Source organism: Mirounga leonina, unplaced genomic scaffold (assembly GCF_011800145.1).
Source record: "Mirounga leonina isolate KUSES-001 unplaced genomic scaffold, KU_Mleo_1.0 Mir_173, whole genome shotgun sequence".
Taxonomy (NCBI): Eukaryota; Metazoa; Chordata; class Mammalia; order Carnivora; family Phocidae; genus Mirounga; species Mirounga leonina.
Window position 1 is genome coordinate 20495809 of NW_023270447.1, and position 143170 is coordinate 20638978.

Sequence of the window (143170 nt, forward strand, 5' to 3'; positions counted from 1 at the left end):
ATAGTTAACTCTGTGTGTGTGTGTGCGTGTGGTAAGAATGCTGAAATGCTGAAGATCTATTCTCATCGGCTCTCAAGAACGTAACTCTTTACAGCAGGAATGTGTGGAAAAAGCTTTAGGAAGTTACAAACCCAGACTTAATTGTCTTTCTTTCCTAGAGCAGGTCCTTCTTAATACTGCCCTAGGGTTAGAGGTAAAAGAAGAATGTTGTTCTGCCTGCCTGCCTCTTAGTGCCTAGAAGTGACAGATACCTCTTGCGAAGCATTTCCAGGTAATGGAGCTTTGCTTCCACCTGTTCTCCACCCTGTCACTCCTCTATTGTCACCTGGGAGGTCATGTAAAAGTAAAGTAGAATGCCTCTGGTAAGCAAACTAGAAGAGTCAAGAACCCATCAACAGTCACAGTACAACAGCATGTCAGAAAATTCATATAAAAGAGTTAAACAAAACTAAAGTTGATTTCTCTTGCACTTAAATGTAGTAGGTGTGGGGCTGGAGCTGTGGCTCCCTGATGTCAGGGCTCAGGCTCCTTCTCTCTCACTCTATTGCTCTACCATCTTCAACTTGCAGATTCCATCTGCTGGTCCAAGAGACTGCAGCAATCATGTCTGCACACAAACTGTCAGGGGAACTGCAAAATAAGGGAGAATAAAGGCATGCTAGCTCTTTAAGATTTTCCTGGGTGAAGTGCATATAGTTTCCATTTATATCCCAGTGCCCAGAATTTAGTTTTATGTCCAACCCAGCTACAAAAGAGGGTGGAAACACAGTCGTTATACCAAATGCCCACAAACTCTGCTGAAATTTGTAAGTTCTGTCACCACCTAGACCCCAAGACTTGAACTTTACTGCTCACCTGCTTCTATCTACTGACCTTCATCCCACATGTTTCCCTAAGCTCTTTTTTCTCTTCACTCAGGCAAAAGACCCTATAGGCATAGCATCCCATTAAGGAAACCAAAATGGACCCTCAAGCAATAATGACTGCCCAGACCACCCAGACCAGTTTGAGATAAACCCCCCAACTCACACCTGCACAGATGGACCATGAAGTGACCTCTGGGATGACTGAAAATTACCTTTACCTCATTATAACACTAAAATCTCCCCCTAAGGAGGGCACAAGCCTCACTTATATAATATACAATGTTTATACAGGCATGTTTACTGGAGGCATGGCCTTATGCCCGCCTCTAGGTATGATGACAAGGCTTCCCTTTCTAAATATGCATCCTAACTCTAAGTAAAAGGAACCCATTCACCCTTGCCTTGGAAGTTATTCCCCGTGACCTCCTTATTTGCGGCAAATAAAGTTTCCTTTGTGCGACCACTCACCTGGTGGAGTTTCTATCTGTGACTCACCAAGGAGCTAACTCACATTAGTTCCATTACAGTTCTATTACTACAGAAGGAGAGAATATTAAATATTAGGGAATAATTAGCAGCCTCCTCCCGAAGATTCTCTTTCCTTTTTTCTTAAGGAACAATTTTATAGTACTTACTAAGAACCAAGTACTGTTCCAAGCTTTTTTGGGGTCTATAAAATCATCTAATCCTCACAGCAGCACTATAAGTAAGGTTCTATTACCCATATTTTACAAGTGAGAAAAGCAAAGTACAGAGAAAAACAGTAACTTGCCCAAGGTTGCAGATAATTGCAGAGCTAGGATTTGAACCAGACGGTTTGGCCTAGCTGCTGGGCTAAACTGCCTTCTCTCTGCTATATTTCAGAATATTTTTAGTCCTCGATATGAGGCAATGGAAAGGCTTTATTTACATAAGATACTGTCTTTATATTCACAAAACAAATGAACAGAAGCTATAAGGAAAAGACACCTATGAGCTATTAATTCCAGAGAATCACTTATATTTCTATATTTCTCTTTTAAACATCAACATGAGTATAAAGAATAACATGAGGCTTAATGTAGGAACAAAGCCCCTGAATGCCCAGCATTGGGTCATTCAGTCATTTAAAGAATATATATGTAAACCAATAACAACTACAGCAAAGATACTTATATTTTGACTCCCTATGTAAGACCCACTAAAATAACAGTAAGGAGATTCTTTTAAGAATAAACCCATGGGAACAAAAACAAGAGGAAAGAGAGTGGCAACAAAAATTATAGAAGTTAGAAAGCAAATGGGCAGGTAGTAGACAGCAGATTCAGATAAGCTGAGTCCTAGACTAGCCACGAAGAAAGTCAAAAAGGCAACTAGATTTACCCCCAGAGGACTCTCCAAAGGCTCAGGACTAAATACAGGAGGATCATTTAAAGGTCTCTCTAGGAAACGATTAGATCTCCAGACCCCCATTCCTGGTCCACATAGCCCTGCCAATCAGCCCCTCTTCATCTTAGCAAGAGATTAGCAGTTTATACTCTGAAGAGGGTGAGCAGAGTGTCTGAATTCAGAGGAACCAGGCACAGCTGAATGTGGAGAGACAGTGTTGAAATAGGAGCAGTAACAATGTCAGCAGAATGAATGTTGAGATTCTTAGTCCTCTTTCCCTCCCCTGCCACCACCTTAGTCCCAACCGATATCACTCCCCACTTTAGCAACCTCCTAACAGATCTTCCTGCTTCAACTCTTGCCTGCCCCCAAGTCTCTTCTCCAAAGCAGCTAGAGTATCTTTTAAAAAAAATGTAATTAAGATTACATTATTCCTCAGCTAAAGGTTTTCCAAGGGCTGCTTCAGAATAAAATCTAAACTCCTTTCTGGGGTCTACAAGGTTCTGCATGATACGGCCCCTGCTTTTTTCTCCATCCTAATCTGGAAGCACTTTCCCTCTGGATCGCTATGGTCTCTTTTATTCCTTGAGCATGCCAAGTTTGTTCTCCTCTCAGGGACTTTACCACTACTGTTTTCTTTTCCAGAATCAGTTTTTGCAAGGTTGCCTCTTCATCATTCAATTCAGGATTGAATGTCACCTCAAAAAACAAAACAAAACAAAAACAACCTTTTCCTGACCATCCTATTTAAACCATCTGCTGTCTCCACCCATCATTGCTTCTTTTATAGCACTTATCATCGTCTGAAGTCACTGTACATATTAACTCCTCTGTTGTGTGTTTCTCCCTCTGTAAGGTTTATGACACACACTTCCTCTGCCTCATTTTTTCAAGTAGCCTCAGCACCTATGTACTCAACTCTTATTTGTTAACTGTGAGAAAAAGAAAAGCAGCACCAGACATTGTGAACTGAACTGACACTTACTTTTAAGGCTTCAGTGTTGTTAAGCACTGGCTGCAGTTTTCCCCTATAGAATATAACAATCTGACAGAACACCAACATGAGACAAAATCACACTGTGGTCATGATGAAGTGAGACAACAGACAAGATCACTTAATAACCTTGCCTAAACACAGATTTAAAAACAAGGTCATTGTGAAAACTGCAAAGATACTAAATTTCCTCCTCTCCCATCTAGTAAAATTGTTGCCTCTTTACCAATTACGGATTTAGCCTTGCAATTTTCCTCCCTCCTTCTATATAAAATGTCATATGGTACCTCATATTACAGTTGCCTCTACTTCCTGACAGCGCCCAAAACAGAATGACTCTCCCTTTCCTTGAATCCTCCCCCCACATCATCTAATACATGCCCAAATTTTATAATAAGTCATTTCTAACGCCCTGTTATTGAAATGACCCCATGGTTCCCCAAGGTGTGTGTTCTCCCTCATTGCAACGAGTAATATAACCAATTTTCTGACTACAGGTGTGTTCTTGGTGGTCTTCTGGACTACCAATATTCTCCAGCAAATAGGTAGAGTATTGACAAATTGCTGGAAAATACTGACAACTGGATGGCCTTCACAATAGTTCACAATTTAGGGCTAGCGTCTCTGTTGCATCCAGTAATTTCTCCAGGCACCTAATTGTCTCCTAAACCTCCTTGTACCTAGTTGAAGAGTATATTCCTTCAACCACAGATTGTCTCTGTTCTTTCCTCTAGGCCTGAGTAACAATGCTACTGCCACTCTCACTTCATCTATCTTCTCACCTTCTTAAAATAGGAGAGGAAGAAAATCTAATTGTGAAATTTGATTCTTAACAAAACTGTGCTTTCCACCACCTCCCCTAACGGACAGGTGGTGTCCTTTTCTCTTTGGCGAGTTTTTCTTCTCTTTTAAGATGTCGTGCATTTTCCTCCAGGTCACACCCCTTTCCTTCTCAGTTCTCTAATCAAACTCTCTTTTTTCCTATTCAGAAATGTAAATTCCTGCTTTTTTTCTCACCCCCATCACAGGCGATGAATACATCTACAAATCCCTTTCCACATTCTCTTTAGGCTCGCCTTCTCTCAGGCACCCTCCAACATTATTCTATCTACAACTCTTCCCTGACCTAAGTGCAGTGCCCCAGTGTGCCCTTTCTTCCAGATCAGTCCTTGTCCTATAACCCACCCCAACCCAAATCAAGGACACACATCTAATTAGGGCCCTGGGCCTAATCTTCATCCCCAACCCCCGGCCATCTCCAGGTCCTCTCCCCGTCCCATCCCCTGGCCCAGACCTGCCTCTATCCTGCGGACCGAACGCGGCCCCGCACCTCCACCTACCCAGGGCAGCCTACGGACGATGCCCTTACTCCCAGCCCCGCATCCCGCGCCAACCAGTCCGCGCTCGCGGCCGACGCCTCAGCCAATGCGCGTTCTGCATCCCGACCCCGCCCCCAGCCGCGCCCAGGCTCCGCCTCCACGTCCGAGTCCCTCCCCACCCGGCCCAGGAGCGCAGGCGCGCCCGGAGCCCGGGGAGGCGAGGCTGTCGCGCGCTGGAGGTGAGTGCGGCGCCAGGCGGGCGCCCCGGGGCCCGGCGCGCGGAGTCGTGTGGAGCGAGGCCGGGAGGGAGGGAGGGGGGGAGGCCGCCGGAGCGGCGCGCCTGGCGAGACCGGGAGCCGGGCTGGATCTCCTTCAGCGCTCGGACTCGCGCTCGGGAGCCGGCGTCCGCGCTGGAACTACGTTTCCTCTGGGGAGGTGGCTGGCCTCGCGGCGCGCGGCCCCTGCACCCCGGTCGTCCAAAAGAGGCTTTGTGCCCCCTTTTGCTCTTGATTTGACAACTCTGGCATTGTGGAAACACCGACTCCAGTTCATCCATAGCCGGGATTCCCAATAAGAAAGCAAACGAAGGCTGTTCTCCTGCCGTGTAAGTGAAGTGCGGAATCTGAAATGTGTCGTTAAAAAGAGCAAAACAGCCCGATCTGCCGCTTTATGGGGGCGACCCCCGTTCCCTTCCGCCGCCTAGGCGAGAATTCAAGAGCTCGCTCACTTCCACGGCGGCCGCCGGCGGTGCCGAAAGTGTCACCTCGTGCTGGGCCGAAGCCTCATTCCTTCTCATGGAAACCGGGCAGCCCCACTTCTTACGCTGGGCACATTTATATTCCACGAACCCGTTTTCAGCGGTTTCAGAATCCTCTCTCCTTTAGCTCGGGCTAACGATGGCTGATTTTTTCCATTCTTGCTCCAGTGACAGGACTTTGAGGCTTACTATTCCCGCCGTACTTCCCAGTACCTGGGCACCTTCTAGATGCCATCTGTTGCACCGGCGAACCTTATAAACATTCTAGAAGTGGAAAGGCAGGGAGAGAAAAAAGGAGAAATAACCTTTGTTCAAACTTCACAGCGTGGGCTGTGCGTTGATTGGCATCAGCCTCTTTTGCAGTCGCTCACCTTACCGTTCCTTGAGCTTGCAGTTAATCTAAACGTTCTGAACTTTGTCAAATGACCTAAATCTCTTCCTGCCTCTCCTCCGCACATGCAAGGTGGTTCTATCTAAATTGATCACTTGGGTTTAACGCCCGAGTTTCAAACTTGATACAATTCATTTTGACCGCTTTGCTTACGTTGTAGCTGTGGATTCTGCCACCCCCCCAACAGGGCACCAGCCGTCTCAGCTTCTGCTGCACATACCTTCTGTATTTTCATTTTAGATAGTTTACTCCAATGATAAGAAATAACTTTAATTTTCTATTGATCATGCGTATTTGAATATGGAGGTGACTTTATTTACAATATGCCATAATCGGGTTTACCAGATCACCTTGATTCACAATTGCCTGGTTTTCTTCATAGAACATTGTTTTTAAGGAGAAACTACAAAAAAAAAAAAAAAAAAAGAAAAGAAAAAAAAGAAAATATTGTTTAGAATTAAAAGCATATATATTTGGATTTTCTCCAGCTTTTCAATGACATCCAAATTTGTTAATCTATTTTTGTTATTTGTGAATATATGTATGGAACGTTAATTGCTTTAGAAAGTTCTGGTCAAAATGTGTTTATGTAAAGCGCAGAAGAAAAATAGTCTCGGAGGTTCAGAATCTGTATGTCAGCCTACTTAGATTTCTTTGGAGCCTTTTTTTTTCACTGATGCCCCCACAATTCCTCCCACAATCAGATTACTTAGTGAGAGATTAATGACTGAGAAGAGAGTCTGGATGTGGGTATTGAGAAATTCCATCATTTAATGGCAGATTGGAGGAGTGGTAGGAGGGAAGGGAGGGACTGTAGTATGTCAAAAGCCAAGGGAACATGGTGTTTCTGGGGGGAGACAGGGCTTGACCAGCAGTATCTAAAACTGCAGAGAGCTCAAGGAGAGTGAGAGAATTGCCAGATGTTCACTGGACTTAACAATATGAAGGTCAAAACTGACTTGAGCAAGAGCCGCCTCTGTGGAGTAATGGGTACAAAAGTCAGATTGCACCAGGTTGGAGAGCATAGATTGAGGAAAAGAAGACAACTGAGACATAACTTTTTAAAACCTTTGCTCTCAAGAGAAAGTAACAGGAAAGTTTTGATTTGAAGAGGAAATGAGCAACAGGGAGGTGTCAGGAGTTTTAGTTTTTGTTTATATTTTGTATTTATTGTTTTTTAACCAGAAGAGATGTGAGCAAGGAAAGTTGCATATACCAGAGAAAGGGGTAAAAATCAGTGGAGCAAGGTGTCCATAGAACTAGGAGTGAATGAGATCTTAGTCATGGGAGGAAGAATTATCCTTTTGTGGGAGGGTCACTTTCTTTATTATAATAGAAAGGAAGAATAAAAGGATTTGGGGGGTTTGGTATTTTCAATTCGGGTAAATTGAAATGGTAAATCTGATAGCTTCTGTTTTCACTGTGATAGGAAACAAGGTCATCTACTTAGAATAAAGAGCTTTTGGGTTAGAGGAGTGTGGGAAAAATTAAAATAATCATTCTGGACTATGGGAGAGAACTATGGCCTGTCCTTTGAAGTTTTCCAGCTGGGCCTGAGAATTAAACTGCCATAAGGCAGATAACAGGAAAAGAGCACACACATTTAATGTAAGTTCTACGTGACACAGGAGTCCTCATAAGAAAATGAAGACCCGAAGAAGTGGCAAAAACAAATGCTTTTATACTAGGTTGAACATGGAGAAGCAATTGTGGAAAAGTAACCAAAATATTTGGGGAGGCTAAAGGAAGGTAAGAATTATTTTTAACAAGGTCTATGTTTACAGAATTCTCTCAGCTTCAACTTCCCATGTAAGAATGATTCTTTTCTCCTGTGCAGGGAGAGCACCTTTCACATGGGAATTTCTATCTCCTGTTTTCAGAAAGAAGGAGAGGAATCAGATTGCTCTTCTTGCATTTGCTGTTTCTCAAGTGCCTTTAGCTCAAAATAATTCTTATTCTAAAGTGGGATATTTCGGGGTGGCATATTCTGCCATCCTTCCCCTGTAAAATATAGTATAAATGCTGGAGAGTGTTGGGATTCAATTTGAGATTAATGACCATGAATTTATGGTGAAACCAAACATATCCTGTGTGACTTTCCCCAGCATTCCACAGCTTGAGAAAACCAGACTCTGTTCCAGAGTTCATCCAGTGCTAGAGTGCTGCAGACAGGTGAAAGGACAGACAAGGTGGGTAGGACATTGTCAAGAACATTATCAAAGTGGTGGAGCTGGTATCTAAATTGGAAAATAAAGGAAAGGGAAGGCTGACTGGGAAAAGGAGAGGAAGCCTCCTAGAGATCTTGATAATATTGAAGAACAGAATAATTAATTGAAAGGGATGGTAGTTTATGGTCAAAGAGCAGAATGTTTCAATTAGTTCTTTTGGAATTAGACCAGATTGAGGTAATGGCAAGGTGCAGGGTCAGGATATAATGATAGGAAAGTGACTACAGTGGAATGGAGCAGAAGACCAATGGACATGGGGTTGTCAGCTGTTGGGAGGATCATCTCTGAAGCCATTGAAATTATCTGGGATGATCACAGTACTTTGCGTTGAGTAGAAAACTGTATGCCTAATGACAAAATCTTTAACAATGACAGGAAGTTATCAGCAGGCCAGGAGATAACATTAGTGAGGCAGATGAGGGAACTAATAGTCTGGCACTGGTAAAAGGGACAACAGGAAAGACTTAGGTGCAGCATATAAGAACAAAAGCCAGCACTGAGGAACATAGAAGTGGTATCTTCAGGGAACAGTAAGATTTGCGTTAAAGCAAGGAAAACACTCTGAGAACGTAAAGATACATTGGAATTTGCTGATTTTGGTCCATCTGTTCCAAAAGACACAGTGGAAGGTATGGAAGGTGGAAGAGAAATGAAGAACTGGGTCACTTGCCAGGGAGTACATTGTATCATGGAGGTAATATACTGTTGAAGGTAGCTAGAGATGATGCGGGATTTAGGCGTTGGGATTTCCAGATGAAAACAGGTGGATTTAGTGTTAACTCCCTAAGGAGAATGGGCACTGAGACCTGGTGGGCAGAGGGCATGGATCAGCCAGTGTGGAGTGAAGTCTCCTAAGAGTTGGTGTCTAAGCTCACACATGATCAGTCATTGACTTACCAGCACCTTCTGACTTTACCTTCAAATCAAGGGTTCGTGTATTCATCTGTTTTGAAAAATGAGGGAACTGAGGTTCAGCAAGAATCAGTGACTTGTCCAAGGATAGAAAACTTTTTTTAAATATCAGAATAAAGACTAGAATCGAGGTATCCTGGTTCCTAGTGCTGTTTTTTCACCTAGTTTATCTCAAGAAAATAGAAGAGGTTTCTCTCATTTGTCTGCTTGTAAGAAAGCATTTTACTTATACTTGCTTAAATGCCTAAGAAATTAGGCTGAACTTAAATGGACATTTATTTGCTGGGAATTACAACAACTATATTATCCTAAATCAAATAACTCCATGATACTCAATAAAGATTTTTTGATGTTGTTCCTGTTGTTTGGTAATATCTTTCCTTAAAACAATCCCTATTGCCTAACCTAGTTAATATTTTATTCCTGAATGGAACAGGTAATGACACGAGAATAGGCATTTCTTGATTTAAGAAAACCTGTTCTTCAACTTGAAAGACTTACAACATAAGGGGTAATTATTTACTTTACAAAAAGAATCAATATTTCATAAGAGGCATCATAAATAGTCCACTTAAATCATTAATTTATAGTGTGATTTTATGTATTTATTCAGTCATTTAATACTTTTACTTATCAAGTGTCTACTCTGTGCCAGCGAATGCAGTGGTAAACTAAACACACCAGGTCCCTGCTCATGAAGCATCAAATGAGTGAATGAGTGACCAACCAAACAACAGCAACAAAAGTGCTTTGCAGAGAATTTAAATAAGCTGATCTGGTGTCGAACGGCTAAGAGGCTGTCATTTTAAGCTGAGATTTTGTTGACAGCGTCAGGATTTTATATTTAACTTTTTAAGAAACATCCAATACATTATTTCTCACCTTTAGAGCTTTCTGTAGCCTTAACATTTTGGTAACTTAAAAAGATTCATAGCTAGCTGGCTTCAGTGGATTCCTTTGAATCCGTAGAGTATGTCTCTTTTTCTAAAGTTTAATTAACTACTAGAGATAGAGGAAGTGCCATCCACTACAACATTCTCAGAGTAAAACCTTACAAGAAGTTTCTTCTTATACAGTTGGATTTTTTTAGGAAACTTAGTTTTCTTATACTTGTAAGTGGCAGTATAATAATAGAATTTCATATTTCTTTGATAACAGTTTTCCTTATAGGTAGAGATGTAATTCAGAATGCATGCCTGTTATGTAACTGGAATCTATTGAAATAACTTGCTAGCTCTCTATGGGATTGTTGAGGAAAGTACCATCTATGAAAATAACCTAAGATTCATACGTATATTCTTTATATTTGTCAAGGACTTGCTATAATCCTTCTCAAACAACTTATTAAATTCTGTTTGTAACCACTTTAATTGACTGTCAAAAATAGTGCTGTTTTACCAGTGACTACTATCCAGAAAATTAAGAAATTTGAATAGTTCCTAGATTGAAATATTCTGTTTTTTATAGCTGCTACAAATGAAACTTTTACTTATTGTAATTTTGTGCTCTTGACCAAATTAGAGACTTATTTTTTGAATTTACAATACCCTTACATACCTCTAGTTTAAAATGACATATGCATAAATTTTTTTAAGATAAGGAGGATTCTATTAGAATGATTCTAGTGATGACAGATTACATATAGAAAGAAAACAGCTATCAGCAATTTTTACTTATATTTTATAGACGCTTATGGTCTATTAGATAGCTGCAAGTGACTAATAGTGATGTAAGTATCATATATTTTCTTCCTTTTAAAGTTTTTTTTTTATTCTGTAGCATGTTTTTGGCCCAGAGGAGACTCTGCTCCCTTGACAGTAGAGCAAAATTCCTGAAGACAATTTCTTCTTCAAAAATCCTTGGACTCCCTACTTCTGCTGTAGGTATTGCTTAATCACTTATACAGATAAATATTGTACATATCCTGCTATGTCAAAAAAAGATACAATTTTTCAGGTACTTTATAAGCCTTTTATTGGAATGAGTCTTTCTATGCTATGTGAACTGGAGGTATCTTTTGTCATTGTTAGAGCTGACATTCTCTGAGCTACTGCTTGTGTGTGTGCGTATCAGACACAGGGCTGGGCATTGCCTACTCATTATCTCATTTTATCTTTATAAAACTTTTCAAGTTATGAATTGTTATATTCCTGCTTTGTAAGTGAGAAAGTGGAGGTTTAGGTAGGTGTAGTAACTTGCCCAAGGTCACAGCTTTTAAGTGGCATGACCAAAATACCACACTCATGCCTGTCTAGCTCTAGCACTCTCAAGGAAGGGCATGCCTTGTTTACTCAAGATAGGATATTATAGTGACTATCAGTGCTGGCCCCGTAACTTCCAGTTGATAAAAAATATGGCAGATTGAGGAAATCATGGAAAAGCAAACAAATCCAAAATGTGGGCCATAACCACAGGATAGATAACTGACCCAATTTCTTCAATAAGCCAGTGGCATGGGAGAAAAGTGGGAGAGGGTAATTTCAGAAGGACTGCTGTAGGATGAAAAGAGGCTTGAGTACTTCATCCACCAAATACAGTGTGTGGACCTTGTTTAGGAACTTGATGCAATCAACTGAAATGTAAAAAAGATATATATATTTTTTAATTTTTTTGAGAGAGAAAGAGCATATATGCAGGAGCAGGGAGGAGAGACAGAGGGAGAGGGAAAGGGGAAGCAGACTCCCCGCTGAGCACGGAGCCCATCTTGGGGCTCCATCATCTCGTGACCCTGAGAGCATGACCTAAGCTGAAATCAAGAGTCAGACTCTTAACCGACTGAGCCACCCAGGCACCCCCATAAAAAAGATATTTTTAAAGGCAGTCAGAAAAATATGAATATGGATTTGGTACTAGATGATACTGTTAAAGAAACAAAACCCAACTGAGAAAATTTGAAGATCTACCTGGCTTTATTAAATGACTCATGAACAGGGCACCCATTCCATCCAGGAGCAGAGAAGAGCCCCAGGGAGTTGTACAACATGGAAGGTTTTTGTAGAAGGAGGGTGGGGAAAGAAAGTAATTAGCAAAGGAAAGTAATTAATTCCAGGCCAGGTGGCTTTCCCTTGGGGGTAGGAGGGAAGCAAGGGGTCTTAGCATGCAGATTACTTCATCTTTCTTTGGGGGATGTGAGGGGCCCATGTGGTAGACTCTTTGGTACTAATTGAAAAATTCCTGGTTGACTGGTTAAGACTACATTTCTGGGAGAGGTTGAAAGTGCAATTAGATTAAATATTAAACCCCAGTTTGGGAATTTGGTCTAAGTGACATCATTTTGGGCTTGTGGTTTTGTTTTTAACAATTCTCGATTCTCTAAGTAACTAAGAGATGTGATCAAAATTTAAGGCATTACAAGAATACTATATCCAGCTAGGCTGTCATTGAAAATTGAAGGAGAGATAAAAAGCTTCCAGGACAAACAAAAACTAAAAGAATTTGCAAACACCAAACCAGCCCTATAAGAAATATTGAAATGGGTGCTCTAAGCAAATAGAGAGCCCAAAAGTAATATAGACCAGAAAGGAATAGAGACAATATAAAGTAACAGCTTACAGGCAATACAATGGCACTAAATTCATATCTTTCAATACTTACCATGAATGTAAATGGGCTAAATGCCCCAATCAAAAGACACAGGGTATCAGATTGGATAAAAAAACAAGACCCATCAATGTGCTGCCTGCAAGAGACTCATTTTAGACCCAAAGAACCCTCCAGATTGAAAGTGAGGGGATGGAAAGCCATTTACCATGCTAATGGACATCAAAAGAAAGCTGGGGTGGCAATCCTTATATCAGACAAATTAGATTTTAAAGCAAAAACTATAATAAGAGATGAGGAAGGACACTATATCCTACTTAAAGGGTCTATCCAACAACAGTACATTAAAAGGATTATTCACCACGACCAAGTGGGATTTATCCCTGGGCTACAAGGTTGGTTCAACATCCGCAAATCAATCAACGTGATACATTAACAAAAGAAAGAACAAGAATCATATGATCCTCTCAATAGATGCAGAAAAATCATTTGACAAAGTACAGCATCCTTTCTTGATCAAAACTCTTCAGAGTATAGGGATAGAGGGTACATACCTCAATATCATAAAAGCCATCTATAAAAAACCTACAGCGAATATCATTCTCAATGGGGAAAAACTGAGAGCTTTCCCCCTAAGGTCAGGAACACGACAGGGATGTCCACTATCACCACTGCTATTCAACATAGTATTAGAAGTCCTAGCCACAGCAATCAGACAACAAAAAGAAATAAAAGGCATCCAAATCAGCAAAGAAGTCAAACTCTCACTCTTTGCAGATGATATGATACTTTGCGTGGAAAACCCCAAAGACTCCACCCCAAAACTGCTAGAACTCATACAGCAATTCAGTAAAGTGGCAGGATATAAAATCAATGCACAGAAATCAGTTGCATTTCTATACACCAACAACAAGACAGAAGAAAGAGAAATTAAGGAGTCGATCCCATTTACAATTGCACCCAAAACCATAAGATACCTGGGAATAAATCTAACCAAAGAGGCAAAGAATCTGTACTCAGAAAACTATAGAATACTCATGAAAGAAATTGAGGAAGACACAAAGAAATGGAAAAATAGAAAACCTGACCAGACCCATAACCACTATGTTCCAATCCAATGCTCATGGATTGGAAGAACAAATATTGTGGAAATGTCAATGCTACCTAGAGCAGTCTACACATTTAATGTAATCCCTATCAAAATACCATCCACTTTTTTCAAAGAAATGGAAAAAATAATCCTAAAATTTGTATGGAACCAGAAAAGACCCCAAATAGCCAGAGGAATGTTGAAAAAGAAAAGCAAAGCTGGTGGCATCACAATTCCGGACTTCAAGCTTTATTACAAAGCTGTCATCATCAAGACTCTTGATGATGGCACAAAAACAGACACATAATCAATGGAACAGAATAGAGAGCTCAGAAATGGACCCTCAAGTCTATGGTCAACTAATCTTCGACAAAGCAGGAAAGAATGTCCAAAGGAAAAAAGACAGTCTCTTTAACAAATGGTGTTGGGAAAATTGGACAGCCACATGCAAAGAATGAAACTGGACCATTTCCTTACACCACACACAAAAATAGACTCAAAATGGTTGAAAGACCTCAATGTGAGACAGGAGTCCATCAACATCCTAAAGGAGAACACAGTCAGCAAACTCTTTGACCTCAGCCACAGCAATTTCTTCCTAGAAACATCGTCAAAGGCAAGGGAAGCAAGGGCAAAAATGAACTCTTGGGACTTCATCAAGATAAAAAGCTTTTGCACAGCAAAAGAAACAGTCAACAAAACCAAAAGACATCCAACAGAATGGGAGAAGATATTTGCAAATGACATATCAGATAAAGGGCTAGTATCCAAAATCTATAAAGAACTATCAAACTCAACACCCAGAGAATAACTAATCCAATCAAGAAATGGGCAGAAGACACGAACAGACATTTCTGCAAAGAAGACATCCAAATGGCTAACAGGAACATGGAAGAGTGCTCAACATCGCTCGGCATCAGGGAAATCCAAATCAAAACCTCAGTGAGATACCACCTCACACCAGTCAGAATGGCTAAAATTAACAAGTCAGGAAACAACAGATGTTGGCAAGGATGCAGAGAAAGGGGAACCCTCGTACACTGTTGGTGGGAATGCAAGCTGGTGCAGCCACTCTGGAAAACAGTATGGAGGGTCCTCAAAAAGTTGAAAATAGAACTACCCTATGACCCAGCAATTGCACTACTGGATATTTACCCCACAGATACAAATGTAGTGATCTGAAGGGGTACATGCACCCCAATGTTTATAGCAGCAATGTCCGCAGTAGCCAAACTATGGAAAGAGCCTAGGCGTCCATCAACAGATGAATGGGTAGAGAAGAGGTGGTATGTATATATAATGGAATGTTATGCAGCCATCAAAAAAACCCCCCAAATCTTGCCATTTGCAACGACATGGATGGAATTAGAGGTTATTATGCTTAGTGAAATAAGTTAATCAGAGAAAGACAAGTATCATATGATCTCACTGATATGAGGAATTCTTAATCTCAGGAAACAAACTGAGGGTTGTTGGAGTGGTGGGGGTGGGAGGGATGGGGTGGCTGGGTGATAGACATGAGGGTATGTGCTATGGTGAGCACTGTGAATTGTGTAAGGCTGATGAATCACAGACCTGTACCTCTGAAACAAATAATACATTATATGTTAAAAGAAGATAGTAGGAAGGGAAAAATGAAGGGGGGGAGATTGGAGGGGGAGATGAACCATGAGAGACTATGGACTCTGAGAAACAAACTGAGGGTTTTAGAGGGGAGGGGGTTGGGGGGGATGGATTAGCCTGATGATGGATATTAAGGAAGGTCCGTATTGAATGGAGCCCTGGGTGTTATACGCAAACAATGAATCATGGAACACTGCATCAAAAACTAATGATGTAATGAATGGTGACTAACATAACATAAAAATAAAATTAAAAAAAAAAATTTAAGGCATTAGCACCACTCAACTACCAGTCTGAAATTCACAGTTTTCATTGTTTCTTTGTGTGGTACCTATAGGTTATGATATTCCTGCTTAACCTCTTGATATTCACAGGTCACAACTTTCAGTTTACATTCGTTAATTTGGTTATTTTCTTCATTCCTTAGATGGTCCACTCATTTGCTTGGTGGTTAGCAGCTGCAAACATGCATGCATTTAAAGCTTTTGAGAGAATAGAACACATCAGGGAGATTATTATGATTACTATAAGGAGGATAATTCCCAATGTTTGGAGTGCACTTCAAAGCCATGGTCCCAAGACCCAAACCAATCAAAATCAAATAAGTCAAAGAAAGACCCCATGGAAGGAGTCACTTCCTTCTGTGATCTCATGTAATTTAGTTTCAACTTCCCAGACATGCTAATCCAGACCCAACAGGTGGTGTTGGCCTCAGCACAGATGATGAAGTTTTAGAATATATGTGAGGTTTGATGGAGACCCCCATTTCCTTCTGCCTCAATTTCATGTAGGGGAGAGTGATGTTAAGGCTCCAGGAAACTGAATTACGGGTCTCTGGAAGTTAGGTTATTGATAAGAAAGCTTCTTCCTTATAAATCACTAGGACATTTGTAAACTGAGGGAGACTCCTGTCCTGCAGGACTGTGATCTTTATCAGTTAACCATTTGTTTTTCCTTTAGGGCAGTCAGGAGTGCCTGAGGAATGTAACATATATCCCATGTTGGGGGGGGTAGGGTGTCAGCTTCTGTTTTGTCCTCAGCTAGCCTTCTGCTCCCTCATCACAGACACCTCCTTGTTCAGCTAAAAGATAATCAAGAGCTGTTCTATTATCAAGGACAATTTTTGCCAGTGAGGCTCAAGATCTCTGTTGGGCACCAATGCCATTAGCAACAGATTCTGCATTTTCTTCAAAAGTGAGGGAGAGGTTTCTGATCACATCTTGTTTTCATTAACTCCTAACCGGGAAAGCATGGCCCTCCCAAAAAGAAGCAAATCCTGAATCCTGAATGCCTCCTGGTAGGTCTTTTTTATCTCAATGGTATAAATTCAGGGAAGTCAACCAATGAGATATCTTAGTTCGCTTGTGAAAAGCTGGAGGTACAATTAACTTAAGAGTCATTGCCCAACTGTGGGCCAACTAGGCATTCATAGGCCCAAGGAGAATGCTAACTGCCACAGACAAAGACACACAAACCATTCCCTTTAGGTGGTGCTATTAATGAATTCATTCACAGGAATTATTGCATTCACCCTCTCAAGCCTGGGGTCAGTTAGGTTTTCACCACCCACCAGAAGAAAATCTCCTAGCCTGAGAGAATGAGTTGTTCTAAATACCCTGCAAAGATGGATGTTGCTGGTGAGATGTCTTGGGGGGGGGGGGGCACATGTAAGCTAGATGATCACAAGAACATGAGGGTGCAGATGTACCAAGATTTACATAAGTAGTTGTGTCTCATTGGGTGTGTACACTCATCATTGAAGAAAGATAAAAACAAGGCATAGGTTGTTCTGGCTGTAAACGTTGAAATCAATGGGAGACTTCTGGGGGAGTCAGTTGTAGTTTGCAGTGACACTAGGAAAAGAAGAGAAATTAGTCACAGGGAGGACCAGGGGGTCTCTAGCATCATGGACAGATTGGAATCTTTGATGACAAACCTAGCAATCTGAAAGGTGACCCCCCCACCATCCCCAGCAATGGCCTGGGAGAGACGCATGAAGGTGTTATCTTTCCAGGCGAATGCCAAAGGAAAGAAAGAGGAGAAAAAAAGATTTCATGTTAAAGTATGAAGTCTTGATCTGGCATCTTGGGCAGAATCAGTTCACCTTGGCTTCCCTTTTTGATTTGACTTCGAGGTCTCCAGCATCTGTACAGGACCAGAGGTCAGGTGGGGCCGTCTTTAGCTGTGAGATGTGTATGCAAGGCTCAGTGCCCTCTAGTTTTGCAATATCAGTGGTCAGGAACATCCTTTCCAATGTGGCTTGAGAGCTGCTTTTTCCTCCCCTCCCCCCAATCATGCTTCCAAAATACCCAATCACCAGGCTCCAGACTGACCCAACAGGATCCTTTGAACTGGGGTCAGAGAAAGCTTCTTTAACCTGTTGATGGTAGGCTTTAGCATTAGACATTAAAAGCTTACAGTAGCTGGTCATACTGGCATGAGGGCAGAAGGGATCCTACTGGGAAGGGATCAGCAGAAAGTTGCATGCGAGCAGACTTTGGCCTACCAGTGACCATCTGGTATGGAGTAAGTTTATGTTTCCCAAGGGTGATACTGTGAATTATCAACAGAGCTAGCAGCAGCATCTTAGGCCAAGGGAGTCCAGGAGTTTCAGTAAGCTTAGAGATTTTAGGTTGGAAAATTCCATTAGTTCTTTCGACTTTGCCAATGATTGAGGGTAATAGGGACAGTGATGATTCCGAGGTGTTTGTAAGGCCTTTATTAAAACTTGTATGATTTTCTCAGTGAAGTGGGTACCTTGATCACTGGAAATTATGGAAGGTATACCCCAAGTGGGAAACATGTTTTCTAACAGTTTCTGTGCCACGGTGAGGGCATTAGCCTTGCAGCAGGGAAAAACTTTAGCCAGCTGGAAAACATACAAACAATAACAGGAACATATTGATAATCCGAGAATGGTGGCAAATGAGTGAAGTCCAGCAGCAGGTGTTCAAAAGGTCCAGAGGGAGGAGGTTTGAGGTGTCTGGGAACAAAAATAGGTTTTCCAGAACTATGGACCTGATAGGTTAGACACTAAACTGTTTTTTTGCAGTCTTGTAGAAGTCTCCCCTGTTGGGAGACTTTATTTATAATTTGAGTTATTTTAAACACACCATGGTGGGTGAAGGAATGTAAAAATCAAAAAATAGAATTTGCCAAGGGGTTGGGAAGAACCAAGGGGCCATCTTGGGCTTCCCATATCCCTGACTGTTCATTGAAATTACAGCCATTATTTGCCCATCCTAATTTTTCTGATTCAGGAGCAGACTGTTGCCACATCACAAGGACATTAAGATGGCAAGTCTGGCAACAAGAGGTCAGTTTTTGTAGAATCAGAATGGACTTTACCCACATGTGCCCCAACCTTTACAAATTCTCTTGCTGCTGCCTTTGCATGAAAGTCAGCTGGGACATTTCCCTGATAGTCAGGCTTAGTCCTTTTAGTGTGTGTCTATATTTGAGGACAGCAACTGCAGAAGACAGAAGAGCAGTGAGGTCATGTACTTGTCCATTTTTGATTGGGGTCCCAGTGGACATGAGAAAACCCCTTTGTTTCCATAACATTCCAAATTCATGGACGAACCCCATGGCGTATCGGTCAGCATATAAATATTACCAGTTTGCCCTTTTGATAGACAGCACAGTCTGGTGAGGGTGTGGAGCTCTGTTTGTTGGGCCATTTTAGCTTATGGGAGATTTCCCTTTCCAGGTAGTTCATATTGGGGGGTAACAGCAAAACCAGCCTGGAAATTCCCTTTTACATTTTTACAGTATGACCCATCCATAAACAAAATTAGATCAGAATTAGTCAAAGGGGTATGCCTTGGATCGGGGTGTGGTGTCATGAAGTGGGATGCTAGTCCCCCCCAGTCGTGGGGCTCACCTTCATTAGGCAGGGGTAATAATGTGGCAGGATTAAGAATGTTACAACAGATGAAGATGGGTGGCAAAGGCAGAAGGACTTCATGAAACTATTCTGCTTGCAGAAAAAGGTTAAGTTAATCCAGAGTTAAGGCGGCTTTGGACAGCGTGTGGAGTTTCTAAGTAGACATCACTTCCAAAAGGTTAGCTCTGCCGAGGCTTCTACCGACTAAAGCTGCAGCTGTAGGTGGGGATAGGTGGGAGCACCTGAAATCAAGTTGCATGGGATAATAGCACCGTTGTTTGTCATGTTCTCGCATGAGCATCCCCAGGGCTTGGTTATCTTTTTCATGTATAAATAAGGTAAAAGGTTTTGACTAGTTTGTTAACCCTAGGGCAGGTGGCTCTTCTAAAGTTTGTTTCAGTTTTAGAAGGCGTGTTCATGTGGGTCTTCCCAGGGAAAAGGGCTCAGGAACCCACATTTGAATAAGTCCATAAAGTGGGGAAGCCCATAAAAATTAGGAGCCTGTAGTCTGTGACAGCCAGCTAGACCCAGAAGTCCATGAGGATGTCACTTTATTGTAGGCCTTGGGAATTCCTGGATTGGTGTAATTCTTTTTGGAGATAGCTGGATCCCTTCAGCACATAGCTTATGACCTAAGGAATGAACAATGTCCAGAGATGATTGTAGTTCTCCTTCAGATACCTTATGTCCTTTTTCAGCTAACTCTTGTAGCAAATAAATGGAATCTTGTATGGATGCCTCATTAGTAACAGAGCATGGCAAGAGATCATCCACATGTTGTAAAAAGGTTGATTATCTGGGGAACTGGGGGGTACTTATATCTCGGTGGAGCAGGTAGGAAAAATAAGAAGGGGACTCTGTGGACCCTGGCCTCAGAATACAAGTTGTCCAGATGTATTGTTGATTATTCTAAGTCAGGGCAAATAGGTCTTGGCTGTCAGGATCTCCAGCGATGCTGAAAGAGGCTGAACAGAGGTCTGCCACAGTGAGCCATTTTGAGTCAGGTGGAACTTGGAACAAAAGGATATTTGGGAAAGGGGGGATAACTGTCTTGTTAATAGATTTGGACAAATTGCTATCCCCTCCCAATAGGTTTCCAGACTGGCAAGACCCTCAAGTATTAGAGGGGTAAGTACAGAAATAACTAACTCCTGGATGATTAGGTCTTCTCTTATTGGTTCAAGGCCTTGCGTGGATATTGAGACAATTTAGGAAGAAGTTTAGTTACATCTGTAGGAATTTTTATAGGCACTGCACTCTTTATCCTCCCAACGGCAATACTAGAAGTACCCCATCGAATTTCAGACACCTCGATTAAATTAAGGAACTTTTTTTTTTTAAGATTTATTTATTTATTTATTTGACAGAGAGATAGCACAAGTAGGCAGAGCGGCAGGCAGAGGGAGAGGGAGAAGCAGGCTCTCTGCTAAGCAGGAAGCCCGATGTGGGGCTCGATCCCAGGACCCTGGGATCATGATCTGAGCCGAAGGCAGCCGCTTAACCAACTGAGCCACCTAGGTGCCCCAAATTAAGGAACTTTTGTTAGAAGTTTTCTGTTTCAAGAACAAATAGTAAAGAACATGAAAGATCATCATTAACATCGTTGGAAACTGTTTACATAAAAGTTACCTCTGAGAAAAGGACTATACTGGGGGCTGGGCTACACTTTATCTGTATCACTTGCTTGTTTTTACAATATTTTATTGCTTCTGTAATTTTAAATAAATAATACTTTAAAGGTTAAGAAAAGAATTACTGCTATACAGCAAGAAAAGAAAAAAGAGGAACTCAGGATGAAAATCACTATTTGTCCCCCATTTTAGCACGTAGATCTTAAAGGCTTAGAAACTGGGATATAAAGTTTATATTATTCCTTGGTGCCAGAAAGCCAAAGAAAAGAATTAGTAGATTGATGAGAGAAAGATGGAAGAGAAGAAGCAAGGAAGGAAGAAAGGAATCCTTGCTGGTGAGATGTCTCATGGAACACCCACTCCTGCTACCTCACCATGTGACCCTTGGTTAGACTAACCTTATTTTAGATTTAGTCATTCAGACTGCAGTTTTGTAGCCCACTGGTTTTCTGCTTTGCTTTCATTAATGATGTGGGGTCTGCTTCTCCTCAAAATAGCCTTCCTAAATAGGATTTCTTGAGGAAACTATTCCGTATGATGCCATAACAGACACATGTTAACACATTTGTCAAAACCCATGGAATTTACAACACTTAGAGGGAACCCTAAGATAAACTGGACCCTGTGTAATGTGTCAGTATTGGTTCATCAGTTGTAACAAATGTACCACTCTGATGGGGGATGTTATTGGTGGAGATAGCATGTGGGGGGCTATGGGAACCCTGTACTTTCTACTCAGTTTTGCTGTGAGCCTAAAACTACTCTAAAAAATAGGCCTGGGGCACCAGCATGGCTCAGTCGGTTAAGCGTCCAACTCTTGATTTCAGCTCGGGTCTTGATCTCAGGGTTGTGAGTTTGGGCCCCACATTGAGCTCCATGCTGGGTGTGGAGCCTCCTTAAAAAAAAAAAATAGGTCTATTAATTTTTTTTTTTAAGCGTCTTCTAAAATTTACATGCCCATCAAAAAGCACAAAAACATTTCTTTTATAGCAGCTCAAACAAAAACTTTCCCTTCTCCTTCAGTCTATCCTTCCCTAAAGAAACCACAGCTCTCTTTTTTTGATGTGAAAATACTATCGTACAGTTAGTACATACCCGTCTCTTTACCCTATTTGGTGTAAAGTTCACTCATCCTCTTTGTATCTAAGAGAATCTTTTCCATTTTCTAAGTGGACACTAGGTGTTAAATATATGGTGTGTTTTCCACTACGGATTTAACTTACTTAATCATCATGGTAATTGCATGGGGCACACATTCATTTTCCTTATTAACAAGTGAGGAAACTGAGTTTCAGAGAAGTCATGTAACCTGCTACTTCACACAGCTAGTAGTTTTGATGTTTAATTTCAAAGTAAGATCTACCTGGCTTGAAAGCTCTTTGTACTAAGCTTGGAAATTTTAATTGAATATAGCCATATACTACAGCTTGGCAGGGCCTCAGATCTAGCTTTATGTATCTTCCTGGTGCAAGTACACAATAGAAACCCAAGAGCTCTTGCTCAGTCTCAAATCCAAATTTCCAAGAGTTGTCCGGATTAGTTTAGCCTGACTCTGTCCATCCCTACTCTAATTAACTTTAGGGGCTTGGGGGATGGGATTATATAGTCTAGATAGGCAAAAGGGTTCACCCTTTTCAGTATAGGGGGGGTCAGTAAACTCACACAGGATCTTGGCTTGGACCTAATTTTCAAAGAGAATAAATCAGCCTTTTTTTTTTTTTGACCTGAGTCCCATTTTTTGGCATTCCAGCCATATATTTATTCTGTCAGCTCCCAGGTTTGAAGAAACCCTTGTTTACAAGAAACTTGTTTCTCTACAGGTATTGTTGGAAGGTAATTTTCAGAAAAGGGCAAAATCATGACTCATACAAATGTAAAAATGAATATGTATATAGGGGTGCCTGGGTGGCTCAGTCGTTAAGCGTCTGCCTTCGGCTCAGGTCATGATCCCAGGGTCCTGGGATCGAGCCCTGCATCGGGCTCCCACCTTAGCGGGAAGCCTGCTTCTCCCTCTCCTACTCGCCCTGCTTGTGTTCCCTCTCTCACGGTGTCTCTCTCTGTCAAATAAATAAATAAAATCTTTAAAAAAAATGAATATGTATTAAAGATTTTTTATTTTATTCATATGAGGGAACAAAACAAGTTATACCCAGTTCAAAGGAAAGTCAAAAAGCATAAATTTGTATGTAATAAAGGAATTGAGTTGCAAATGAAGGCAAAACCCATATTTCCACTGGATGGAGGGAAGTGAATCAAAATTCTAGAACCAGAGTTTGCATGTCTGTCAGTTACCTTCAGTCTGCAAAGGTGCAAAATATGTCAAAGACCAATTTTAGCTCTGCTAGAATTAGCCCTCTAAGGCTGTGCTGTAGCCACTGCGTATTCTCCACTAAAGAACCCATTTTTTCTGCAAAATACTGTTTCTCAGAAAGGATCGAGATTCCTTCCCTTTTACTTACTTGTTTAGTCAACAAATATCAAATAGCTACAGCATATCAGACACAAGTAATTATAAAATGAAACAACTATATACATTGCTTAAAAGTTCCGGTTAAATATGTGTGCCTTTGAGTTATAAGTTGGATTTTTATATAATTAGTTTTTCCCCTTGTATATCTTAAGTTATAGGTCCCTGCTCTATGTTTCCACTTCTGAGTTTTACTTTTGGTTCTTCTACCACTGCAGGAATATTCTGTGCCATCTAGTGGCAAAAGACTGATTTGCCTGGTTTTTTGGAATGTATGTATAGTCATAACTTGGAAGACATCAAAATCTATGAGATAACTGTTAATGTCTGCTTGCTTGAGGAGCATTTTGTCCAAAGGGAGAGAGAAGACATGATTTCAGAATGCTCTGGAACCTTTTTTTTTTAATTATTTTTTTTTCATTTTTTTAATAGATGTCTGGTTTTTAGAGCATTATAGGTAGATTCAGAGCAAAACTGAGCAGGAACTAGAGAATTCCCATATATCCCCTTCCCTCCCACACACATAGCCTCCCTTTGTATTGTATCCACCACCACAGTGATGCATTTGTTCCAGTCGATGAACCTGCATTGACACATCATTGTTACACAACGTCCATAGTTTATATTAGGGTTCACTCCTAGTATTGTACATTCTATGGATTTTTGATGATGTATAATGACACAAATGCGCCTTTATGGTATCTTGCAGAATAGTTTCACAGTCTTAAAAATCCTGTCTTCTGCCTGTTTATCCCTCTTTCCCCCTCCCAAACTCTGGAAACCATTGATCTTTTTACTGTCTTCATGATTTTACCTTTAAGGTTCCCCCATGTGTTGTCTCTTTACTGAATAGCTCATTTTTATTTTTTTTTAGCACTGAATAATATTCTGCTGTCTCGTTGTATCACAGTTTATCCATTCACTTAATGAAGGATATCTTGGTTGCTTCCAAGTTCTGGCAATTATAAATAAAGCTGCTATAGATATTCACGCACAGGATTTTTTATGAACATAATTTTTCAACTCCTTTGTGTAAATACCAAGGAGAGTGATTGCTGGATTATATAGAAAGTGTATTTTTAGTTTTATAAGAAACTACTCTGGCAGCTTTTTAAAATCAGCTTTATCAATACAATAAACAACATCCATTTAGAATGTAAAACTCACTGATTATTTAAAGATGCATGTATTATGAGACCATTGCTAAAATCAACATACAGAACATGCCCATCACCCCTAAAAGATCGCTAACGTTCTTTAGCAGTCCATCCTTCACTCTCTTGATTTGCTCTGGCTCCATAGATTAATTTGCTTTTTAAAAAATTATTATTTTAGGGTTACCTGGGTGGCTCAGTCAGTTAAGCCTCTGACTCTTGACTTTGGCTCGAATTATATCTCAGGGTTATGAAATCGAGTGCTGCGTCCAGCTATGCACTGAGCATGGAGCTTAAGACTCTCTCCCTCCCTCTGCCCCTCCCACACCCACTCACACACATGTTCTCTAAATAAATAAATAAATTTTAAAAATAAATAATCTATAAATTATTATTTTATATTAATTGGATTATATAGTATGTACTAATTTATCATTTTTTCACAGGCATAATGATTTTTAAATTTATGCATGTTGTGATGTATCAGTAGTTCATTCCTTTTTATTTCTAAACAATATGCCATTATATGGATGTACCATCATTTGTTTACCCCTTTACCTGTTAATGGACTTATAGATTATTTCCAGTTTTTTGCTATTGTGAATAAAACTATTATGAACATTTGTGTACAAGTCATTGTGTAGCCATATGTTTTCATTTCTCTTAAGTAAATACCTAACAGTGGAATGGTTAGGTTGTATGCTACATTTATGTTTAATTTTTAAGCTAAGCAGCTTTCCACAGTGGTTGTACCATTTCACATTCCCATTAGGGTTGTATGAGTTCTAGCTACTCCGCATCCTTACCAACACTCAGTATCTACAATTTTAGCCATTCTGATGGGTATCTAGTAGTACCTCATTGTGGTTTTATTTTGCATTTTCCTAATGACTAATGGCATTGAAGATCTCTTATGTGCTTTTGGCCATTCTTATATCTTCTACAAAGTGGCTGTCAAACCTTGTTTGCCTTCCTATTGAGTTGTAAAAGTTCTTTATGTATTCCAAATAATAGTCTTTGTAAGATATGTGTTGTAATACTTTCTCTCATTCTTTGGCTCACCTGGTAACTATTTAAGATTTTTGAGCCCACTGAATGATATTGTAAGGGAGGAAAAATATAACTCTATAATCCATCCTCCTAGGTTTTCTGACTGAGGCCCTGCAAATTAGATTTACAAAAGTCAGATCAACAAGAGTAAAACAAACATAATTAACATATGCATTGTACATACACACAGAAGAGTTCAGTGATGAATAACTAACTCAAAAGGGTGGTTAGAACTTGGGCTTGGATAGCATCTTGAGAAAGTATAGTAAATTTATAGAGAAGTGACAAGACAAAGGAAAAGAGGCTTAGGAATGGAAAATAAGGGTAGTTTTAATAAGAGTTCTTACACAGTTACTCCTCTGATGCTATTTCAGCTGATAAAAGTCTAGAATTGTCTCTGGTGATTGCCTTGCCTATCCTGGTAGAGAGGGGAGGGCAGAGAGTTTTTCTTGCATCTGCTTCTTCTCACTTACCTTTAGCCCAAAATGATCCTTATGTCAAAGTGGCATATTTCGGGGTGGCATACTCTGATTTTCTACAAAATCATAATAGATTTCATAGGTTTTTTTAAGTCAAGCAATAATAATAATAAATATTTTTTTGAGTGTTCACCATGTGCCTCTGCACTATGTGCTTTATATGATGTCTCATTTAATCCTTCTAGCTGTCCTATTTTGTAAATACTATTTTTATCTCCAATTTACAGCTAAGGAAATGTGGGTTTGGAAGGGTTTAGTAATTTTCTTTAATTACATTCTTAATGTCTTTAATCACCATCTATATGTTGTCAGGTAGATTATGTTTAATAGTTTCCTATGGCCACTGCAGCCATAGGAAATTAAAATTACCACAAACTTGATGGCTTAATAATACAGAAATTTATTCTCAGTTTTGGAGATGAGAATTCAAGATCAGTATCACTGGGCCAAAATGAAGTTTCAGCAGGGCCACACTCCCTCCAGTAAGGAAATCTGTTCCTTACTTTGTCCAGCTTCTGGTGGCTGCTGGTACTCCTTGGCTTATGGTCATGTCAGCCTAATCTTCAAGGCCAGCATCTTCAGATTGCCCTCTGCTCTATCTTCACATGGCCTTTTCCTCTGTATGTGTATGAACCCCTGCTTCCTTTTAAAGATACCTGTGATTATATTTAGGGCCCACCTGGAAAACCCAAAAATAATCAAGACCAACTCAAGACCCTTAATTCAATCACATCTGCAAGGACATAAGGCAATAGTCACAATTTCCAAGGGTTAGGATGTGAACATCTTTTGGGAGGTCATTTCTGAGCCTACCACAGTGGGGATTATAGAGAAGATCACATCAAACAGGGGGAAAGAATTTGAATAAAAGCATGGGAAACAGGGGTGCCTGGGTGGCTCAGTCGGTTAAGCGTCTGACTCTTGATTTCGGCTCAGGTCATAATCTCAGGGTCATGGGATTAAGCCCTGTGTTGGGCTCTGCACACTGGGCATGGAGCCTGCTTAAGATTCTCTCTGGGACACCTGGGTAGCTCAGTTGGATAGGCATCCGACTCTTGATTTTGGCTCAGGTCGTGATCTCATGGTCATGAGATCAAGCCCTTTATTGGGCTCTGTGCTCAGTATGGAGTCTGCGTGAGACTCTCTCCTCCATCTGTCCCTCCCCCTGCTCTCTCTCACATGCGTGTGCACTCTTTCTCCTTCTCTCTACTAAAATAAAAAATAAAAAAAATAAAAGCATGGGAAACAGAAATACCATGAGTGTAATTAGAGAATGGCAAGTGGCCCTGAGCTGTTGAATCACTGAATCACTGTATGTGAGGGGATAGCGTGGTGGGAGAGAAGGCTGAAAGTAGATTAAGGGCCTTGAGTGACAGGTTTGAATTTGAACCACATTCCATAGTTTGAGGAGAGTCACTGAAGATTTTAGAGAGAAGTGGTAGCCCATCATCTGTTTTAAGTGCATGGCTCTTTAGCACTGGGTGATAGGTTAGAGGGAGGATGCCCTTGAAATGGGCATTAAAAATGAGGATAGTTAAAAAGAGGGGGGATTTCATTCATGTGTTCAGAAAATACTTGTAAATACAACCTGCCAAACACCATTTTAGTTACCAGAGATACAGCACTGAGCAAGATAAGTCCTTGTTGTCTGAGGTTTTCATTTTAGTGAGCAAGATAGATAATTAAGAAATAATGACTTCAAATAGTGGTGAACGTCATAAGAAAATTAAATAGAGAAACATGCTAAAATTCTTGGTAGGGGCTAGTAGGAGAGAGGCAGTGAGTAATATTAAGGCATATAGTTTTAGAAGCCCTCTCTGAGGAGGGTATATTTTGATATTTGTGTGTGTGTGTGTTTAACCATACAGATATTTATTTATATAGTAGGGAAAACTCATTTTCATCTCCTCCAAGGCACCATGAGGTCCGACCACATGTACACACACACACACACACACACACAGATTCCTTGCTACACACCAGTTTCCAAGTGGAGGAGGCAGCCATTGCTGCTCTAGCATTCACCCAAGGAAACAAAGGCAGGGCGAGGTGAGGTGGAGAGGAGAATCTGGGCCTAAAAGAAGGGCATTCCAGGCAGAGCACACAGCAATTGCAAAGGCTTTTATATCAGCAACTTTGCTGCAGTACCAAAACCCACAAAATCTTACCTTCTTAGGTCACTAAACCTTTTATTCTCACCCATATTATATGTAGGCTACAAATCAGTAGTGGCTTTGCTCCAGGTTGTAGCTCTATTCTGTGTCTTTTTATTCCAGGATTGAGGCTAAAGGAGTAGCCCCTCTCTGAGACATGGTCTTCTCATAGTAGAGAAGTGTGAGTATGAGCCGTAACCATGCAAAAACATTTGCAGCTACTTAGATATAGTAGGTCACATCCACTCACACTCCATTGACCAGAGCCAATCACATGGCCAATCTCAGAGTCACTCCTTCTGAAAAGGAGAGGTGAATAACTATATAGAGTAATATAATATATAATAGAAACAAGCCAGGTATGTTTAAGGTATAGAAAGAAGAAGGGCTCAATGAGAATAGAGAATCTTGGTTTGTTTTGCTCGCTGATCTATCCCACACCGAAGAATACCTTGTGCACAATACATATTCAATAAATATTCGTTGCATGAATGAATGAAAGCCAATGTAGTTAGAATGTAAAGGAGACATGAGATTGCAGTCACTAACAATGTATCAGTCGGCATATAAGAGGAAACTTAACTTCACCCCTGCCTTAGAATTTGGTTCTATAGCCAACTCCCCTGGCTCTCTGTTGCAGCAGTAGAAGCTTCAGCTCCGTATCTTTAGCTCTGCTACAGATTCCCTATGAACTTCCCGTTTAGATGGACTGCCATAGCCTGAGACCCCTCCCTCCTTTCAAGAACATCATCAACTCCTATTTCTCCAGAAAATGCTCTTTTCCCCATTCCATCTATGTTTTTCAAAAGAAGCTAATGTCTTATAGAGGTACTCTCCAGGGGTATGACAGCTTCTGGCTCAGGGAGCACACCTGGAAGAACCAGGGGATTGTGGAGTCAGGTCTGTACCATTACTTGATTAGGTAGTGAGCACATTAAAAAGACATCATCCAAAAAAAGGGCATCAGTGTTCGACTGTGTCTCTACACCTCTCATGATCTTGCTCTACACTGCTTTTGCTAATGTTTTTTCATCATGATCTTAACAACCATACTTATATAGTACTTTTTAAATTGTTGGGGAAATGCTACAGTTTATTAGCCAAGGCTAGGCCATTCAGAGCCCTTCCCTAGAATTTTCAAAATTGGAGTAGAGAAAACAACTCTCAGTCCCTCTGGTGGTGAAACTGGGAGGTGTGACTGTGTTTTTGTCTCCTGTGGAGAAAAGCAGACTGAGATTGGGTAGAAATGTGGATGAAGCAGAGCCCTGGTGAGGTTCAGTTTTCTGGCTTCAGTTACCTGTAAGCCTGGCCACACTTCTTTCCTTATCATGGTGACATGAACTTTCTAATAAATTCCCCTTTTTGCTGAAACTGTTTTTGATTGGGTTTCTGTCTGTGCAGCTGAGAGAGCTGAGTAATATAGCTACTATGCACTGATCTGTTTCTCAGCCTCAAAGCTAGGAAAGAATATAACAAAGTTTCTTCTTAGTTTAGGGAACAATCAACTTTCTGGCAAACTCTCAAACTGGTAAAGTGTCAATAAATTATGCAATTTATTATGCAATAAATTATGCAGTTATGTTCAAAATTTCTTTTTATTTTTTTTAAAGATTTATTTATTTATTTGAGAGAGGGAGAGAAAGAGCACCAGAGAGCAAGAACGGGGAGGAGCAGAGGGAGAGGGAGAGAGAAACCTTAGCAGACTCCTCACGGAGCTTGGAGCCTGATGTGGGGCTTGCTCTCACAACCCCATACATCATGATCCAGCTGAAACCAAGAGTTGGACATCTAACTGACTGTACCACCCAGAGGCCTGCAAAATTTCTTTTAAAAATAGATCTGTATTAAAAAAAAAAAAAGACAGTGGTGCCTGGGTGACTCAGTTAAGCATCTGCCTTTGGCTCAGGTCATGATCTCAGGGTCCTGGGATCGAGCCCCACATCCAGCTCCCTGCTTGCAGGGAACCTGCCTATCCCTTTCCTCCGTACTGGTGCTCTCTCGCTATCTGTCTGTCTCTCTCTCTCTCTCCAATAAATAATATTTTAAAAATCTTTTAAAAAAAGACATTTAGGAAGTAAGTGCTAAGGAATGAAGGGAAATAATACTGTCATCACTGTTGTTGCTGGAACATCAAATTTTATACCTTACATTTTACATAAAAGTAAATCAAAAGTTGTGTGTTTCGTTAGTTTAGCTGGAACTAGATGACTATATATTGATGATATGTCATCTGTGTTATAGTAGGGCATTCCCCTCCACATCAAACTTTAAAACTGAAGGAAACAGAATAGGAACCCTATAATTAAATGCACAGTAGAAACACACTACCTATAATTGCAAAACATTGAGAATAACAAATGCCCAAACGATAGGGAATGAATGAGTAAAGAAACTGAAATAATATCTGCTAATCAAAAGTGAAAATTTTATGACTGAGAAAATTTATAAAATGTTTAAGATACTCTCTTAAAAGGCAAATGTTTAAAAAATTACATGTGATTGCAACATAGATCTGAAAGATAATGGATGTTTTGGCTGCCCCAGCAGCCAGACACCACATTAGAGGGGTCCCCATTATATTGTTACTTTCTGCTCCAGCCTAGTCTTGAAGTACTGGGGTCTGTCTGTTTCTCATGTCTGATTATTGTCTTCACCTCTCTCTAACCATTAGCTTTGTTATTTCTGTTTCTGACCTTTTCTTGCACTCTTTATCTTTTTATGCTTGACTCAGTGCACAGACTCATTGACTCAGCTTCATAGATACTAACAGCCTCAGCTTCCCCAGCTTTAACCCATCATTTGGGAAGACTTTTTCTATACCTATCCTATCTGACCTAAAAGCAGCAGCCTTACAGGCAGAGTCCCCAAAATATATACAGTTGAAACTTTAGTATGCTAGAGTCTTAGGATAATGGGTAATCTTTTTTCTTCTTTCCAAGTTTTCCTTTGTGCCAACACCATTGCAGTAACCATTTTAGGAGGAATTAGCAGTAAGCTTTTTCTCATCTCTGCCAAGAGTGGCACCTAGTGGTGATTCTGCAGAACTGCACTTTACAGCCTCAAGTGGACAAAAAAAGATGCTGCTGATTATTTCACTAGCATTTTTGTGTTTATAACATAGCAGTGCAATATTATGTATACCAGGCACTAATTTACTTGGGAGCAGAAACCAGCTCATGGAGTAGCTGGTCCAGAAATTATATAGGCCCTGTAGATTTCCCATCGTACACCTGAGGCTCATACTTAATTCCCCATGAGATTCCAGGTTTATTTTCATTTCATAAGACTGGATCTACTCTGGACAGTAATTCTTATGTAGTGAGCATTTGCATCTACTGCTGAATCGTGATGTTTTTAGACACTGTCGGGTATCTTGTAAATGTTCATCACTGTATTAATTTCCTCCGGCTGCCTTAACAGAGTGTGACAAACTGAGTGGCTAAAGCAACAAAACTGTGTTAGCTCGCAGTTTTGTAGGCTAAAAGCCCAAGAGCAAAGTGTACCAGGGTTGGTTTCTTCTGTATGATGTGAGAAAGAGTCTGTTCATGCTTTTCCCCTAGTTTCTGGTGGTTTGCTGTCAATCGCTAACATTCCCTGACTTTCAAAAATACCACTTTCATTTTCATGTGACATTCTCCCTGTATACCAGACTGTCTCCAAATTCACCCTTTTTATAAGGACACTGTCATCAGATTATCCTCCCCACAACCCATGACCTTAATTTAGCAAATTACATCTGCAATGAACCTATTTCCAAATAAGGTCACATTCTGAGGTACTGGGTGGTAGGGCCTCAATATGAATTTGGCAGGGGGGTACATAATTCCACCCACAACAGTCATTGTACCTCCAGACTTCATTTCTGCCATGTTGGTATCAGCCATAGCGATGAATTGCCTTGTCCAATACAATTTGAGTAGAAGTGGTATATGCACATCTAAGCAGAAATTAAAATTTTTTTCCCTCTGCTGTGAAACTAACAGTATTCCAAAAAGAGGCTATTTCATCAGCTTATGTCTCAGAGTGACAGTGACATGGAACAAAGCAGACCTGACCTTCAGTGGGTATGTAGTATGAAGAAGAAACCTTTATGATTTTAAGCCACCAAGACTTTGGCGTCATCTGTTACTGAAGCATAAATTAATTTAAGCTGACTGATACAATAAGTACCTAACTTAAGCTGATACCATAAGTTCACTTCTAATGTGTAGATTTTTTCATTCATTCATCAGATATTTGTTGAAAAATTACTATGTTGAAAAATTACTATGCTAAGCATAGTTCTACATGTTGGACACTGTGATAGTTAATTTTATGTCAACTTGGCTCGGCCAAGGAACCCACATATTTGTTCAAACATCAGTGTAGATGTCTCTGAAGGTGTTTTCCAAATGAGATTAACATTGAAATCAGTAGATTTTAAGTAAATTGCCCTCTATAGAATATGGGTGGACCTGATCCAATCAGTTGAAGGCCTTAAGAGAAAAAAACTAAGCCTCCCCCCCAGGAAGAGGGAATTCGGCCTTCAAACTGCCAGACTGCTGTGCAGATCTCAAACTTGCTGACCCCCACAAGTCCCACGAGCCAATTCCTTGAATCACTATATATATATGCACATCCTGTATTGGTTCTGTTTCTGTGGAGAAACCTGATTAATACAGACACATGCCAGTGAACAAGCTAGAACTAATCCTCAGGGTTTGCAGTCTAAGCAAGGATATAGATAAATAAACAGGAAAATTACAGTGTTATATATAGTAAATGCTGGAAAGTACTCCATGTAATAGGAGTACGTAGGAAGAACATATAACCTAGACCTAGGGAATCAGAAAACACTCTCTGGAGGAAATGAAGTCTAACTTGAGAACTGAAAGTGGCAAGTGGATTAGGAGTTAGCAAAGTGCAGAGACAGGGTGGTGAGGAGCAGGGATCGAATTGAATATAGAATATGCATTCTCAACAGGGCCATTATTGCTCTCAAGGGGAGAAAATTGGTGCTTGGCGGGTGAAACCAACCATAGCTATTACAATGTTTTGTGACCTTGTAAACCTCAGCCCTATCTGACAAAACTCCTTAATTTATGGGGCAGTAGGGGAGATGATTAGAAGAAATATCTAAAAGGTCTCCTTATGGGGGCAGTGATGAAAAAAAGGTTGGTAAACATTGGTGTAGAAAGACCACTAAGGCAGAGGAATGATCATATGTGAAGCTACAGAAGTAAAACGGAATATTTCAAATATTAAAATGGTTGAGGCATAGAGGTGGAAAGGAGCAGAGGCAGGGAGGTTGTGAGAGAGAGGCTGTTCTGGATACAGATTTTAAAATTAAATCTGGAAATAAAATTTAAAAAGCCTTCAATTATCTAAATATTTTAAGTAAAATGGGACTTTGTATCTAAATGACCTGCTGCAGACTTTTCTCAATTGTTTATATATGAATTTGTACTTTGTGTTTGCAGCTACATGCTAAATGAATCATTAAGTTTTAAACATTTTAATGGCAAAGGACAATTGTTAAAATATCTTTTCTGTCTATCATTCTGGGACTTTTTAGTTTTATAATTGTAGTTTCTAAAATAGCATCATGTTCAGGTGGGTGCTTAATCATAATGATATTCTGGAAGGCACCTTAACCTCTGGAGAATTTGCATGTGATTTACTTCACTGGAGTTTCAAAGATTAAAAAATATGAGAGTAAAAAGGTATTTTTCTTGGCTCCATTGTTGGAATAGAATGAGAACAATGGTTTATTTAATAACCATTATCATTATCTTCCTCCCAGACTGAATTAAAATTGCTTTAATATTCTATTAGGAAAATCTTTATAAAAATGCTGCCAATCATTTTTTTTTTCCCTAGCAGCTTGTTAACAGTGAACTCAACACTAATTTAGTGCTTTGGGGAGATAGTATAAACTTAATTTTAAAATCTAGAGAACTAAGAAATTGTATGCCGGACCATAATTTTAACTTTTAATATTTTTCTACCATAGCCCTAGCTTCCTTGATATAAGGAGACCTGATCTAAATGTCTAGTACACTTTTTTAGGAGGCAGCATTCTGGTAATATTTTTTATAAGGTCATGTTACATAAAAGACAGTATATAGAAATAAATCAGGGGGCACCTGGTTGGCTCAGTCGGTTAAGTGTCCAACACTTGATTTCAGCTTGGGTCCTGATCTCAGGGTTGTGGGATCAAGCCCTGCGTTGGGGTCTGCACTCAACATGGAGTCTCCTTGACATTCTCTCTCTCTCTCCCTCTCCCTCCCTCTGCCCCTTGCCCTGCTCATGCTCTTGCTCTAAAAATAAATAAAATCTAAAAAATGAAAAAAGGAAAGAAATCTGAGTATGTATTCTGGAGTCAAACTGACTGGGTTCAAATCCTGAGTTGAATCTGTTTGGGTTTAAATGTTACTAGCTTCTGTAAACTTGGGCAGATGTGTAAAGTTCTGTAACCTTATCCTCTGACCTCACTTTGCTCCTACATAAATTAGGGGTAATAAGAGAACCACTACATAGGGTTGTTGTGACTATGAAATGATTTAATTATGTACAACACTTAGAACAGTGCCTGTATGTGCTCAGGACTCAATAATGTGAGCTGTTATGATTTGGGGCTCTCTACTGCATAGTTTTAAAACCATTTGTTGAGTGCTTCTTTCCTGTATGCCATCCAAGGCACGTACTTGTGGAACTGTTGGTCCATCTTACCTAAAATGATCTTCAGAGAATGACTCAAGGAATTTTTTAAACTGACTTTTTTAAGTATCATTATTGTTCTCTTCAGTACATTTCAGGCCTTCAGATTGGTTTATTTTTTTAGGTGAGGGTGATATTTTTGTTCCTTTGTGAGAAGATAAACATCTAAGGATCATAAGAAAAAGCATTCCTTAGGGCAGTAGGTGGGAGATGATTGCACTTCAGAATTTTGTATTTTGGGGTCTGGCATTTGTCATTATGGTACTGCTTTTTTCCATGGCAACAGTAGGGAAAAGGTAGAGCTATCTGTGATTTTCTGGCTTTTTTGTTGATTAAAGAAATTTTAAAAACCTTTCAATATTTGTATCTTTCAGAAGATGTCTTTGAAAATCATCAATGCGAAACGAATTGAAGGCCTTGATAGTAATGTGTGGTGAGTACCTTGGAATAAAAAACAATAATTTGGTGACGCTTTTTTCCTACACATTTTGGTATTCTTAGTTGGGTATCAATAAATTGAGATTTGTAAGAAACTTCTAAGTTCATTAGTTCAGCCATCATTTAATTAGACAAAGTCATTTCGTAAGTGGTAAAGTTTTTGTTGGGAACTCATTTTTTTTTTATTTGTAAGACTAAACTAGGTCTTAGTTTTTCAGTTTTATGTTAAGATCATGAGGTATAAAACACTAACTTTGTAATTATGGTACTTATTAGTATTTTTTTTAATTTTAGGATTGAATTTACAAAGTTGGCTGCAGACCCCTCTGTTGTGAATCTTGGTCAAGGCCTTCCAGATATATCCCCTCCTATATATGTAAAGGAGAAATTATCGGAGATTGCAGCAATTGATAGCCTGAACCAGTATACACGAGGCTTTGTAAGTATATGAAGACCATGTGGGGCATGAACTTGTATTTTATATTGTATTTTGTGTGAATGTACTCCTGTCACTTCTGTGTACTTGGCTTTCTGGGACCAACTGTCCCAACCTAATAATCAGAGGGACCACCACCCTTGCCCTTACCTCCTAGAAGGAGCCGTCCCCAACTTCTAACCCCTCCACAGTCTTATCTTGGTTTTTCCTTTACTTATAGGGTCTGATGGCAACAAGGGAGGGAGAATCTTCTCTCTTTTTTTTCCAGGTTTTTTTTTTTTTAATTCCAGTATGGTTAACGTACAGTGTTATATTAGTTTCAGGTGTACAATATTGTGATTCAGCAATTCTACACATTACTCAGTGCTCATCACGATGTGTACTCTTAATCCCTGTCACCTATTTCACCCATCTCCCTGCCCACCTCCCCTCTGCTAACCACCCATTTGTTCTCTGTGTAGTTAAGAGTCTGTTTTTTGGTTTGTCTCTCTCTTTTTTCCTTTGTTTGTTTGTTTTGTTTCTTAGATTCCACATATGAGTGAAAGTGTATACTATATGTCTTTCTCTGACTTATTTCACTTAGCATTATACTCTCTAGCCTCATCCATGTTGTTGCAAATGGCAAGATTTCATTCTTTTGATGGCTGAGTAGTATTCCATTGTGTGTGTGTGTGTGTGTGTATGTATGTATATATATTGTGATACATATAGAGAGATATATATATCTCTCTATATATATCACATCTTCTTTATCTATTCACTTGAACTCTTTCCATGTTTTGGCTATTGTGGACATTGCTGCTATAAACATTGGGGTGCAGATACCCCTTTGAATCAGCACTTTTGTATCTTTTGGATAAATACCTAGTAGTGCAATTGCTGGATCACAGGGTAGTTCTTTTTTTTTTTTTTTTTTAAGATTTTTATTTATTTATTTGACAGAGAGAGCACAAGCAGGGGGAGCATCAGGCAGAGGGAGAGGTAAAATCAGGCTTCCCCGCTGAGCAGAGAGTCTGACGCAGGGCTCAATCCCAGGACTCCGGGATCATGACCTGAGCTGAAGACAGTGGTTTAACCGACTGAGCCATCCAGGCACCCTGGGTAGTTCTATTTTTAACTCTTTGAGGAACCTCCATACTGTTTTCCAGAGTGGCTGCCCCGGTTTGCAATCCCACCAACAGTGTAAGAGGTTTCCCCTTTCCACATCCTTGCCAACATCTGTCATTTCCTGACTTGTTAATTTTAGCCATTCTGACAGGTTTGAGGTGATATCAAACCTGTCAGAATGTGGTTTTGGTTTTGATTTGTATTTCCCTGATGAGGAGTGATGTTGAGAATTTTTTCATGTGTCTGTTGGCAATCTGTATGTCTTCTTTGGAGAAATGTCTGCTCATGCCGTATGCCCATTTCTTGACTGGATTTTTTGTTTTTTGTGTATTGAGTTTGATACATTCTTTATAGATTCTAGATACTAGCCCTTTATCTGATATGTCATTTGTGAATATCTTCTCCCATTCTGTAGATTGCCTTTTAGTTTTGTTGATTGTTTCCTTTGCTGTAACCTATGCCCATTCTTTAAATATTTTCCACTTTTTGTAAATATATGTGAGTATATGTATATATGTGTTTTTATATTGGAATAAGCACAGGGGATGGTATTGCACTGTCATCAGGCTGTGGAAGACATTGGTCACCTCAGGGAGATGTGAAGGAAGTGTTGTTGAGGAGAGATCATAATTCTTTTTAATACAACTTTGCCTAATTTTAATTATTATATGAAGAATGCATTATTTTTGTAATTAAAAATTTTAAGAAAACACAGACCCTTATTATTCTGAGGAAACATGTGTAGTGTTTATGGTTGCTTTCAGATCACCCATTGCTAGAATTTGTTAGATCTGTTATTAAAATGAAATTCAGAGGAAATTTTGGATTTCCAGGAGTGGTGACAATCTTTTCTTGCTCTTTTCACAAATTATGTATATTTTTTGGAGCTTGAATTTAAGTAGTCTTTTTCCCTTGCTATTATTTTTTAGTTTACTGGCTGTGTTCTGTTACCCCCCCATTAGTAATTATACCCAATTTCTCTAATATTATAATATCTCCTAATTTCAAAATATGAAAAATAGGCTACAGCTTTGTTTTTGTTAATTTCAATTGGGTGAGGGCCTGTGACATACTAGCCAACATTCTGTCAAAGGTGACAACAAAAGTATCTTAAAAAAAAAAAAAGCCTCCTTTTCATGTGAGCTGGGATGGATAACTTAAAATGACCAAAGGCTATTTTACTTCATAAACCTGGGGTATATCCTACCAGCCTCCCTCTTGTCCTGTATCCTGACCCAGTTTATTACTCCAGAGTCCTAGGTGCCCTGCACTTGGACTCTCACTTGGCAACTGACAGAAAATCAAGGTGGTTCTCCAAAAGCAAAAAGAGGAGCTACATGCTAGGAAAAAATAAGCCATAAGAAATACTGACTTCAATACCAAATAAGACAAGGAGGGGAAAAGGGAAGGAAAAGAAAGAGAAGGAGGCAAGCGCAGAGAACACAGAAGAGAAGAATCGAGGAAGAGCGAATGAAGGAGTTAAGACTCCCTACAGGGATGCCTGGGTGGCTCAGTCAGTTAAGCGTCTGCCTTCAGGTCAGGTCATGATCCCAGGGTCCTGGGATCGAGTTCCACATCGGGCTCCCTGCTCAGTGCGGAGCCTGCTTCTCCCTCTGCCCCTCCCTGCGCTCGCTTTCTCTCTGACAAATAAATAACATCTTAAAAAAAAAAAAAAAAGACTCCTTACATGTCTCCGAGTTTGTGCATTTACAGTCCCTTCATTCCTCTGGTGAACGTTGTTGTTTGCTTGGATGACTCCTCCCCTCTTGGCTCTCATGTGGTGAATGTCCTACTTCCTCCTAACATAACTCTCACATGAGCACTAATGTGTATTTCTTGGGGGAATTTGTTTTTGCCCTCTCTCCATAATCCATTGGTTGGCATAATAGCCTTCTCTTTGGTAACATGGAAGAACAGAATCAGGATGTATAGACAATGCAGGTTTTCTTTTTTTTACTGGGAAAAAAGTCCAACTCTATCCAATATAATTTAATTACTGTCAAAAATAATTGAATGTGATTTGATTGCTGTCAAAAATGTACTGTCAAAGATATATTTGGTACTGAAGCCAATCTTTATCAAAACATATACGTTGGAATTTTAAATTCCAAAACCAACTGTTTAATAGGGTTTTTTTTTTCTTAGTCATTAGCAAGTTTTCATGATCCTTCATGTAGGAATCCTCTGAAAGTAGTGAAAAATGTTTTTTATCTCCATTAAAAAATACAAATTTTCCTTGGATAATTACAAACATAAAACCTAAATTTTAAAAATTCTTTCATTTTAGATCCAGAGTACCTCCAAGAAGTAGATCCCATAATCAAATTCAAGATTTTTTTTTCTTCTTTTTTATTCAACAGGGTCATCCATCACTTGTGAAAGCTCTAGCCTGCTTATATGAAAAAATTTATCAAAATCAAATCAATCCAAATAAAGAAATCCTTGTGACAGTAGGAGCGTATGGCTCTCTTTTTAATGCCATTCAAGGATTAATTGATGAGGGAGATGAAGTAAGTATATTAACATTATCATCTTACCTATATCAATTATTATCATTTGTACTGCCTTTGAATCTTTTATTTATTTTACATTTTATTTTTAATAATTTTTGACATATAGTACACATGAGTAAAATTCACAAATCATAAGTATACAGCTTTATAAATTGTTTACAAATGTATATTTATATGTGTGTGTATATGTGTCCATGTAACCACAAACCAGGTGAAATATAGTACATTTCTAGCACCTAGAAGGCTCCCTTTTGCCCCTGCGTAGTTTATATTCTTCCAGAGGTAACTACTCTTCTGTCTTGTATCACCATAGGCTCATTTTACCTGCTCTTTAACCTGATATAAATGGAATCACACAGAATGTACTCTTGAACAGCTTCTTTTATTTATCATTATGTCTGTGAGATTCATCTATTTTGTTGCATGTGACTCATTCTTATTTTTACAGCCTGTTTAGGTAAGGGTAAGTGGAAGGGGCTAGCAATGATGGGGAAAATGAGTCTTTCATTTGCATGACTAAAATTACCCTTATCTGAACTCAGTCAGGGAGTATTTGGTCAGTGTGTTTTTGTGCCCAACATTGTTAACAGCACCATGTGTAACAAGGATGAGTGATTTCTGCTTTAGTACTGTGACCCACATGGCTCCAGACTCAGTCAGCTCTGCCCCTGTGTCCCCATCATCCTTCCAGTACCCCTGCTTCAGTATTTCCTGACCTCTTCACTCATTCAGAAATCACTGAGGATCTCCTATGCTAGGCACCACGGGAGATTTTTAAAAAGACAGTTTCTGTGTGGAAGGAGATCCCCGTTTAGTAGAGGAGATACTCGCAAACTAGTGAATGGGAATGCGTGTGACAGTCAGTGGTGGACAATGTGCAAGTTATGGTGGTGACGGCCTGGAAGACTCCAGAGAGGCATTGCTTAAGTCTGAAGAATGAATATTTACCGGGATCTATGTTGTTAATTCCTTTCTTTGAACTCTCATGGCACTTTCCCTGTACCTCTTGTATAAAAGATACTGCTCTTACTTTGTATTATGTTTTTCTGTTACATCTCTAACTCCCTCTCCTATGCCAGACAATAAACTACTTAAGGAAACATCTGAAGGAAGTACAGGTATACTTTTATATATATAATCTCCTTTAATCCTATAAACTAGTTGAAAGTTTTATCTCATTCTTTGATGTTAATCCTTTGTTGCTTCCTCCTCCTGCATTCTGCTGGAACATCCCGAGGCTCAGCCCTTGACTTTCTTTTCTCTATGCTTTCTTCCCTGATCACTGTATCTGATATTTTGAAACCAAACACATGTCACTTTCTATCACATTGACCTGTTTTATTTCCTTTATAGCATTTATTACCATCTGAAATTATCTAATTTACTTCCGTGATTTCTTGTTTTTTTGTCTCTCTTGGTAGAATGTAAGTTCCAGGAGAACCAGTTTATTGCTGTACGGCCAGTCCTTAAAATACTGAGTACTCAAGAAATACTCTTCAGAAAGAGAGGGGAATTATTCCCATCATAAAAATAAAGAAATTGCAGCAAAGAGTGTCAAGCATATTCTTTCAATTTTACCTCCCTGCCTCCCCAATTTATTTTCCTTTATTGAGCTCTCACTTCAAAGCAGGCACCTGTGTTTCTCACTAGGGTTCAAAGATAGGTCGTCTTGGTCTCTGAGAATTTCACAGACTAATTAGGAACTTACAGTCTGCTTGAGGGAAAGATCCCTTCCCAAGGGAATGAACAAAGATTGATTTCTTTGCCCTTCACAGTAGCTAACACCTAACATAGTAGACTGTATAGTAGGTGTTCAGTGTGAATTGAATGACTAGCACAAACAAAGGGGCTTTAGAATGTAAGGCCCTTATATGACTTTAGTGAGAAAGGCGTTTGAGCAGGTATTTCACATCATAAGAAATACACAGTTAAAAGTGCAAATTTAGACCAATTAGGTATTACTAATCTAACCAACAAAAGTTAAGTGAGACAACTTAGTGTTGATTTGTGAAATTATGAATAGTTACTCAATTTTTCTAAAGCAATTTGGCTGTCTGTATAAGGTGCCATAAAAATTTTTATACCTTTTAGGGGCACCTGGGTGGCTCAGTCATTAAGCGTCTGCCTTCGGCTCAGGTTGTGATCCCAGGGTCCTGGGATCGAGCCCTGCATCGGGCTCCCTGCTCCGCAGGAAGCCTGCCTCTCCCTCTCCCACTCCCTCTGTTTGTGTTCCCTCTCTCACTGTGTCTCTCTCTATCAAATAAATAAATAAAATCTTAAAAAAAAAGTTTATACTTTTTAATCTAGCAATAGCAATCGTGTGAATTTATTCAGCTATTTAAAAGTAGAGAAACTACATATACTCACAAATAAACATAGCATTGCTATTTATTTATTTTTAAAGATTTATTTATTTTAGAGAGAGAGCATGCGGACGCATGGGCACTAGTGGGGGGAGGGGCAGAGGGAGAGAGAATCTCAAGCCAACTCCTCCCTAAGGATGGAGCCCATCACGGGGCTCAGTCCCACGATCATAAGATCATGACCTGAGCTGAAATCAAGAGTCAGATGCTCAACCACCTGAGGCACCCAGGTGCCCCAGAATTGTTATTTATACAAGCAAATGATAAAAAAAAAAATCTATTCTAGAATTCAGAAGGCTCTCAAGTAGCCATTAAGATAATAAATACTAAAACTATAATAATAGGAAATTTTCATGAAATATTACTAGGTTTAAAAAGATAAAAAGAGGGGCACCTGGCTGGCTCAGTTGGTTGTCTGACTCTTGATTTCGGCTCAGGTCATGATCTGAGGGTTATAAGATTGAGCTCCGTGTCAGGCTGAACGTGGAGCCTGCTTAAGAGTCTCTCTCTCCCACCACCCCTCACCCCCCGCACTTGTGTGCTCTCTCTCTAAAATATATATATATATATTATATATATATATATATATATATAAATAAATATTGAATATATATGATGGGTATAAATTATGTGTTCAAACTTTCCTTATAGAAAAGTAAAAAGGATGCTAGATTTAGGCTGGTGGTTTGTGGGTGGAATACCACCTGGACAGGTTGACCCTCTGACTGACCTAAAAGCCAGCCCACAGGTGATTAAGAGAGAGCACGTAGAGGCCAAGGAACAAGGAATATATCTCGAGGGGCTAGGAAAAAAGACTGAATCTAGATATAAGTAGCATCTTAACTAGTCTCCCCACATCCAGTCTTTGTTTTGGAGTGCTTTTGAGCAGAGAGAAACATCTTTACTCTCAGGATAATACTTGTAAAGTAGTACCCCATAATGGAGAGCATTGCCATGTTATCTTCCCTTATAGTCTTTGGCTTCTGCCCCTCTCTGATATTTTATTTTGTAACTTAAAATTTAAAGAAATTCTTAATGTTTTGGCTGGAACATTCCTTTGAGGATGTGATGAGACCTATGGCTTCTTCCCCCAGGAAAACCTACCTAGGCACATGTAAAGCTTTGCATATAATTTCAAGCATCCCCACTGCAAGCCCTTCTGTAGATCTCATTAAGAGACCAAGGACTCCTGGACAAGTGTATCTCTAAGGTCTTTTCCACTTGGCTGTTAGCTCCAGGAAAGGAAAGCCAGCTTTTTCACTGCTGCATCTCAACATGTAGTATAGTGCCTTACACATAGTAGGTACACAGTATTTTTTTTTTTTGCTAACCCATCCCCCCACCCCCCTCCCCTCTAGAACCCTCAGTTTGTCTCTCAGAGTCCATAGTATCTCATGGTTCATCTCCCTCTCAGATTTCCCCCCCTTCATTTTTCCCTTCCTACTATGTTCTTCTTTTTTTTTTTTTTTTAAACATATATTATTTGTTTCAGAGGTACAGATCTGTGATTCAACAGTCTTACACAATTCACAGCACTCACCATAGCACATACCCTCCCCAATATTGATTACCCAGCCACCCCATCCCTCCCACCTCCCACCACTCCAGCAACCCTCAGTTTGTTTCCTGAGATTAAGAATTCCTCATATCAATGAGATCATATGATACAGTATTTTTTAATACTGTGCCTGGCTGAAGCTTGGTGTGATCATCAAAAACCTCTTGCCAGACTATGGCTTCCTTGTTTATAGTTGAAACAATACCCAAAAACTTTTGAATATAGAAAGATTCTAGTCTTTTAAAATCTTTGCCAAAGCCTTTCCGCTTCATGAAATCTGTGACTTCTGGGTTGGACTCCCACAGTATTTTTTAAACAAATGAATAATTGATATGTTAAATTCTTACTTGGTTTCATTTTAGGTCATAATAATAATGCCTTTCTATGACTGTTACGAGCCTATGGTGAGAATGGCTGGAGCAACACCTGTTTTTATTCCCCTAAGATCTGTAAGTTTGCCAGCACCATTCACATGCTTTAAGATGTTTTGAAAATACACAGAATTGCTTTGTCCCTGATGAAGTTTCCACTTTGATTACTTTTTGGGATTTACTGTGTATCTCTACTATGGCTGAAGGTAACCAACATCTTGAAGAGGACAACTTTTATTACTTTATTCTGTTTTTGCCATGTATCTCTGTTGTATCAGCATTCACATTATATGTCATGTTATCTTTTGTATGTGTCTCCCCATCAACATGAGCACCACTAGCTCAGAAACCATTTCTAACTCACTTTCATAGCACTGCTCCCCAGTGACTAACTGTGTAGGGTATGTATGCTGGGTGCTTCATAAATGCTTATTGAATTCTGAATAAAGTGAATTTTTTAAATTTTGCTTTTATTTTTAGGAATTTAATAAAGTGTACTACCATTGTCTTTTTAAAAACCTTACTAAAATAAGTAATACACTAAGGTGAATCACAGAATCTTATATTAGCCCTAAAGTACCAGACGTGTTAACCATCGTTATAGCTGGCTCCTTTGAAGGAACATAGACACTTTAACAGCTGTTTATGTCGACAAGAGTTTATTTTCCCATTTAATAGGTGTGAGCATGAGACTCAAGTCCTCTTGGGCTCTTAAGGCTTAGTGATTTCTGCTTATTTTCTTTGTTAGTCATTTGTTCAGTTACCTTTGCCTTACCTTTCTCTATTTTTTTTTCCCAGTAAGGTATTTATTTGTAAGACAGCAAACGTGAATTAATTGAATTAAATCACATTTTGATTCTTCATACTTAGAAACCTGTCGATGGGAAAAAATGGTCTAGTTCTGACTGGACATTGGATCCTCAAGAACTGGCAAGTAAATTTAATTCTAAAACCAAAGCTATTATACTGAATACTCCACATAACCCCATTGGCAAGGTGAGTCTTTGATCTCTTTATACAGTCTTCTGACCTATCATTTTCTCACGTGATGAATCATAATTGGCTCTGCTCTTTTGTTTTCTTTAACACATATAGGTATATACCAAAGAGGAACTCCAAGTAATTGCTGACCTTTGCATCAAATATGACACACTCTGCATCAGTGATGAGGTTTATGAATGGCTTGTATATACTGGAAATAAGCATTTAAAAATAGGTACTGATTATTACATAGAGTCACAAATCTAAATGTGTTTGGGCACATGTGGAACAACTGATTGGAAAGGATCCCAGAACAGCTTTAAAATAGTCCTTGCAATGGGTATCTGTCCGGATGAGCACTTAAATGGGATTTGAATAAATGATGCTTGACTGAATAAATAAACAAATTGAAGGACAAGCAGTACAAACTAAGGGGAAGGGATTTTTGGATCATACTATAAAGCTATGAAACCAGAGAAGTCCTACTTTTGCCTATACCCTTGGCTTTTTATCAAGAATCTATTATTACTTGGTACATAAGATACAGGGAGCTTACTTGTTCCCAAGCTGGACTGTCTGTGCTGAGTAAGTTGCCAAAATGCCAAGTCAGCAGGAGAAAAGTGCAGGGCCAGTAAGTTATTGCTGCTTGATCTTTGCCTGGGATTTCTTCATTACTACTGGGCTGTCTCACAAGTGTCTCGGTGTCTTCTGGAGTTATTCAAACTGCTATCAGCTATAAGATTATATGCTGGGCTGCAGACTTTGGGTCTTTGCACTTCTCCTTCCAATGCCCTGGAAACTCTTTTCCCGCTAGATATCCATATGGCTCAGTCTCTCACCTCCCCCAGAGCTTTATTCAGATACCACTTTTGGTGGCCACATTTAAGACAGTTACAAGCTTTCCTTCCAGCATTTGCTTTGCTTTTTTTTTTTTCCTGTTCTGTTTTGTTTTTTCCTTTGTAATAAATATCAAGACCTATATTGTTTACTTCTAATCTGCTAGAATGTAGGGACTTTTGTTTGTTTTAGGGTCTTCTGAATCCCTAGTTGCCAGGATGGATCTTGCACATGCTAGATGATCAGAACGTAATTGATAAGTAAATGAATAGAAGGTATGAAAAGGATAAGGGAAGGAAAACTAAAATCATTGTGGCAGAAATTAATAAATAAAAAATTAGGGCCCTTACATATAAATAGTTGTTGTATATATCATAATTATCCCTATGGTACATTATAAATTGTAGAACTACAGAGGACGAAGCAACTGCTTGAGGGGATCAACAGAGGAGTGGGCAAAAGATCGAATTTGCTAAGCAGAGAGGTAGAAGGAAAATTCATACCAGATAAACTAAGAGGACTGAGGCAAGGAGGCATAACAGATCAAGATATACTTAAGATTAGGGCAAGTGGTTTATAAGGATATAACAGGCAACGATGATAATGGAAAAGTAGGGTAATTCTGACAGCCTTGAATATGAGAACAGAATTTAAACTTGTTGAGGAAGTCAGTGGTTCTGAAACTCAAAGCCTTACTATAGAGCACCTCAAAGCCACAAAGTTCACATCATGAAATAGGGATACATTGCCTTCCATCCTGAAACAAGAAACAGTTTTCCTAACAGAAATTTAATAATTAGAAGAAGTCATTAGGGGTGCCTGGGTGGCTCAATGGGTTGAGCATCCAACTTTTAGTTTTGGCTCAGGTCATGATCTCAGGGTTGTGAGATGGAGCCCTGCATGGGGCTCCATGCTCAGTGGGAAGTCCCCTGCTTGAAGAGTCTCTCCCTCTGCCCCTGACACCCCCCCGCTCGTGCACACACACACACACACACACACCCCCTCTCTTTCTCTCTAAAATAAGGAAATAAATCTTTAAAAAAAGAGAAGTCAATATAAAAATCATAGTTCTGTGCATATTTGTCACAAAGAGCCATTGAAATAAGCCCATCAGAGTTTTTTTTTTTATTTTGCCATTAGTATTCACTTACTAAATGTTCATTTGTTTCACCGTTGGTAGCATACACTCTCAGATAAACAGTAGTACTTATTTTAAGTGCATAAGAAAATTTCATGGAAGGAAACTTAAAATTGATTTCTAAAGAAATTCTACACATTACTTTGATCACCAAAGTTCCAATGAGCATACTTTGAGAACTACTGCAAGAGGTGTGCCATGGCAAGGGAATTAGTTACATGATTGGATTTGTGTTTTTTTTTTTTTTTAAAGATTTTATTTATTTATTTGACAGAGAGAGACAGCGAGAGAGGGAACACAAGCAGAGGGAGTGGGAGGGGGAGAAGCAGGCCTCCCACCGAGCAGGGAGCCCAACGCGGGGCCCGATCCCAGGACCCTGAGATCATGATCTGAGCTGAAGGCAGACGCTTAACGACTGAGCCACCCAGGCGCCCCTGGATTTGTTTTATAAAGCTAAGAACCAGCTATAGGTGAGGATCTGAATTGAGTCAGATAGGCTAGCAGTAGAGTTGACACATGTGGGCTATTTAGAAGTCAAAACAATGTGGGGGGGAGTATAGCATTTGAAGATGGAAAGAGAGCAAGCAAGTATGCTTCTGAGATCTCTGACTCAGCCCCATCAGCAGTGATGAGGCTCTTCAGCAGAGGTGGAGATGTGCTGGGGAGGAGCAGATCTGTGGGGAGGAAGGAATATTCCTGCCTCTCATGCTTTATAGTCTTGCTGAGTTTCAGTGTCTGTGAGACAGAGGAGAAGATTCTGGAGACAAGCCTGATAGTCAGGATCAAATTATGAGGGGAAACAGTTTGGCCAGTCATCAAAATTTTGTTGATGGTGGAACCCATGGAAGAGAATGTTCTCAGGGAGAACAGATAAAAGAAGAAGACAGCCAGAGATTTGCAAGGTGTGGTGTTGCCTTGACACAGCAAACTGCTATTACATGTCAAAATTGCATTAGGGTTCATCTTCACCCTTCTTGTTGATGATCTCTGTTTCAGGTCACTTGAACTATTTCCAGTCAAAAATCAGATCACTATGGACACGTAATTATTTTTTGTAATTTTTAATAATTAAGCAGAGAGAGGAAGAGGCATCTTTCTAATGAATGTAATTCTGTACTTAACATAAAATATATGTTCATGTCTATGCAATAATGCCTCAAATCTTTAGAGTTTTAGTTAACTCAGTTTAGCAATATTTTTCCAATACATAACTTTAAATGATCTTGAGATTTGTTGTTTGAACCTTTATTATATTGTTTAAACCATGTTATATGATAAGCCCCTCATAGTAAAAATGTAGCAGATATTACTTGCTAAAGATATCAAGACATATATTTTTAAGTTAGATTTTTAGTTGTTATAACAGCCCATAAACAAGAAAAAAATGAATTCACTATTTCATTATTTACAGAGTACAGTTTGGTTCCATGAAAACTTAGCTATTCTATCAAATACAGTGGCCTTTGTTACGCGAAAGATGCAAAATGGCTATTTCATCACACTATTGCAGAGTGAGAGTAGCTCTTTAATATAACACAATAAGGCTTTCTAGCCATACATCATGAATTAGCATCATCCTCATGCTTTCACTGAGATGGTTTTCCCTGGGGTAGCACCCTTCCTCATGTTTCTCATGTTTATCTGACTTCCACTGAAGCCTAAACCACCTGTGAACTCATAGAACTGCTGTGGCTGATTTAAGGATCATGGGTCATAAATGAGAAGTGCAAAGGCCAGTTGCCTTTCAGATATAAATGCAAGCTTAACTTACCAATATTGGGTTGTTTTTGTTTTTTTAGTTTTTATTTATTTATCCATTTAAGTAATCTCTACACCCATTGTGAGGCTCAAACTCACAACCCCGAGACCAAGAGTTGCATGCTTTTCCAAGCATGGGTGACCCTAGGTTTTTTTATTTTTATTTTTGTTTTTGTTTTTGTCTTTAAATAATCTCTACACCCAACATGGAGCTTGAACTCCTAACTCCGAGATCAAGAGTTGCATGCTCTACCAACTGAGCCAGCCAGGCACCCCTAGATACTGTTTTTTTAAATGATCAGACCTGCAAAGATTGGAGGTTTTTTTGTTTTTTGGGGGGTTTTTTTCTGTAGATTCACACACAGTGCTGTGGTCTTCTGACTATCTGTTTACTTTAACTTCTGTGGCTCTGAGTTGGAGAGGACATGAACATCCAGATGTTTTTAAAATTCCTTAGGGCCCTTTTTATTGAAGTAATAGAATTTGTTCTTAGATCAGATTCTTGATTCAAATGATGTCTCCAGATTTCTGTAAAATGACATTTCAGTCAACAAAAGAAACCTCTCTTTCTAGAAAAAAGATAAATTAATACATTGATATTGATATACGAATCTTTCAGTATTTAGATAATTAGTATAAAATTCCTTGTAAGTTATTCAGCTGATCAGTTTACTGTTGGAAAAAAAAAAAGACATCTACTTTTAAATGGCTAAAATAGTCATCAAAATTACTTAGCTCTTTTTAAAACATATTATACCTATAACTATTACATTGATATTTTCTGAAAAAACCTACTTTTGACATGTGAGTAGTTTTGATTCCCTTTGTATATAACTTATCATGAAAACATGTTAAGGTTGTATTCATTTCTCTGGATGATTCTTATTTTCAAAGAATTTATTTCTAAGTATTGTTCTTACTAATAGACCTTCCTGGTTTGGGATATATATTAACTTTATTTATTTATTTATTTATTTATTTATTTATTTATTTATTTATTGAGAAAGAATGTGTGTGCATGTGCACATGGGGTGGGGGGGGCAGAGGGAGAGGGAGAGAGAATCTTAAGCAGGCTCCACATCCAGTGTGGAACCCCATGAAGGGCTCTATTTCACCACCCTGGGATCATGACCTGAGCCAAAATCAAGAGTCAGATGCTTAACTGACTGGGCCACCCAGGCACCCCTATATTATTACTTTAAAGGAGGTGATACTCTGCATTATACAAATGTTTAGATTTTCTCTGGTCAAATAGGAAAGTGGGACATGTGTCATGGTATTCTTTTGGATTACTTTGGAAGACTACAGATGTCTCAAAACTTGAAAGGATATGATATATTAAATGTTAGCATATTCTTTCTTCTAATGGACCCTCTAAATATTTTCTTCATTTATCTTTTTGTTATACTCTACAGAGAATACACTTGTAGCTTTTCCGGTTTATGTAGTCTTCCTGCCTTTACAAATATTGCCAGGTGTTTCACAATGGACTAAGATTATGTATGAATTCATTTTGGAAATTTTGTTAGCTACTTTACTTGAGTACGAGAAGATTAAGAAAACAGTAGCTTAGACCCCACAGAAATGGCTGTTTTTTTTCTCTTTGTGTATACCAACACTCTTAGAACAATAGAAGAGTATCTACTGTACCTCTACAAAACAAGTGAAAAACTCATGGGATTGCATGTGAAGAACTTCACGACTAAATTACTTGAGGAATCCAAAGAACAGTGTAGGTAGCATTCTCAGGAGATTCACAAGGGAATCGTTTACCAATGTCCAGCAAAATTCACAAGCTTTTACATTCTATATACCCATGACTTTGTTAGCTCCATTCCCTTCACCCCAAATACCTCTCTTCGCCTTCTCTGACTGGCAAAGACCTATGTGGTCTTCTGAGTCTCAGCTCAAGCATTACTGGCTGCAGAAAGCTACCCTCAACCTTCTTCTGTCCTTGCATGATACTCCATGCCTGTTGAGATTACAGCACTTACCACACTGTATTATGGTTGTTGTTTTACTTTTCTCCTACCCCCACTAGCCATTAAACTCCTTGAAGACAGAAACTGCTTCTTTCTCATCTTTGTTTCCTCTAGACCTAGCATAATCCCTGGCACCTGGTCATTGCTAATAAATGTTTGATAAGTAAATAAGTATAAGAATGAATGATTTTATTAAAGATATCAACTTGAGAACATTTATGCAGTCGTTTCTCATTATTTGTGGAATCCATATTTGTGAATCACCTACTCACTGAAATAGATTTAACCCCAAAGTCAATACTCTTGGCGCTTCACATTCATAAACATGCAGAAAGGGGCAAAAAATTGGAGTCACCTGATACATGTGTTCTCAGTTGAGGTCAATAAGGCAACACTCTGCCTTCTTACTTCAGCTCATACTATAAACAAGTGTCCTTTTCATGGTGATTGCATAGTGCTGAAGTGCTGGCTAATATTTCTAAATGCAGGAAGGCCATGGCGTGCATTATGGAGGGACTAGGTATGCTAGATGAGCTCCATTCAGGCCCAAGTTCTAATGCTCCTGGCCATGGCTCTTGGCCATGGAGATTATATTAAGGGGCGATACCCAAAAAGTATGGGCTTCTCTTGGGGTGAAAAAATGTTCTAAAACTGGTTACACAGCTTTGCAGATATACTAAAAACCATTGAATTGGACAGTTTAAAGAAGTGAATTTTATGGTGTGGGATTTTTATCTCAAAATTTTTAGCAAAACACACACACACACACATGCATGCACACCCAGATTGCAGGACCCTACCCCCAGAGTTTGTGATTCAGTAGCTCTGGGATGCAGTCCAATAATTTGCCTTCCTGACTAGTTCCCCACTGAGACTGCTATGTTGGTGTGGGGACCATATTTTAAGAACCATTGCCTTAGGAAGCCTGGAGAAATAGACTCGCAAAATGGGCAGAGAAGATATGAGTAAACACTAGCCAGACCACAACCAAAGGGTGCCACAGGAAGAGAATATTGAATGTTCAGCTACCACTGACACTGAGCGCTGGGTACCATGCTTGTACAACCCCTGCCTAGAACCCTGCCTACTGACACTCCTGCCCCTGGAAGTAATTTTGCTCCTTAAAATTACTTAATCTATCACATATGACAGTGTTTCCAAGCACTGTAACATTTTCAGTTGTGTTTGGGTTAGAGTTACATTGTATTTAAAAACCTACTGAAATACACTGATCACTACCTTTATGTTTTTAGATTATACTGAATACAGATTGGTTGGAAAGCAATTTCTTAACCTTTTTCTTTTCTCTTTCCTATTTAGCTACTTTTCCAGGTATGTGGGAGAGAACAATAACAATAGGAAGTGCTGGAAAGACTTTCAGTGTAACTGGCTGGAAGGTAAGGTGCAGAAGAATGAAATTGCTTAAAAATGAGCATGTATTTTATTTCTCGTAGAGTTTCTGTATATGTGTGTTTTAAATGCATATATATTCAGTTTACACAGGTTTTTATACTAACTGATCTTTTCTTTATTTTTACTCATTCAGCTTTCATGTTGGCCTTTATCCTTTTTGAGACCTGATTGTTTCTTTATTATTTTAAAGTCTTTATTTAAATTCCAGTTAGTTAACATAAAGTGTATTATTGGTTTCAGGTGTACAGTGCAGTTATTCAGCACAAATCCAGTGCTCCTCACAAGTGCCCACCTTAATCCTCACCTATTTCCCTCATTCCTCCACCCGCCTCCCCTCTGGTAACCATCCATTTGTTCTCTATATATACTTAAGAGTCTGTTTCTTGGTTTGCCTCCCTCTCTCTCTTTTTTTTCCTTTGCTCATTTGTTTTGTTTCTTAAGTTCCACAGATGAGTGAAATCGTATGGTATTTGTCTTTCTCTGACTAACTTATTTCGCTTAGCATAATACTGTCTGGCTCCATCCATGTCATTGTAAATGGCAGAAAAAATAGGTAATTTTTCATTTTATAAGTCATGAACTAATGGCACTCTTTTTTTTTTTTTGCAAAAAATGTTCAGATTATTGTATATTAATATAAAAGGAGGGAGAAAACAATATAATAATTAATATTTTGGCACTTACTATGTGCCAGGTTCTAAGTGCTTTACACATCCTCATTCTCATAATGGCATTATGAGATGAGTATAATTTATCATCCCCATTCTACAGGCAATAAAACTAGTGCAGAGAAGTAAGTTGCCTGAGGTTATACTGCTAATAAAGTCAAGCCAGTGCAGGCAGTCTAGCTTCAGAATCCACGTACTTAAGCACTGCACTATGTAATACAACAGCGATTTACCCAGTTGAAATTTGGTCATCTTCCAACTGGCCTCTCCTGAACATGGCCAAGAAGCAGGGAGTATCAAAAATGGGGCCTGCAGAACCAGCTTATGGAAGAGTCCCTTAGGCCCTCATTCAGAGTTACTTTTACCTAATTCAGATAACCTTTGTTACCAGTTTTTAGACCTTCAGAATATCAGAAGTAGCAAATTAGAAAAGGATAATAGCGACTAAGGGTACTGTTTACCTTCTGAAGGCAGAGTTTAGTGACCCCAGTGGGAAACTTTCTCACAAAAGAACAGTGTTGAAATGATGAGTAAATACTAATACTGCACTACTTTCATAGTATGAACATTTTAGAGTTGCATATATTTAATAATTACATTAAGCTGAGCTACTCTATCGGATTTGGTACATACAATTAGATTTGCTTTTTGAAATCTGCTTTTTATCTTTTCCTTTTCCAGCTTGGCTGGTCCATTGGTCCTCATCATTTGATAAAACATTTACAGACAGTTCAACAAAACACCATTTATACTTGTGCAACTCCTTTACAGGTAGGTATTAATAGTAAATTGGGGTTGAAGTCTTTTGGTAAAGGTGTTATTTTTAGGCTGTGTATTCGGATTGGCTTAGTTCTACCTGTGATGCCCTTTTTGAGCCAGGCCTCTAGTAGTGTTTGAGAATTCAGGAGCAGACAGATACTCATTACTGTCAAGAACAGCTTTCTTCTGTTTATTTAAATACATCAAGTTTTAACTCTGAATACTCATACGTTGCTGGAGGGATTGCAAAGTACTGCAGACTCTGTGAAGGACAGTGACAACACCAAGCAAAATTACAGATGTGCGTGCATTACAAAGCAGCAATCTGTCTTCTGGGGATTTACCCTATAGTTATTATCTGTACACATAAGAAGCTCTGTATGTGTATGGCCATTTATTGCAGAAGATAGGGGATAGTCATTATCCATCTTTAGAATTAATTAAACAAACTATGGTTTATCCAAACATTTAAATATTATATGAGTTTTGTATTAGTTTCCTATTTCTCTGTAACAAATGGCCACAAACTTGGTGGCTTAAAACAACACAAATTTTTTTATCTTACAGTTCTGGAGGTCAACAATCTGAAATGGGTCTTATGGCTAAAAACAGGGTGTCTGCATTCTGGTATTCCTTCTGAAGGCTGTAAGGGAGACTTCGTTCCTTGTCTTTTCCATCTTCTAGGGACTGCTCACATTCCTTGGCTTATGGTCACATCACTCTAACATGACTCTGACTCTCCTGTTACCTTCTTTCCCTTATAAGGATCTTTATGATTGTGTTAGGCCCACAGAAAATCCAAGATAATCTCTTCATCTCAAGATCCTTAATTTAAACCACATTTGCAAAGTTCATTTTACCATGCAAGGTAACATGTTTACAGGTTCTGGGTTTGTTTGGGTTTTTTTAAGATTTTTTAATTTATTCATCTGAGAGAGAGAGATAGAACAAGAGCACAATCAGGCGGTAGGTTCAAAGGGTGGGGAGCCTGATGCAGGGTTTCATCCCAGGACCCTGCGATCATGACCTGAGCTGAAGGACTGAGCCACCCAGGTGCCCCTACAAGTTCTGGGTTTTAAGATCTGGACACCTTTGGGGGCCATCCTGACTGTCACCATGGCTATTTAAAAATGAAAAGAAAGGAAAAGAATGAGGAAGTTCTATAATGAACAATATGGAAAAGTTTCCAGAATATACTGTAAAGTAAAAAAAGCAAGATGCAGGGCAGTGTATATTTATGCTGTATCCTGTATAAGACAGGGGGAAACCATTCGCTTGTATTTTCTTAAAGGATCTCTGGAAGGATCCATAAGGAACTAGTAAAAGTGGCCAATTGCAGGGGCGCCTGGGTGGCTCAGTTGTTAAGCATCTGCCTTCGGCTCAGGTTGTGATCCCAGGGTCCTGGGATCGAGCCCTGCGTCCTGCATTGGGGCTCCCTGCTCCGCGGGAAGCCTGCTTCTCCCTCTCCCACTCTCCCTGCTTGTGCCCCTGCTCTCGCTATCTGTCTGTCAAATAAATAAATAAAATCTTAAAAAAAAAAGGTGCCAATTGTAGGGGTATGAGGAATAGGTGAAATGAATAGATAGGGATGGGGTGAGGGCAAGGCTTTTTAATGTATATCTTTTTATATTGTTTCTGGTTTTTTTTTAAATATATATTTATAAAACAGGAATCTATGTATCATCATTCTGTGAATCAGAACACTGAAAAATTTTCTTTATCTGGAAGGCAGTTAAAAAGCCAAAAGAGTGAAATATATTGGCTACAGTAAATTTACTTTTTTGCTTCCTGTCAAAAAGATCTACTGAATGAGAAAAAAATTTTATTTTAAAATTCTTTCTCCAATGACTCTCTAAAGCAGTGTCATAATAAAGACTAGTTTTGACTTTTGGTTTTATATAATATTAAATTCATTTTATCCACTCAAAATAAATCCATTCACTTATTCAACAAATATTTACTGAGTATTGGAGATACAGCAGGAATTTCTTTCTGAAAAGCTCTTTTTGAGCTTACGGCCTAGTGGGGGCACAGATAATAAAGAAGTAAATATTTTAATAATATGTCAGGTGTTCATAGATGCAATAGAGAAAAATAAAGCAGGGAAGACGAAAGATATAAAGTGCTAAGAGGGAGAACATACAATGTTAAGTGGAGTAATCTTTGAAAGCCTCCCTGAGAAAATGACATTTGAGCTATGAATTGAAGCTTAAGTAGTCACATGGGTTACCTAGAGAAGAACCTTCCAGACTTTGAGAAAAACAAGTGCAAAGGCCCTGGGGTAGGCAGTCTGGCTGTCATGTTTGTATCCGTGAAAAGCACGAGAGTGGGATGGGATGATCAAAGGACAAGAGTAGGAAGAAATAAATCAAGGGGTAGCTGGGAGCCAGATCAAATAAGGCCATGTTCATCACTGTAAAAGCTGAGTGAGATAGGAAGCCACTGGAGAGTTTGAGCACAAGGGTGACATGATCTAACTTATATTATCAAAGGGACCTGGCTGCTTTATTGAGTCAAAAGACTGTTGAAGTGATCCAGGAGAGAGACAGCAGTTGAATGAACCAATATAGGGATGGTAAAATGGTGGAATATGATTGGGTTCTGAATATATTTTGAAGGCAGAGCTGACAGCATTTGCCATTGGGTCATGTGTGGGGCATGAAAAAAAGAGAGAAGTCCGGTATAAGACTACAGTTAGGAGAGATGATTATGTCTCTTGAGCTTTGACTTTTCTAGGGCATATCTCCTGCTATGGGGAGTGAATAAGTTGCTGAGAACAAGAAAGATGCAGCTAAGAATCTGGAACATCTTTTCCTGACCCCTCTGGTCCTCCATTTCAACCAAGTGCCTGGATTTTTCCATGCACTCAGACAACCATGTTTGGAAACTGGCCCATGCTTCCAGGGGAACCCCAGATTCCTAGGCTGATGCAGCTTGATCCTTATTTATCCAAGATTTTGTTAGTATTGGGAAATTATGATTAATTCTTTTTTCCTGCTGGTTTCTTTTGGCATGCAGTCTTCTCAGTGATCTTACCCTTCTCTGTCTCTCCATGTCATCTCTTGCCATGCTCTCTTGCTACTCTTGAGCCACACCAGACTCAGTTCTTCCAACAGAACAAACTATATCTTGCCTTTTTCGTGTATTTGTTTCCTCATCCCTCCCACGTACCCCCTCCAGTACACACCAACTGGAATCTCCATAAAGGCAAGGACCATGTTTATCTTATTTACCATTATACCCCCAGTGTTTTATCACAATGCCAATATTTAACATTAGTATTCAGTATATGTTTACTGAATGAATGTTTATCCTTTAATTCTTAATACCTCTTGGTTCTGATTAATTTCCTTAAAATTTGGCCACTTTGCCCTGCTATCTTAACTATTCCAGGTTCTTGATTATTTGCTTACCTTTCCTTCTTTGCTCTGAGAAACCGGTATTTTTAAGTTGTTTCAGTTCACACTGACCTACCAATCTTCTGCCCTCCTGCTTGTACAGATCCTTGCTCTTTCTGTGTGTCCTGATTCAGACTTGTTTATCTTTTCCTGACCTGTTGCCTCCTGAAACATCTATATGATCTTTAACAACATTGGTTTTTTTCCCTTCTCCCAGTTTCTCTCCTGTCACTTCTGGCTTTCTTGAGGAATGGTACAGAAGTGACTCCACATACCCCGGACACTCTTTTCTAATCCCTGTGGCACTTAGACACTTCTGGGATACAAATGATTAGAACAGGGATTAGAATTCAGATTAGAATGATTGCATATCTATGGGGAGTGACACAGTGGGTCAGCTTTCATTTCCACTACATCCTCCAAGGTAATGGAAAAAGGCTGGCTAGTTCATTATTTCTCTGGTCATTTTTCAGACTTAGATCTAGCAAGTCATTCTACCGCTCCCCTCAATGGAAAATGTCTTTTCATTCCCAAGTAAGCCATCTTTATACAATACCTCTTCTTTAATTTGGATCTTCATGGCTCATTCTCAGTTCTTCACATAAGATTTAATCATTTACATGTAACTGATTCCTCCATTAATTGATACAGTCTAATATAAGTTCACAGGAATTCAACTGTAACTCCCTGAATAACTTTTTTTTTTGCCAATAATGTGACTCAGGCAATTTTTATTATACCAATAAATTCAGCAATAAATAACATTACTGTATTTCCTTTCCACATGTTTCAATCTTAACATGCAGGAAGCCTTGGCTCAAGCTTTTTGGATTGACATCAAGCGCATGGATGACCCAGAGTGTTACTTTAATTCTTTGCCAAAGGAGTTAGAAGTAAAAAGAGATCGGATGGTACATTTACTTGAAAGTCTTGGCCTAAAACCCATAGTTCCTGATGGGGGATACTTCATAATTGCTGATGTGTCTTTGCTAGGTTTGTAAGGGTTTTTATTATTTCAAATATATGGAAACTTATGTGTGAAATTGTATTAGAATTAGGGAGTAAAGATTGATGTCAAAACTATGTCAGCATTTTGTCTATGGAAAAATGGCTTTTCGGAATGTCATTGCTTTTTTGTTTTGTTTTGTTTTGTTTTTTCAATAATCATCTTGAGTTTTAGATCCCTGAATCTTAAATGTGACTGTTAACATGGTTGTAGAGTCAGTTCTTTTAGGTATCCCATTAAACACAGAATTTCCTATCATCTTGTTCTAGTGTGGAATTTAAAACACAAGTACATGAAATAATATATGAACCCAGTGTTCCTCTGAGTAAAATTTTAGTTTCCTTTTTACTTAAGAAAAATAAGATTTCTAGAATGTTGGTGCTATCAGGGAATGTTTGCTATTTTAGAATATACTGAAATGAAGTAAAGAAGGAAAATAATATTTATTGGGAGTCTGCTACATGCCTAGCACTTTCAAATACCCTTTTGAAGAAAGCGTTGTTAGCTCCACTTTTAAAGATGTGAAGACTTAGAAAATTTTAAATAACTTGCCTAAAATCACATAGCTAGATTCCAAATAGTTTGGTCTCCCAAAAGCGATGGTCTTTATATTACAAGCTGTTTTATGTACTTCTGACATGCCATACTAGTCTAAAATTAGAAGCATGATAACATTTTATATATAACCGATTTTCTTAAAAAAAAAAAAAAAACTATAATGTTAACAATAGTACATTTAAAAGCATAATTTATTCTGACAGAAGTTGGCCGAATAGTTTGTTTTAAGGTTCTATTACAATAAAGTTATATTCCACTGAACTTGCAAAGCCTTTTATATATACCAAATTTTATAAGGCTGGAAACTTTTGATTTTATAACCAAACGGTGACTGTTATTTCTTCATTTGTTGTGAGAGAAGCAGAAGCCATGATGCCGAGATTTTTGCTGTCCTAGTGCCTGAAAGCTGTATATGTTTGGCTCTCCTAAGCTCCATTCTTATATAAAATCCCTTAAGATGTCCTATACTCTGAGGTTTAGAAATCACTTTTCCTATGTTACGTCTAAATGTATAGCTCATTTCATGAAATGATACAAAGAAATAGCTGTTTTCATCACCTTTAGTTTTGCCTTTGAATTGGAAATCTCTAATATTTTCAATGTGAATTTTTTAATTTATTATTTATTTTATACATATATTTTTAAGATTTTATTTATTTATTTTGACACAGAGAGAGAGACACAGTGAGAGAGGGAACACAAGCAGGGGGAGTGGGAGAGGGAGAAGCAGGCTTCCCCCTGAGCAGGGAGCCTGATGCGGGGCTCGATCCCAGGACCCCGGGATCATGACCTGAGCTGAAGGCAGATGCTTAACGACGGAGCCACCCAGGCGCCCCTATTTTATATATTTTTATTTATTATTTTAAAAAATATTTTATTTATTTATTTGTCAGAGAGAGAGAGCACAAGCAGGGGGAGTAGCAGGCAGTGGGAGAAGCAGGCTCCCTGCTGAGCAGGGATCCTGATGCAGGATTCGATCCCAAGGAACCCGGGATCATGACCTAAGCCGAAGGCAGATGCTTAACCAACTGAGCCACCCAGGCATCCCTCAACATGAATTATTTTTATTTTTTTTATTTTTTAAAATTCATTATTTATTCATTTTTTAATTATTATTATGGTTTTTTTTTGGTGGGCAGCAGAGCAAGGTTTATCGAGGGATAGCTAAGTGACAGTACAAAGCGCCCAAGGAGGGAGGGGAACCGAGGGGACTGCCCAACATGAATTATTTTTAAAATAATTGATTTATATACTTGATCTGCTTCTAAAAAGCATTTAAACTAACTTATATTAAAAAGTTTTCTATGTAATAACATATATAAATAGAAATGTATATAATAAAGAATCAATATCACATAGGAGGGGAAGGAAACAAATTTTTCATATAGGTTCATATACTATAGTGATTAGCATTAACTTGGGACTGAACTCTGTGGCTGCAAGGGCAAATAGAAAATGTAATTAATTACATAATTCTTGGAAATAACTATTCTTAAAAAAAAAAAAAAACCTATCTGTGAATTTTTCACTTCCCAACCCACCATATAGTATGAGACTTTAGTAGTTTCTGAGAATATTTTGAACCTTGACAGATTTAAATGAAATACATCTTGCCTTCAGATATAATAGGCCATCTAATTTTCATTGTTGTTTTAGATGCAGACCTCTCTGATATGAAGGACAGCAATGAACCTTATGACTATAAATTTGTGAAATGGATGACTAAAAATAAGGTAGTATTTATTGGCCTTTGAGATACTGTGCTGTATTGTATACAAAGGATACTTGCTGACATGTTTTGAACAATGTTAACTACAATTTTGTTATATGATATTGTTTATGGCTATGTGGAGGATTTTAAAAACATTTTTAAAAACATTTTTGTTTTGTTATATGATATTCCGTTTATGGCGATGTGGAGGATTTTAAAAACATTTTTTTCTTGTCGGAGGTTGTTGTGGATATTTAGAAGTATCTGTTTGTTTTTAACATTTATCTATCCTAAAATTAAATTTGAATTAGAAGTAGTTTTCCTATTTTATTTTTCTATTTATTTTACAGAAACTGTCAGCCATTCCAGTTTCAGCATTCTGTAATGCAGAGACCAAATTACAGTTTGAGAAGTTTGTGCGATTTTGCTTCATAAAAGTAAGTCCCCTGTTCTATTCAAAACTACATTTATGACATCCTTCCTTCTGATTTATAAAGCACCTTTTTTTCTCTTGCTAGGAATGACGTGTTCGTATGCAGTTGTTGTTTTTTTTTTTAATTTTGGCTTGCTGCCATGAAATTAACTTTGAAGTGTTGAGTTTACTGTATTAAGCATAATTGGACTCCTTACCATGTGACAATACAATGTGCAACATGTAATAAAAAATTCCTAGACATGTGAAGACAAAAGAAAATGTGGCCCTTGGGGTGCGTGAGTGGCTCAGTCAGTTAAGCATCTGCCTTTGGCTCAGGTCATGATCCCAGGGTCCTGGGATCGAGCCCTGCATTGGGCCCATTGCTCAGTGGAGAGTCTGCTTCTCCCTCTCCCTTTGCCCCTCCCCCTGTGTGTGCTCTCTCTCTCTTACTCTCTCTCAAATAAATAAATAAAATCTTTAAAAAAAAGAAAAAAAGAACCTTTAAGAAAGAAAAAAAGCAGTCAGTAGAAACAGATCACAAGGTGACCCAGATACAGGAATTAGCAGACAAGGACTTTAAAGTATGTTCAAGAAATTAAAGGAAAATATTGTCATAATGAGTGAACAAATTAAAATTATAAAAAAATCAAGTGGAAATTCAGGAACTTAAAAGTGTAATATCTGATATGAAAAATGTATGGGGCTTAACACACAGAGGATTGAGGATATCAGGAATAAAGGACCCACTTGAATTGCAGATTCATAGAATTATCCAATCTGAAAAATAGAGGGAAAAATTATTTTTGAGAAATGAACAAAGAGTCTTAGATCTATGAGACAATATCAAGTGATAATACATGTAATTAGAGTACCAAAAAAAGAATGTGGCAGAAAAAGTATTTTAAGAAGTAATGGCCAAAATTTCCTCATATTTTGTGAAAAGCAACTTACTTAGAGATCTAAAAGTTCAGTGAATGACAACAGGATATAAAGAAAACCACCCCAAGACACTTTACATTCGAACTGCTGAAAACCAAGGGTAATGGTAAGATCTTGAAAACAGCCAGAGAAAAACTATACTTCACATGTATATTAATTTAGCAACTTCTTATCAGAAAAAATGAAGACCAGAATACAATGAAATGACATCCTCAAAGTGCTGAAATAAAAAAATATATCAGCCCAGAATTCTTTAACCAGGAAAATAGCCTTTAAAACTGAAAATGAAGTGTATATTCCTGACAAATATGAATTGCTTACCATCAGATCTAAACTAAAAAAAAAATCTGAGGGGCACCTGGGTGGCTCAGTCGGTTAAGCAGCTGCTTTCAGCTCAGGTCATGGTCTCAGGGTCCTGGAATCGAGCCCTGAATCAGGCTCCCTGCTCCCTGCCTTCTTCTCCTTCTCCCTCTGCCACTCCCCCTGCTTGTGCTCCCTCACTCTCTCTCTCTCTCAAGTAAATAAATAAAATCTTTTTTAAAAAATCTAATATATATATCATTGCTATTTTTAAGATGTTATTGCTACTGAAGACGGGCTTAATAAGATCCAGAAACTCTTTTTACCAATTCATCTATAAACCTAGTCAGAATGATGTAAACATTGTTTTCAACTTTGAGAGACAATCTACAAACTCTGGAAGACTCATTCAGAAGAGAATAAAAATGTTAACAACCTAAATTTAATTGACTAAAATGTAGAAGAGAGATTAAGGCCATTAATATTCTCATCTTACAGTGGATCCTGGATATAGAGGTGTATCTTTTGAAGTTATAAGCAGAACTAATAAAAGAAAAAAAGTAACTTAAGACTTCCTATTTTAAAATCATAAACACTGTGCTTCCCCATTTTCTTCTTGGACATTATCAGAAACAACTAGGAGAAAGGAAAACAGACTCACAAATTCCCCAGTAAATGATGAAGAGTTGCCAAATACAGTGAAGGTAAACGGAAGACACCTAGAAAGTCTCTTGTGTCTACATCTCAAGTTATAAACAGTGCCAGCAGGCAACCTACTCATCTAGAACAATAGGACAATAAGTACACTGGCAGTTGGAGCCTCTCCAGACTCATTAAGAATCATGCAAGGCAGGTTAGAAACATACAGCTATATCATCTAGAACCTAGGCGGGGCAGGGTGGAAAAGGGATTCTTGTTGGGTTATAGATTTTCTCATTGACTCCTGTCATTTTTGCTCCAGTCTTTGTTGGACAATGTGGAGGAGACAGATTAAATTGGAGGTAGCCACTTAAATTAGGTGGGAGGAAAAAACCAACAAAACTCCTCCCCACCACTGAAGTCCACATCAATCATATTAACCTTTACTGTAAACCAGGGAGAATTTCTACTGTCTCCTAGTGCTACCCTGGCTCTTCACTTACACCAGTCTGCAGACACATCTTCAAATCATAGACAGTCAGTAGGTAGCATATTCATTACCCAGAACAATAGGAACAGTAGGTGTGCCAGCAGTAGGGGATTACAAAGGTAATTCAATCAAAAATGACTAATGAAAAGGAATCAACTACGAATCTATAAAAATATACTATTAGGGAAAAAGGAGAAAGGTACAGGGAAAACCAAGTGTTCAGAAAGAGAATATTCAACCAGAAAAATGTTGCTATAGAGCAAATAAAATCTGATAGTTCAAATCCAAAACCTTGAGATTAAAGCAGAGATTTAAAAAGTTCAGGGAAGATAATGTCATAATATAAGAAGATGAAATGGCAGCTTGTCAGAGCTCAGGTACAAAATTGAAGGGAAAAAAAATCAAGCTATTGGTCATTGGTAGTGACATTGGAAACAGCACAGAGAACACTGAATACTTACTTCTGTAAGCATTTTAAGAATTGAGAAAAGTGAGCAAAGAAGAGTGGAGAGGAACAAAGATTTTTAAAATATTAGAAAAATTATAGATGTGGAAGACAAGTGAAATATGTAGAATCCTGTGGTGGGGGGAACAAATAGAACCTGAAAAGAATTTTATAGCTTTATTTAAAGAATGCTTTCCATTAAAAACAGAACAAAACAAAACAGATAAATCTAGCAATTGAAAGGGAATGTCTTGCCTCAGGAAAGATTGTCACAGAATGATTAACATGGAGATATATTGGACTTAAGAAGATAAAGAAACAGTCCTTTGGCATCTACACAAAAAGGCCAAAGCCTTCGTGGGGGCAGGGAAAGTGGATGTGTGGATACACCCCCTTTCCATAAATAGTCAGTCTTGGAAGATAGGGGAGCAATACCGAGAAGTCTCTAGGGAAAGTTACCATAGATGACTCAACCTCTTGGAAAGTCTAAAAATAAAAGGATGGCAAAACATGCCAAGAAAATGGAAATTGAAAGAAAGCAGGAAGCAGGTGAAATTTAAGGCAAAAACAGGCCAAAAAGCAGCACTTTACAATGGTTATGGGTAACATTCTCAGTAGCTCTCAAACATATGAAAGGATGTCCCACTTTAGTCATATTACAAGAAATGAAAATTAAAACTGCAACAGAATTTCATTTTATCTATTAATTTGGAAACAAGCGAACAACTAAAAATTTCCATAAGACACTCTTACAGAGAATGGGGGTTTAATTTGTAAAATCTCTTAACAGTGGTTAGTTTGACCATTTCCATCCAAATGTAAATGCGCATACCTCTTAATGCAGAAATTCTACTTCTGGGATCTTTTTCCTGTGGATTTACTTGCACATTTTGAATGACTTGTGCTCAAGGATTTTCCATATTCATAACTCCCCTCTTTGACAGTGAAAAAAAAAAAAACAAAAACCCTCGCTCTCATCGTGGAATCACTTCTGTAATCAGTCCCTCTGTATGTGCCACAGCCCCTCCAGCCACCACCCCTGAGGCTTTGACACTTTGTACCAGGCTTCCACTGCTGTCACCCCTTGCAGAGATGCCCTCCTCCAGCTCTCCAACATTGCACACCAGGCTGCCACTGTCACCCACGGCATGGAATCCTCCACCCCTCATATGCTCGGACACCCCATGCCAGTCTACCTTAGCAGATGCCTGCCCCATCCCGTCTAGGTTCTAACACCCAGCACGGAACCACCCTGACATACAGATGCTGGCTTACCCTGCTTGGACTCTGACATCCTGTTCCAGTCAACGCTGCCACTGCCATCACCAGCACCTCATGCCACCCACATCAGAAACCATCCTCACTCCACTCGGGCTGCAACATCGTGCACCAGGCCGCCCAGGCTCCCCCTGCCTCCATATGTGGACACCTGCTTCACTCAGCCCCACCTAATGGCTTTTTGATTAAATCATTCTGTAGAGAGGGAAGAGAAAAGAAGTAGAAAAAGCAGAAGAGAAAAACTAGAGCTTGGTTTTTACTGTTTATCTGTCAATTTAATTTTATACTATGTGCTGGTATTACCTATTTGAAAAGCAAATGAATTTTATTAGTAATTATAACTGAAACATTAAAGGGAATGGGCATAGTAGTGTGAATGAACAATTTTTCCTCATTCAGAGCAGAGAATTGTGAATTTTGTCTGAAGTTGATAAATAAAGAAATAGAACCAAATGCATTATTTAGATCTTGGAGGTAACCACTAGAACTAAAATGAGAAATTGCCATAAAAGGTTGTCTTGGAGGATGGTGGGCATAGTAGGAAGGAGTAGGGAGAGGAAGAGCAGATGATTCTTTTCTGTGTAAGCCCTTCTATACCTTCTGATTTGTTTCCATAACTATATATTAATTTGATTGTATTCCTTTTGTAGGTCTGCCTTTTCATTCTTACTTTGAAAAATTCTCTTCACTTGAGATCATTCACATAAATCTTCATTTAGTGCTATTATGTTTTATTTTTTTCCTACTTTACCAAAATCTGTCTTTATTTTAAAGTGAACAAATCATTAGAGTACTATCCAAAACTTAATGAATGATGGCTGTAACTTGCTCAACTTGCTTATTTTCAATTAGGCAAATGCCAGCTAGTAGTACCATTCACCATGATTGTGTGTCAGAAAGAATCATCTTCATATGTAAATGTCATTTTAGAGACTGCATATTGTAATGCTTTTAGTAAACCGGTATTTTCAGTAAACTTTTCTGAGCAGCAAGGAAAAAGAATTTTTTCAGAAATCTTAGCTTTGGGTATAAATGTTGGCAGTAAACATAATAAATACCATGCAATTTCTCAAGTGGAAAGGATTTCCCCTTTATGAATTCCCTTCCTAAAGATATTCAAATACCCCAAGTGGAGATTGAGTCTCAGTCCTTTAATCTCCCAAACTTATAGGTGGACATCCTGAGGGGTGTCAGGTCATGCACAAAAGGGGGTGGGGTGAGAGGCAAGAAAGCAAAAATAATAACTATTGATCCCAGGAGCACATCCTTCTGATTTGCTGCTGGCATCAGTGTCCCTTGTGAGTCTGGGTCTTCTTTGGCACCGCAGGCTGCTTAGGCTGCTCCAGTGGTTATAAATAGTGAGAGTGTCCCCACTGGTGGATGTGGTTTTGGCTGGGATCAGGTTAAGCTGTTCTCAGTCTGAACTGCATTTAACAGTTTGTCGATCATTTTCTTGGTGATGCTTTTTGGCCCCATGCCAGTTGTACGTTTCTTTAGTGTCAGGATAGTAGCAATAAATTGGTAGCCAGTATCACAAAACAGTATAATGTAATGATCAGTGTCACACTTCTCTACTCTTCTAATACTGAATTCTTATGAGGTTCATTCACTTTTCCAGCCAGGCAGTAATGGGATAGAACATTATAAATAATTGGCTTGTTTGATTTGCTGCTGGGCTCCTTAAAGAGCTTGGGACCTGTGTACTAGACCACCAAAGTGAGGGAAGATGCTACAGATGACATTTTCCAGTTTCTGCCCATGTTCCTCCCAGAGTTGCGGCTTTATACAGGCCAGGCTTCCAATGACTCATCTCCTGAGAAGGCATGACCCCCAAATGAGCACCAGGGATGGGCTAGAGCCCAACTAGGCCCGCTCAAGTTATCAGTGGTTGAAGAGCACTTGGTTCCCAAATCACTATGTGATTTTCCTGATCCATTGATTTTGGTATATTTTTTATATTTAAATATTTACTTCATCTTGAATTTATTTAATATGTAATGAGATTATTTCATTTATTTACAGAAAGATAGTACACTGGATGCTGCTGAAGAAATCATTAAGGCATGGACTAGACAGAAGTCTTGATACAAGCGGACTGTTTCTATTAGATGACCTAATATAGAATTATTATTTAGTGCTGCCATCTGCTGGATTTTGAAAACAAGTATTTTGGTACCAATGAAATTTGAAGAAATATTTCCATTGTTTTCCAAAATGTTAATCCCACCGGGGTTTTTTTGTTTTGTTGTTTTTCAGTTGAAATATATGAAAACACCTACCACTACCATTTTACATCAGGCAGTGTATCATTGTGGATAAGAATTGTGAGATCCTGGTTTATGCTTAACCTCTCAGTGCTTCAGTTCCCTCATCGGAAATAAAATATAGCACCTACTTTACGACACCTGGCTGGCTCAGTGAGTAGAGCATGCAACTCTTGATCTTGGAGTCATGAATTCGAGCCCCACGTTGGGCATGGAACCTGCTTTAAAAAAATAGCATCTACTTTAGATAAAGTTTATGAGGATAAAATGGGTTGATAAAGCCTTAATAAACACTCAGCTAGGGTTAGCCAGTTCTATTTCTCCACCACTGTGTAAAACTCTTAGCCAGTTACACCCCTTCAACTCCAAGTCCTTGCTTTGTCTACCCACGTGTAATTCCCTCCCCTTCGTTTACCAGTGGCTTTGAACTTTGCTCACAGTTTTGCTTCTCTGTCCCAAATACTGCCATCACCCAGAGAGGCTCCAAGGTCCACATGGATTACCTAGGCTTTCAGTACTTTGACCTCACCTTTGGCAGTGTTCACCTCCACTCCACTCTCCACTAAAGCCACCCACCCCCTTGGGTACACCCTGAACCTTTCATCCTTTAAGGCTGTGCCACCTATGAGATAATAAATTAGTCATCTCACACTGTACCCACCTATCCTTATAGTACTCTCTCGGTGTGTCTCATCTGCTCTCAAAATATCACTTCTTTAAACTCACTATAATTTCAAATACACTATTTCTCAAAAAAATGGTCTATGGCCCTCTTACAGCAGAATCAGAATCAATCTATGAGAATAGATTCTGGTCTTCACCCTAGACCTGCTGGAAATAATTTCAGGATCTGGCTCTTCCAAGGTGATTTTTATACCAACTGCATTTTGATAATCACATGGAACCTTCTATTTTATTTCCATTGGTCCCCTTATATTTTACCTACCCAGCTTTGATTGCATCATCTATCACTTAGCCAAGATACTTTTGCTACCCTGAATAATTTGCCCATTGTTCTGTCTCACCTAACTGGTCAAAAAACCCCCAAAACTCCACCCTGGGATTAAAATGCCATGCTTATACTGGGCCGCTGAGCACGGCTGCCACAAAATACACAATTGTGCAGATACCAACAACCATGAATGCATGTCATTAACCTTAACTAGGTTTAATCCTTCCATGATATCCTCAGAGATTTCTCTACCTTTTACCACAGCAGCGATTCTTAATACTCTCCTGTTCACCATAAAAATATCCAACCTCCTGGGGAGATGAACCATGAGAGACTTTGGACTCTGAGAAACAAACTGAGGGTTCTAGAGGGGAGAGGGGTGGGAGGATGGGTTTGCCTGGTGATGGGTATTAAAGAGGGCACATATTGAATGGAGCACTGGGTGTTATACGCAAACAATGAATCATGGAACACTACATCAAAAACTAATGATGTGGGGCGCCTGGGTGGCTCAGTTGGTTAAGCGACTGCCTTCGGCTCAGGTAATGATCCTGGAGTCCCGGGATCGAGTCCTGCATCGGGCTCCCTGCTCCTCAGGGAGCCTGCTTCTCCCTCTGACCCTCCCCCCTCTCATGTGCTCTCTCTCTCTCATTCTCTCTGTCTCAAATAAATAAAATAAAATCTTAAAAAAAAAAACAACTAATGATGTAATGTATGGTGACTAACATAACATAATAAAATAAATTGAAAAAAAATAAGATTTAAAAAGATATATCCAACCTCCTTTCTCTCTACACCTCAAAGCCCACCATGACCAGCATAATTAAATCACAGCTAATGACCTCATCTCCCACTTCTATGAAAAACAAAATGTAAAAGCAGATGCAACCAGACCAGCACTGCCAACTGAGATCCTACCAAAAGGCCTATGACCTATCTGCACCAGCATTCATCCTTAATTCATTTCATCCAGGGTTGTGGGGCAGAGTGGGAAGGATTGGTAGGAAGGCAGAACCAGGTCCAGTCATGCAGAAGGAAACTCAGGACCTAAGAGCCAACTACTGCATAGCAGTAGAAATCCCATGTATAATTTTTAGCCTGTCCACTCCTGCTGGGGACTTGATACAGTTTTTACCAGGCTTTAAATCTGCTCTTTGCAGTCCTAGACTTGTCCGGTGCTAATCCTACCACCATTTCTTCTCACATTCTCACTTGGTTTAGTCCATTCTCTTGTATCTTCAGCCTCTACTGGCTCCTTTCCTCAGCAGTGAGGCATGTCCAAATTTCCTCGTATTAGAAAATCCTTTCCTTAATGCTATCTACTACTCTATTATTTCTTCCTCTCTAGGGCAAAATTTCTTCCTTCTTTCCTCCTTCCCTCCCTCCCCTCTTCCTTCCTTTGTTCCTTCCTTTAATGAATATTCATTGAACTCATACGCTGTGCCAGATACTATTGTGAGTCTGTTTCTTGGTTTGTCTCTCTCCCTCTCTTTTCCCTTTCTCATTTGTTTTGTTTCTTAAATTCTGCATATGAGTGAAATCATATGGTATTTGTCTTTCTCTGACTTATTTTGCTTAGCAGTATACTCTGGCTCATCCATGTCATTGCAAATGACAAGATTTCATTCTTTTTTTATGGCTGAGTCATATTCCATCTTCTTTATTCAATCACCTATCAGTGGACACTTGGGCTGCTTCCATAGTTTGGCTATTGTAAATAATGCTGCAGTAAACATATCCAATAAACATATATCCTTTCAGATTAGCGTTTTTGTATTCTTTGGGTAACTGCCCAGTAGTGTGGTTACTGGGTGATAGGGTAGTTCTATTTTTAATTTTTTTGAGAAACCTCCATACTATTTTCCAGAGTGGCTGCACCAGTCTGCATTCCCACCAACAGTGCACAAGTGTTCCTTTTTCTCCACTGACACTTGTTGTATTTTTTATTTTAGCCATTCTGACAGGTGTGAGGTGGTATCTCATTGTGGTTTTGATTTGCATTTCCCTGAGATGAGTGATATCGAGCATCTTTTCATGTGTTTGTTGGCCATCTGGATGTCTTCTTTGGAAAAATGTCTGTTCATGTATTTTGCCCATTTTTTAATTGAATTATTCATTTTTGGGGTGTTGAGTTGTATCAGTTTGTTATTGTTTGGATGCTAACCCTTTATCAGATATGTTATTTGCAAATATCTTCTCCCATTCAGCAGGCTGTCTTTTAGTTTAGTTGATTGTTTCCTTTGTTGTGCAGAAGCTTTTTATTTTGGTGTAATCCCAGTAGTTTATTTTTGCTTTTGCTTCCTTTGTCTCAGGAGACCTGCCTCAAAAAATGTTGCTATGGCCCATATCAGAGAAATTACTGCCTGTGCTCTCTTCTAGGGTTTTTATGGTTTCAGGTCTCACATTGAGGTCTTTAATCCAATTTGAGTTTATTTTTATGTATGGTGTGGAAAGTGGTCCAGTTTCATTCTCTTGCATATAGGTGTCCAGTTTTCCCAGCACCATTTGTTGAAGAGACTTTCTTTTTCCCATTGCATATTCTTGCCTCTCTTGTTGAAGATTAATTGACCATATAATCATGGATTTGTTTCTGGGCTTTCTATCCTGTTCCATAGATCTGTGTGTCTGTTTTTGTGCCAGTACCATAATGTTTTGATTACTATAGATTTATAGTATAACTTGAAATAGGAAATTATGATACCTCCAATTTTGTTTTCCTTTTTCAAGATTGTTTTGGCTATTTGGAGTCTTTTGTGGTTCCATACAAATTTTAGAATTATTTGTTCTAGTACTGTGAAAAATGTTGTTGGTATTTCGATACAGATTGCATTAAATCTTTAGATTGCTTTGGGCAGTATGGACAATTTAATGATATTTGTTCTTCCAATCCATGAGCATGGACTATCTTTCCATTTGTTTGTATCATCTTCATTTTCTTTCATCAGTGTTTTATAGTTTTCAGAGTACAGGTCTTTCTCCTCCTTGTTTAATTTTATTCCTAGATTTTTTATCCTTTTTGGTGCAGTTGCAAATGGGGTTGCTTTCTTAATTTCTCTTTCTATTGCTTCATTAGTAGTGTATAGAAATGCAACAGATTTCTGTGCATTGACTTTGTATCCTGTGATCTTACTGAATGTTAAACTTATACATGGAAATTGTATGAAGAAAAGAAGTAGAGCAGGATAGAGGAGAATGAAAGTGTTAGGGAAGAAATTTGGAATGTTAAACACTTGGTCAGGTAGGTCTCATGGAGGGGGCATGGAGGCAGACTTAGAGCAGAGGAGGGAGGGAGCCTTGTGGAGATCTTGAGGAGGAACATTCTAGCCAGAAGGAATATCCAGTGCAAAGATTCTGTGAAGGAGGGTGTACTCAGCATGTTTAATGTGTACCAAGAGTCTGGTATGGCTGGATGTAATAACCAAGGCACAAAGTAGCAAGTGTGAGGTCAAAGAAGTAACACAGTGTAAGGATAGTGTTAGGATAATGGCTTAATCCAGAGAACCAGGGTGCTACCTTATACTTAATTTTTAACATGTTTATCATTAAATTAATGTTTATTGCAGCATTGTTTGTAATTATGCCAAACTGAGAACAACCAAAGTGTTCATCAACAGTCAATATTTGGGGGGTATATTAATAAAATGGAATAGCATGCAGCAATGAAAATTCACAACCTACAGCTGAACACATGAATGAATTTCATCAACACTGTTTTCATAGGGTTTGTTCATGGGATCTTCAAAGAATAAGCTGGAGTTCTCAGTAGACAGAGTGTTCTATAATACTAGAATCTGGTACTATGATCATTGAAGCCTCAAATGCCTGCCCCAACATTTGGGGCTCTACAATTTCTGTGGCCCCTGGAGGGCTTCCATGTTTTGGTCCAATAGTCAGGCCTAGGATTGGTCCATAGCAAACTCCTTGTCTCAGTGAACCAAGGGATAGAGGTTACCATCCTTTCCACTTGGCTGGGATGAGGAGATTGGCTTGGGGAGGAGGGAGGCATGGATTTTAAACATGGGGTTTGTGCGTGAATAGTGCAGTATTGGACCAAGGAAAATTTTAAAGTCTGGCCTAACATCTCCAGGAATTTAGAAGCCAAGGCCAGACCTGAGGCTTCCAGATGCGTAATTAGATATCCAGGTCTAACTGTGGTTAGAGACACACTGCTGCAGTGTGAAACCCAAAAGAGGTTGGACAGAAGGGTCTGCAAGGACCTAAGACTGACAGAACAAGAGCAGCGGGATCGGCTTTGGTTCGTTTGCCCTGCTCACAGCTAGCACCTAGCTCTATGTCTTTGACTGGTTCCTGGTGATCACTATTGCAGCTGCTGCTCAAAGTAGTTGGTCCCTAACTTTAAATCACACCTGCCTTGCACTCCTTTAAGTTGGAATTCCCAACCTCTTCCTCCTTCATTGAAGAATGGGTGCTTGGTCTTCTCAGACTTCAGCCTTTTATTCCTCTTTCCTGCTGTTAGGAATATATTCCTCATAATTTGTTCTTGAGGGTACTCCAGGTTCTTGAGGTCCTTACATCTCTTCAAAGTATCACTCTGGCTGCTATCTTGAGAATAGACCATAGGGTCAGCAAAAGTTGAGATAAGGAGACCTATTACAGTAATTCACATAAAAGATTACCATGGTGGCAGTGGAAGGGGAGAAATGGTCAGATTCTGGATATATTTTTTAAGGCAGGACCAAGAGGATTTGCTAACGGAGTTTATAAGAGACGTGAGACAAAGTAAAGAATCAAGAATGAGTCCGTGGGGGTGCCTGGGTGGCTCAATTGAGCATCTGCTTTTGGTTTAGGTCATGGTCCTGGGGTCCTGGGATCGAGCCCCATGTCAGGGCGTCAGGCTTCCTGCTCCTCTCTTCTCCCTCTTCCCCTCCTCCCTGCTCATGCTCTCTCACTCTCTCACTTGCTCTCTCTCACTCACTCACTCTATCAAATGAATAAATAAATAAATAAAATCTTAAAAAATAAAAAAAGAATGAGTCCATGGAGTGTATCAATTGCCAACAATAGAATTTGTTTCATCGACTTTTTGTCAGTGCTCTTGATGGTATAATCTCTTCTCCCATTTTCCACCCCTCTTTATTTTGTATTTTCTTATGCTTCCTTTTTGCCATTAAGAGAGCTCCATGTTTTACATCTCCTATATCCTTTTCCTCTACAGTAGAGACTTCTAAATCTTAAAAGACATATCAAGAAATAAAGACATAAGTTAAATAAGAAAACCTTATGTATTTAATCCTAACCTTAAAGTTGTGTATACTTTTGTTTTCTTTGGAAACTTCTGAAGCTTCTTTTTTAATGTTGTCTTTCTGAGCCATTTACTTTACTTTCCCTCTGGGAGTTAGGTATTCTGCATCTTCAGGGGTACCTCTCTTCCTCTTCCCTGTGCTGAAAGAAGGTAAGCTGGATACTTCAGCTCTTACCCCCCCTTTTTCTTTCTTTTCTTTTCCTTTGAGGTGGCTTTTGGGATTTCATAATCTCTACTTCAGGGCCTCAGATGTGGTCCTGGATCTTCTCATTTTACATATGTTCCCCACACTTGTGCCCACAGTTGACTCTTTGGTCTGGCTATTGTCTTTTTTTTTTTTTTTTTAATATTATTATGTTATGTTAGTCACCATACAATACATCATTGGTTTTTGATGTGGTGGTCCACGATCCATTGTTTTCATATAACACCCAGGGCTCCATGCAGTACGTGCCCTCCTTAATACCCATCACTGGGCTAACCAATCCTCCCTCCCCCCCTCCCCTCTAAAACCCTGTTTGTTTCTCAGAGTCCATAGTCTCTCATGGTTCATCTCTCCCTCCAACTCCCCCCCCCATTTTTCCCTTCCTTCTCCTAATGTCCTCCATGCTATTCCTTATGTTCCACAAATAAGTGAAACCATATGATAATTGACTTTCTCTGCTCGACATTTCACTTAGCATAATCTCCTCCAGTCCCATCCATGTTGATGTAAAAGTTGGGTATTCATCCTTTCTGATGGCTGAGTAATATTCCATTGTATATGTGGACCACATCTTCTTTATCCATTAATCTGTTGAAGGGCATCTTGGCTCTTTCCAGTTTGGCTATTGCGGACATTGCTGCTATGAACATTGGGGTGCATATGGCCCTTCTTTTCACTACATCTATGTCTTTGGGGTAAATACCCAGTACTGCAATTGCTGGGTCATAGGGTAGCTCTATTTTTAAATTTTTGAGGCACCTCCACACTGTTTTCCAAAGTGGCTGTACCAACTTGCATTCCCACCAACAGTGTAAGAGGGTTCCCCTTTCTCCACAACCTCTCCAACATTTGTTGTTTCTTTCCCTGTCCATTTTTGCCATTCTAACTGGTGTAAGGTGGTATCTCAATGTGGTTTTGATTTGGATTTCCCTGATGCCTAATGATGATGAACATTTTTTCATGTGTCTGTTAGCCATTTGTATGTCTTCTTCAGAGAAGTTTCGTTTCATGTCTTCTGCCCACTTTTTGACTTCTTTGTTTTTTGGGTGTTGAATTTGAGATTTTCTTTATAGGTCTTGGATACCAGCCCTTTATGTGTAGTGTCATTTGCAAATATCTTCTCCCATTCTGTGGTTTGCCTCTTTGTTTTGTTGACTGTTTCCTTTGCTGTGCAGAAGCTTTTTATCTTGATGAAGTCCCAAAAGTTCATTTTTGCTTTTGTTTCACTAGCTTTTGGAGATGTGTCTTGAAAGAAGTTGCTGTGGCCGATGTCAAAGAGGTTACTGCCTATGTTCTCCTCTAGGATTTTGATGGATTCCTGTCTCACATTGAGGTCTTTCAACCACTTTGAGTTTATCTTTGTGAATGGTGTTAGAGAATGGTCGAGTTTCATTCTTCTGCATGTGGCTGTCCAATTTTCCCAGCACCATTTATTGAAGAGACTGTCTTTTTTCCATTGCATGTTTTTTCCTGCTTTGTCAAAGATTATTTGACCATAGAGTTGAGGGTCCATATCTGGGTTCTCTATTCTGTTCCATTGGTCTATGTGTCTGTTTTTGTGCCAGTACCATGCTGTCTTGGTGATCACAGCTTGTAATATAGCTTGAAATCGGGCAATGTGATGCCCCCAGCTTTGTTTTTCTTTTTCAACATTTCCTTGGCAATTGGGGGTCTTTTCTGATTCCATACAAATTTTAGGATTGTTTGTTCCAGCACTTTGAAAAATGTCATTGGAATCTTGATCGGGAAGGCATTGAAGGTACAGATTGCTCTGGGTAGCATAGACATTTTAACACTGTTTATTCTTTCGATCCATGAGCATGGAATATTTTTCCTTTTTTTTTTTTTTGCCTTCTTCAATTTCTTTCATGAGTGTTTTGTAGTTCCTAGAGTATAGATCCTTTACCTCTTTGGTTAGGTTTATTCCAAGGTATCTTATGGTTTTTGGTGCTATTGTAAATGGAATCGTTTCTCTAATTTCTCTTTCTACAGTTGCATTGTTAGTGTATAAGAAAGCACCTGATTTCTGTGCATTGATTTTGTATCCTGCCCCATTACTGAATTGCTGTATGAGTTCTAGTAATTTGGGGGTGGAGTCTTTTGGATTTTCCACATAAAGTATCATGTCGTCTGTGAAAAGAGAGAGTTTGACTTCTTCTTTGCCAATTTGAATACCTTTTATTTCTTTTTGTTGTGATTGCTGTTGCTAGGACTTCTAGTACTATGTTGAAAAATAGTGATGAGAGTGGGCATCCTTGACTTGTTCCTGATCTTAAGGGAAAGGCTCTCAGCTTTTCCCCATTGAGGATGATATTCACTATGGGTTTTTCATAGATGAACTTTATGAACTTGAGGAATGTTCCCTCTATCCCTATACTCTGAAGAGTTTTAATCAGGAAAGGATGTTGTATTTTGTCAAATGCTTTTTCTGCATCAATTGAGAGGACAGTATGGTTCTTCTCCCTCCTCTTATTAATGTGTTCTATCACATTGATTGATTTGCGAATGTTGAACCACCCTTGCATCCCTGGGATAAATCCCACTTGGTCGTGGTGGATGATCCTTTTAATGTATTGTTGGATCCTATTAGCTAGGATTTTGTTGAGGATTTTGGAATCCATATTCATCAGGGATATCAGTCTCAAATTCTCCTTTTTGATGGGGTCTTTGCCTGGTTTGGGAATTAAGGTAATGCTGGCCTCATAGAATGAGTTTGGAAGTTTTCCTTCTGTTTCTATTTTTTGAAACAGCTTCAGTAGAATAGGTATTATTTCTTCTTTGAATGTTTGGTAGAATTCCCCAGGGAATCCATCAGGCCCTGGACTCTTGTTTTTTGGGAGGTTTTTGATCACTGCTTCAATCTCGTTACTGGTTATTAGCCTATTCAGGTTGTCAATTTCTTCCTGTTTCAGTCTTGGCAGCTTATAGGTTTCCAGGAAGGCCTCCATTTCATCCAGATTGCTCAGTTTATTGGCATATAGTTGTTGATAATAATTTCTAATAATTGTTTCTATTTCCTTGGTTTTAGTCGTGATCTCTCCCCTTTCATTCATAATTTTATTAATTTGGGTCCTTTCTCTTTTCTTTAGGATAAGTCTGGCCAGTGGTTTATCGATCTTATTAATTCTTTCAAAGAACCAACTTCTAGTTTCGTTGATCTGATCTACTGTGTTTCTGGTTTCTAATTCATTGATTTCTGCTCTAATTTTAATGATTTCTCTTCTAATGCATGGCTTAGGCATCGTTTGTTGCTTTATCTCTAGTTCTTTAAGGTGTGGAGTTAGTTGGTGAATTCGGGATTTTTCTATTTTTTTGAGTGAGGCTTGGATGGCTATGTATTTCCCCCTTAGGACCGCCTTTGCAGTATCCCATAGGTTTTGGACCGATGTGCTTTCATTCTCATTGATTTCCATGAATTGTTTAAGTTCTTCTTTGATTTCCTGGTTGACGCAAACATTCTTGAGCAGAGTGGTCCTTAGCTTCCAAGTGTTTGAATTTCTGCCAAATTTTTTCTTGTGATTGAGTTCCAGTTTTAGAGCATTGTGGTCTGAGAATATGCAGGGAAAAATCTCAATCTTTTGTTATTGGTTGAGACCTGATTTGTGATCCAGTATGTGGTCTATTCTGAAGAAAGTTCCATGTGCGCTCGAGAAGAATGAGTATTCTGTTGTTTTAGGGTGAAATGTTCTGTAAATATCTATGAGGTCCATCTGGCCCAATGTATCATTCAAAGCCCTTGTTTCCTTGTTGATTTTCTGCTTAGATGATCTGTCCATTGCTGAGAGTGGAGTATTGAGGTCTCCTACAATTAATGTATTGTTATTAATATGACTCTTTATTTTGGTTAACAGTTTGCTTATGTAGATGGCTGCTCCCATGTTGGGGGCATAGATATTTACAATTGTTAGATCTTCTTGTTGGATAGACCCTTTAAGAATGATATAGTGTCCTTCTGTGTCTCTTATTATGGACTTTAGTTTAAAATCGAATTTGCCTGATAGAAGAATTGCTACCCCAGCTTTCTTTTGAGGTCCGCTGGCATGGAAGATGGATCTCCATCCCTTCACTTTCAGTCTGGATATATCTTTAGGTTCAAAATGGGTCTCTTGTAGACAGCATATGGATGGGTCCTGTCTTTTTATCCAATCTGCAACCCTGTGCCATTTTATGGGAGTGTTTAGGCCATTCATATTGAGAGTGATTATTGAAAGATATGAATTAATTGTCATCATGTTGCCTGTGAAGATGTTGTTTTTATAGATTGAGCTGTAAATTTCTGTTGTATATCACTCTTGGGGTCTTTCTCCTTTTATAGAACCCCCCTTAATATTTCTTGCAGGGCTGGCTTAGTGGTCACATATTCTTTCAGTTTCTGCCAGTCGTGGAAGCTCTGCATCTCTCCATCCATTCTAAATGAAAGCCTTGCCGGATAAAGTATTCTTGGCTGCATGTTCTTCTCATTTAGTACCCTGAATATGTCTTGCCAGGCCTTTCTGGCTTGCCAGGTCTCTGTGGATAGGTCTGATGTTATTCTGATGTTCCTCCCTCTGTACGTAAGGAATCTCTTCCCCCTAACTGCCCTTAAGATGGTTTCCTTGGTTCTAAGATTTGCAAGTTTTACTATTACGTGCTGGGGTGTTGGCCTGTTTTCCTTGATCTTTGGAGGGGTCCTCTCTGCCTCTAGGACTCGAATGTTTGTTTCATTCCCCAGATTAGGGAAGTTCTCAGCTATGATTTGCTCAAATACGTCTTCTAGTCCTCTCTCTCTCTCCACTCCCTCTGGGATTCCAATTATTCTGACATTGGAACACTTCATGGTGTCACTTATTTCTCTGATTCTATTTTCATGGATTCCGAGTTGTTTTTCCCTGGCCTCCTCTTTTCCCTTTTTATCTGTTATATTGTCTTTCAGGTCACTTATTCGCTCTTCTGCCTCAGTTACCCTAGCTGTTAGATTATCTAGATTGGATTGGATCTCATTGATAGCATTTTTAAGTTCTGCCAATTCCCCTTTTATTTCCACCCTTAGAGACTCTATGTTGCCATTAATTGATTTCTCCATTCTAGCCATTGTCTTCACAATTGCTAGCCTGAATTCCATCTCCGATATCTTGGTTATATTTGCATCCATTTGTAAATCTACAGCATAAGTCATAATCTCTGAGTCTTTTCTATTTTGGGGGCTCCTCCTCCTAGTCATTCTGTTGATGGGTGTTTGAGGGAATGTATAGAGTCCAAATTATTGACCAGAACCCAAGCAAGATGCACCTGTTTTCTTGGGACCTTAGGGTTGCTGGCCTCCTGTTTTCCCAGCCTGTCTTCTGGGGGAGGGGCCTGCCGCGCTGTTTCTCAGGCAACCCTGTTCGGGCGGAGTTGCCCTGCGCCCCTGTGGTGGGGGATGGGCTCAGCGGGAATCAGTTTTGGGGGCTTTTGTTCTCTGGTGGCTTTCCCTGGTGGCTTCCTGCGTCTCCTCCGCGAGTCAGAGCAGAAGAGACCGTTTCCAACCCTCTGCCTCAGAGCAGAGAGATCGCAGTCTGTTCTTCAGTGAGCTCTCCAGGCCACACTGTCTCCATTTCTGTCTGTGCTGCTATAAACTGCAGCGTCCTGGGTTGTGCGCCCCTCCGCAGCGCTCCCAGTCCTGCCTCCAGGTCGGGGCCGTCTCTACCCTTTGTGCTTCTAAAACCACCAGCCGCTCCCAGTTCCTGCGCGCGACCCCGCTGCTCTGAGATTCTGCCCCAGGACCTGCAGTTTGCAGGCGCGACCTCGCCACTCTGGCTTTCTGCCCTGGGGTTGCCCTAAAGTCCTTTCCCCACCGCTACCGGTCTGCGAGTCTGTGCCCCGTCCGCAGGGTGCAAGGCTGTCACTCACCGGCGGTGTAGGATCCCCATGGCCAGGCACCCTCCCGCTGCCATTTATCCTCTGATATCTGCCCGCAGAATCACGGCTCTCCGCTTCGCACCTCAAAACCAACCACCTGTGATATTCTGTTTGTAGAGATCCAGATCTTCTTACATCTCAGGCTGGTTTCGTGGGTGCTCAGAGTGGTCTGGTAGGTATCCAGCTCAATTCCAGGGACCAGTTGAAATAGGGTCCCCCACTCCTCTGCCATCTTTCCCCCTCTGGATATTGTCTTCCTGCTTCATTCAGCCTTTCTTCTTTGTCTTTTTTCTGTAACAATGCTACCATTAGTTTTTACTTTACTTCAACTACATCTACTTAAATATTAATATTAAATAATGTGCCAACTATTCTAAGGGCATGAAGGAGCTTATTTTTTTACTGTCTTAGGAAATAAACCAGATTGGTGCTTCTTCTGGTGGGTTGTTAAAAAACTGAAATAAAATCAGTAAAAAAAAGTTTTGTTACTATTTAAAACACTTCCTAATTTTCACTGCTTTTTTTTAAATAGGTTCTGGACCTACCTCAATAGCTTTTGTGGCTGTTCTTTTGTTTCAAATTCCATAAAGGCAGATCCCTTTGAATCTCCAGTAGATTTATAACATAGCAGACTTATATAAACAGCATTGCCACATTTTCCAAATACTTCAATCCAGCTGTGACTAACATTTTGGGAAATAACTCCTATACGCTAAACTAGGAGCATTTTAAATATGTAGGGATTCTTACTCAGAAGGTCAATAAATTTTTCCTTGGACTATTAAAAAAAAAAAAAAAGAAGAGTCCAACTTTTGGTTTGAACAACTGGAAGGACTGAGTGTTCTCGCTGTGGTCAAGAAGGCTCCAGGAGGAACAGGATTGAGGGAAAATCAGGAGGTCAGTTTTGAACACATTTGAGTTTGAGATGCTCATTCATTTTCAGATGGAGATGTTGGGTAGGCAGCTAGAGAGTCAGCTTGGAGTTTAGGGAAAAGGCTAGAGATATACACCTCTGAGAATCTGTGACTTATTGATGATATTTAGACATGAGAGTGAATAGGAGCACCAAATATGTCAGTATTAGCAACAAGAAGAAGAACTGATGACTTAGCCCAGAAGTTTTGCAAAATTTTACTGCCAAGTGGAATAACTCCTGAAAGAGTTTTTTCATTTGATAACTCCACCTTCACACACGCACACACACACACACACACACCTACAAACACACACCCCTCTGCAATCTAGATTCCTTGCCCAATATTGTGCTAAGTTCTCTAAAGATCTCCATCCATGCTTGGATTTGAAGGAAACATCCTACCTAGTCCCATCTGGCTTTAGCTCTTAGTATTCACCACTGCAGACCACTCTGGTCCTCTTAAACCTTATCCTTTCTTGTTCCTGAGACACTGCACATGCATGAATAGCCTCCCATCTCCCTAGCTGCTCCTTCTCAGTCTCCTTTGCCTGTTCCTTAAATATTGGTATTTCATCTTTCTCACTAAATCACTTCATTTACTCTCTATGTGCTAGAGACTCCCAAATTTGTATCTCCAGCCTAGTCCTTTCTGTTGAATTTCAGACCCATATACCCAACACTCCATTTGTCATCTTCTATCGATGTTTCGCAGGCAAACCCTATACCCAGTCTGGTCTCCTCACTCAATTAATGGTGCCACCAATCCAGTTGCTCAAGTCAGAAAACCTAGAAGTCATTCTTAACTTTTCTCCTCACATCCAACTCCTGTATATATTATCCTAACTATCTCTTAAATCCATCACCTCTCTGCCCCCAAGTGCTACCACTTTGGTACAGGCCAATATCATCTCTCAAGTAGACTACCAGTCAGATTCCTAACATTTCTCCCTCCCTTGCCCCTTGCAATCCATCAGCCTTATAGACCGAATATGAGCTTTCTAAAATGCAAGTGTGATCATGTTACATTTATTAATTAAGCATAGTAAGCATATTCATGTTGCAAATCAAACAAAAAGGAATTTCCTGTCTTAGCTGAACATTTTAGGAGTAGTCTAGTTTCAGTTATAGCTTGATCCAGGATGCAGATTATAATCTGTTACCAAGCTCTGTCCTGTAGTTCTGTCCTCTCTAAGTCAGCTTTATCTTCAGGTTGCCAGGTTCTATGATAGTAAGTTGGTTGCAGCAGTTTCTAAGTGTCATATGGTCACACTAGCAAATCTAGCAAAAAAAGGACACTTTCTCTCTCTTAAGCTCCAGCACTGGTCATGCTGTGTTATACTGGTCTATCCCTGAGCTGCCTGCTGTGCCAAGGGGATTGGGTATGCTAAATATCTTGAGCCAATCCGAGGTCAACTCAATACAAACTACATTGGTTGTCAGAAGGGAAATGAAAAAGACGGAAGATGAATGAGCAAACATCTTAAGTGACTTAAAACCCTTTAATGACTCTTCATCACTCTTAATGTAAGGGCTGCTCTCCTCATCAGGGCCTGTGATGCCCTGCAAGATATGGTCTCTCCTGCTCCCTTAGTCTCATCTTTCCTGTCATTTTTTCCAACTCCCAGGTCTGGTAATACTGAGTTCATTTCAATTTCCAAATGAGTTTTTTTTTTTTCTCTCTACCTTTTAGCACATGTCATTTTTTTGACATTCATGCTTAATTTGGGTGGTATAATACTTAATTTTATGTATCAACTTGGCTGCACCGTGGTTTCCAGATATGTGACCAAACATTATTCTGGATGTTTCTGTAAGGGTGCTTTTAGATGAGATCAACATTTTATTTTATTTTATTTATTTTTTAAAGATTTTATTTATTTGACAGAGAGAGAGAAAGTGAGAGAGGGAACACAAGCAGGGGGAGTGGGAGAGGGAGAAGCAGGCTTCCCGCGGAGCAGGGAGCCCGATGCGGGGCTCGATTCCAGGACCCTGGGATCATGACCTGAGCTGAAGGCAGACGCTTAACGACTGAGCCACCCAGGCACCCAAGATCAACATTTTAATCAGTGAACTTTGAGTAAAGCAAACTGCCCTCCAAGGCATGGGTGGGCCTCATCCAATCAGTTGAGGGCCTTAGAACAAAAAACTAACCTCCCCTGAGCAAGAGGGAAATCTGCCAGCAGACAGACTGCAGACCTGAACTGTAACATTGTCTTTTTGGGTCTCCAGACTGCAGGCCCACCCTGCAGATTTTGGACTTGCCAGCATCCATAATCACATGAGCCAATTTTTAAAAATAAATCTCTTTCTATATCTATCTATCTATCCATCTATCTATCTCTCTATCTATACACACACACACGTCCATTGGTTCTGTTTTTCTGGAGAATTCTGACTAATACAGGTGGGTTAGCAAAAATAAGTTGTCTATAAATTCCCAAAGTTAGGTGAGAAGTCATACAGTCACATCATGCCATATAACAGTGAGAGATACAGACTTTGCATAGTAAGCAATGATGAATTTCAGCAGATTTTTATGGAAGAGAGGGAGGGAGTATGGAAAAATTATGGTTTGGCTAATTAAGAGCCAATTATAATCTCCTTCTCCTTTGACCACTTCTACATAGAGGTTAAAAAGCTAAGCTTTCCAGCTTCTCTTACAACTAATCGAAAGTGCCTGAGAAGAGCTTCCGTTCATGGAAAAAGATAAAAGGCAAAGTCATCCTGAGACTTTTTGTCTTTTTTGTCCTCTTCACCTTTCTAACTTCTTCCCGCCTGGAATGTAGAAGTAAGGTCTGGAGATACTGCAGCCATACTGCATTCATGCAGCAACTGGCGAGAGAGTGAAGGCCTACAGGATAAGGATGGCAGAGCAGAAAGGTGAGAAGAGACTGGGACCCGAGCAGAAATTTGGAGCTACAGTACCTACCCCCAGACTTTGTAATGCACGAAACAAATAAACCTCTATTTGTTTAAGTCACTATAGTAGGGTTTTCTCTTAGCTACAGGTGAATGTACTACTACTTGATAGAGAATATGGTACAAAGATCAAATTTTCCTTCTGGAAGATAAACTGACCTGATAAAAATTCCTTTAGGCAGAAAGAGATGCCAATCAGAAGTCTCCTGCTCTGAAGATTCACCAAACAAGCTCTACGCACTGGTTACCTATGTACCTGTCACCACTTTCAAAAATATACAGACAGTTAATGTGGATGAGAACTAATCGCTGATTGGCAAATAAAGGTATAAAACCACACACAAAAAATCTCCTGCTCCTGCAGGAAAAGATGGTGAGGGCCTGAAGGATTTAGTATGAGAGAAAGGCAAACAATCACAAATCTTTGTCAAATTTGTGAATTTTTCCCAACATTCTTATGATGAAAACAATTATATAACTACATAATTACCAAATATTTAAATCAAAAATTATTCCCAAATAAAGCAAGAATTCTCCTTGGTCTCAGTTGGATAAACTCAAGGGTGAAACAAAACAAAACAAAAACCTCAACCATGTTCTTGAGACATGAGAATTTCATTTTATTGCTGCTCTGAGAATACATCTAATTACTCAATCATGCCAATTAAATAGGAAGTTCACCTGCTGACAAACAGCTATCTTGGGATATAACAGAATAAATTGTAGAAATAATTGGATTTTCTAATCAATATTAACTTCATCATATTACACAGCTGCTACTTTCCTTTACATTTAGATAAAGCATTTTTTTTCTTATAATATGTAAAACTTCATTTGTAGCAAAATCTCATGGATAAAAAGATGAATAATTTTGTCCTTTTGTCGGTGAGAGTGGTTATCCTGTCTGAAGCATTATTTTCACAAACTCTTTTATCCCTCTCATTAGTTAGCCATTAAAAGTATAAATATCATATTTTAGCTGAAACCATAGAGCTGTATCTTCTAGAACAACAACTCCATTTTGTGTATGAATTTCTGAGATGATTTATTATAACATCACTTTTATAATTATTCTTAGAGCATTCTGTTGACCAATATATGCGTGAAAGAATACAAAACTCATGAAAACTGTTCAGTTTTCTAGATATTTGCAAATGTCTTATCAAGTAAAGGGCTAGTATCCCAAATCTATAAAGAACTTATCAAACTCAACACCCAAAAAACAAATAACCCAGTCAAGAAATGGGCAGAAGACATGAACAGATATTTCTTGAAAGAAGACAGAGATGGTCAACAGACACATGAAAAAATGCTCACTATCACTCATCATCAGGGAAATACAAATCAAAACCACAAGAAGATATCACCTCACACCTGTCTGAATGGCTAAAATTAAAAGGAAATGACAGATGTTGGGGAGGATGTGGAGAAACGGGAACCCTCTTACACTGTTGGTAGAAATGCAGGCTGGTGCAGCCACTCTGGAAAACAGTATGGAGGTTCCTCAAAAGGTTGAAAATAGAGCTACCCTACAATGCAGCAATTGCACTACTAGGTATTTATCCTAAGGTTACAAAAGTGCTGATTCAAAGGGGCCCATGCACCCTGATGTTTATAGCAGCACTATCAACAATAGCCAAATTATGGAAAGAGCCCAAATGTCCACTGACTGATGAATGGATAAAGAAGATGTGACATATATATTCGATTGAATATTACTCAGCCATCAAAAAGAATGAAATATTGCCATTTGCAACAATGTGGATGGAACTAGAGGGTATGATGCTAAGTGAAATAGTCAGAAAGACAAATATCATATGATTTCACTTATATGTGGAATTTAAGAAACAAGACAGATGAACACAGGGGAAAGGAAGGAAAAATAAGATAAAAACTGGGGTGATTGAGTGGCTCTGTCGGTTAAGCATCTGCCTTCAGCTTAGGTCATGATCTCAGGGTCCTGGGATTGAGCCCCACATTGGGCTCTCCATTCAGTGGGGAGCCTGCTTCTCCCTCTCCCTCTGCCTCTCCTCCCCACCACTTGTTCTCTCCCCTCTCTCTCAAATAAATGAAAAAATCTTTAAAAAAAAATAAGATAAAAACAGAGAGGGAGGCAAACCATAAGAGACTCTATAGCTAAGAGAACAATCTGAGGGTTCCTGGCAGGGGGGCAGGGGGAGGATGGGCTAAATGGGTGACAGGCATTAAGGAGGGCACTTGTTAGGATGAGCACTGGGTGTTATATGTAAGTGACAAATCACTAAATTCTATTCCTGAAACCAACACTACACTATATGTTAACTAACTTGAATTTAAATTTAAAAAATATTAACAGAAAAAAAAGAACATAAATACCTACCAATAGAATCAGGGCATCAAAAGGCATGGTCGAAACATTTTGATAGGTATTGTGAAATTGCCTTCCAGAAATGTTGCATTGATTTAGTGCTTATTTTCCCATGCTTGGAGAGCAGGGGTGGAGCTATCCTTTCAATATCATTTTAGACAGAAAGGCAGACCCTGATTAGAAATATTTAATTGCCCAAAAGGGAGATGGATGTCATTTCAAGCTTTTGTGTGTGTGTGCGCATGTGTGTGTATTTGCATGTGTATATATGCACTACCTGACTTAAAAATGTTTGCAGACCACTAATTATCTTGGGGCCAGGAGCCAATTGCAACTTTGAGTTCTGTATCTTGGGACTGGGCTTCCAGAGATCAGACAGAGTCTGTTATTGATTAGCTGGATCCCTCAGCACAGAAGATTCAGAAGCCCGGAAGAAGACTCTGAGACATGCTAGTCATATCTGCAGTTTTAGAAACAATCTTTGATACTTCAAGAAATCATTCCTAAGTGAAGGACGTGGGCCAAGGAGAGAGCCAGTGGTTAAAGACAAAACAACAACAAAGAACCAGTGGTGTTCTGAGGGCCAAATTCCATTTGCAGAAATACAAATTTTTGTTGAGTGCCTACTATATGCAAGATTCTGCTTTAGGTGCTGGAGATATAGCAGTGAACAGAACATTAAAAATCCCTGGCCTCATGGAATGTATATTTTGGGAGGATATAGATGATAAATAAGAGAAAGAGAGAGAGAGTAAACACAAGCGGGGGGGGGTGGCAGGCAGAGGGAGAGGGAGAAGCAGGTTTCCCGCTGAGCGAGGAGCCCGACATGGGGCTCGATCCCAGGACACTGGGATCATGACCTGAGCAGAAGGCAAACACTCAACCGACTGAGCCACTCAGGCTCCCCTTATCAGAGTACTGTAGAAGTTTAAAAGAAAACTACTACTCACTGAACATTGAATTAAAAACTGAATTAATTTCTATCAAGCTTCCTCCCTGATCCTGTAAGGAGATAACTGACAGTTAATATTTTCTATTTATATATTATTAATGTTTTAAGCCTCAATTCTACTTCCTAGCATGTGGAGAAACTACTGGCTTTTCTCAGTGAAAGGCTAGCTTTATTCTCAAGTGGAGGACAAACTAGCTGCCCATACTGGGTAATAAAAGATGTCACATAAATCAACAAACAAATGGAAAAGTTAAATTCAGGATCACATATGTAAGTACATTTAGCAGTGGGAGATGAGCCAGGCACATTTCTGTGTAGGCAGCACATAGTCTGACAAACACGAGTATCCTTATGCAGACAGCTGATCAGAATATTTTGGAGTACAGCTGCCCCATAAAATCAAGCCCACATGACTGCTCCAGGTACACTGCTTGTTGAATCCACTCCTTGGTCCTAAAGTCTGTAAACTGAATTTCTGTACATTGAGTTTCTATCAGGAACCATACGGCGTGGACTCTGATGCCAAATCGCCAGGGTTCAAATTCCAGCTCTGCCATTTACTAGCTGTGTGATTACAGGCTATTCTTAAACATCCTGTGCCTCAATTTCCCTATCTATTAGATGGGGACAAGAATAGTAACCAGCTCATAGAGTTGTTGGAAAGATTAAATGAGTTAATACATGCAAAGCCTTAAAATAGTACCTGGCACATAGCAAGCACTCTATGGGCGTATGTTGCTATTATTAATTTCACGATTATTAATTTTTATTACTACTTCTATCTGAATTTAAAGAAAAATTTATGTCTTTATTAAAGAGTCAAAATGATAGTGAACGCCTCTACAAATATAATCTATATTTCCCAGGGCGCAGGACTTTGGGTCCCCGAATACAGTCCTGCGGTATCAGTTACTCAGTCACACAGTCGGCTTGCACAGAGGGGGGAAAGGTTTAGAGTCAGGCGTTTCTGGTTTTGAATTCTACCTCCACCACTAACTTATCGTGCGACTCTGGGCGCTTTAACTACTCAACCTCTCTAAGCCTTTAGAAGGAGAAGAATAATATCTTGCCTGATGTGATAACCAAGAAGGAGATAACTTAAGCGGAATGTGAGGTACCTAAGAGATGGCCTGAAGCATAAGGACCTCAGTTCTTGCAGTTGCATATGGGGCCCTCCGTTTACCTCTCTGGCTCCCTGCCGCCTTCAGCAAAGTCTTACTGTTCAGCCTGGTGAAACCAAACCACCACAAAGCAGGCCCAGGACAATCACCAATGGAAAACTCAGTGTGTAAAGATATCATTGGTAATATAGGAAGTATTATAATGTTATATTAAAAAAGGTTTACAAGTCCATATCTTTTGGACAGGCACACTAAAATATGTATGAGTCAAAATATGTATGATAGATGGGATTTGTTTTTCAAATGCTTTAGGGGCGCCTGGCTGGCTCAGTTAGTGGAGCATGCAACTCTTGATCTCCGGGTCGTAAGCTCAAGCTTGACATTGGGCATGGAGCCTACTTAAAAATAAATAAAATAAAATAAAATAAAATAAAATAAAATAAAATACAATGCTTTAGCAAGGGGAGACGTAAAGAAAAGGATACATGATACAAATGTGGCAAAATCTTGGTAATTGTTTAATCAGGAAGAGAGGTAATGAAGATTCATTACATTATACCCTCTAATTTTTAGGGTTTGAACATCTTTGTGCATGATAAAAATTTTGAAAATTTTAAAAAACCCTCACATTTCTAGAAGTAATACCTATTATATTAGGCACCAGGCACATGAGGCTTATCTAATATTCTGGGCATTTCATCCCATTTCCAAGAGTCCAAGTCAGATCTGGCCATACATTTCATTGAATCCTCCATTCTTCCTAGTCTGGCAGAATATGTCATATAATTTCTAAACAAATATTTGTCAAACCTTGCTTAGGTTAGGAAAATGTCATTTTCTCTCAATGTTTCCAAAAGTGAGGCCACAAGCTAGATTTAATGAACCTCCACCACATTATGCTGAGAAGCCAGACACAAGAGACCACATATTATATGATTCCATTTACATGAAAAGTCCAGAAAAGTGATTCCTGGGGCTGGAAGTGGAATTCACATTAACTGTCCATGGGCATGAATGGGCTCTTTTTTTTTTTTTTTTTTTTTTTTAAGATTTTCTTTAGGGGCGCCTGGGTGGCTCAGTCGGTTAAGCGACTGCCTTCGGCTCAGGTCATGATCCTGGAGTCCCGGGATCGAGTCCCACATCGGGCTCCCTGCTCGGCAGGGAGTCTGCTTCTCCCTCTGACCCTCCCCCCTCTCATGGTCTCTATCTCATTCTCTCAAATAAATAAATAAATAAAATCTTTAAAAAAAAAAGATTTTATTTATTTATTTGAGAGTGAAGAGACAGAGATTGGGAGAGAGAGAGCACAAGTGGGGAGGAGAGGGAGAAGCAGGCTCCTCACTGAGCAGGGAGCCTGATGTGGGGCTTGATCTCAGGACCCTGGAATCATGAGTTGAGCTGAAGGCAGATGCTTAACCTACTGAGCCACCCAGCACCCCTGGGCATGAGTGCTCTTACTGGGATGACGGAAATGTGCTAAAACTGGATTAGGGATGTATGCACAACTTGGTAAAATTACTAAAGGGGTGCCTGGCTGGCTCAATTAGTAGAGCATGTGACTCTTGATCTCGGGGTTGTGGATTCAAGCTCCACATTGGGTGTAGAAATTACTTAAAAATAAAATCTTAAAAAAAAAAACCCTTTAAATTACTGAAAGTCACTGACTTCTAAACAGGTGAATTCTGTGGTATGTAACACCTCAATAAATAAAAAAAAATATCTAGATGGATCACAGACTTCTCAAAAATTATTAGGTATGTAAAGCATTTTATACTTTAGAAGAACGATAACTAGCACATCAATTTTGATTTCACAGTAGCAATGTGAACTTTTAAAATAAATGTTTAAGTTAAAAAAGATGAATTAATTTAAGTAATTGATATGAATGAATTAGTTTACTTAATTCATTCACATATTGAAGTTAAATAGAAATGAAGATACTGACAAACCAGAAGTTTTGGTAAATGTTAGTCTGGGTCATTGATTCCTACATGATAAAACCCCAACTCTATGTGCGTGCGTGTGCGTGTGTGTGTGTGTGTCTGTATGTCTGTGTGTCTGTGTGTCTGTGTGTGTGTTGTGTATTTTAATCTCAGGATCAGATGTAAAGATTAAATGGGATAAATGTTGATGAAATGCTATATAAATTGCCTATGCTGTACAAACAAAAGAAAAAAAATGACCTACCTAAATTGTTCTATTTTAATATAAAAGAAATCCTAACTAGGTTATGACAGATAAGAGACCCTCCAGGTGGGGGCAGAAGTAATTTAACAGGTTGCCCAGCTTCTTTCCTCTGGGGTTTCAACTTCTCTGATTTCTTTCTTCTGCAAACATTACTGAATGCCTACCATAAACCATTAGGTGGTAGGTCCTTATTCTTGATCTTCCAGAGGTGTCTAGTTGCCCTCCTCCTCCTCTCCCCCTTTTTCTACCAAGTCAAAGTGCTCTATCTATAAAAACTTCCTGCCCCAATGGGGTGGAGCACCCCCAAGCCCTTTTCTGGTTGCATTTGGCACAGCTGAAATGAACTGGCATTTTTGAAACTTTTCCAGATATTAAGGGAGAACCCCACCTCCCACCCCCGACCAGCCAAAGTACAGTCAAGCAGTCAGTCAAGTTTTTAAATTACAGAATTACAGATTGGAAGACTGGAAAAAGAAAAAAAAAAAAAAAAAAAAAAAAAAAAGCTCTCCCATCTCCAGCTGGATTTCAGATTTCAGTTCCTAAACTTTTGCTTCTTACACCCCTTGTTCTTTCTGAGGAAGCGAGCCTTTCCCACCTTTCAAGAAAACAATGAGGGCTCAGTGGCATTTAGGTCCCAAGCCCAAGTGAACAAAGCAGCCACTATATTCTAAGTCCTCATCCCCATAGAAACCTGGAGCACCCTCTTTCCTCTGATTCCCACAGGGTCAAGGTTGGTTTATTTTCAGCAGATTGGTGGTGGTATTGCTATTATTATTACTATTCTGACGTTAGTTTGGCTAATTAATAAATCTAGGGTCCTTTTGAGGTATCAAACATTCTACTAAGTTCTCTGTACTTCGGCTATCAGCCAAATTTGCAAAGGCCATGGAAAAAAATTAGGATAGGGCCCACAGCTCCCCGCCTCAGGGGTGCAGAGTGCTCTCACGAGGTTTTGTTTCATCTCCTGCCAGTTCTAAAAGGGTATGCAAAGCAGATACTATTACCCCTTGCACAGAAAGGAGAAGGAATGTGCCTAAGAAGAAACAGCTTGCTAGCTGATGACAGAGTCTGCATTGACACCTGTTCTGGCTGACCTAAGTGAATTTCTCTCTTTATTCCAAATTCCTTAAGTGGAATCGCCCCTCCGGGCAAGTAAGATTTGCGCTCAAACTGGCCTAACTGACAGCAGGCTGGGAGGTGGGTAGTAAACCCTCGGGAATGTGGGCTTTGCCCCCACTACGAAGGCCGGGTTGTCTTTGTATTTTAACTCAGTCCAGTTGAGGGTATCTTTGGTGTAGCCCGTTTGTAGAGTTGCCTTGGGAATTTTCCTAGGTAGTTCTGTTGATTCGCTCAGCAGCAGGGCAAATCACAGAAACGGAATAGGAAAATAAAAAAACGCAAAGCACGTGGCGCACAGAATCTCACTTTTCTTGGCCTTTCTCCCGACCCGTAGCCGCGCCCTATTACGACTGCGTGGGTGGCTCGCCTATAAAAGCCCGTCTTAGCGCGTCTCGTCGCCACAATCTCTTCCTGTTCTTGGTGCGTCTGTTGTGGCTTCTAGCTGGGACCGCAGTGGCCGTGAAGATGGCGTCTACCAGCCGGTTAGTATGTCCGGCCGAGCCGGGCTAGCTAAGGGGCGGGCGGAGAGTGCCAGAGTTGTCAGGCGGCCACCGGGGCTGTCGCGTCGGGCAAAGCGCTCGGGAGGTGCGGGGAGAGGCGGCGGACTGACTGGCCGAGCCGGACAAAGGCACTTCCAGACGGCAGGGCTGTCAGGGGTGTCGCAGGGGGTACCGAGCCGTCGGCGTTACCACTCCAGCGTCCCGGCTTGTTTTCTCACCCAGGCGCTACCCTGTGGGGGCCCCTGTGTCCCCAGCCCCTGGTTTCGCGTCCTTTTTGAGTATTTTAACCGTGTGTTTTCTTGTTAATTTCTTCTACGCTCGTTTTTCCAGCTGTGGCTCAGCCAGCCCACGGTCCTTTCCAAAGAGCGGGAAAGGGTTAGTTCCAGGCCCTTATCGATCTGACAGCTAGAAAGTTAGGGACGTCAGCCTGATGGAAACTGATTACCATCCCAGAGGCCTTCTGAAATGGAAGCTAGGGCATTTCCGAAGAGTTGATAAGTTCCCTTCTAAGAGGTTTGTTTTTTTACAAATGTCTTCTGCATACTCCTGAAGAAAATTTTTGCCGCAGAAAATTACTTATATATGCTGGGAAGTCACTCTAATATAGTCTTTAAAATGTGATGTACTCACATCTACAGGAAATGCGTGCAGAGCCCTTAGAGGCAGCCTTTAACCCTGTGATCTGAAAAATGCTTGTAGACCCTAATTATCTCTCTCATTACCACTATGAGGTAGATATTAGTATTTTTGAATCAGTGTAAACTGAGTCATGCCAGTGTTGACTTTTCCAAGGTTAGTGTTAGAACAAAGTGTAGAATCTCTTATCTATTTCCTGTTATCACACAATCGGCCTCTAGTTAACTCATAATGTATTAAAAGTATCAACTTAATTCTGTAGCCTCTGAGAGGTAACTGGCATAATTTCACTGAACTTATGATCTGTGGAATTGAGTTCCCAATGAAAGCCATTATCACAAAATAGCAAACTGAAGAAGTCCAGGTCCTTTTGTGTTAACTCCTAAGACTTACTGCTTTATGTTACTGTACTTAAAAAAAAAAAAAAAAAAAAAAGGTGTTGGTGGAGGCGGCATTAGGTAAAACAACTTGGAAACAACTCTTAAAGCCAATGACACTCTTGTTTACTGATTGTAATTCTGTGATTGAATGCTCAATCATTCTATCTGGGTGTGGCTCTTTTGGGAAAGGCTTCCTTGTAGGTAAGTGGAAAACTTCAGCTACCCAAAGACGCCTAAATACGACTTAGGTTCTCTTATGGCAGTAGATCTGGAAGGTCAGTGTGGTCATATTTGGGCATAGCTTTTCCGTATAATAGGACAGGAAATTGTGTTTGTAAGAAAAATTTGCAGCAGTTAAATATAGTAAGTTCATGTGATAGATTCTTTACCAAAAGAATACACTTTCCTTTGTGTGCCTTTATTTTCTTCATTTGTTAAAAAATAATCTTTGAAATAAATTTTTTCTGGACACGTCCAGGTCTTAAATATATGTGTCATTGCAGTTGTCCATCTCGAGTTTTTCTACCAGTGAGAACAAAGGTAAATGTTAGTATTTCTGCCTTTAGCTTTTTTCCCCCTGAGGAAGATGCAGTATACTAGGTTATCAAACTGCCCGGTGTTTTAACAGAGAAAAGCACAAATGTTGTCAGTTCAAATCTAAACTCCACCACTATTCTGTGATTTTAGGCTAATCATTTTCTGAGCTTAATCTTTAGAAGGGAAATAACCCTTATTTTGCAGGTCTGCTTTGAAGATTAATAATATATATGTAGCACTAGATACACAGTAGGCACCCAATGAGTGATAGCTATAAAGTGAGATTTGGATTTATCTGGCTCCTTGGGGACTCTAAATTGTTTTAATGTCATTGGTGGTTGTTTACTTCATTCTTTCCCTTTCATTTCTCTCCCTTACTTCCCCCACTACCCTACTCTTGCAGTTCCTCTTTTGTATTACTCCTGTGGGTATTCTGATTAAAGTTGACTTACTTTATTGTGATTTATTTTATTTTGGATAGGTAACACACACAAATAGTGCAAAAACAAGAAGAAAAGTGAAAAGCAGTTTTTTTTCTTCCCTAGCTCTCAGCCATCTAATTCTCCCCCAAAGCAGCCATTGTAACCTGTTTCTTCGTGTTTTCCTAATGATTCTGTGGTTTAACAAGCATGGTTAACAAACAGTGCTAACCTTTCTTCTTCCCCCAAAGTCTGTTGTAAACACTGTTTGCTACCTTGCTTTTTACCTTTTTCGTGAAGTTAGCACACACATTTTAAGTGCACAGTTCAGTTACAAAATGAGCACACACACATAGCTACCACCCAGGTCAAGAAATTAAATACCACTGGCATCCTGGAAGCCTCATTGTGACCTCAGCCATTACCCCCTTTCAAAGATAACCACATCCCAACTTCTAACACGATAGGTTTGTTTTGCCCACTTTAAAGTTTATATAAATGGCCTGTGGTTTCCTCTATGTTTAGTTTCTTTTGATAGCATTTTGAGAGTTATCTTTTTTACTGAGTATAACTGTAATTCATATTTTTTTCCATTTTTGTATAAAATCCCTAGGGGCACCTAGGTGGCTCAGTCAGTTAAGCATTGAACTCTTGGTTTTGGCTCAGGTCATGATCTTCTCCCTTGTGGGATCGAGCCCTGTGTCGGGCTCTGTGCTCAATGTGGAGTCTGCTTCAGATTCTCTCTCCCTCTCCCCCACACTTTTTCTCTCCTTTCTCAAATAAAATCTTTAAAAATCCCTAACTTACTCTTTTTACTTAGCGTATCTTTGAGATGTTTACATATCATTTATATACATGCACAAGATACTTTTTAATAGTGCAAAATATATTAGTCCTTATCTTTGTATGCTGTGTGCCATATGGCTGCCTCTTTGTAATTACTTTTATTCTGCTAAGAATTTCCTTTATTGCAACATAGTTTTTCATAATGTATACTAATTTCTTAATTTATTTGTCATAAGGTATTAAAATATTTTCCTAATAGGAATTTATGGAGTAAGTGTGACTATAAAACAAACCTCTATTCCTCCATTTTCCCAATGAAAAGATCCAAGACATGTTTTGGTTAATTTGAATATATACATTTTGGGAATGTGGGTTATTAGTTTTTCAGTGGGAATCACCTATGTTGAGAGTTAACATTCTGAATTATATTTGTTGACATTAGAAAATTTATCCAAAACCACAAATACCTGCTTACTTACTGTAAGAATGGTTAATGATGTCTTTTAAATGTATATTTGTGGGGGTTTTTTGTTTTTGTTTTGTTTCTTAAAGATTTTATTTATTAGCACATGTATATGAGAGTGAGACAGTGAGAGAGAGAGAGAGAATGAGAGCAGGGGGAGGGGGAGAGGGAGACAGAGACTGAAACGAGGGGCTCCATGCCAATACCCTGGGATCATGACCTGAGCCGAAGGCAGACACGTAACGGACTGAGCCACCCAGGCACCCCTAGATATATATTTGTGATGGCCATAACAACCTTGTGCTGTAGTATTTCAAGTGAACTTTTAAAGAGGGCTTATTTTCTATGATACCAAACACTTATGATTGTGAGGGAAATAATTACTAAATCTATGTTAAATATCTTTGTTGCTCTTTATTTAATTTTAATTTTAATTTTTTTAAAGTAAGCCCCCAATGTGGGGCTTGAACTCACAACCCTGAGATCAAGAGTCAGGTGCTCTCCCCACTGAGCCAGCAAGGCACCCCTCTTTGTTGCTTTTGTAAAACTGATTCTTTTGTGTCATTTAAGATTGATTTGTCTTCCCCAAACTGCTTTATTTTCAAAATAGAATAATTGAGCAAATTAGTACTATCACAAATAAATTAAAAAGTAGCTTTTGAAACCATTTCTTGAATGGTAGCAAACTCATTTTTTGGACTAAATGAAATTCTCAGGTCTTAAGTTCAGCAGAGACACATCTACCACCCTCCTCTCTCTACCTGTTAGGTTCGGTGTACTATTCTAAATCTATTACTAAAATATCCAGCAAGTAGGAAAAAAAAAAAAAAAAAAAACAGACTTGAAATTTATTCTCTAACCAGAGAAATAAGTGGTAGGTCACACAACCAGATGATTATATGTAAATGTCACAGGTTATTATGGTAGCTACTCATGTCTAAGCTAATCAAGATTTTAAAAAATCTTAGTAGCCTACTTGTTAAGAGGTAGCCTACCTGTTAAGAGAAAAAAGACTGGCTTTCCATTTAGGTTTTTAAAGCCTTCCATGTCTGCAAACCTAACTGTTCTCAGAAAAAACAATTCTAATGGAATCTGTTAATTACTAGCTGGAATTAAAAGTTACCTAACTGGTTTACTTTCAAGATTTAGCTTAAGTGTACTATATATGTACAGTATTGGGAAAGTGTTCAAAATCTTTCTTTACCCCTCTTCCCCCCAAAAGACTACTTTGTTACATATTGGTTGGGAGAATATAAAAAGTTCTTTTTTTTTTTTTTTTTTTCCCATTTAGCTTGGATGCTCTTCCAAGAGTCACGTGTCCAAACCATCCAGATGCGATTTTAGTGGAGGACTACAGAGCTGGTGATATGATCTGTCCAGAATGTGGCCTGGTTGTAGGTGAGCAGTTATTATGGTTTTAATTGAAATCACTATTTTGGGTACTTTGCTTTTGTATATTTCCCAGAGTTTCTTTTAATGAATACATTTTGATTTTTTTCCCTGCAGCTAATTATTTATACAACTAACAAACAAGAAGAATTAGGAAAAAAAACAAGAGTAAAGTCAGAGATACCATATTTTATTGTCTATACAAATGTATATATTTCATAATGTGGGGTATGAAGGAACATTTAAAATTAAGACAACCAATCCAAAAGAAAAGGCCCTCAGTCCTTAGTCTTCGGAGTCCTTAGTCTTTTTTTTTAAAGATTTTATTTACTTGAGAGAGAGCGAGAGAGAGCGCTCGAGTGAGCACAGAGAGAGAGGGAAAAGCAGACTCCCCAGAGCAGAGAGCCCAATGCAGGGCTTGATGATCTCAGGACCCCAGATCATGACCTCAGCCAAAGGCAGATGCTTCACTGACTGAGCCACCCAGGCATCCCTCCTGAGTCCTTAATCTTAAATATTTGATGGGGGTGCTGGGGTGGTGGTGGTGAAACTTGTGTATATGAAATAATGAATAAGGTGTGCCTGGATGGCTCAGTCAGTTAAGCATTCGACTCTTGGTTTTGGCTGAGGTCATGATCTCAGGGTTGTGGGATCCAGCCCCACATTAGGCTCTGTGCTCAGCGTGGAGTGTGCTTGAGATTCTCTCTCCCTATCCCTCCTCCTCTGCCCCCTCTCCCTCTCTCTGTCACTCTCAAAATACTAAGTCTTTAAAAAAAAAAAAATGAGTAGATTTAATCTAACTTTTGTGGCTTTTAGATATTTAAACAAGATTTGTTTTAGGGTAATAAAGGTATATCTGTACTGAGTCTCATCCAAGGCCTTTCAGTTAACAGAGCCAATCACTTATATAGAATGATTTATTTATGAATTTCTGGTATAAAATTGTTGTCAAAAATACTGCTTAAAATTTTCATTTTGTTCCTACTTGCTCACTTATCCAGATATGTAGCCAAATTTTGAATAGAGATGGTCTGTTCAAAAATTATTCTTATGGTGGGGTTGCAGCTAGTACCTGAAAAAAGGAGTAATACTTAGTCATTTGAAATACTTAGAAATGAAAGTGCTAGTAGGATTATGGGATGTATAACAGAAACATTGGTGGTGATATATTATGGAATTGTCTTACTTGGAGACATCTGTAATATTCATCCAAGTAGGCTGCTCACCTCAGACCTCCAGTGGGAGTTTTAAATCATAGAGTCACTAATAGGAACTAAAATCCACTTAAAATTAATTGAATTCTACTCAGTAAGCAATATTAATAGCTTATATATGCTGGGCACTGTTTTAAATGATTTACATATTCACTCAGTTTATGCTCAGAGAAACCTTTGAGGTGAGTACTAATATTATGTTCATGTTAGAGATGAGAAACTGAAGTTCAGTGTGGCAGTGAAGCTCCACTGTCTACATGGAGTCAAATTTCTATCCTAGATTGCCTTTCATAGTAAAATGAGTTCAATGTGAGATAGGCATACTATGACCCACCACCTATTTTATATTTGACCTGCCTGCTAAGAATGGCTTTTACATGTTTAAGTGGTTGAAGAAAATCCAAAGAATAGTAACATTTGGGGACATATGAAAATAATATCAAATTCAGATTTCAGTATCCATACATAAAGTTTTATTGGACACAGCCACACTTGCTTGGTATCTGTTGTCTATGACTGCTTTCGCACTGTGACACCAGGATTTAGTAGTTGCAGCAGAAACCAGATGTGTTCTCATCACGTCATACTGCTGCCCAGTGCACTATAAATCCCAGTAATGCAGTTACAACTCCTCAGCATCTTGAGTACAAAGCCTGTCTCCATACTGCAACATTTTGTTACCATCGCATACCCATTGTGTGAAAAAGAAAAAAGGCAACTTTGAATGTCATGCTTTTAAGGTACAGTGGAGTGTGGGTTATTTTGTTATTGAATTAGATGGCAAAGCACTGTATTTATTATGCAGTGATACTATAGCTCTGCTAAAAGAATACAGTAACCTTTGACATTACCAGATAAACACTCATCATGCCAACTCAGTAAAAACAATGATCAGAAAATTTAGAAAATGTAAAGTGGGACATCTCATCATAGCAGAATTTCGTCACCAACATCAAAGAATAAAAATAAGGCTGCAGTTAAAGTAAGTTTCTGAGTGGCTTATTTGTAGCCCATGCAGGGAAAGCCATTTACCAATGATGAGTCAATTAATTCGTGCTTGATTGTGGTAGCTGAAGAAATATGTCCAGAAAAAATAAACTTATTTAAGACGATTAGCCTCTCTGCAAAAACAGTTGCTTGAAGAGTTAAGGACTTTGGGAGCAACATCAATAGTTAAAAGTCCAGGCAAATTTCAAGTATTTTTCTTGGACTCTTGATGACTAGCTAGATGTTACTGAGTTGTTTATTCAAGGTATCAGTGCAGAGTTTTTAAGAGTTTGAATCATCTGCATGGAACAACTACAGGAGAAACTATTTTTAAAGAGTTACAAAACTGCTAATTCAGTACAACCTGAAGGGGAATCTGCTAAGATGTGTTACAACTGATCCTGGAAAAATGCATGTGGAAGAAGACTTAGTAGGAGAAATTTACAAAGATTGTGAAAATGTACGATTTTTAAAGCCTGTAATTCTTTGTTGTATTCATCAGCAGATACATTGTAGAAAAGGTTTGAATCTCTCACATAACTGATCAGTAACAGTATCAGTAGTGAACTTCATTCACTCTCATGGACTTAACTGTCATCACTTCAGTGAATCATTGTCAGAAATAGAAGCTGAATATCTTGACTTGCCTACCACACAGTAATTTGATAGCTTAGCAGTAGCGAAGTTTTCTTGTAATTGTTTTTGAGCTCAGGGCCAAGTTGAAATTTTTCTGAATCCAGTACTGCCTTCAGCCACTGCTGTTGAACACCGAATGGCTTTAGAAATTAGCTTTTGCTGTAGACTTGCTAATATTAATTAATTCAGCCTAGAATTGTAAGGCAAAACAGTGCCTATATGTTAAAATGGCACTGTAGTAAACTCAGTTTCACAACAACTAACATTATTTGAATCACAAACAATGTCAAATTACTTTAATGTATTTTATATACTTTCATTGCTGTCAGAAGTTAAAACAGGAACTAGGATCTTCATTCCCACACAGATCCGCAGCAAGTATATTTTCCAGACTCAAACTATATTTTAATCAGTGTTTTTCAGACCTGGATGCAAAGGAAATTTTCACATTTCAGAATCCGTTTAACTCTGCAATTAAGGAGCTCCCACCTAACCTTCAATTGGGAGTGATTAATCTACAATGTAATGACATGTTAAAAGGCAAAATATCAGAAGAATGTAATAAAATTCTATAAATGCCTTTCAAGCAATGAATATGCTCAATTAAAATCATATGCTTGCAGATTAATATCAGTATTTGGCAGTACTTATCTGTGTGTGCAAAAGACTTTTTTAAAAATGAAATACATAAAATCCTGTTAATACAGCATTGACAGATGAACATTTGTAATTGATTTTGATGATAGAGAACGCTAACTGAATTCCAATTAAGTGAAATACTATCATCCCGAAAGAGAATTCTATTCTTTCTCAGTAGTAGATATGTATTATAACAAACTATTATATTTTAATTTTTAATTTTAATTTCATCAATAAAAAATTAGTGGAGTTTTCCTCTTCATGTAAGTGCCGCAGTTTAGGCTCTTGACCCACAAAACCTAAAATATTTACTATATGGCCCTTTACAGAAAAGGTTTGCCGATTAAGTTAAATGAGAGCATTTTAATTCCACAGTATTAAGATCAAACTGATAGTATGTCAGAGTGAGGCAGAGACAGAAGACTGAAGATCATTTCAGCTTCTTGGCTCTCCTAAATGTAGTCATTTAAAATAGTGCAGAAATTTTGCATCAGCCCTTCCATCATCTTTACTTCTACTTCAGACTAGCAAGATAGTTGTGTAAGATGAACCAACTGGAGAAGGAAGATCTAATTCACAAGGCTTACATGCTTTTTTGTGGTTGGAATCCCTAATTTTTACTTGCATTTTTCTGCTTATATCAAACCAAAGGAAGTTAATTTTCTTTTAGTTTGCTTTATTTACTTATTAGTCTTGAACACCAGCATTGGAACTACTATATTTTATGCTAACTAAAGCAATTAGCCTAATTGTGAGGCTTGAAAATTAAAAAATATAATCTGATTAAACTTCCTTTCTATATACAGAAATATCTTTTTGTGATAATTGGTTTTTCTGACATGAAATGTAACACCTGTGTTTTTTTTTTTAAAGATTTTATTTATTTATTTGACAGAGAGAGAGGGAGAGCACAAGTAGGCAGAGAGGCAAGCAGAGGGTGAGGGAGAAGCAGACTCCCCGCTGAGCAGGGAGCCCGATGCGGGGCTCGATCCCAGGACCCTGGGATCATGAACTGAGCCAAAGGCAGACGCCTAATGACTGAGCCATCCAGGCGCCCAGTAACACCTGTTTTAAAATAGACGGTAGCTTCATTCACATATTTGTGGTTCAGTGTATAACTTAACCTGCAGTGTGTCCTGCAAGTGAATAATCTATTCCGTGAGGGTGGGCAGGCAAGAGTCTGCTAATAAAGTTCCATTTTGCTGAAGAGATCATCAAATTATGTTGAAAAGAGCTTAAATGAACATGACAGTCTGTGAGTCTAAATTTTAAAAATACATGTGCATGTGTATATATATACACAAACACATATATTGCTGTTATAGATTGATCATAAATTGAGATTGTATTATATATTTAATTGGCTTTGCATCAACTTGTTGGTTTAAAGGCATATGCTCTCTGTTGCCAGCTCAGTTCTGCCTTTATCTCTTATGCTATGGAGACAGGGAAGAAATTAGTCTGGGCCAATATTCTGCAGTTCACTAAGGGCATAAAATTTGTGGCTTTTTCACATTTGAGATATTGATGTTCATAATAGAGATTTAAATTCACGTGTCATCATGTGCTTCCTAATAAATAATCTTGGTTTGAATGTGCTTGCCGTAACATTTTACCTTCTATGAAACTTTTCAGATTATACCATTTTATTGAATAAGCTTTTTCAGTAGCTTCTGATTTAAATAATCAGACAACTTTAGAAACTGGAACTCTTAGAATTGGTTTTCTTGACAACTATATACTTAATATTTAATTTGTGCTTAAACTTAGGGCAGCCTGTTGTCACTAACTCCTTTAATTTCCAGCTCAACACTAGATACTGCTTAGTTGTTATCTTCAGAGCCATATATTACCCCTCTCAACAGAGCCCATGACTACCACCTTTTTTAGTGAAATAATTTCATAATACAAAAAAAAAACTTACATGATTATAAACTGCCTTTTCTTCAGTCTCTAATAACACTCTTCTCGTTGTCCTTCAAGCCTTCATTCATAGGATTCTTGAGGCCCACCACTCAGTCTCAAAACCAGTGCCTAAAGTGTTTTAGGTTTTTCTTAAACAACATCATACTTTCAGGAACCAGTTTCTGTTTCAATTACATGACAAACTACTTGAGAACTTAACGGTTTATACCAGCCATTTTAGTTGATTATGATTTTATGGGTCAAGCTGGACCTGGAGGATCCACTTCCATGATGGCTTTTTCTTTTTCTTTTTCTTTCTTTTCTTTTCTTTTCTTTTTTTTTTTTAAGATTGTATTTATTTATTTGACAGAGAGAACACAAGCAGGGGGAGCATCAGAGGGAGAGGGAGAAGCAGGCTCTCTCTGCCAGGTAGGGAGCCTAATGCGGGGCTCAGTCCCAGGCCCCTGGGATTATGACCTGAGCCAAAGGCAGACACTTAACCGAGCCACCCAGGCGCCCGCTCCCCACATGATGGCTTTCTCTCCTACGTTTCTGCCTCTTCTCTGCCCTTTGGCCTCTCCATACAGATGTGCCATCCTCTAGAGTTTCGCCATAATTGTCTCAGGGTAGTCATATTTCATACACGGTGGTTGATTTCCAAAAGAAATACCCCAAGAGCATGTGTTTCAAGGGCGTGGAAGCTGGACTCAGGTAGTTAAGGACAATGCCTGGAATAGGATCACTTCTGCATTCTATTAGAACAGTCATAGGGCCCACCTAGACTGGAAGGGGTGGAGAGATAGGTACCCCCTCAGTGTGAGATAGATAAGGTCATGTTTCTGAAGAACATATTGATGAGAGAGGTTACTGCTGCCATCTTTGGAAAATACAGTTTGTCAAACATTCAGTGTTTTTTAATTTTTTTCCCCATATTTAAGTGGTTGTGTGATACTTAGTTTCATCTGTAACTTGGGTTGTTCCCAATATTTTGTGGCTATTTTTGATACTATTTAACATGTAATAACTGTCTAATTGACTAGGAAAAGTCACTTTTATTTTTTATTTGAATTACAGGATTTTTATTTTAAACATGGAAAGTGTTATGAGTTGTCACTGGCTATTTAATCTTACCAGTGATCCTTAGGATATTGGTAGTGATCTCAAAATAAGGCCAATATTTAAAGCAAAGCCTTGTCATTTCTGCCATGAAACTATTGGCTCTGACAGCACTGTTTTGTGGGGTTTTTCCCCCCAAATCCTAATTGTGATTGTGTCACTGTAAAAATTGAGCACTAGGTGGCAGTGTAATCATATTTAGATTATCAATTTGTTCATAAATTTGACCTTGTACATTGTTTATAGTCAGCAAAGTATTAGGTTAGCAAGCTGCTGTAATAGTTGTTGAAACACAAAATTGGTTATGACTTTTATAAATTAGGATTTCAAATAACGTGGTGTTTAGATCTAGTGGTATCATTTCTAGTTAAAGCTACTTTTTATGTGCCATTTAAAACTGAAGTCTTTCATTGTTCTTAAAAGGAATATAAGGAAAATACCAGAAAATAGTATAGGTGGATTTGAATGAGAAAAATGAGCCAATTTGACCTCTCCTTCTTAAAGTCTTTCTGGATATTGTTTATACCAGTGCATCTAAAGCATGAATGTGCATTAAGAATCAGCTGTTTAAAGATTCCAGACCCCATTTCTAGAAATTCTAGCTCAGGTCATACATCGGTCACATTAAGAAACACAAATCTGTACTATTAACTTTACAATTTACCACATTTTTTGAGATATTCTGTACTTTTAGAGTTTTCATCTTTGTTTTCATGTTTTCCATGTCTCCAGACTGCAAATTCTTGTAGGGCAGATATCTTACGTGTGTCCATAGTTCCTAGTATAACTAGTGGCCTTCGAATCCAGGCTTGGCTCTACTAGTTAATGAGCTATGGAACTATAACCAAGTTACGCAATTTCTCCAAGCTTAACTTTCTTCGTGTGTAAAATAAGTCGTGACTCCCCCTCCCCCACCTCCAAAACAGGCAGCAGGTACCATACATCTCAGAATTGTTAGGAATTGTTAAAAATCAAATGAGATAATGTATAAAACGTATAGTATGAAATTTCAGTGATACATATTTTGGGGGTACAAGTACTCCTTTTTTCTTAACCTCGTAGAAAAAGCAGGTTATTCTAAGTCTGAGCTGCCATTCATCATAGCAAGTCAGTTGCAAGATGTATTTGAGTGGGTCTAGCATACGGAGTGCTCTCCAACTGTAGCATTTTAAAGATTGCCGGATTACCATCTTTAAATCTGCATTATAGTGTTTCCTAAAGGAAAAAATTCAGGAATATTCACTTTCAAATTCTTGCTTTGGCACCTCTTCTAAGGCCTCAGAGACAGCCTTCTTACCTAGTTTAGAATTTTTAATTTAGATGCTACTTAAGCAACAGAGAATTACTAACTTTACTCGGTCAGCACAACCACTCTTGGAGGGAAACTGAGACTTGGAGTACTTAGGTAATTAGCTCAAGATTTCACATCTAGTAAGTGACAGAGCCACTCAAATCCCAGGACTTAACAAGCCTGTTTCTGTTAAGGCACTGTGCCAGTCAGGGAGAGGGATAGAAGGATCAGATGCTCTAAGCAAGCTCTGGAGCAGCTCTTCGGCTAGTGTGTGGAAGGGAGGAGGGTGCATTAATACAACACAGCATGGTAAAAGTTCTATTCCAGAGCTTCCAAGTTTGGTGAGAACACGAAGGAAGGAAGCAGTGACTTCCTGGGGAAATTACTGTTGAATTTACATTGAAACAAGATCATTAAGTATGGGTAAGGGTTTATGGAGGGAAGGTCATTCCAAGTGGAGGGAAAAAAAAAACGTGCCCCATAGGATAGAGGCCTGCAGGTGTTAGTTTATGAATGACTCAAATTATCGTGATCGAGGTTAGGATGCACCTTCCGTCAGAGCTGCAGTTCCTTAGCTTAGATGTTGTTGCTGCAAACCTACCTGTATCTGAGGAGAAAAGAGCTATATTCAGGTTCTCCGGAATGGAATTTTCCTTTCCAAATGGCTTTCCAAATGGTAACTATACTCTTGACTTGTAGAGTTTTTTGTTTTTTTCAAGTATGTTCATCAGATATTTTTTGAGAATTGTCTCTGATGCAGGCTTTCTGTTAAGAATGTACAGTAACCCTAAAGTCAAGATTCTTTGAAATAGCATAAGGAGGAATGATAGGAAGGGCTAGATGACTGAGGAAGGTGTGGAAGCTAAGGATGCATTTCATTTTCAGCATTAGATTTAACACATATAGTGTGTTGACCTAAACAGTTTTCCAAAGCATCCTAATTTTTTTTTTTTTAATTAAAAAACTCAGTGCTTAGGGCTTGTCCACCTTGAATAATACATTCTGATTATTGAACTTTTAGACTTGGTGTGTTTTGGAAAATTTTATAGTTTCAAATTAAATGGTTTTAATTAATCTACCTTTTGAAAACAAGTAATTTGAGAATGTTGTTCTTAGACTCCTACTTCTGAATTCTCTACCACTGGTTATATACCAAAATGCTCAAATCACTTTCCGGGAAGATAGCAGAAAGAACTGAAATTTAGGGTGATTCCTCTTAATACTCTTTTTAAAAATTCCTTTATGAATTTACAATAAGAAACAAAAACATTCTGGGGCGCCTGGGTGGCTCAGTTGGTTAAGCGACTGCCTTCGGCTCAGGTCATGATCCTGGAGTCCCGGGATTGAGTCCTGCATCAGGCTCCCTGCTCGGCACGGAGTCTGCTTCTCCCTCTGACCCTCCTCCCTCTCATGCTCTCTGTCTCTCATTCTCTCTCTCTCAAATAAAAAAAAAAAAAAAAAGAAAGAAAGAAACAAAAACATTCTGAGTCTAGGTCAGGCCTAGAAGATCAGACTCTCTAGGGTTGGCTCTCTGGCTGCTTTTGGTATGTTGCAGTTTTCCCCTGCACTGTTTAGATTGTTACCATAAGCCATTCTGGTTTTAATAGTGTACTACAAAATAACTCTGGCTGGATTTATATTTATAGCTTGCATGGTAAAGAGGTTAGATATTTGTTTGTCTTGGTGTACTATTTCCTTTAGACTGTAAGGCAAAGTGCCTTGGTTCTATAGGACATTCTTTCTCATCTCCTTTCTCTCCTACCCCATTATTCCTTGTAGTGGTAGAGGCCACTGGTTGTTGCCTGATTTCTCTTACCTCTTGGTTTAGTAGTAGAATCCCCACATTGTAACTGGGTGTGTGGCTGCCCAACTGGATTGTATTGGCAGCTAGGTATGACCATGTGACCTAACCAGTGGGTTGTACGTAGAATAGGTATGTGCAACTCTAGATCCTGCCACAAGGGATATACCTTCCCTTTTTCTCCTTCCTACTGGCTAGAATACAGACATGGTAAAGGGAACCACCAACAGGCATCTAATGCTGCAAACCCTAGTCATGATAAAGGTGGCTTATTAAAAAGATAGGAGGAGCCTGGGTCACATTAGTCCAGGACTGTTAATGGTGGACTGTTAATGTGAAAAACTTCTATCTTGTTTTTGCTACTATTATTTTTGTTTTAATTACAAACCTGTATCCTTCCTAATAAGTTTCTAGAGTCGTCTTGGGAATTTATTTTATTTGGGTCATCTGTTAACTGCCAGGGACTTCGGGTACCTGGAGAGACTGAGAATTCCTGGTGGCGGTGGATTGGAAGGTTTCTGACATGACTGCCACCACCGTACATGGATTTGATAGTTTTTTGGTGCAGGATGGATAAGCAGAAAAGTCAGCGGAGGCCTATGAATAAAAACTACAATGAAGAAGAACAGTGATCCAGTGGACTTAACAAAATTCTGCCCCTGATATAGTTTACTAGAAGAAGGTTAGAAAATAACTGATTTTTTGTAATCAGTGAAATAAAGCTTCAGTAATATTTCTATTAAATGTTTCAGAAAGAAATAAGGTAGCACAAGGAGACAAACACAGTAAAACGGTTATAGATAATAATTAGCTGACTTAACATTCTAGAAAATTGAATCAGTAAAGTGGAGAAGAAGTCTGAATATAAAGAGTGAATGAGAAAGTGGTAAAGACAAGATAGCCATTATGGTACTACTTGAAGATCCAAGGGAATATGATAAAATATTAAAGATACAACAGAAGGGAATGTTGTATTTGTGGCAGAGGACCCTCAGGGTTGCAAATCAAGAATCCCTCACACCAGTGGGAGTGTATCTTTTAAACATTTAAAAAATGTCCTTAGTAAAGACTTGCAAAGAACCAACCGCTAAAGTTAACTGATTCCTCGGTTTGTTTTGTGACAGAAAAAGGAAGTCCTAGAACAATCTTTTTTTATGAATGTATACATAAATCCCACAAAAGTGAGAGCTTAATTCTACTTGCTGATTGTTATGTGCAACAGCATTGATGACTGTTTGCTGATATTTCTGGTTCTTCTTTGAGCCACATGGTATGTTTATGCTTTTCCACCCCCTTTGAAGTTACGCATCACTCCCTGACTGGCTGTGGCCAAGGGCATGTGAGAGGAAATGCTACTAAACTGTTAAGTCAGTGCATAACTTACCACCTTCTTTTACCCCCCTAGCATGTCTCAAGTGGTAGGAATTCTATCCTCTTGAATGAGGATGGCATAGAAAGCTGTTCTATCCCTATGTAGACATGTGGTATAAGAAAGAAATCTTCGTTTTAAGCCACTGACCTGAAATTATTTACTACTCCAGAATAACTTAATTTATCTTAACACATAAGTGCTAGAAGAATAATAGCCCACAAACAACTGTGGCTAGCTTTTATAATGTAAGAGGATAGTATTGTAAGAAACACTATGGTTTGCTAAGATGACAGACGTTTAATGAACTCAACACACTCCTAATATAAGATACTCTGCATTAGAATAGAATGATGCTTTAATAGATAACTATTTCGGTTCACCTGTTACTTTTATGCATAATGTTGAAATATTGGAGACATTTCTGTTTTAAATCAAAGGCATTGTTTTGAGAGTTTTGACAAGCGCTGTAGATATAAAATAGAAATGGAAGTTAAGCATTGGAAGAGGAACAAGTTCTTTGCTACTGATGGGATTCTATATCTAGAATATTCAGATCAAATTTTAAAAATTAATAGTCTATTAAAAGTGGCTGAATATAAGCATATAAAATATTATAGCAATTACTAGTTAGAAAATGGGATTTTTAACAGAAAAAAAATTAGATCTAGTCATAAATGTGACATACATACAATCTGAAAGAAGAGCTTGAGAAAGAGTATATTCCCTTGTCCAAGAAGATTGATAATTGTTCTTCCGTCCCCAAAATAATGGATAGACTTGGTGCAGCTTAATTCAAAATCAGCAGTATTTTGGTGGGAGTGCATTTTTATTTGTAATGTACTGAGGTATACTTGCAGTATAACGTACGGATCCCAGATGTACAGTTTGCATCCTGACACTGCATATACTGGTGTAATCAACACTGATCAAGATGTTTAGACCATTTCCTTCCATTCTCAGAAGTTCCCTTATGTTTCTTTCTAGTCCGTCACCTCTGTCCCCCAACCCAGCAGCAACCACTGTAGTGATTTCTGTCTTCATAGATTATTTTGCCTGTTTTTGAACTTCCTATAATCAGAATCATATAGTATGGTTTTTTAGTCACTGACATTCTGGGGGCTCAGAATAGTGTTTTTGAATGCATTTACATTACTGCATGTGTCATTAGTTTGTTTGCTGAGGGATATCCCATTGTATACATTTTCCTATTAATGGACATTGGGTTGTTCCCAGGTTTTAGTAACGTGAGTAATGCTGCTATGAACATTGTTGTAGGAGACTTTTGTAGGTAAATATTTAAGAGTGGAAATGCCAAATCATGAGGTAGGTGCCAAAGTAGTTGGTGTGAATGGTTTTGGCAGTTACTCTCAAGTTGTCCTTGAAAAATAAAGAGATGAAACTTACTCTCTTTAGAATATGGTAAAAATCTTAGTTCATTCTCTCTTTTTTTTTTTTTTTTAAAGATTTTATTTATTTATTTGACAGAGAGCGAGCACAAGTAGGCAGAGTGGTAGACAGAGGGAGAAGGAGAAGCGGGCTCCCTGCTGCGGGGCTCGATCCCAGGACCCTGGGATCATGACCTGAGCCGAAGGCAGATGCTTAACGACTGAGCCACCCAGGCGCCCCAGTTCATTTTCTTTAGACACCGCTCTAATATATGGATTGAGAACTGTACATGTGTGAAATATAGAATATACATATTGAGGGCATTTACTTTTTTGGCTGAGGAACCTGATCGAAGTGGTAGCAGTCACATTCTAGATGGGGGAACAGTGCTGTTCTGTATATTATGGTAGTGGTATTATTTTTGGCTATTATAAATTTTCCTGTATAGACTTTCTATCTGGTGTTCATTTTACAAAAATCAGTGTTTGGTTAAGAATGAACTGGTAAAAGTTGGCCTGCTCCTCTGTTTCTAGAACATGAAAGGATATGGGAGGTTTTGTATGTGTGTGCGTGTTTGTGTGCATGTGTTTATCGGCAGGCTGCTGCTTTGCCAGAGGTTGATTATACCTAAACATTATGGCTGCCTTGTGCAGTTACTCTTGAAAAGATTATGTATTGCAGTTTTCTTCCAGAGCAACTTTTAAAATGCTGCCTCATTTAGGTTTTCTTCAAATGAAAATCCTTTATGCACTCTGATTTTTCTGAATGGTCTGCCCTGTTCTGTTACTCATGCACTTCATCTGATGGTCCAGTTATAGTTTCCTGATATGCTATTTGAGTTATTCTGGAAATTTTATTTCTTATAAATGCTATGTTTTGAGCAGTAAAATGTAAAAAGAGGGAATGGCTCTTAGCACAAATCACAGATTATTGAATGAGTCATGTAGATTGTTCCCACGTATGTGGAAAATTACATCACTACCAAGTTCTGGCTTTTCTATTTATACTATCCTAGGCCAGCTTCCCCCTAACCCGCTTTTCCCCCTAATCCGTCTTTCTTTTTAAAGGCATTACAAAGCAACCAATAAAAGAAACTCATGGTAGGTTATTTTGAGGGCCAAAAGGAAAATGCTATGAAATAAAGTCAAGCAAGATGCTTCATCTTTAGATTTCTAGAGAGACTTAAAAGTTGTGAGCGTACCTCCCTACCTTTTCATTTATGCTGTTCTCTTAATACCTTCTTTAAAATATTACAAATTAATGATGACATTTGATTTTTTTTTTTTGAACTTAGAATTTAGCAAGTAACTCCAAATATGAAGGCCATAGTTTTTTGTTTTGCGCATGTTCTCTGACTAGGAAAGTTAGATTCACATTTTTCCCTTTGAAAACATAGTGCATGGGGCACCTGGGTGGCTCAGTCAGTTAAGCATCTGACTCTTGATTTCAACTCACATCATGATCTCAGGATTGTGGGATCCACTGCATCTGGCTCCAGCTCGGCAGGGAGTCTGTCTGAGATTCTCTCTCTCCCTCCCACTCTGCCCCTTCTCTTCTCCCCCGACCCCTCTCCCAACTCGTATGCGCCTTCTCTCTCTTTAAAATAAATAAATAAAATGTTTTTTTAAAAAAAATGAAAACAGGTTCCTGGGTGGCTCATTCAGTTAAGCGTCTGCCTTCAGCTCAGGTCATGATCCCAGGGTCCTGGGCTCCCTGCTCAGTGGGGAGTCTGCTTCTTCCTCTCCCTCTACAGCAACCCCCCACTTGCTCTCTCTCGCTCTTTTCACTTTCTCAAATAAATAATCTTAAAAAAAAAAAAGAAAACATAGTACATGGAGACATCAGAGTATCACTTTAATTGGTGGATGCTATTAAAGGGGCCAAACTGTTTAAAAATCTTGTTTTGTTGTTGATGATACAGATATGGTGAATAGAGCTTTTCATGGAATGGGCACAATATGATTTAATTTTAGGAAAAAACCTACACATGAATTAAAAAGGCAGAAAATAGGGCACCTGGGTGGCTCAGTTGGTTAACCAACTGCCTTCAGCTCAGGTCATGATCCCGGAGTCCCAGGATCGAATCCCGCATCAGGCTCCCTGCTTGGCAGGGAGTCTGCTTCTCCCTCTGACCCTACCCCCTCTTGTGCTCTGTCTCTCAAATAAATAAATAAAATCTTAAAAAAAAAAGGCAGAAAATATATATACCAAAGTATTTACAGTGGTTTTCTCTGGTGTTGAGAATACAGGTAATTTTTTTTTTGCTTATATATTTATATTAATATATATATTGGTAGGCAAGCATTAGTATTTTTATAAAAAGGAAGAAAAATCGGTCTCTTTAGAGTAGTCTCCTTGAGACAAGAGCCTTGTTTAGTTAATATTGCAATAAGACTTCAGTCTATAATTACAGGTTTTGTTACTTTCAGGTAAGTTTTAAAAATCTTAGAACTGCTTCCCAAGTTTAGTGATGTTTGTTTTTATGAGGAGGAAGCAGAGTAATCCGTCATGACGGTGCTATCCATTTAACCTTTCTGTCCTTATTTTGGGCCACCTGCTCAACCTCTCATCTACTGAAGTTGCGTTATAAACTGTTCTCCCTGCTTCTGCCTTCCTTGGCCATTCTTACTACATATAGGTATGGCACGTGGGGACCCTACCTCTCATCTCAGTTCCCTTGTGACAGGAACACTTGATAATCCAAGTGATGTCTGGTTACTCCCAAGTGATTGGAGTGTTCAAAGAAAAATAAAGTATTCCAAAACCATCAGGATTGAATGATCCCATTGCACATTTACCTGCTTTCTTAAATAATAACACTAGGATTATATTATGATTATTATATTTGGAGTATAAGCATTTTAATTAACTACATAGAAAATAGTTCAGAAGACTTAGCAGAGTCTACATAATTTCCTTCCTTCCTTTTCTCTTTGCTGCCCCTCTGATCAAATACCTGTAGCAGAGTACTCTGCTACTTTCAAAGTCTAATGTGGAGACAAATGTTTTATAACTGGTGCCTCTCCTTATTCCCCTCACCAAAAGGAGCGAAATGTCAGAATATCTGTCCTCTTATTTTCATTTTCATAGCAGCCAATAGCTAATATCAAGCACTCATTTTGAACTTTTTAATCACTTGACCTGCAATGTACCTGTATTCATTTATTTAATCTTTATAGTCTTTAAATTGTACGGTTGTTGGGGAAATTGAAAGTTGAGAAATGACATAATTCGTCCAAGGCTAAGTGGCCAGTGGTAGAGCCCATGCTCATAACCATTATGTTCATGACTGTCAGTACCAGAACATCTTTTAATTGCTGAGGTAACGGATTTCTTCCGTTTCTTTCTCCTTTCTGTTCAGGCAGCAATACAAATGGGCTGGTTCCTGCTTTCAGTTTTATCACACTTTGGTGGAAGAGCTGAGGCTTTACAGATGCAGTAGGGAACAGCAGGTTTTGGGATCTGAGGCACATTTCAGTTCTAGTTGGGTGATCTTAGCCAATTAATTTTATTTCCAAAGTGGCAGTAAAAGTGGTACCTACCTTTACGAGGCTCTGAGGATTAAAAGAGAACATTCACACAATGGCAGCGTATGCAGGTGTTCAGGGGTGACCCTTGTCACTGTGGAGACGTTACTAGCCACTGAGCACCCCCTCCAAAGCAGTAATCAACCAGATCTGTTCATAACTGTTTTTGGCAGGACCTATTTTGCCACTGGCTCTTTGCTTAAAAAGAAAAGTTTCCCTGCCTGGCTTTGTTCTCACTGGCTCTAGGCTTAACATTTTATTCTCTGTATAAATTATTTGGCCAAAAATATTTTTTTGTCCAATAGTTACTAAAACATAAGTTTAGGCCTAGTTCTCTGCAAAGCATTTCCCATGAAAATAACTTTTTATATGAAACTGTGTGCATTAATACCATTGTGAGCAGTGTTTTCTGTTTTTTTTTTTTCTGTGCCTCTTGCAAATTTTGGTTCTGAATCATATTATTTTATCTTTGCATCACATATGAATAGCTTTATTTTGCCATTTGTCTTTATTTTGACTAATTCTTTTTCTTCCAAGAGTTAGAATATGACTAATCATAGCATAATGTTCAAAGAGGGTTATTATTGGGGGCGCCTGGGCAGCTCAGTCGGTTAAGCGTCTGCCTTCGGCTCAGGTCATGATCCCAGGGTTCTGGGATCGAGCCCCACATCAGGCTTCCTGCTCAGTGGGTGGGAGTCTGCTTCTCCCTCTACCCCCCCCCCCCCCGTTCTTGATCTCTCTCTCTCACTCTCTCAAAAAAATAAATTTTTAAAAATAAATAAAGAGGGTTATTATTGGACTGGCACAGTTGTTAAAGGAATGCTTCAGGCCACATGTCTGAGACATGATACTTATGCTGGAGCCTAGACGTCCATGTTGAGATTTCCTAGGAATAAGGGCTGCGTTGGGTATTACACAGTGTTCAGTAAATCCTGCCTTGACAAGATCATTTAGATTTGTGTTTATATTCTTAGGTGACCGGGTTATCGATGTGGGGTCTGAATGGAGAACTTTCAGCAATGATAAAGCAACAAAAGATCCATCCCGAGTTGGAGACTCTCAGAATCCTCTTCTGAGTGATGGAGATTTGTCTACCATGATTGGCAAGGTAATAGATCCCCTCGGCAGGAAACATAAAGTGTGGACTGACCAAAGACCTGGGAGTTGGGGAACTTTGCAAAAGTATCCATCACTGCCCCCATGAGGAATTTTGACCTGAGAATAAGATTTACCAGTAATACTATTGTGAATGATTTTTCCCTTACACATTTCCTCCACCTTAAAGGGGAGAGAACAGGTCGTGATTACAGAGTCTATGTCTCAGGCCCTTGTTTCCATGAAGCCCATTTTGCATAAAGATTCTTTATGAGTTCATATTGATATGTTCCTTGAATACTATGAATGTCTTTTCTCTCCGCCCCCCCCACATTACCTAAGATAAATTGTAGCTCAGTATAGCCTGTTTTCTAATACTGGTGGATTTACGACTTACGTAAGTGACGTATGTAAGCTTCATGTTCGTCATCAGTGAGAGTAAGAGTACTTCATAGAAATTTTGAGGGTTACATGGGAATGTAGATAAAGTATTTACAGCACACGTGTAGTGTGTGTTCAGTAAATGGTAGCTACTGCTGTTAGATAAGGCAGCAGTATAATTTGTCTGGCAACCTGTCTGTTTTTTGCTCTTTTATCTGAATTGGAAGGAGTGGTGGCAATATTCCAAAGAACTAAGCGAGGGATGCGATTTCAGGACTTAATCTATACTATTGCAGTCTATTTTCAAGAAAATATTATGAAAAAGCAGGTCATTATTTTTTCATGCTCTATAAAGTACGTATAAAATTTGAAAAACAGTGTAGGCTAGGTTAAAGTTGATAGTATTCAGAAATATCTTTGGGTGATTTCTACATTTACTTTAGCTTTACAGGCTGGGGAAAAAAAGTATACTGAGGACATTTTAAAATCTCAGATTGCCACAAATTGACACTGTGACTTTTTTTAGTGTTTAATTTTTTCAAAAGGAAATACATGACTCAAACACAAATGTAAAAAGAACAATTTTCTTTACCCTTGACCCCCAAATTCAGTTCCCACTGCAACCCCCTTTCCCTGTCAGAAACCAGTAACACTATCGCTAGTTTTCTCCTGTATCCTTTGACAGTTGTTTATCTTACATGGCAAAAGAGAGTTTTTTAAGATGCTACATTTGTCATATACTAGATTTTTGTATGTATTTGGGAATATTTCCGGACTTTCTATCCTTTCTCTGTCCTGGCTCCGGCCGTCAGATGTCATACCATACTGTTAGTATCTAGTAGCTTTAGTTCTTCTTTAGTTCTGCTCTGCTTTCTCAGCATTTTCTTCACTTGTCTTTTCCATTTAAAGGTTAGGATGGATCACTTTTTAAAAAAAAAAAAAAAATTATTTTCAGTGAGGTTTTGGTTAGATAGATTTGCAAATTGACTTAGGGAAGATCGACTTCTTCCTGATAAATCTTCTGTCCAAAAACATAGTATGCCTTTCCATTTCCTTAAGTCGTATGTGTCCTTCTAGAGAGGTTTTCTTCATAAAAGTCTTGTATGTTTAAGTTGATTCCTAGATACTTACCTTTTTTGTTGTTTTGCAATTGGAGTATTTTTCTTTCATTGCCTTATAACTGGCTATACATATGAAGGCTATTGATTTCTGTTTAATTTTGACCTTGCCTCTAATGGATTCTATGATTTATAGCAGTTTTACAGTGATTTTGAGTATTTTAGGTGTTCAAAAATACTATCTGCAAATAGTTTATCGCTTCCTTCCCAAATTAGTACTTCTGATTTTTCTCTTGCCTTATTTTATTTTTAATTTTTGATGTTTTTTTATTTTAAGTAAACTCCACGCCACACGTGGGGCTTGAACTCACAACCCCAAGGTCAAGAGCTACATGCTCTACTGACTGCACCAGCCAGGTGCCCCCCCGCCCCCCCCGCCGCTTGCTCTTCTGCCTAATTTTAAAATAATTACACCAGTATAGTTAATATAATTGTTATCTAGGTACATTATGTAATTATAATTACATTATATTGGTCAGTTTTCCTAATACAGGCGTACCTCAGAGATACTGCGGGTTTGGTTCCAAATATCACAATAGAGGGAGTTAAATGCCTTTTTTTAGTTTCCCAGTACATAGAAAAGTCTTATTTACACTATTAAGTGTGCAGTAGCATTATGTTTAAAAAAATGCATATACCTTAATTTAAAAATACTTTATTGCTAAAAAATGCTAACCATCATCTGAGCTTTCAGTGAATTATGATCTTTTTGCTGGTGGCGGGTCTTGCTTCGATGTGATGGTTGCTGAATGGTAGGTGGCTCTGGCAGTTTCTTAAAATAATGAAGTTTGCCCCATCGATTGCCTCTTCTTTTCACATGCAATTTCTCTGTAGCCTGTGTTCCATAGCGTTTTACCCACAGCAGAACTTCTCTCAGTATTGGAGTCGGTCCTCTCAAACCCTGCCGCTGCTTTATCAACTAAGTTTAGTTAATATTCCAAATCCTTTGTTGTCATTTCAACCATCTTCACAGCATCTTCACCAGCAGTAGATTTGAGCTCAGGACACCACTGTCTTTGCTCATCCATGACAAGCAGCTCCTCAGACGTGAGAGTTCGGTCATGAGATCGCAGCCGTCCAGTCACATGTTCAGGCTCCCCTGCTGCTTCTAGTCCTCTCGCTCTTTCTACCGCCTCTGCAGTTCCTGCCTCCACTGGAGTCCCGAGCCCTCCAAGTCACCCATGAGGGCTGCAATCAACTTCCAGACTCCTGTTCATGTTGATACTATGACCTCTTCTCATGAATCAGCATCTAGAATGGTGAATTCTTTCCAGTTCTTCAGTGTAGTCTGCCCAGGGCCATCAGAGGAAACATTGTCTATGGCACCTGTAGCCTTATGAAATGTGTTTCCTAAATAAGACTTGAAAGTTGAAATGACTCTTTGATCCATGGGCTGCAGGATGGATTGGATATTGTGTTAGCAGGCATGAGAACAACAGTAATCCCATTGTTCAGCTCCATCTCAGAGCTCCTGGATGACCAGATGCATTGTCAATGAGCAGTCATATTTTGAAAGCAATTTTTTTTTCTGAGCAGTAGTTCTCAGCAGTGGACTTAAAATACTTAGTAAGCCATGTTATAAGTAGATGTGCTGTCATCCAGGCTTTGTTGTTTCATTTCTAAAGCACAGGCAAAATAGATAGCACGATTCTTAGGGGCCCTAGGATTTTCAGAATGGTACATGAACATTGGCTTCAACTTCAAGTCACCAGCTGCATTAGCCCCTAACAACAGACACAGGCTGTTGAAGCTTTGAAGCCAGGCATTGACCTCTCTCTCCTCTCTAGCTCAGGAAGTCCTAGATGGCATGTTCTTCTAAAAGAAGGCTGTTGCATCTACATTGCAAATCTGTTGTTGAGTGTACCACCTTCATGAATTCTCGTAGCTGGGTCTTCTGGAGAACTTGGTGCAGCTTCTGTGTCAGCACTTCCTGCCTCACCTTGTGCTTTATGTTATAGAGAGCTTCTTTCCTTCAACCTCAGGAACCAACCTTTGCTAGCTTTCAGCTCCTCTCCTCGGGCTTCCTCATGTCTCTGAGCCTTCACAGAATTGAAGAGAGTTAGGGCCTTGCTCTGGCTTAAGGGAATGTGGTGGCTGGTTTGATCTTCCATCCAGGCCACTAACACTTTCTCCATATCAGCAAGAAGGCTGTTTCACCTTCTTATCATTTGCGTGTTCACTGGAGTAGCACTTTAATTTCCTTCAAGAACTTCTCCTTGGCATTCACAGCGTGGCTGTGTTTGGCACAAGAGGCCTAGCTTTCAGCCTGTCTCAGCTTCTGACATGCCTTCCTTTACTAAGGTTAATCATTTCTAGCCTTTGATTTAAAGTGAGAAGCAAGTGACTATTCCTTTGACTCCAACAGAGAGAAGCCCTTACAGGGTTATTAATTGGCCTAATTTCAATATTGTTGAGTCTCAGGAAATAGGCCCGAGGAGAGGGAGAGAGATGGGGGAACAGCAGCTCAGGGGAGCAGTCAGAGAGCACAGTTTATTAAGCTTGCCGTCTTCTAAGTATGCACTTCGTGGAGCCGCAAAACAATTATAACAGTAACATCAAAGATCCCTGCTCACAGATCACCATCAGAAATATAATAAGTTTGAAATGTTGCAAGAATTACTAACATGTGACAGAGACCTGAAGTGAGCAAATGCTGTTGGAAGAATGGCACCAGTAGACTTGCTTAACGTAGGGTTGCCGTAAACCTTCAATTTGTTAACGACAGTACAAAAATACAGTCTCTGCAAAGTGCAGTAAAGTGAAGCACAATAAAACAGGGTATGCCTTTTTTCTTCATGAATCATTGTGCTGGCTTTGGGCCTGGGAGAATGATTTTCTAACTTGAAGTACCCATTTGTGGTGTTTTGTGAGTTTTTATCAAAAAATGGCTTTTGAGTTTTGTTTGCTTGCCTTTATAAAAGCACCTTTGGAGATGATCCTTTGATTTTTCTCCTTAGGTCTATTAATGTGATGGTTTATATTATTGGGTTCTCTCACAGATATTCATTTAAACAATCTCAACCTGGTACTTGTTCTACTGAGGAATGAGGCGGCACAGGGTAGATTTCTTGGGCTTATGGAGTCAGATTGTGTAAGTTATGTTTTTTTAGAAATGTCTGTTCATTCAGATTAAAAAAAATTTTTTGCATAAAGTTGTAAAACTTTGTTTTATAGGGTACAGGAGCTGCAAGTTTTGACGAATTTGGCAATTCTAAGTACCAAAATCGGAGAACAATGAGTAGTTCTGATCGAGCAATGATGAATGCTTTCAAAGAAATCACTACTATGGCAGACAGAATCAACCTCCCTCGAAATATAGTTGTAAGTTCTTGTCTGTCTCCTTTAAGCCATTCTGGCATTGACTTAGCATAATTTAATGAACACATGAAATTTTGATATTGCAACTAATTAAATGGCCTAAAGTTAATTAAACTTCGTTTCTTTGCTTTGAAGGATCGAACAAATAATTTATTCAAGCAAGTGTATGAACAGAAGAGCCTGAAGGGCAGAGCTAATGATGCCATAGCTTCCGCTTGTCTCTATATCGCCTGTAGACAAGAAGGGGTTCCCAGGACATTCAAAGGTAAGTGTTTAGTTGCAGACCAAAGTCAGGCCGCTTTGACACTACGCAGCTGTCATGTTTTCCTGGTTACATGTTGTAACCACATCTTAGTATCATTTCCAAATGCCTCTTTGTTTTGTTCCTTGACAAAAATTCATTCTGTGATCTTAACCATGTTCTTTTCAGGCTATTTTCCCAGGTGATGTCACTTTAGCCCATGTAAACTCCATGTTCTTTGCTCATGAGATCTTTTGAACTGACTCTGTTTTTGGGGACTTTGAGGCCTGGCATCATAAGCCAGAGGACGCCTTCCTTACTAGTTAAGTGTGTACACTTCATGCGTGGAAAACCATTTCTGCTCCTAGCACAGCTCTCTGCAGGTGAAGGAGTCAAGCCTTAGAAAACATCAGCGACATTTGTCTCTTGTTACACAGTTTGCACTTTCACACTCGAGTTGGAGGCTTTGAGAGAACTAGTATTTTCCGTCCAGTTTGCAGTCACGATAAATAGGTGATAGCTGTTCACACTGCTGCTGTGGTCTTTACTCTTCCACTGCCGGGTTCACTCCAGCTTAAGACTTCCATTACCTTTCGTTCGTCAGTGAATATTTTATGGCGCGGCCGTGGCTTTTATCCTCATCATCTTTTTGGTTATTACAGCTAAAACTAAGACTTTTGTTAAATTTGTTCTGAAAGTGTTTGGTAGTTTAATTTTTAGAATAACAGGGTCAAATATTTGATCTCATTTTGTTATAGCCCATAATCCCAGGGATTGCACGTGCGTATGCTTGGGAAGTATTCTTAGCTTTGAGTAACTTACTTGTGTGAATTGAAACTTAAGAGAAATTAATATTGAAATAATAAGAACCTACATTTAACTTGTTTAAAAGACTTCTTTAAAGTGTGATAAACACTTAAATTAACAGAGGGATTAACAGAGCGCCTGGATGGCTCAGTCAGTTAAGCATCCGACTCTTGGTTTTGGCTCAGGTCATGATCTCAGGATCATGAGATCGATCAAGCCCCGCACCAGGCTCTGTGCTCAAGGTAGAGTCTGCTTGAGAGTCTCTCTCCCTCCCCATCTCCCCTGCACCTCCCCCTGCTCACGCACACTCTCTCTCTAAAAATAAATATCTTTTTAAAATAACTGAGAAATTTTAAATTAGCTCTATGGGAAGTATCACTGAGAGGATTAAAGATTCATTTATAAGGCACGATTTGTTCTTTATTGAGGTAATTAGTATATCATATAACATATATATATATCATATATGCCATATGTGAGTTTGGGGTACACAGTATTATACATTTGACCCTTGAACAACATGACTTTGAACTGCATGCATCTACTTACATGCAGTTTTTCTTGACATAGTGTAGTATTATAAGTGTAGTTTCTCTTACGATTTTAATATTGTCTCTAGCTTTCTTGTAAAATACAGTGTATAATACATATACAAAATAGATGTTGACTGTTATCACTAAGGCTTTCAGTCAACAGTACGCTATTTGTAGTTAAAAAAATTTGGGGGGAGTAAAAAGTTATACCTGGATTTTTGTGCTGGGAGTTGGCGTCCCCTAACCCCTGAGTTCAGGGGTCAACTGTAATTTGACATCTGTTACATACTACAAAGTAATCACTAAAAGTCTAGTTACCATCCATCACCGTACAGTTGACTCCCTTCACTCATTTTGCCTACGCCCCAACTCCTTTCCCCTCTCATAACCACCAGTGTGTTCTCTGTGTCCATGAGTTTGTTTTTATTTGTTCATTTGTTTTGGTTTTTAGATTCCACATACAAGTAAAATCATGTGGTATCTGTCTTTCTCTCTTATTTCACTCAGCATAATACCCTCAAGGTCCGTGCATGTTGTTGCAAATGATGAGATTTCATTCTTTTTTATGGCTTAATAGTAGCCGCTGTATTGATATACCACCTCTTCATCCATCCATCCACTGATGACGTTTAGATTGTTTCCATATCTTGGCTATTGTAAATAATGCTGCAGGGAACATAGGGATGCATAAATCTTTTTGAATCCCTGTCTTTGTATTCTTTGTATAAATACCCAGAAGTGGAATAGCTGGATCATACAGTATTTGTATTCTTAGTTTTTTCAGGAACCTCCGTCTTTTTTTCCATAGTGGCTGTGCCAGTTTACATTCCCACCAACAGTGCGTGAGGGTTTTCGTTTCTCACATCCTTTTCCCTCTCTAACACTTGTTATTTCTTGTCTTTTTGATAATAGCCATTCTGACCAGTTTGAGGTGAGATCTCATTGTGGTTTTGATTTGCGTTTTCCCATAATTAGTGATGTTGAGCATCTTTTCATGTGCCTGTTGACCATCTGTATGTTGTCTTTGGAGAAATGTCTATTCAGAGCCTCTGCCCATTTTTTAATCAGGCTGTTTAGGGTATGATTGCATTTTTGCAATTAGAATGTATTTTATAATAAAAAATGATGTATTCTTAAATGAACCGTATGACTTATGTGGATTTATTGTTTTTCTTCTTTCAGAAATATGTGCCGTGTCACGAATTTCTAAGAAAGAAATTGGTAGATGTTTCAAACTTATTTTGAAGGCATTAGAAACCAGTGTGGATTTGATTACAACTGGGGACTTCATGTCCAGGTTTTGTTCCAACCTTTGTCTCCCTAAACAAGTACAGATGGCAGCGACACATATAGCCCGTAAAGCTGTGGAACTGGACTTGGTTCCTGGAAGGAGCCCGATCTCTGTGGCGGCAGCGGCCATTTACATGGCTTCCCAGGCATCGGCTGAGAAGAGGACCCAAAAAGGTAGGATTCTTCCTCAGGAAGAGTAGTGATGAAATCATGAAGGCTGTCGTATGTAATTGTATTTCCATTTTAAGTATAAAGCAGGTAAATCTGAACCCACATTTAAGAGAGAGTTTCTTCATCAGGACACCTGGGTGACTCAGATCATGATCTTGGGGTCATGAGATTGAGCCCTGTGTCAGGCTCCACCCTCGGTGGGCAGTCTGCTTGAGATTTTCTTTCCCTCTGCTCGAGTTCTCTCTCAAATAAATCTTAAAAAAAAAAAAAAAAAAGTTTCTTGGAATCAAAACAAAATCAAAACTTTGAAGCAAAATACTGTATTTTAAGTGATTCATAAATAAAAATGTTTGGAGGCATAACTGTGTATGGACATACTTTTCCCATTCAAATTAAGTATTTTAGTTTGTACATCTTTCATTTCTAGAAGTTATTTTTGTCACCCTGAAACGTTATTTTGAATAGTCCTTCTTTCCCCCTCAAAACTTAGCTTTTTAAATCTTGAGAGGTGGGGGCCACGCTTGTGTCCCCGCTTCCCGGCATGGCCTCCTACAGCTGGGCTCATCAGAAATTCCTGCTGTCTGGTTGTAACATTCTGTGAAGCCCGTTCTCTTTCTCCTTTTCAGACGTTATTCAGTTTCTTAATGAAGACACTGACAGAAGTTTCAACCTTCTACAGCCATTTTTGAGTTTACTGCTGTAGGGGAGCTTTTGAACAGAAAGCAGCGCTAAGTGAATTTCTTTACAAGCATTTATTCATTAATTCTGTGATCCTCAAAAAGATCTATAAAGAAAAAGAAGCAGTTCTAAATGTAAAAGTGAGGCAATGAGAGGACTAGCTGCACTGACTGTAATACCCTTTTAAAGAACAGCCTTTTCACCTCCGCTTAGGCTGCAGGTTTCTCTATTAATAAAAGTAATAAATTATATAGAAGAATGATTAGGAAGAAGAAGCCAACCATTAATTATTTAAATGTGCCATTATCCATTCCTTTTGGCCTCCACTCATATTTTTTAAGGAAATTTTGAGTCTTCTGGTAAAATTGAGAAGTTGAAGCTAAGCAGTATCCTTACCTTTATTCCTAGTTGTAAAGTTTATTCTAATCAACACAGAAGTGTTTATCTTGGTACTCTCTGCTGTTTGTGTTTTACATGAAGTTTTTGGGGTTTTTTGGGGCTGTAAGGCCCTTTTCTTGCCTTCCCGGCAGCCAGTTGAGAGTCACCGGTCTCCATGTCTAGAAGACAGATAGTAAATGTAATGCAACATGAGACAATGACATTTAAGACTAGCTCATTGCACATGGATGGCAGGCATCCACACTGAAAATCCATAAAACCTTAGGATTTGAATTGTGAAAAGGTGGTAAAATGAGTTTGCATTAAAGCCTGTGTTTTAAAAATCCATTTTGATTAAGTATTTATGACCAAATAATTGTCAAGTAGCAGTCCTTTGGACTTCTAATAAAAAGGAAAAAGGTGACAGTGACTTTGAAGGGTAAAAGTAGATCTACTCCTAGGCTTCCGTAATAGACTAGAAATACGTGAACTTTCAATGCTCAGTGTTATGTGTCTGTAATAGTGAAAACATCCACATGATGCTAGAATGTACATCTGTCTTAAGCAGATGTATAATGTCTGATGTACTAAGTAGAAAAAAGAGGCTGTTAGGTCAGTCTTTAACGTATGATTCCAAAAGAACCTTTTAACAAAAGAGCAGAATTAACTAGAGGTGTTGCAGAGGAACTTTTAAACACGGAAATAATAAAGTGAGTTTCTGTATAAGAATGTAATTCATGCATTACTTCCATGATCCTCAGAAAGATTTACTGTGAAGGAGAAGCAGTCAGTTCTAAATACGACGGTCATTACAGTAGGTCTCACTCCTAGTGTTGTGCCCTGAGCACCGTTCGCATGTCCTGCAGTCTCCACACGGCCGAGACAGCCCTTTGAGGTGATAGGGATACTGCCATTATTACTGTTACCAACTGTGGCCCTCCTTTCTACCTTTTAGGACGGATTTCCACTGTTAGGTTTTGAAAGGCAGCATGTCTGGGGTTTTCACTGTGGATTTTATACTACCGTATCTCACACATTGGAATGCAGGTTGTTGAAGGGAGAGGGGATGGAAATTATAATCAATACTTTGATTTTTGTCTTTTAGAAATTGGAGATATCGCTGGTGTTGCTGATGTTACAATCAGGCAGTCCTACAGGCTAATCTATCCTCGAGCCCCAGATCTGTTTCCTACAGACTTCAAATTTGACACCCCTGTGGACAAACTACCACAGCTGTAAATTGAGGCAGCTGATGTCAAACTCTTCTGAACACTGAACTTGGCCTGTTGTACATAGCCTATACCAGTGCTGGATTGAGCCTCTCTTTCATAAGGAAAAACAAAAGACATGGTACGCATTCCAGGGCTAAATAGTAATTGCTTGGCATTCTGTATGTATATACTAGTGAAACCTATTTAATGATTTAAATTTCTTATTGAATTTGCTTTCTTTTGTAGCAATCTAGGAAGCTGTATTTTGGAAGATATTTGAAATTATGTAATTCTTGAATAAAATGTTTTTCAAAACTAAAGTTTTTGTTATAATTACATGGTATATGTAATTTATAATATAATTACAAATAATGCATATCATTGCAGCTAATAAAGCTGATAGAGGTCCTTGTTTACTGTTTCTTTCCATGTATATAGTTTTGTTTTGTTTACATAACAAAGTTAGGCTTTGGGAGCCACTGTTGACACCAAGAACATCAAAGAGGGTGTGTGCGATTTATTAAAATATATATATATTGAAAAACCAGCAGTGATGAACTGGACCTTGAAAGGCATTGGCTGAAGAGATATAACAATGAGCTTATGGAGCAGAAAAGATGATGCTGGTAAATAATTAGCAGATTGCGATTTTTGGATGTTAACATTTAATTTTCTAGAACCTGCATTATCTGCAATTATTTTTATTTACTAAGATACGCATAGGGTAAAGAATATTTAAAATAGATGATTAGGCCTAGGAATGTCCAGGAATTTTTTTAATAAGTACAGCCCCCCCATAGGTGATTGGGATGTGTAGGTGTTTTGCATATCACTCTTACAGGAACATCAATTTAGGGTCTTGACTGGTAGGCATTGAAGGTAAAAACCAACAGAATTTTGCCCTTGTACCAATGAGGTAGTTTGTGAGGGGCCTTGAATCCGTGCTAAACATCACCTTGCAGGGTAAAGTGCACTGCCTTAAAGCAGGTGTCCCGGTTCTTACACATCTGTCAAGAGGTTAGCACTAGATTAGAAGTACATCTCCTATTGTGGTCTAGTAGATTCACACTGTGGTCCAAAAAGGGACTTTAGAAGATCAGACTTTCATTTCTGTTGACCATGGAGGGGGGTGGCTACTGGACTGTGAAGACAAATGGTATTTCTCCTTTGCACAAAATGTAGGATACACTAACGGTACTACTCAAAGCTGGGGGAGAACACCAGAGAAATAAACACAGGAAGAAAGAGTAGTGATGACTCCAGGCAGAATCCATCCCACCTGGAACAAAACCCAGGAAGAAGAAGGAATCTTAGGCTGGTCAGTGCCTCCCTCACGGGCACCCCCATCTTTGGGGTGCACCACACTTCTCCATCTTTCCAAGCATGGACTGAGGGCAGCAGTCCTCTCCTCTGACGCTCCCCAGTTTCTAGTGATTGACCACAGAACTTCCCACCCACTAAAGACTTCTCTGCAAGCTGCAACCAGTTAGCTAGATCTTTTTTTTTTTTTTAAAGATTTTATTTATTTATTTATTTGAGAGAGAGAATGAGAGACAGCACGAGAGGGAAGAGGGTCAGAGGGAGAAGCAGACTCCCTGCTGAGCAGGGAGCCCGATGCGGGACTCGATCCCGGGACTCCAGGATCATGACCTGAGCCGAAGGCAGTCGCTTAACCAACTGAGCCACCCAGGCGCCCCAGTTAGCTAGATCTTAAAAGTTATTTTTGCTATTCTCAAAAGTCAGTACATGCACATTAGAGAACATTTGGAAAATGCATCATGAAAATACCCATAAGCCACTTAGAAATAAGTACCAGTATTTTGGTATTTTGTTCTTTCCAGCTGTTTGGCTATGCTGTCTTTTTAAAATACAGTTGTGGGGGCGCCTGGGTGGCTCAGTTGGTTAAGCGACTGCCTTCAGCTCAGGTCATGATCTTGGAGTCCCTGGATCGAGTCCCGCATCAGGCTCCCTGCTTGTCAGGGAGTCTGCTTCTCTCTCTGACCCTTCCCCCTCTCATGTGCTTTCTCTCTCTCTCATTCTCTCTCTCTCAAATAAATAAATAAAATCTTAAAAAAAAGAAAAATAAAAAAAATACAGTTGCGGACTTCAAGCTCTGTTACAAAGCTGTCATCATCAAGACAGTATGGTAATGGCACAAAAACAGACATATAGATCAATGGAACAGAATAGAGAGCCCAGAAATGGACCCTCAACTCTATGGTCAACTCATCTTTGACAAAGCAGGAAAGAATGTCCATTGGCAAAAAGACAGTCTCTTCAACAAATGGTGTTGGGAAAATTGGACAGCCACATGCAGAAGAATGAAACTGGACCATTTCCTTACACCACACACAAAAATAGACTCAAAATGGATGAAAGACCTAAATGTGAGACAGCAGTCTATCAAAATCCTAAAGAAGAACACAGGCAGCAACCTCTTCGACCTCAGCCGAAGCAACTTCTTCCTAGAAACATTGCCAAAGGCAAGGGAAGCAAGGGCAAAAATGAACTATTGGGACTTCATCAAGATAAAAAGCTTTTTGCATAGCCAAAGAAACAGTCAACAAAACCAAAAGACAACTGACAGAATGGGAGAAGATATCTGCAAATGACATATCAGATAAAGGGCTAGTATCCAAAATCTATAAAGAACTTATCAAACTCAACACCCAAAGAATAACTAATCCAATTAAGAAATGGGTAGAAGACATGAACAGACATTTTTCTAAAGATGACCTCCAAATGGCCAACAGACACATGAAAAAGTGCTCAACATCGCTCGGCATCAGGGAAATCCAAATCAAAACCTCAATGAGATACCACCTCACACCAGTCAGAATGGCTAAAATTAACAAGTCAGGAAACAACAGATGTTGGCAAGGATGCGGAGAAAGGGGAACCCTCTTACACTGTTGGTGGGATTGCAAACTGGGGCAGCCACTCTGGAAAACAGTATGGAGGTTCCTCAAAGAGTTAAAAATAGAGCTACCATACGATCCAGCAATTGCACTACTGGGTATTTACCCCAAAGATACAAATGTAGTGATCCAAAGGGGTATGTGCACCCCAATGTTTATAGCAGCAATGTCCACAATAGCCAAACTATGGAAAGAGCCAAGATGTCCATCAACAGATAAATGGATAAAGAAGGTGTGGTGTATATATATACAATGGAATATTATGCAGCCATCAAAGCCCCCTGAAATCTTGACATTTGCAATGATGTGGATGGAACTAGAGGGTATTATGCTGAGCAAAATAAGTCAATCAGAGAAAGACATGTATCATATGATCTCACTGATATGAAGAATTCTTAATCTCAGGAAACAAACAGGGTTGCTGGAGTGGTGGGGGGTGGGAGGGATGGGGTGGCTGGTGATAGACATTGGGGAGGGTATGTGCTATGGTGAGCGCTGTGAATTGTGTAGGACTGATGAATCACAGACCTGTACCTCCGAAACAAATAATACATTATATGTTAAAAAAAAAAAAATAGTAGGAAGGGAAAAATGAAGGGGGGGAATCAGAGGGGAAGACAAACCATGAGAGACTATGGACTCTGAGAAACAAACTGAGGGTTCTAGAGGGGAGGGGGGTGGGGGGAGGGGTTAGCCTGGTGATGGGTATTAAAGAGGGCACGTACTGAATGGAGCACTGGGTGTTATATGCAAACAATGAATCATGGAATACTACATCAAAAACTAATGATGTATGGTGATTAACATAACAATAAAATTAAAAATAAAATACCATTGCAGTCCAGGTGTCATAGTAGGATTTGTTTAGTATTTTCATTTTCCTGCTTACACAAATGTATTCAATAACTAGAAATATGGAGATAAGCATAAAGGGGATAAAAACCCTAGCCCTTGCCACTTAGGTATGTCACCATTCCAGTTTATTTATTTATTTTTTTCCTATCATTCTGTACATTTTTTTTTAAGAATATAAACTTTTTTTTTCTATTAACATATTATTTGTTTCAGGGGTATAGGTCTGTGATTCATCAGTCTTACACAACACAAAGCACTCACCACAACACTTACCCTCCCCAATGTTCATCATCCAGCCTCCCCATCCACCCCCTCTAGCAACACTCAGTTTGTTTCCTGAGATTATGAGTCTCTTACGGTTTGTCTCCCTCTCCTGGTTTCATCTTGTTTCATTTTTTCCTCTCTTCCCCTATGATCCTCTGCCTTGTTTCTTAAATTCCACACATCAGTGAGATCATATAAAAAACTTCCAGGACAAACAGAAACTAAAAAAATTTGTGATCACCAAACCAGCCCTACAAGAAATATTGAAAAGGGTCCTCTAAGCAAAGAGAGAGCCCAAAAGTAACATAGACCAGAAAGGAACACAGACAATATACAGTAACAGTCACCTTACAGGCAATACAATGGCACTAAATTCCTATCTTTCAATAGTTACCCTGAACGTAAATGGGCCAAATGCCCCAATCAACAGACACAGGGTATCAGATTGGATAAAAAAGCAAGACCCATCAATATGCTGTCTGCAAGAGACTCAGTTTAGACCCAAAGACACCTCCTGATTTAAAGTGAGGGGGTGGAAAACCATTTACCATGCTAATGGACACCAAAAGAAAGCTGGGGTGGCAATCCTTAGACAAATTAGATTTTAAACCAAAGACTGTAATAAGAGATGAGGAAGGACACTATAACATACTTAAAGGTCTATCCAACAAGAAGATCTAACAATTTTAAATATTTATGCCCCTAACATGGAAGCAGCCAATTATATAAGCCAATTAATAACAAAAGCAAAGAAACACATCAATAACAATACAGTAATAGTAGGGGACTTTAACACCCCCCTCACTGAAATGGACAGATCATCTAAGCAGATCAACAAGGAAATAAGGACTTTGAATGACACACTGGACCAGATGGACTTCACAGATATATTCAGAACATTCCATCCCAAAGCAACAGAATACACATTCTACTCTAGTGCCCATGGAACATTCTCCAGAATAGATCACATCCTAGGTCACAAATCAGGGTTCCACTGGTACCAAAAGACTGGGATCATTCCCTGCATATTTTCAGACAAAACAATGCTTTGAAACTGAAACTCAACCACAAGAGGAAAGTTGGAAAGAACTCAAATACATGGAGGCTAAAGAGCATCCTACTAAAGAATGAATGGATCAACCAGGAAATTAAAGAAGAATTAAAAAAATTCATGGAAACAAGGGAAAATGAAAACACAACTGTTCAGAATCTTTGGGATGCAGCAAAGGCAGTCCTAAGAGGGAAGTACATAGCACTGTGTTCTATACATTTAAAAAACTTGGATCAGCAGAACTGATTTTAAAAGATTAATCTAGGGGCAGAAGTTATGTTTGGGGAATGGAGTCTACATTCTTGTAAGTATCTCTTAAATAAAATTCTAGTTTTTAAAAATTCTCCCTGTGTCACACATGCTTTAATTGGTTTAACTCCATTTCAGATATTGATGGAAAAATGCCAAGTCAAAAGGTAAAGTAGTAGCTCTCTTCCCCCCCCCAACCCTGCCACCAGCCTCTGAGTGTGGGTGTTCTCGATGCAGATAGGTGTGTTTGGAATCCATGTATTGTTAGTGACCCTTTGGGGGAGTCATTTAATCTGATGACGGGAACATTTTCACTTAGGGAAGGGGGGATAATCCCCAGCAATTCCACATTTTGGCCTCTGCCCCCCCTAGTATTCTCCACCTCCATGGGACCTATTCCTTATTTGTCCATCTGCTTCAAGGCGGTTACAAATAGAGGTTTATGGCTGGCCGATCCACTCATGATGTGGATTGTTCAAGTGCAACAACTTGATTTTCGTATGGTAAAATTTCTAACACTTAGAAATTAAATCATGGCCAGGTCTTTCTAACCAGTGAAAGGGATCTGACATATTCTAAACCAGTGATTGTACATGTTTTTACTTATCTTTTGAGGTATGGAAAATCTCCCCGTACACCGGGGGACACCCACCTTGTTGAGAGCTGATCACACTAAGAAATCGAAGCTGAAGGGTGGGCCTACATTTTAGCAAATTAGGAATATTAGAAACACAAGGCAATTTCTGTGAAGATAAAGTGGGTCCAACCTGTTCATGCTAGCACCTTGAAACAGTTGAAATCTTAGCTAATGTTGTCCCTTCCATCCCCGTATTTAAAACGAAGACTCTCTGGAAGCCACTTTCATTGTCAATCTCTGCTATCACTACAAGTTCAAGGATTTAATCCATGTAAGTTTCATGGAATTTGAGTTCAAGCACTCTCGTCCAATTTCCCCATTTTATAGATTAGAGAAGCCTGGAGAAACCAAAAGACCTGTCCAAGTTTTCCTTAGCAGGAGACATAGGACTAACTCCGGACTCTTGGTTACACAATTCAGTGCTGTTTGCTATTAAACTATGCTGTTGAGGCTTATTTTCCAGGAGGCTGCCTCAGGACTGACTTTAGTTGTAGCTCTCAAATACAATTCTGTTCAGTTACTAAATCAGCAAAATCATTCAATGCAATACCCGTATCTGGCTTTTGGGGGAAAGCTCTTGAGAGTGAGTTTCTGAATTATTTTTAAATCAGCTCAGGTGACAAGGAGTTAATAGCTAGAAACTGCTCTGTAGCTCTTCCTCTGAACTAAATGCTTCCTACACTAGATGCCTCTTGATAGTAAGCCTTTGTGTTCAAACCAACAAATGCACTTTACCCATGGTTGTCTTTGGTTTCTGAGCTAATTTTCTATCACAGGTGCAAGATTTACTTTAATTATCAAGATGAACAGCTGAGGGGGTCAGCCTATTACCCATCTGGTCCTAATCCAGCCAGGAGGCCTCTCTGTGCCCCATGCCAATATTTCCAATTGTCAATGGCCCTGACTTTTCCTGTTGCTGGAGTTTTAATCTCATCTGCCAATTGTGGGGCTACCAACAGATTCCCTGGCCCCCTAAACACCTCCTCACTCTCCCCCTCCCAGATAGTTCCACAGACACACTCCCTTCATCAGGATCTCAAAATTGCAAGGTGTCACCACACATGTGCCGTTCCAGACCACAGAGGCCCAGCAGTCCTCACAAGCATAAACCTCCATTCCTCATGCCCACTGGCCTCTCTCTAGCTGGGAGGACTTCCAACTGCCATCCCGGGAGGCTGAAACTCACACAGAGTGAAAGAGGAAGAGGGAAAAGGTGACCACAGAGCTTTGCTTTCCCCCTGCACAGTCTCAGAACATTCCTCATGCCCTCTCTGTGAACTGCGACAGCCTGTGGCGGGCACAGCCATTACTGGAAAGGATCAATGTTTTCAGACATCTGAGAAAGAAGGAAGATCCCCGGTGTGCAAGATACTTAAGAGCAAGATAAAAGGTAGAAGTGATGGTATGTTGAATTTAAGATTCTGCCAAGAAATATTTTGTCTTAAATTGATATAGGTGACAAAACCACAAAAGAACCGGGTCTAATGCTCTTAAAGGTATTGGAAAGGCTAGTTTGTTCTACATTGTTTCAAAGGACAGGTCTAGGAGGGGAGAGTTACAGGAAACTCCCAGATGAAGACATGTCAGTCATGTTGAATACTTCACTGAAGGTACTTAAGCAGAGACTTGGTTGCTCTGTCAGAGGTTTCTCTGGAACGTTCTTACTCCCTCTGTGGTTCCTTCTAGCTCTATGGTTATGAGACACGAGAAAGCCAAATGAAGGACCCAGAACTTTCAACCCCCTCCCACACTGCTGCAGCCAACAAATCTTACCTGCTATGCAATCAGCCCCTCTCACTGCTCATTTATTAATGTGAGGGTGATCTTCACATGCAGGAGCCACTTCTAAGGTCTCCCATAGAAGCCCCAGGCCTCCATGGTTGATTGTCCATGCTGTTAGAGGACCATTAAAATGCCTTTTAAAAATGTTACTAAAAAAAAATAATAAAACCATTACTGAATACCCACTATCTCTAATATGCAGATAGAAGACAGTAATCATAGACTCAAAGTCACAGCCAAAATGTGGTGGTGGGGCCAAAGCCTAGGCCCCTGTTGTGCCCAAATTGGGCCCCCACCCTGCTTCGGCTCTGCTTATCTTACATGTTGAAGTAACACTGAAGATTATGCTTGAAAGAGGTTAAAAATGAATGAGCAACTCTAACTCCTTCATTTAACAGATGAGAACATTGGGGTGAAATGTTCAGCTATCACTAGTGAGGTGAAATCACATGTCCAAGGTCACACTACTAGCAGGTAGCAAAATGACGGCTCGTCTCAGTCCTCTTGCCACCTCCATGTGCTGATTTTCAAAATGCTTCTCAATCTTAAGTGACAGCATGTGCGTGGAAGTTCCCTAGATGAGGAAGGACGAAACTTGAACAAGCAGTGATTCTTGGAGGCTTGTCAGAGGGACACCCTTCTTGGGCTGGAGCCCAGCTGCAGATCATGTCAACTACGGTTCTTAGGTTGGATCTCAATTGCTCCTGACTGTGGTGTATTATTCTAAATGTCTTTGTAGAGAGCCAAGCAGACCATCTGTTGTCTGGAGGTACAAGATTCAAGTGGTGGACGAAGCTGTTGTGCTCAGATACAATGAGACATGTAACACAAAGATGAGGATGGAGCCCACGGGCGTCAGAGAGGAGGACACGCTCATTCCACATGTGTGGAAAGAGCAGGGCACACATGGAAAAAAAAGGCTTTTTCACTTGGAAAAGGCTTTTGGAAGCAACGTGGAAGTCACATTGGTGGGGAGATATGCCCGGGATGTTGCTGGTATACAGTCCCTTATGGGCCACACATAGTCGGTCCCAGTCCTTTGTCTCTACCACCTAAATGGTGCTTGTTCATCCACTTTTCTCTCTCCTAACGACCACAGCCTATGTTAGGCCTTTATCACCTCCCACCATTGCTGAGGCGGCTCCCAGCCAGTGCTCCTGCCTTCAGTCTGGCCCCCTCTGATCCATTCTCTACGCGGCAAATCTAATCACACCTCTGCCAGCCGAAGATGCTTCAGTGGCTCTGAGGCAGAGACAGTTTATCAGGAAGCTAATGAAACTTGAGGTGCATGGGCACAGGCCTCTTTCAAGGCTCTGAACTGACCTTTTGTGCCATAAATACAAATCAGGGATTTCTTTTTTTTTTTATTTTTTTAAATTTATTTTTTATTTTTATTTATTATTATTTTTCAAATCAGGGATTTCTTAAAGAGGGCCCCAGAAGTGTATACGCTTCTGGCCCCACAAAACTTAGGTCTGCTCTTGCGATAAATCATCCTTTCGGTATGGTGTGTACAAGTCCTGGGCATAGGATCCTTTCTTTCCTCATCTGTACCTGCCTACTCCACTGCAGTTTATTCATACACTCCAGCCACAGTCAAGTTTCATCTCCTCAGAAGTGCCATGTTCGGGAGCCCTGGGCGGCTCAGTCAGTTAAGCGTCTGCCTTCGGCTCAGGTCATGATCCCGGGGTCCTGGGATCGAGCCCCTCATTGGGCTCCCTGCTTAGCAAGGAGTCTGCTTCTCCCTCGCCCCCCCCCCCCCCCCCCCCCCCCCCGGCTTGGGATCTCTCTCTCTCTCTCAAATAAATAAAATCTTAAAAAAAAAGTGCCATGTTCTTTCATTTGTGGGCAATTTCAAATATATCTCCCTCACTTAGAACCCTTCCTGGCCCCCTCTTCCCTTAGCTCACTACTACCCAGCTATCAGGCTATGTCCCAAGACCTCTGGGAAGTCTTCATTGACTCCCCAGCCTGGATTTCGGAGGTACTCCCAGAGCATCTCGACCTCCCCCTGGAGGAGGCTTGATCACACTACCCTGTCATTGCCAAGTGACTTATATGTACTCCTACTGGATTGTATGCTCTATGGAGGCAGTGACATTGTCTTTCTAGTTGGCACTAATACCTGGTGACCAGTAATAGGGGATCAATAAATATTTTTTGAATGAATAAACATCAGACCTTCACTTCTAATGCTGGTCATGCAACATATAATTAGGCTGAATACTCCCCGTTTGGACAAAAGAGCAATTTTCTTTTTTTATACTTTTGATAGCATAAAACTTAGCTGTGAAGAAAGTTCTTGGAATTTTAAGTATTCCTTTGAAATTGGCTGTTCACAGAAATAGAACAAACAATGCTAAAATTTGTTTGGAACCACAAAAGATTCAAACTGAAGCAATCTTGAGAAAGAACAAAGTTGAAGGCATCACACACCCCGATTTCAAGCTGTGTTACAAAGCTACAGTAATCAAAACAGTATGGTTTTGGCATAAAAACAGACACAAAGATCAATGGAACAGAATAGAGAGCCCCGAAATAAACGCATGCATATATGTCAATTTATGACAAAGGAGCCAAGAATATACAATGGGGAAAGGACAGTTTCTTCAGTAAATGGTGTTGGGAAAACTGTACAGTCACAGACAAAAATGAAACTAGACCACTGTCTTACATCATACACAAAAATTAACTCAACATGGATTATAAAAACTTGAATGTAAGAACTGAAACCATAAAGCTCCTAGAAGAAAGCATAGATGGTGAGCTCCTTGACATTGGTCTGGGCAATGATTTTTTTGGATTTGACACCAAAAGCAAAGGCAACAAAAGCAAAAATAAACAAGTGGAGACTACACCAAACTACAAAGCTCTGAATAGCAAAGGAAACTCATTAACAAAAAGGCAACCTACTAAACAGGAGAAAATATTTGCAAACTATATATCTGATAAGGCATTAATATCTAAAACATATAACAAACTCAAACAACTCAATTAAAAAATGGGCAGAGGACCCGAATAGACATTTTTTCTAAAGAAGACAAACAGATGGCCACCAGATACGTGAAAAAAATGCTCAACATCATTCATCATCAGGGAGATGCAAATCAAAACCACAATGACATATCACCTTATGTCTATTAGAATGGTAACTGTGGAAAAGACAAATAACAAGTGTTGGCAAAGATGTGGAGAAAAGGGAGGCTTCATGCACTATTGGTGGGAATACAAACTGGTGCAGCCACTCTGGAAAACAGTATGGAGGTTCTTCAAAAAATTAAAAATGGAATTACCATATAATCCAGCAATTCCACTTCTGGGTATTTATCTGAAGAAAACAAAACATGAACTCGAAAAGATATCTGCACTCCATGGTTATTTCAGCACTATTTATAATAGCCAATATATGGAAACAACTTCAGTGTCCATAATGGATGAATGGATAAAGAAAAATATATACAATGGAATATACACACATACATAATGGAATATTATTCAGCCATATTATTTGCCATTTGTGATAACAGGTATGGACCTTGAGGGCATTGTGCTAAGTGAAATTTAAGTCAGAGAAAGACAAATGCTGTATGATCTCAATTATATGTGGAATCTGAAAAACAAAACAAAACAAAACACCAAGATAGGACAGATTGGTGGTTGCAGAGGTGGAGGTGTGTGGGTAGGTGAAATGGGTAAAGGTGGTCAAAAGGTACAAACTTCCAGTTATAAAATAAGTAAGTCCTGGGGATATAAGGTACAGCATGGTGACTATAGTTAATACTACTGTATTGCATATTTGAAAGTTGCTAAGACAAGTATACCTTAAAAGTTCTTATCACAAGAAAAAAGTTTTTGTAGTTAAGTATGGTGACAGATGTTAATCAGACTTACTGTGGTGATCATTTTGCAATATATACAATTGCTGAATCATCATATTGTACACCTGAAACAAATATAACACAAGTTATATGTCAATGATACCTCAATAAAAAAAGAAAGAAAATTCGCTGAATATAATAAAAAGAGTTGGTTTGTTGGGGGGGATTATAAACTTATGACTAAAACTTTATTCATTTATAGATCAAATAGTAAAGCACTAAACTGTTTATTCCCACTCTATGCAAGTGTCTAGAACAGAGGAAGTAGACTTTAGTTAAAAAGAGAAAGTTTGGGGTGCCTGGCTGGCTCAGTCAGAAGAACATGCAACTCTTGAAATCCAGGTTGTGAGTTTGAGCCCCATGTTGGGCGTAGAGATTACTTAAACTAACTAACTAGCTAACTAACTAAAAAGAGAGAGAGAGAAAGTTCAAACTCTTACTATAAAGATGGCTTTTTCAGAAGAAAAAATGAGCTGGTTTGGAAAAAACCCACCTTGTATCATGTGAGTGATCTGAAATAAAGATGGAATGGATTCTTTTCTTTTGATTGCCTTTAGCTTAAAACTGAAGAGACAGTTCGGAATTCTGAAAGAAAAACAAGTTGGGTCAGGGGGATGGGAGAAATAAAGGCAACTTTTGGGATGATTTAAGTAAGTCTAAATCAATTTGTAGAATACAGTGTAATTATTAAAATGTGTAAATTTAATCACTGAGAAAATATTTCAGATAACATTCCAAAGAGAAAATTTATAGCCCAAATGAAGGCTTTGTAAGTTAATGAAGAACCAGCATGTTAGAGGAATAAACATCAGACTGAGGGAAGAACCTCTCACCAAATCTCCCAAAGCCAAATTTTCTCATTTCTAAGATGGAGTTGAACTAGATAATAGTAATCACTAATACTTTATGTCAACTAGTATGGATTGGCTTGTCCAACATTTAACCTTCTAGAATGCTTTCTTGAACAGGAGGCTAGAAGCAAAAAATACACCCCTCCAAAAAAGAAAAAAAAAATCCCCAAATACCAGATTTCTTTGAAGTTAAAATTTTAGATGTAAGTTCTTACTGATCAGATGCACCCACATGATACTTGAATTCAAAAAGGAGTCCAGTGGGGGAGAACACATGCATCCATTCTGTTCGTGTATATTGTGTAGCAAAAGCAGCTGCCAGATTCTTCAAGCAACTGCCGCCATGTTGTGGCATGAGCAGCAAGTCCTTGGCCCAGCCCTGGGGCGGTGGTTGTTCTTCCTAGTTCAGTCTGGAATCAGCTTCCTCGGTCTTCCCAGTGATTCTCTCAGCAACTTAATAGCTAGAACTAAATCCTTCCTGGAGGGAGTTCTGTTTTCTGCAAGTTCTAGGAAGTAGGGGGGCCAAGGCCGTTCAAGAGTGTTACTGTCATGGAAGTTCCAGCGTAGCTCACTGAGCAGGAACTATCATGACTTGCATCTTACAGATGAGAAAACTGAGGTGCACGGTAACCTGCCCAGGACCTACACTCTGAGTCATCACTCTCTATGCCTCCCCAGCTAGATGATTCCAAGAATGGTTTCAAATCTGAAGTTCTGACTCGAATCGTCTGGATCCTGGGATGGAATGGTGATATAAAATTATGAATCAATGACTGGAGGAAATTTCAGGTCCTAACATTCCCAGAAACAATCCCAGATTATTTCAGTCATGGGACAGCTTACACATGATACCAGCAGGCAGTGGCCTTGGGGACCATGAGTTTTTCTTTTCAGAGGCTGTGTGGCAGGTAGGCCAGCAATGTAGTGCAGGCTCTTGGTGGCTCTTTATGTCTGGAGTAGGAGGTGGACAAATGAGTTTGTGTGGTCACGGTAGGCAATCATTCAAAAGCAAAAGGCAGACATCTTCCTTTCCCATGAAGAATTCATCTTTTTAGTACCAATAAGCTCTTGGACCAGTGTGTTCACAGATGAACAAAGAGAGAGGATAGATGTTAATCTTTTCTGTTTTCTAGAAAGGAAAAATAAGGGAGCTCTAGTAGATGACAGCCTGGAAGTTTACACTTAATTGCAGTTTTATAATTGTTCCTTGCTTTTTTTTTCCAAACAAAAATATTTATTGAACAATCAGATCCTCTGAGTATGTGTAATGTTTGCCAGGTGTGGGGGTTCACTTATGGGAAATTTTTCCTTCTGAATTCCTTTATTCCATTCATTCACTTACTCATTAAGAATGGTGAGCGTAAGAGCATGGGTCTTGCTAGCAGACAGGGTTTGAGTCTTGGCTCTCCCAACTGAATGTGTGCTTTGCACAATTTAACTCTCTCAAGCCTCTGCTTCCTTTTTTCAAATATGAGAATACTTACAGTGCTTTTTCACAGGATTGCTATGAAGATCCAGTATGATCACACAGAATACTTCATTTTAAAAATGAAGGTTCCTACTTAATGAAGGATATTACTGTTTATTAAACACCTACCATATCAGCCACAGTGCTGTGCACTTGGCATCTAAGATGAATAAATGTGTCTGGAGAAAAGAGATATATAAATAAATAAATGCAATGGGGCGCCTGGGTGGCTCAGTTGGGTCAGTGTCTGACTCTTGATTTTGGCTCAGGTCGTGATCTCAGGATCATGAGATGGAGCCCTGAGTTGGGCTCTGTGCTTAGCATGAAGTCTGCTTGAGATTCTCTCTTGCCCTCTGCCACTCCCCCAACTCATGCATACTCTCTAAATAAGTAAGTAAGTAAATAAATAAATAAATAAATAAATAAATAAAATCCTTAAAAAATAAAGAAATGTAAAAAAAGTATGAAGCGTCTTTGCAGGTTATGGTGGGAGTGAACAAATAAGGATTTGATTAATTCTATTTAGGGCAAGATTGATCAGAAAATGATCAATGTTTTCCCTTAGCAAAATCTGGAAAATGATTAGCATCTAAGGTCATTGGATGTAGTTCTATCTCTGGGATGAGAGAAGATGGACAATATGAACCCTGGAGGTCCAGACTGTGTGGATCCTTTGGGAGTTACAAACATGTTGGCAACACTCTTCACTGGCTTCCTATCCACATGTGAACACATTGCAATCACTTCTGTGTCCTAATCTTCTTGCCCTTCATAGCCAAACTTCTTGAAAGATTCCCTCCCATCCTCACCATTAAACATTGCCGGCTAATTTCAACCCTGGACACATCAGTAGAACTACTCTCATCATGGTCTTGATAATATCCATATTGCTAAAGCAGGTGGAAACGTCTTAGACCTCATCTTAACTGATTAATATTTGATATTATTGTCCATTTTCTCCTCTTTGAGACACTCTTTCCCTTGGCTTTCATGATAGCACTTTATACTTTTCATTGCCTTCCTCTGGCTACTACTTTTAAGTCCCTATGGAGTGTTCCTCTTCTACGCATCCCTTTTGTCCTGGATTGGCCCTTTTATCTACACAACCTTGGATGATCTCATCTACTCTTGTGACTTTAGCTACTATCCAATGACCCTCACATCTCCAGCCCAATTCCCTTCCTGTACTCTTGGACATCTCAGCATGGATAATTACAAAACTAATTACAGAATACGTATATATTCTGTTTTTAATTTATCTAAGGTGTTAGTAGTTAACTAAGCTAGAAGTAACTTCCAGTTTAAGACAGTCATGCCCACTGTAATTCAAACTGCTCTTTTCTTCACAGGCATCATTTCAAAGGTCTCCAAGATGGAGTATCATCCTCAAACAACAACTTTTAAAAGGTCATGATCGAATATTCTTATTTTAGGGATAAGGATAACATATAACATTTTTCACCTTAAATAACCAAAGCAACATTAAATAATTCCAAAATACACACTTTACGATAACATCAAACAAACTCAAACACCTTCACTAAAATAAGAGATGCCTGATAAATATCCCTCAATCCTCCCTTAACTTACTTGGATTTTTCTCAGGTCAGGCTTTTTTCATTATCATAATTTAAGATAGCAAGCAGTATATGACAACTAAATGCTGTATAAAATGATTCTATTTTAGTTGATCTGAAATTACCTCCTTTTTCAGTTCCACATTTAACTCATTCATTCAGCAAATACTATACACCAACCAATAGTATCTGGAAGTATTTTGCATGCTGGGGGTATAGTGTTGAACAAGGCAAGGCCTGTGTTCTCAATCTAGAAGGAGAAACAAATACATAAATAAATAAGACAAAAAATTGATTATAAGTACAAAGAACTAAAATATGATAGTGACTGAATATATAGTTACTTTTAAATAGGTCATAGGAAGGGGCGCCTGGGTGGCTCAGTTGGTTAAGCGACTGCCTTTGGCTCAGGTCACGATCCTGGAGTCCCGGGATCGAGTCCCGCATCGGGCTCCCTGCTCGGCAGGGAATCTGCTTCTCCCTCTGACCTTCCCCCCTCTCATGTGCTCTCTCTCTCACTCTCTCAAATAAATGAATAAATAAAATCTTTAAAAAAAAAAATAGGTCATAGGAAAAGGACTCTTTGAGATGTTTTTAAAAACTTTTTATTATGAAAATTTTCAAACATATTCTAAACAGAGCGAATATTGTAATATTCCTCCACTACCTATCACCTAGCTTAGTCAATTAGTAACATTATGCAATTCTTATTTTATCTACTCTCTTGCCTTTTTTTTTTTTTTTTTGCAAAAGTATTTTAAAACAAATTCCAGAAATCTTATCATTTCATCCATAAAGAGTTCAGTATCTACTGATAGGAAATTTCAAAAAACCGTATAACCTTGAGGTGCCTGGCTGGTTCAGTCAGTGGAACATGTGATTCTTGATCTCTGGGTTCATGTTGGGGGTAGAGTTTGCTTAAACAAACAACACCCCCCAAAGCCCCACATAGCCACAGTTATCATACACAACTAAACTATCATGTGATATGTAGTCTCATGGCTCCTCATTTGGTCTCAGAACTATAATTTTTTTTCCAAATTAGGTTCATACATTGTTGCTAAGATTCATATTTCAATAGGAGTTGCAAAAAGACAATTTCCTAATACTGAATTTGTTTCTTCATTTATTAGCTATGACTCTTCTATACAAAAAAAAGAACTCTTTGGTTACCCTGAAATATAGAATGGTACAGGAAAGACAGATGGATGCTTGATTCTTTTGATACATTTTCAGAGTATCAATTTTGATACATTTTCAATTATCCATCTGAAGAGGTGACATTTAAGCTGAAATCTAAATATCAAAATATAGCTATGCAAGAATTAGGAGAAATAGCATTTCAGGAACAGAGAACAGTTAGGGAAAAGGCCTTAAGGTAGGAAAGATCTTAGCATGTTTACAGCCTAAAAAGGAAGTCGTTTTGGCAGGAGGGGGGTGAAAGGGCCAGAGTTAAATGAGGCAAGATTGAGACTTGGTTTGGATCACATCATGCCTTTACAGGCAGGGTAAAAGGGTTGACATTTTATAATGAAAGAGGTGAGAAATCAGTGGAGGGTTTGCATTTTTAAAAGAGAACTCTGCTGTATGGGGCAGTAGACTATAGGTAGACAAAGTGAAAGGTGAGAGGCCAGATGCTAAGAAGAGTCCTAGGGGCAAGATGGTAACAGCTGAACTAGAGTGATAATAGAGCAAAAGTGGGAAGGGGGAGTCAACACTCTGCATTAGCCATCTTAAATTTAATCTGTCTCCAGACCATCCATGTGTAAACGTGGAAAAGTCACATAGGCAACTGGACATATGTCCCTAAATTTCCTGGGAGACTTGGGACTAGAAATATGATTTCTGAGTTTGTGACATATGAATTGTATTTCATGATTGACAAAAAAAGGGAAGGGGCTGAGAACAGAGCCCTGGGGTACATGAGCATCTAAAAACAAGAAGAATGTACAGTGGTTATGCAGAGATTGCACAGATACTGCACCTAGTATGTCCTCCCTCCTTAGAAAGTAATAGAACACATGCATATACTATGTACCAGCTAAAAATCATGTGTCATTCTTGCAGCTAGTTTTAGGCCAAAGGAACAGGAGTGCAAGTGATGTAAGCGACTTCTGAGTCATCCCAGTAAGGGAAAAGGGTGTGTTCCCCTTCCTTTTCCCTCCTTCTACTGACTGGAATGGAAATATGCTGTGAGCCATCTTGGACCATGCAGACTAGGGCACCTAGAAAGGACAGAGCAATAAACTAAAAAGAATCTGAGTCACAAGGATTACCTTGTGGTAAGTGCAGCCACACTAACCTCTTCTTTACTCGAGTCACTGCTCTTTTCTGTCTCTGTTACACAAAGTAGCAGAACCTATATTCTAATTCAGAGTCCAATCATTTTGTGAGCCGATAAATATCTCTGAACCTACAAAACTGAGGACCACACTGTGAATTTCTGGTAACTTCATAATATGCCAGTGCTCACAGTACTGAATGATTTAATTTTCTACTCATCCTAATTAGACTGTGACAAACCCAAGGGAGTAGTCAGGCAATAGAATCATTGTGTAAAGAAAGAGCATGTACCAGCGAGGCACAAGGGTCCCTTAGAAATCAGACTGTAATTTATTTACTTTAACTTAAAGAGCCCTGGATTTGAGGAGTCCAGAACTGTGGATGAGAAATAAAGCCACACCTCTCTTTTACAGTATTTGGACTGCTGGAAATCCCTAGAAGTCAACTAGGTTTACAAGCAGTTTGGTGGTCAGAGAAAAATTAACGGGATTGATTTTTAAAATATAATTTCAAAGTTATAAAAGGTAAAAGTAGTTCCTATTTCCACAGAAACACAATTCTTTTGTTAACAATTCTTAAATATTTCATGCACACTAGAACAGATTTGCTTTAGATAAGGCAATAAGGTATTTTCATGTCATTTGCATATTAGTTTTGGTTAGTTTGCATCTTTTCATTATTTTTATTGTGTTCTATTATGTCCACATTTCACAAGAAATAAACCAAGACTCAAAAGTACTTCCCTGAAATGTAAAAGCACAAGGAGGCAAATAATACAACTCAGCATAATGCTATAAATGTAAAAAATACTAAACAGGATTCCACTGAGAATCTAAAATGTGAATCTGTACAGTAGGACAAATAAATTTGTGTGTGTGATGATTTCTGCATAAACAGCTGAAAAGAAAACAGAAATTAGAAACTGTGACGACAATCACATGAAGACTGGATTTTTTTTTTAGGACCACTGGCCTTATTCTCATTGGCATGAAGGCATTTAAACTTTCATATATTTTCAAATAAAATATAGTGATCTCTTTGGCAATCAAGTTTTTCTAGGCAAGCAAAAAATACTGCTTTTCAAGTATGAAATTGAATCACCAAAAGCTGACTCTTGAAAATGAGAGTCTTTAGTGGCAGGAAAGAGATGTAAATATGAAATGAGGTTAAGTTGGGGAAGAATCCTGTGATGCTCCATTTAAATCAGCATGAACTCATGATTTTTAAAAAGGTTTATTTCCTAGTTCTACCAATTGTAAAGGTCTAGAAGTCATGATTTCACAACAACAATCAGATTTTAGTTTCTAAATATCCTTTCTCCACTAAAAAGAAAAAAAAGGCTAATGTGAGGTTTGCAGGGACCATACAGTGTGTCTAGAACATCTTATAGTGCAAGAAATCAAGGAAGTATTCAAAGACCAATGGGATCAGATTTTGAGACAATTTAAGAATCCACCAAAAAAATAATAGTAATGGGTTATAATACAAAGAATTTAAAAAAAAATCCATGCATCACAGTAAAACTAAAAAAAAAAAAAAAAAAGTAGGGGGCAGAGAGGGAAGGTGGAAAAAAGAGAGTGCGTCAAAACAAAACAAAACAAACAAAAAACAAAAGGAAGAAAGGCAGTTGATGGATGTAGAAGGAGAACTGGAGTTGGAAAATTCTTTTGCAACTTCCAGCGTAATAATTTATTCAGATGAGGCTAATTAATTGAAAGGATAAAACCAGGGCACCTGGATGGCTCAGTCGTTAAGCGTCTGCCTTCGGCTCAGGTCATGATCCTAGGGTCCTGGGATCAGCCCCACAACAGGCTCCCTGCTAGGCGGGAAGCCTGCTTCTCCCTCTCCCACTTCCCCTGCTTGTGTTCCTTCTCTCGCTGTGTCTCTCTCTGTCAAATAGATTAATAAAATCTTGAAAAAAAAAAAAAAAGAAAGGATAAAACCACTGGAAGTTTGTTAGGAAATAGAATATTTAAATGATCTCAAGTATTATCTCAGATTGCCTGTTAGTTACAAAGGCAAAACAAATCTTTACAAATAAAGATCTGGTGATCAACACCTTAACCAAGTGATCAAACTTAGATCAATGACTGTACAAAATTTGAGATTACAGCTCTCCTAATGTGATGCAATAAGAAGTATGTAATATCACTCACACAATATTCCTGGGGAAGGGGGAGGTTAACTTTATCTTCATCATATTTTGGGTGGGGGTGGGGAGAGTTGACTATTGACTGGTCTAAATTTAAAATCAACTTAAACAAAAGGTTTGTGTGTAATAGAGAAAGCACTTGGGCAAGTAAGGGGTTCTAGTTCTGGCTCTGCCACTTAGCAGCTGTGTGAGCTATGGCAGCTTATTTCATTCTACCAATTTCATAGGGGTGGTTCTGAGGATTAAATGAGATCATATATGGGAGACTACTTAAATTATAAAATATTACTATTATACTTCTAAAAGGAGAAAAATTTGGTCATGTCACAAGCAGACAATGGCGTCAGGTCAGAGAGACCTGATTAATACAGGATGATGAATGAGTGAGTGAAGTAGACCTGAGCAGAAAGGGGAAAAACAGGCAAGATCTAAAAAGTAGGAACACTTAAACTGCCCTAGAAAGCCTGGTGCCAAGGTGGTGATCTTGATATTTTGGACTTCTGGTTTTCTGCTTGTGTATGTTCATGATTAGAAATACACAATGTTGACTGTTTGAAGGGAGAAGGGATATTTTACAAATTACTCACACAAAATTAGTATTACCTTAAAAATGCCAAGCAGGTATTTAATTTACACAAATATAACTATACCTACTTGCATGCATACGCACACAAGAGAGATAATTTAAATTTTATAACTAATTTTGCTTAAGTCTATTCTATCATCTATCTATCTATCTATCTATCTATCTATCTATCTATCTATCTATC

General features: G+C 39.1%; 2 protein-coding genes across 11 annotated transcripts; both read left to right on the forward strand.

The window, feature by feature from the left end:
- The first annotated feature begins 4737 nt into the window (after nt 1–4737).
- KYAT3 (kynurenine aminotransferase 3) lies at nt 4738–66512 on the forward strand. Of its 10 annotated transcripts, none has more exons than XM_035018108.1 (15): nt 4771–4786; nt 7801–7884; nt 10615–10714; nt 34982–35040; nt 35340–35484; nt 38949–39098; nt 43385–43471; nt 44264–44389; nt 44489–44609; nt 51410–51486; nt 52852–52941; nt 57134–57320; nt 59548–59624; nt 59953–60039; nt 66131–66503. In XM_035018108.1, the coding sequence occupies exons 3-15, from the start codon at nt 10616–10618 to the stop codon at nt 66191–66193; spliced, it is 1368 nt and encodes a 455-aa protein (XP_034873999.1). In that variant the 5' UTR covers nt 4771–4786; nt 7801–7884; nt 10615; the 3' UTR covers nt 66194–66503. The 10 variants fall into 10 exon arrangements, with proteins under 10 accessions (XP_034873994.1, XP_034873996.1, XP_034873999.1 ...); XM_035018107.1 differs by lacking the exon at nt 4771–4786 and adding an exon at nt 5074–5151; XM_035018109.1 differs by lacking the exon at nt 4771–4786 and adding an exon at nt 7429–7444.
- A 24057-nt stretch (nt 66513–90569) lies between these two features.
- On the forward strand, nt 90570–122549 carry GTF2B (general transcription factor IIB). Its single transcript, XM_035018110.1, has 7 exons — nt 90570–90712; nt 95243–95349; nt 112189–112322; nt 116983–117129; nt 117262–117391; nt 119890–120171; nt 122330–122549. Exons 1-7 carry the CDS (start codon nt 90696–90698, stop codon nt 122461–122463), a joined length of 951 nt encoding a protein of 316 aa, XP_034874001.1. The 5' UTR covers nt 90570–90695; the 3' UTR covers nt 122464–122549.
- Nucleotides 122550–143170: the final 20621 nt, after the last annotated feature.

Bases quoted from the DNA above. Each gene is read 5' to 3' on its own strand.
- GTF2B (XM_035018110.1), top strand. The intron at 117,392-119,889 runs GTAAGTGTTTAG...TTCTTCTTTCAG, and splicing joins GGTTCCCAGGACATTCAAAG to AAATATGTGCCGTGTCACGA. The intron at 120,172-122,329 runs GTAGGATTCTTC...TTTGTCTTTTAG, and splicing joins TGAGAAGAGGACCCAAAAAG to AAATTGGAGATATCGCTGGT.
- KYAT3 (XM_035018100.1), top strand. From the start codon at position 7,715: ATGCTGGAGAGTGTTGGGATTCAATTTGAGATTAATGACCATGAATTT. The intron at 35,041-35,339 runs GTGAGTACCTTG...TTTTAATTTTAG, and splicing joins GGCCTTGATAGTAATGTGTG to GATTGAATTTACAAAGTTGG. The intron at 44,390-44,488 runs GTGAGTCTTTGA...TAACACATATAG, and splicing joins CACATAACCCCATTGGCAAG to GTATATACCAAAGAGGAACT.